This window comes from Channa argus, chromosome 6 (assembly GCF_033026475.1).
Source record: "Channa argus isolate prfri chromosome 6, Channa argus male v1.0, whole genome shotgun sequence".
Classification (NCBI taxonomy): domain Eukaryota; kingdom Metazoa; phylum Chordata; class Actinopteri; order Anabantiformes; family Channidae; genus Channa; species Channa argus.
In genome coordinates this window covers 17,750,651-17,894,829 of record NC_090202.1, presented here as the reverse complement: position 1 = coordinate 17,894,829, position 144,179 = coordinate 17,750,651, and the positions used below count along the sequence as shown (strand labels likewise).

The 144,179-nt window shown below is 38.9% G+C and overlaps 4 protein-coding genes, 1 long non-coding RNA gene and 1 pseudogene across 24 annotated transcripts in view; all 6 read right to left on the bottom strand.

The window, feature by feature from the left end:
* rap1gap2a (RAP1 GTPase activating protein 2a) overlaps window positions 1–68,623 on the bottom strand; it is a 73,347-nt gene extending 4,724 nt beyond the window's left edge. The window contains exons 1-17 of one of the 11 annotated variants that reach the window (XM_067506418.1): window positions 68,485–68,622; window positions 54,673–54,708; window positions 17,769–17,853; window positions 11,524–11,559; window positions 8,794–8,826; window positions 8,051–8,083; window positions 7,584–7,805; window positions 7,391–7,494; window positions 6,043–6,121; window positions 5,425–5,478; window positions 4,423–4,506; window positions 4,213–4,313; window positions 3,605–3,734; window positions 3,136–3,291; window positions 2,749–2,820; window positions 1,684–1,770; window positions 1,435–1,575 (exon numbers count right to left, since the gene is read on the bottom strand). In XM_067506418.1, the coding sequence (XP_067362519.1) occupies window positions 1,435–1,575; window positions 1,684–1,770; window positions 2,749–2,820; window positions 3,136–3,291; window positions 3,605–3,734; window positions 4,213–4,313; window positions 4,423–4,506; window positions 5,425–5,478; window positions 6,043–6,121; window positions 7,391–7,494; window positions 7,584–7,805; window positions 8,051–8,083; window positions 8,794–8,826; window positions 11,524–11,559; window positions 17,769–17,853; window positions 54,673–54,708; window positions 68,485–68,525 (1,494 nt within the window). In that variant the 5' untranslated portion in view covers window positions 68,526–68,622. Of the gene's footprint in view, window positions 1–1,434; window positions 1,576–1,683; window positions 1,771–2,748; window positions 2,821–3,135; window positions 3,292–3,604; window positions 3,735–4,212; window positions 4,314–4,422; window positions 4,507–5,424; window positions 5,479–6,042; window positions 6,122–7,390; window positions 7,495–7,583; window positions 7,806–8,050; window positions 8,084–8,793; window positions 8,827–11,523; window positions 11,560–11,779; window positions 14,658–14,741; window positions 16,373–17,768; window positions 17,854–31,787; window positions 32,494–54,672; window positions 54,709–57,441; window positions 57,792–68,303; window positions 68,419–68,484 lie in introns of those variants that run through there. The other 10 variants (XM_067506427.1, XM_067506424.1, XM_067506419.1 and 7 more) reach the window with 10 other exon arrangements.
* Window positions 68,624–79,954: 11,331 nt separating this feature from the next.
* Window positions 79,955–90,208, bottom strand: LOC137128422 (von Willebrand factor A domain-containing protein 5A-like). The gene is made up of 19 exons (XM_067506414.1): window positions 90,051–90,208; window positions 88,760–88,807; window positions 88,332–88,534; window positions 88,025–88,247; window positions 87,751–87,917; window positions 87,543–87,657; window positions 87,200–87,375; window positions 87,029–87,117; window positions 86,742–86,886; window positions 84,876–84,955; window positions 84,661–84,775; window positions 84,403–84,561; window positions 84,192–84,295; window positions 83,464–83,684; window positions 82,394–82,444; window positions 81,983–82,051; window positions 81,287–81,456; window positions 80,624–80,747; window positions 79,955–80,507 (listed from the first exon to the last, which is right to left on the bottom strand). Exons 1-19 carry the CDS (start codon window positions 90,145–90,147, stop codon window positions 80,428–80,430), a joined length of 2,436 nt encoding a protein of 811 aa, XP_067362515.1. The 5' UTR covers window positions 90,148–90,208; the 3' UTR covers window positions 79,955–80,427.
* Window positions 90,209–91,060: 852 nt separating this feature from the next.
* LOC137128421 (von Willebrand factor A domain-containing protein 5A-like) lies at window positions 91,061–117,604 on the bottom strand. 9 transcript variants are annotated; one of them, XM_067506413.1, is made up of 20 exons: window positions 103,708–103,818; window positions 103,332–103,379; window positions 101,906–102,108; window positions 101,599–101,821; window positions 101,326–101,492; window positions 101,138–101,252; window positions 100,795–100,970; window positions 100,624–100,712; window positions 100,275–100,419; window positions 100,029–100,108; window positions 99,817–99,931; window positions 99,525–99,683; window positions 99,332–99,435; window positions 98,941–99,152; window positions 98,621–98,635; window positions 98,265–98,339; window positions 97,326–97,463; window positions 96,844–96,992; window positions 93,343–93,466; window positions 91,061–93,263 (listed from the first exon to the last, which is right to left on the bottom strand). In XM_067506413.1, the coding sequence occupies exons 2-20, from the start codon at window positions 103,369–103,371 to the stop codon at window positions 93,184–93,186; spliced, it is 2,409 nt and encodes an 802-aa protein (XP_067362514.1). In that variant the 5' UTR covers window positions 103,372–103,379; window positions 103,708–103,818; the 3' UTR covers window positions 91,061–93,183. The 9 variants fall into 9 exon arrangements, 8 of the variants coding, with proteins under 8 accessions (XP_067362514.1, XP_067362513.1, XP_067362512.1 ...); XR_010914562.1 differs by lacking the exons at window positions 91,061–93,263; window positions 93,343–93,466; window positions 96,844–96,992; ... (15 more) ...; window positions 103,332–103,379; window positions 103,708–103,818 and adding exons at window positions 105,304–105,427; window positions 106,752–106,899; window positions 108,881–109,029; ... (15 more) ...; window positions 116,404–116,453; window positions 116,741–116,967; XM_067506412.1 differs by lacking the exons at window positions 91,061–93,263; window positions 93,343–93,466 and adding an exon at window positions 94,462–95,849 and having other exon boundaries at window positions 103,708–105,139.
* Window positions 117,605–118,226: 622 nt separating this feature from the next.
* Window positions 118,227–122,440, bottom strand: LOC137128425 (uncharacterized). Its single transcript, XR_010914563.1, has 3 exons — window positions 119,803–122,440; window positions 119,618–119,666; window positions 118,227–119,027 (listed from the first exon to the last, which is right to left on the bottom strand). It is a non-coding gene; the product is annotated as an uncharacterized lncRNA (long non-coding RNA).
* Window positions 122,441–122,832: 392 nt separating this feature from the next.
* LOC137128423 (von Willebrand factor A domain-containing protein 5A-like) lies at window positions 122,833–130,635 on the bottom strand. 2 transcript variants are annotated; one of them, XM_067506416.1, is made up of 21 exons: window positions 130,483–130,635; window positions 130,137–130,184; window positions 129,745–129,947; window positions 129,438–129,660; window positions 129,164–129,330; window positions 128,976–129,090; window positions 128,633–128,808; window positions 128,462–128,550; window positions 128,050–128,194; window positions 127,535–127,614; window positions 127,320–127,434; window positions 127,028–127,186; window positions 126,763–126,866; window positions 126,348–126,568; window positions 126,125–126,163; window positions 125,825–125,851; window positions 125,071–125,097; window positions 124,782–124,811; window positions 124,335–124,504; window positions 123,689–123,812; window positions 122,833–123,596 (listed from the first exon to the last, which is right to left on the bottom strand). In XM_067506416.1, the coding sequence occupies exons 2-21, from the start codon at window positions 130,177–130,179 to the stop codon at window positions 123,517–123,519; spliced, it is 2,337 nt and encodes a 778-aa protein (XP_067362517.1). In that variant the 5' UTR covers window positions 130,180–130,184; window positions 130,483–130,635; the 3' UTR covers window positions 122,833–123,516. The 2 variants fall into 2 exon arrangements, with proteins under 2 accessions (XP_067362517.1, XP_067362518.1); XM_067506417.1 differs by having other exon boundaries at window positions 124,335–124,483.
* Window positions 130,636–134,673: 4,038 nt separating this feature from the next.
* On the bottom strand, window positions 134,674–142,561 carry LOC137128424 (von Willebrand factor A domain-containing protein 5A-like; annotated as a pseudogene).
* Window positions 142,562–144,179: the final 1,618 nt, after the last annotated feature.

The following is a 144,179-nucleotide window of genomic DNA, read 5'->3' as shown; positions in this document are numbered from 1 at the left end:
AGGTAAAAGGAAAGTTGGTGTTTTCTGATTTTTAAATGAAGTTCTTGGATAAATTAGAAAAAGTATCACACATGCGATTGTAAAACATAACCACCAGAGGGCGCAAATTCCAAGGAAGAAGCCAGGAAAGTTTGAGTAAATGAATGCGCAGGTTTTACTAAGCTTCTTTTTATTTATAGCTTTTGGTACATTAGTTCTGTGATAAGAAGAAACGAAAAGTCTTATTTCCTTTGGCCATGATAAATTACAGATAGAACTATACAATTTAAAAAGTGTGATTAGTTTTTGATTAAACTTCGAATTTTTCACCCTTTTTGTCTGATGCTTGAATGCTGAGCATATTTTCTCTGAAATCACAAACACAAACTACATTATATATAATGTTTATTGTCAAGTGTCAATTTGTGGGATTTACAGTAATGCAGACAGATAATACACAGAGAATGCCAGGACTGCAATGAGGGCAGCGCCCCCTGGGGTTGAATGCAGAAAGTGTAAAGTAGCTGTCCATAACACCTTTAAAAGAGAAAGGGAGCCAAAATGTCACATTAGTCCAATATAATTAATGTTTTATTTGTCCTACATGTACATTAGTCTGCAAAGAAAGTAAAAGTTATTATATCAATATTGTCTTTTCAAAGAAAGAAAACAGGATAAAATAAAAAATCACTAAGACGTTTTGCCACATGTATGTACACAACAATGTTTGCATTTATGCTACTGTAAAAGTTGGGGATATTTGACTTTTAGATGAAACTTCAGAATGCACCTAAAAATGCACTATAACCTTTACGGGTGAACTTCTCTAAAGCTAAATGCACATGTCCAACATTTCAGTGTTTCAGTACCTATTGCATAACATGCCGTCCTTTAACAAGGTGATTAACCACAAAAATCACAATGTGATGCATCAAGTCTGATCCATGAATCGACCACTAAATGTTCTTGTTCAATGACAATTTGTATTTAAACAGTCCTCTCCCATCATGCTGTTCGCATTTTGGTAAGGTAACCCCTAACAATTGACAAGGTATTGAGACAATACATTTCTTTTGTGGTATACCCACCTCTTTTGTAAGCTGTTGTTTCAGTAAATTGTTTTAAATAAAGAAATGACCATTGCATGCTCTATTTAAATGCCCTACTTTCATGATATAATATAACATAAATTTCGCCTGAAAATCGAATATGTCTAACTTTTTTTGTGAGTGTATTTTCAGATTCTGGTGTGATCAAACTTTTTAAGCCCAAAGAAAAAACAGCAACTATTATACCAGTGGCTTAGCGCTTTAAATCATCTTGCAGACTTGTGACATTTAGTTGACCTACAGTGAGTAAACCTCACACTGGTGTGCTGTAACAATGGTAATTAAATAAATGTCACAGAGCTGAAAGAAGATTATACGGTGTATTTCTGTCCACTTTTGTGTTCACCTTGAAGGTTTCCAGCAGACCCCCATGTCCCCCATTCTCCAGCTTGTCTTCCTCTCCCACCTGGCCAAGACCCAGCGTGGCCTGACTCTGTCTGTGCAGTTCGTCGTGGAGGTTGTCAAGCAGAGCGGCTCTTGTTCGCCCCTTGAATAAATTTACAAATGCAATGAGCTAAGGAGATTATGGCAGAAGCTGAACTGTGATTGAAGGCATGCTGTGGTGTTTGAGTGCCTCTGTGTGAACGTGTGTCACCTCTAGCTTGGCGAATTTGTCGGATTTGTAGCAGGCATTTTCAGCATTGATCAGTTTTGTCAGCAGGAAGTCTCGAAACTCAGGACCCTGAAAGGAGAGAGAGAAGGGGCAGAGTTGGATGATTTAGCCAAAGAGGTGGGCAGCAAAAATGAGGAACGAAAAAGGTTATCAGCACCCTTCAGATTATAGTTTCAAAGCACATTGTATCTGACCACAACTATCAAACACTCTGATTTAAATTTCCATTTGTCACATATCCTCTGTCCTTGTCCTAATGGACCAATGAAATCCAGATCTAAATGAGTAACTGAATCTTCTATTGAAACTGTGTCAGATGTTATTTATTATGCAGATTCTCCTTCGCGGGAGTGATCTGAAATAACACAACCCACTCCTGCTTTGTTCAAAATAAGACATGAAGAATATGAGAATTTTATTTTTTAATAGTGCAAACCTCAAGAGTAAAAATACTATATTGCCAGATGTTGTTTTCCAAGTCACAAGTAAACCACAAGTCGAAGCAATTAAGTCATGAATCAAGTCCCAAGTCAAATTGAAATGACAATATAGTTCAATATAAAAATCCCTTACCAAATTTAAAGCTATATTAACTTTTAAATGCAGTACCAGCACTTACAGACATACTGAATAGTTCAGAAATGTGTAATATTTTCAAATTAACTTCAATAGCTTTTCCAGTTTCAAGTCCTTGAGATGCTAAACTAAGGTAGGTGCAGCATACATAATGCAAACATGAGTAAGGCATCTTTTATTACAAATCTTTTCCAAAGAAAATGTAAGGAAATGACTGGCTAACTGGCTGATTCGTATGTTAGACATAACTATTTCTATATTTTTTGTTGCAGTGTGTTTTTTCTATAGCTCAGCAGAGTTCAAATGATGATTTAATGTTTTATTTTGCCAAATACACATTTTTCCTTTTTGGTGCAATGTTACTGACTGCCACTGGACTGATTCAGTTATTTGTTTTAAGGAAAATTAATTGATCCAGTAATCACTAATTTGAGTTACTGCCACATCTTGAGATTAAAAACTGTCTCTCACCTTCTTGAAAACTGCTGGGTTTGGGAGAGGGGGTCCAAATGGAGGCACATCCTCCCTTGCTGCAACCGACACCTGTTGATACAAAACAAATAATAGACATAAAATGTTACTGTTTATTTCAGTAGAGCTCAGGCTTCAAGCTGAGAGGATGAAACAAATTCTGAGTTAAATGAGAGAGCATTTTTCTTGTAATGTGTGATTCATCACAAACACTGATGTGTCTCTTCATATGCTGTTATTTTTATGTCCAGAGTTTGTTTTCTGCCCCAGCTGAGCACATCCACTGCCATTTTCAAACATTTACTGTTTGACTTACTCATTTAAAGTTATTACAGAGCACCCTGGAGCAGAAATAGTTTCATTTCAACACATAGACCTAATTTGTACCTTGTATGTCGTGTGCTCTGTACATGGGTTCTCAGCCTGCACCAGCACGTAAGCATGCAGGAAGTTGGAGGCAATCATGTCTGGAACAAACGGTGTGGGCTCTTCTTGGAAGACTGCAGCCACAATGTCATTTCCTATGTGCCTTTTCCTCTGGAGCTGAAGGTGATAGAGGAAGAGGAGACAGATTTTATTTTGTGGTAGTGTAGCTTTGAGGATGCATTAAAATTACATATACAGAACTGAATACCTTATGGATTTACTGTATCTGTTTTACAAGCAGATTTTAGTTCAAAACATTTAACCTGCACACGCTGGATTTAAAATGCAGTCAATATTGTAATTTTAGCAGCGAGGACAGCACAACACAATAACCGTACCTGACCTATAGTGATAGTTTTACTTAACTTGGCAGCTAAATCAATTGTAATTTCAATGTGTCAATAGTGAATACAGTATTTAAGCCTGCTACCTGTTGGACGTCTCCCTCTGTGAAAGGAAGCTTGGTGGACACATGGAACATAATCTCTCTCTGTCTGAAGACTGTGTAGACAGATTCCAACCCTGTTTGTCCGTGGGACACATCCAGCCCACCTCGAAACCTGCCACATTATCAAAACACACGTCGTGTTCACAGCCTTTAACGAACACACATTTCATTTTGCAGTAATTATTCAGGTCAGTTTCATCTCATCTCCAGCTGCAGCCCGACTGTAATATGTCAGCTACCATATAAAGCCTAACATTATAAGTAACACAATAGAAAACTGCAAGGCAATAAATGGAGTATACGAACCTCTTATTACCTGTCCATGTGGTACTAGAATCTGTTTCACTAACCTGTTAATTTCGTTTGCATAGTGAGGCCAGAACAGCAGGGAAAATCGCTCTGAAGTTACAGTAATTAAACCCTGCTATTCCATTCAAATGCAATACTCTGTAATGACATCCCTTGTTTGATCCTTGTGCACTTTCTTCTCTACTTCTCTAGTGTTGCTACCTGCTTTTGAACATTTTAATTGCACTTTACTCTGCTAGTATTATTCACTTGCATCCTGCTCCATTTCCCCCATTTTTTACCCTTTAAAGTACTGAAGTTCAATGTTATCTCCCAGAATGCCGAGAAACTCCTTGAAAGCTGGTGTCTCCTCATTGTTCCCAAACAACTCTTCCTCTGATGTCTGTCAGGCAGAGACACAATAATTGTAGAAGAGATAAGACATAAAACAGTGTATCAAGCCTGATGTTGTGTGTAAGGTAAAGAGAGACAAGATCAGTAAAGTCACTAACCTGTCCAAACTTCTGGTAGATGACTCCAAATTTGAAGGTGTTGTTCACCTCGTGTTCGTCATATGCCACTACCAACTGAGATCCCTGTACAAACAACAAAACTATGATCTCTCACTTACTCCATACGCTCACTTCTATTCCAACTCGTTACAAACTTTCTGTTTGCTGAAGTTTTTCCCCCTCTCCAAAATTCCTGCAGGGCAGGATCATGGGGCCTTTGTTACATAAGGCAGAGAGGCGACAAACTGTCATGGCCCCCAGCGAGGGTAGAGATCCTGTTGCTGCCTCTTGCAGACTAACAGACAGATGGTTTTTTTTTCCTTCCCTGGAGCCGGGATGAAAGCTCACGCTACTTCACCGGTTCACAGGAGGAGAAACAAATCCATCATTTCCATATTAGAAAGCTGTTATCACCCTATATCATCAATCAGTTCTGAATAATATACTTATAATGAAGATGACAGATGTTAGAGAGGTAGGGGGCTTATGAGGGGAAAATGTGATAACTTGCATGCCATTTATTCTAGTTAAAGGGCAATATGACAGACTTTTAACTCACTCCTAGTTCAGGTTCACGGGAGTGCATGTTATGTATGAACCTCAGTGCCATCTGGAATAGTTTTTCAGCCTCATGCAGAGAAACATTTTAATATATGGAAGGCAGAGGTATATATAATACCATTCATATACAGTACATGTACTTTCGAAATAAGAACCATAAGGAGCCGGTTGAAAACTGGTGATGAGTAGGAAGGGTTGGGAAGTTTAATGAAGTGTAAAAACAACAACTTCAAGAATAGAATAATAAAAACAATGATAAAAAGACAGTGCTGCAATTTACGTTCACAAATGCCAAAGGACATAAGTGGATTGTATTAAATATGTATGTATTTTCAGCAGAATGCATGGACACCATTGTCTTTCAACAGCTTGCCTACTGCAAGAGCTGAAGTCAGGCTGGTTGCGAGGAGGTCACAATGCGAGAATTTAGCATAAACTTACCCGAGGGTAAAGGACTGGGTTAAACTTCAGGCCTGTGGCATCGTCACAAAGAAGCTGAAAGGAAAAAAAGAGAGACACTTGAAAGAACATGTAAGGAGAAATTACAAACCCTAAAAAAGAGTGGAAACAATATATTCTTGTTTATGCACAATTTATGCACAATTTGCAAAATTTAATTTTGAGAATTCACTGGAGAGTAGTTTCATTAGCTGTTGTTCCAGCTGTGTTTTTTATAACATAGACAATACTGTAGCTCTTTTCACCAAAAGGTATTTTTGGTATGTTCAAAGAATGATATAGTGGTGCCCTAAGGTCTGACCTTCAACACTGGAAAAGTCAGAAGTCTGATTTGTTGAATGGCTAAATATGAGGGGTACTTTCCTCTTATACATTTCTAACCACTTTAACAACGTCTCATCCACTTGCTTTGTTTTGTTCTATTTTACTTTATTAGCTGCATTTTTCTACATAGATTCGTTGTGTTCTGTTACTGATTCTTCATTGATTTAGCCCAATACTTTTACTCTTTTGTTGGAATTTATACATGGAGTGTCTATACATTTCTACACACTTTAACAAACTCTTTTAAAACCTGTGTTCTTGTACGCCCTAGATTACCTTGGCAATCTGAGGTACACTTGGCAGCTGGTTGATGCCTGCTAAAGAGATCCTGTCCTGGACTGTTTTGGTCCTTGACCTGCAATAACATGAAAACATTTGTTCCACCAAACAGATTTATTAACTTTTGATGTTTTCATTAACGTATGCAACCAGGTGAAAAAATTGAAGAGCTGTGATCTACTATATGAGCTATGAGTTTAGTCTTAGCAAAACTCAACAACAGCAGAAAACACATCAACTTATAATGGTCTGATTAACACCAAATCTAGTGACACTGAAGATGTTAATGGTGATGTTAAAAGGGAGATCAGGCATCATCTGACTACAGTCCCCTCACAATGGCTAAAAAGAAACATAGCATTACTTCATTGTTTTCTGCCTCCTGGTAATGAAAATGTTGTAATGACAAGAATATTGTCCACTAGAGCACTACAAATCTGTTCAGAATTAATTAAGACAAAAAAGCTTTTTAGCTGGTCCAACAGAGTGATCCACACTGATGGTAAATGGTCTGCACTTACATAGTGTTTTTCTACCTTATCGGTCTATAAAGTGCTTTACAGTGCTTCTCATTTACCCTTTCACACAATCACAATCACATACCAATGACTGTCTGACACACTAACTAACTTGGCGGTTTGTCTTGCTTAAGGACACGTTGACATATGACAGAAGGACCCAGGAGTTGAACCACTGACCCTGCAATTAATGGGCAACTAATCTACATCCCGACACACAGTCTATAGTCCCCTACTAACATTGGTGACTGTCTGACTTTCAGTCAAGAGCTGTTGTCAAGTAAAAACCTGAACCTTAATAGGTCTAGATCAGGGGTCACCAACATGGTGCCCACGGGCACTAGGTCGCCTGCAAGGACCGCATGAGTCGCCAGTGGGCCTGTTCTAATAATAGCGCCAATGAGCTGCATCTAATCTTTTTTTTGCTATTCTATTATTTCTATCACATTTAATACTTACTATGAGAAATCATTAACATGATCAGTGTCTTCACATAGATGAATGTCATTAATTTAATTAATTAATAATAATAACTTATAATTAAAGGTAAATTGAGCAAATTTGTTATTTCAAAAGTGTGTATCAAACTGGTAGCCCATCGCATTAAACGGTACCCAAGAAGTAGTTGAAAAAGTTTGGTGACCCCTGGTCTAGATTATTATAGGTACAGTACAACGTGGTGAAGTTTCACATATTAGACAATATGAACAAAAAATAAAAAATAGTGAACTTCAGTAGCACAAGTGTTGATATTTATGATGCTAAAATATATTTTGCTGTTGGGCGCATCAAATAAGGATATTAAGAGTGTATTTTACTCCTTGTACCTGAGCATGATCCGCAGAAACTCCTGTCCGTCTGCCTCCTCATGTTTCAGGGACATGATGAGGTTGCCTATGCTGCTCCCTGTGCAGTAGTAGTTCATGTGTTCCTGTAGTCGCGTGGAAAAGAGTCAAACATGAAACCAGACTTCACTTGCTAGACACCCAATGAAACAGACATTAATACACACACACTGACCTTGCCTAAGAAGTGTTTGCGGTAGGCGCGAGCTGTGCTATTACACTCCAGACGGTAACTGTGACCTCCGCCAGGGCTCATGCCCTCTCCACCATCCTCCTCCTCACAGAAACTGGACTCTGAGGAGGAAGGGGTTCCTGCTGGTGCCTCCACATCCTCAATCCAATAACCACCAAACTGTGGCAGGATTACCTGAGGGTATGGACCACCCTTCTCCAGGACCTTGAACAGGAGGGCAGAAGGGAGGACCACAAAAGCAAAAATATAATAAAAATAGCTCTGGGACATGCAAAGTCTGATTTACACCGAATAGCCAAACCAAACTATGAGCTAATTAGAGCTTGAAGGTTAATCTTTATAGAAAACAAAAGAAAGAATTTCATATTCGAATGTTTTATCTGTTATTGTTCACACATGAGTAGGTGTAAATGTGTTTCAAGCATATTGTGTGATTGAGAATGACTCACATCTTCTATCCGTGGGTATGGGATATAGTCATCCTGTCAAACAAAGGACAAGCGGGTTAATAACAAGACTAATTTTCACATCAGTGAACCTCATTGACTTTTACCACACTGATACAGTTAGGAGCACAGCCACACACAACAGAAAAACAGAAAAGTAACATGTCTTAGCATGCCAAACGGACTCTTGGGCGATGATGCAACAGCCTGAAATGCACAGTCATCAGCAAAAGTCAATGAGGGCGTGTCACCCATTGATGATGTCAGAGCTGTGCTGATTTAGTAGCCCAGGGGGTTACGAGGTCTTATGCGCATGAAGTCGTTTGGCAGTCTGCTAGAGTAGCTCCACTGTGTGACCTCTAAATGCTGCTGAGGTGCGTCTGTACTGCTGAGAGCTCAGTGCCACAGACAGCCAGTCATTTATATTCTACAGCAGCAGGAGGCAGGATACTGGCAGGCTGGATGGCAGGGAGCGGATCAATTGAGAGTTGGAGTTCATTCAGCTTATAATAAATCAAATCAGGAGGTTATTGATTTTGTACTTTAAAGCACCTGTGAAATATTTGAAAAGTACTCACTGGGGTGTTCAGGAGACCACATAAAAAGACAAATGATAGGAGAGCAACCAAGGAGCAAATCAGGAGGCCATATTAAAGGAAAACATGCAAAGGAATGGAGGACTTAATAACACAAACTGAGGAGGTAATCAGATAAGATATGCTAAGTCAGTATGTGTCCGGTCACACCTTCCATTTTTTGGTCTCTTCAGCTTTAGGGACCTTATTAGTGTCCATACGCAGCATGAGGATGGAAAAGCACAATGGGTCAAAAAGCAAGTTCTCGTTTTTATTTACATTTAAAATCCACATCTCATTGCCTCTGTTGCCTGATGACAACTAAGTGAGTCATAAATGCTAATGCACTTTCCTACACACACACACACACACACACACACACACCTACACACACACACACACACACACACACACACACACACACACACACACACACACACACACACACACACACACACACACACACACAGGTAATACAAACACTTAGTCATCCTCTGTCTCTCTCTCTCTCTAAACCCAGAGAGTAAAAATGCTTCTTTTCCTTTGCTCGTTATTAACATCTGATAGGACACAGCAACACTCAGGTGCAGGTCATGGCCCTTTTCATTCTGCAGTGTTTTGCATTTAAACTGTATGCAGAAACGAAAAGTCAATCTGGGAGACACAGATTAAATTGGTCAATTACAGCATAAACCGAGTCTCCTCTACATGACTGAACATTGGAAATAAAGGAAATAAATCTATGTGTGACAATTCTGAGGTACCAAACATACCTTTACAGCATTAGAACCTCCTATCCCTCCATTTGTACCAGCATTTAAGTAGCATTTATTTAAAGAATACAACAGACTCATGGATCACTTACACACAGTGTGTGTACATACAGTACACACATTTTTCTGTCTAGTCTGTGTGTGTTTGTATGTGAATATCAATGGAAGTACTGTTAGAGTCACATGGGAGTCCTTGTCAATAATATGAGACTGATCACAAAGACACCCCTGGGTGAATTCAATTTTCAGGCTTTGACAGAGAAACAAAGATACGAAAAGACAAAGGAGAATGAAAAGACTGAAAAGTAATGTTAGGAGATGAATGCAAAGAACAGTAAGAAAAGAAGAGATGGGGATCAAAAAGGTGACCGTCATCAGGCCACCTAGAGAACACAGTTCCAAATGTGCAGTTATAAAACAGGTGACAGAACTCAAGAGAGCAGGTCGATGCAAGCTGAGGTTCAAAAAAGATGAACGATGTGGACAATCTGAGTGTGTTTGTGTAAAACTCTTTGATCGTCAAGCTGCATTGACTGACTGTTAGGGATGAACCCGGGTGGACAAATACTCAAAGTCTGACCTAAGGAACCTGATTCAAAGGCCAATCTCACAGATTGTCGCAAAATGTGGTTATGGAATAAGGATTATTCCAGTCCAGCCATATGTGTGTGCTGAATGTCTGATTTTTACAAAGATAATTATTCGCCTATATAGCATATTTGGGTCTAAACATCAGCCTTTGAGTAATTCTATTAAAAAGATTTAAAAATATGTCATGTGCCTTTAATCAACATCTAGACAGTAGGAGACATTCCTTCTCTCCTATGCACAATCTATAAAAAAAATCCTTTTGCTCTTTCTTGCACTTGAATCCCATGAAAAGGAAACACTTCTTCTGAAAGAAGAAGTGTTTGCTTTGATGTTTTCTCCTTGACTTAGATTTTTTAGATTTTTTTTCCCTTGTACCTCACTTGGAATACCTCACTTTGGATAAACGTGTCTGCCAAATGACTAAATGTAAATGTAAATCTCTCTCCCCCTCTCTTAGGTCCAAGCTGAGTTAGTTAAATCCTGACCCTATACTGGAGCCTGAGGCTATTTACACATTTTATCACTGACGAAAGAAACATGACAACATTTAGAACTTGGTATTATGTATCTTGATTATCAATCAATGTGTAAATATAGACTCATTGTGTAGGTTTCATGTATGAAGGCAAGTCATCACTAATTCATTTCAATAAAGATACCAAAACTGTAGCACTCTGCAATATAGATTACAGATACTGTCCACACAGCTGTGACGCTAAAATGATTTGACCATCAGACAACAATAGGAAAGACTTGACAAATTAGTTTAGACTATCAAGTTTCTAAGTCAACGACTAAGTCAGGGACCTCTACTTGGCATCATCCATCCGTCACATGAATCGAAATAACTCTTCAGTCAGTGTGTCTGATTTCCTCACTATGAGTCTGTAACACCCATAGGAGGCTGAGGTGAGGTGTGGGCATGGCTTTTTTGGTTGCTGGTTAGTGTTCTCAGGAACTAGACGGCCTAATTCACACATTATGAAGGTCTCATGAACTATTCTCTCCATAATAGCACATTTCTCCCTCTTTGTGTCTTCTTTCCACTATTCTTTCCTCTTGCTGTGCCTTTGATTTCTCCACATACCTTCATTCACTCCCCCCTCTCCCTTTTTACAAACCCATCTGTCCCCAGACTTCACAAAGCCTGTGCCGTTAGTGGCCAGTAGAGGATTGGTAGTATATTCTACACTGAGGAGGGAAAAAAATTCTTGTGCTAGTTTAATCCTTGACAGAGCTTTTCTTGCCCCACAGCATCCCCATTATCCAATCTGAGCAGCAGGCTGACCTGCACTGTCGGAATCATTGCTGTCTCTCTTATCATTTGATATGTTACATCCGGTTCTGGTCAGAGAAAAAGAGAGAGGATAGGTACCATCACACAGTATGTGCATGTTCTGCTAAAAGTTTGCATGTTCCAGTGAAATAACGTCCTGTTAGCACAGACATGCCGCAATACAAGGATCAAATACAAGAATTGCATTGGAAAATACAACTTGACGAGTAGAAGAGAAAACTGTTAATGAGAATGTCATACCGGCATCTTTTCCAGCATGTCGAAGAACTCTGCAGACTGAAACAAAGACAGAAGTGTTCAAAACATGCAAAAAATGTACAACATGCTGTAGCATTGCTAACTGTAGCATCAAAATCTACTGACACCTGGCACATTTAGTTAGTATAACTGCTCAGACACCGCCCTTTAGGTAGCCTTAATTGATACCTTATAAGGTTGTTTTAATACATTAATACATTCAATACAAAACGCACATGTCTGAATTTAAAGGTCTTACACTGATAATACTGATGTTGACAGCAGCAGTTCTTGCCTCCTCTCCTCTGCAAAGCCAAATGTGGCCGTGTCAAGAAGGAAGGGCAGGGCAGGCTTTCCCAAAAGGCTCTCACGCCCACATGTATGCACACTGATAAGCAACCACTTCCTCAGAGAGTAACGCATACACAGACACACACACACACACACACACACACACACACATACACACACACACACACACACACACAGACACACACACACAGACACACACACGGTGTGTAACTGCATTCACCCATCTTCATCCCCTGGGGCTTCCACCTTGTCACATAAACAAGTTGTAAAGATGTTAATGGTCTACATGCTTTGTCTTTGTGCTCCGATTATGGCGGGTGTATAACATGACAGCGCAGTCTGTATAGGCTGTACAAACCTGTGCATGCATATATTCACTATAGATTCACAAAAGCATTCTTGTGAACAAATCATTTACAGCAGACGTGTGCTTCCTCATCAAATAATTCTATATTACTGAAATATAGATACAAAAATCTGTAAAAAAGAAAAAAGAAAAAAGAAATTCAAAGACCTATTTTAAATGACTTCAGAAGCTGATACCAGACATCAGCTATCACAAGTGCACCAGTCACAGTGCTGCACATTCTGTACAGGGTCGCTCCATAAAATACCAATCCAGGAAAAGACACCTTACCAGTGAACAATAGCTCTTCAATCAGGAGTTTGTAAAGGTGTTTACAGGGATTTTACAGTCATCTGCATGAAACTATTTTAGCAGTAAAAAACTTAAATTCTAATTACAGTACTGTAATAAAAAGGTATTTTAGTTTCCACACTGGTTATCTGCACTCTGTGAAAATATGTAAATCACCACCACCAAGAGAACTGCACACAGGCTTATCTGTGAGTTAATATTAACCAGTTTAAGTAAGCTGATACAGTGTTGGGCCTGGACCTACAGAGTCAACACCAAAAAGGCAGAAAAGCATCCGAAGCAGCTGCTTATTGTCCCTGGTGTAATGGTAACTACCATTGTATGAGCGCAACAAGCAGAAGGTAATGGATGTCATGTTCACTTTATTTTTTTTTATTTTTTAGTTTCATCTATCGACCTAACCCCTCCATTCATCAATTCTTCCATCCATCTACCTACTCACTAACCTACAAAGCTGTGAGTGGTACATCTTCACAGGCAGTTGACCATGACTCCCTGATGTATCTCGTTAGGGTTTGAGTGGGCTTGTGTAGTGCTGACAGTATGTTCAATCATCAACTATATCCCCTTCAATGACAGGAGGAGAGAGCAAGCACAAAAGACACCTAGTTGTCTTTCTGCTTTGCTGCCAATCTAAAACATGATGTCTCTTTCTGTCAATTTTTGTCCTTGTACTTGCACTGTTCTGTCTCTATTATCCCTCTATCTCAAAATGTTATTTACTATTACTATTACTTCTTGTTCTATCGCTTTCCAACTATTTTCCCTCCATTTATGTTTGTTTTCTTTACCTGTCCTGTCTTTCTTCTATCTCTCTTTATTTTCCAAGTGCCTTTTTCTTTCCCTCTCTAGCAACAACATCTGCATCTCTTATCTCCCTTAGCAACCTGCTGGGACTACCACAGACCGCAGGCAGATTAGACTGGCTGGCTGCCTGCCTGATTTGTTGGCAACTAGAATTCACACATATTCATGTAAAGTCATGAACATAGGTGGGCAAGCATTGACAGAGGGTTTAAATCACAGATAGGTGCAATGGCCTCCATGTATAACCATGTTATCTTCCCAATAAAAGCAATATATCACAAAATAAGAAAAAAAATATTCCCAGTCAAACAGTTTAGAAACAAGTAGCATAACACTTGCATTATATCCACAAGATTTTTTCGTGTCCAGTCGAGTGCAGTTCAAGTTAGCATTATCCTAAGATGACACATCTTAGGATAATGCTATCTAGATGCACAGACTCCTTGCACCTGCCCACAACAGAAGTTATTCTCTTATTCTCATGGTAAAAAAAAGATGATGGGTGGATGAATGAATGGGCCTGAGTTGACTGTCCTGACCTCTTAGCTATGAGAGTTACAGTAAGACACAAAGACAGCAAGACATCTGTCAGATACCTGGAACATTGGGTGATATTTCCACTGACACTCATCTTTATTTCATACTTTTGCCAATACTGTTCTGGCTTGGTCCCTGAGCTATGAAGAAACTCTGCATGTGGGAGTAAATCTGCAACAAATAAAGCCTAAAACTGAACATGCTTTAGTGATGCAGAGTTCATATAATACAAATTCAAACACTGACTGCAGACTAAATTACAGTAGATGTCAACTGTCTTGAAATTAATCAAAGCATCATGTGAAACAGACCCCGTAAAATGCATGTCTTATGTTTAAAACTAGGTATAGCCTATTTATCATTGAGTGATTGATAATAGTAGTTATAAAATGTGACTATCAGTGAATTTAGCAACACTGTCTGACGGGTTTGGGTACGTGTCTCCGGTTAACGTAGGTGGAGTTTGCATTTTCTCCCTGGGCTTGTGTGGGTTTTCCTCAGGGTTTCCTCCCACAGTCTAGAGACATGCATGTTAGGTTAATTGGTGAATCTAAATTGCTTGTAGGTGTGAATGGTTGTCTGTCTGTGTACGTCTCTCTCTGTTGGTCCTGAGATAAATTGGTGCAGGTGTACCCTGGTTCTTGCCCTATGACAGCTTGTATAGGCTCCAGCTCCCCTGCAAGTGTGATTGTTCCTCTGCCAATTTGTTTCAGATTAAGCACATAACTGTAACAGTGATGTTGTATTAAGCAGTAATCCTAATTCTGCTGAGCAATATGTTCACTGGACAAAAACGCGCTGCCAAGTATATTCACTGAGAATTCAGATGCAGCTAAGTTTACAGAGTAAGACATACACTTCGAACTGGAAAGAATATTAACTTCATATATCAACTGTTCAGACTTACCTCAGCCATTCTGAGCAACTGCAGCACTTCTCTTTCTTCCACATCCTTTCCTACTTTCTACATTTAGAAAATTACTTCCCTCTCACTTGCTTTTAATGTCTTTTTGCCTTTTAACAGGATCAAACAGGAAAGGCAAGTCAGATGGCAAATCGTGTCGAAACAGAACAGGTCATTCCAGTGCAATCACACACACTCACAGAACCTGACTGTCAGCCATCGGGGGGGGGAGACTATCTAACTTTCCTTTGGCTGTTAACATTATACACAGTGTGAGTCACTACAAAATGTTTAATTGTACAATGCACACAAAAACAAACATGCACACGCACACACACACACCAAGTTTTCTTACATACTATGGCCATTTCCTATGCTCTGTCTCCACCCCACTCTGTCCTTGCATCTTCCTCCGTCACACTATTCTCCCTTACAGCACCCAAGAACCTCTTCTGTGTCCTTCTTTTCCCCCTCCTGTCCAGTGACTTAATCCTTAATTATTCTCCCGATAATATTCATCCATCCTATGCACATGCTGCACATCAACTAAATCTTCCCCCTCTCACTTTGTCTCCAAACTGTCTTACCGGCACAGTCCCTCTAATATACTCATTCCTAATGCTGTCCATTTTTGTCAGTTCTAAATAAAATTTACATTTATGGCTTTTAACAGTAATTTGTCATTTTTGAATGATATGAAGGTCTTGCTCTGGCAGTATTCGATCAACGAACGCTGAAAGTGGCTCCCTCTTCCAGGAGCCATCATCTATTTCCTGTATATCATTCTGCTAATCTGCTTTCCTGGAAAATGTGTCCTTTCTTTTATCATGCTGTGGGAAAAATAAAAAATTCTTCAGCTGCAGAGCTGTGTGATGCAGTGTGAGTAATGAATGTCTAAAAACATCACATATAGGTATTAAAATACATTTTCTTTATGTGCAGCACAACTATATGTTGCTACATGAATGCAGTGTAACCACAACTGAAAGAACTTTTACAGTCTGATGGATTTCATTTGTGTCTGTATTCGGTTTTGCTCTGATATTTTTTTCAATTTGCCAAGTCACAGCTTTAGCTAAAGTTTCTTTTAAGTACACAGTTTGATTGAACTAAACAATATGTGTTCAGGGAAGCATTAACCTAAGATAAATCTTTTCCTACTGCTGGTTATAAATCTGCACCACAAGAAAATTCAACCGCAGTAATGCATCCACTCTACATCATACCGACTTGCAAATAAAATTAGTTTTAGGAGGGGAAAGAAAAATAATCAACAATAAGTTCATCCACAATCTTAACTGCTTGTTCTGTTTTTGGTCAAAGTGCTGAAGCCGATCTGGGGCGGCGGTAGCTCAGTTGGTAGGGCAGGTTTACATGGATCACAAGGCCAGCGGTTCAATCACCAGTCCCGGCTACATGTTGAAGTGTCATTGGCCAAGACACTGAACCCCAAGTTGCTCCCAGTGGGTCAGGTGAGCACTTTGCATGTCAGCCACTGCCACTGATGTGTGTGAATGAGAATCAACATTTTAAAGGACTGTGGATAAAAGCACTATATAAGTGGTTATTTACCATTTTCCAATCTGGGCGAAAAACAGGATACACCATGGACAGGTCACCCATCTATCTTAGGGCTATCTTAGACAGACAACTAATAACATCAATGAGCTGTTTAGAGTCACCATCTATCCTACAGTAAGTGTCTTTGGACTGTGGAAGGACACAACCACAGGCAGAACATGCACAGAAAGCCTCAGCAGACCTGGTCTCAAAGCTTAAAAACAGATTTAAGGTGTTGCAAACTGTACAATCTGCTGTGATAGTCAAGACAGCAATGGCCACTTAGTTTGCTCACAGCTAGAGTAGAAAACCTGTTTGTTTTGTTTTTTAAAGTAGAGATGTGCCCCATAACTTATGTGAGGTGCTGCTGATGGGAATGCCACTTCTAGAGGTTGTTGAGAGGAGCTCACCATTCTAACCAATCAGAGTTCAGACCCTGTGCATTAGATCTTGACGTGCTTTGACACAGTCAGTATTGTCAGTATTTATGACCTGGGTGGATTTACCTTGAGCCTCATGCCACAGCTAGCTTGGTTACCAATAGTTTCATATTGTAGCTTTAACCCAAGTAAAGTTTTTGAGAGAATACAAGTACGGCAACAGAATGAGTAAAGATAAAAACAAAACTATGGGTGAAATACACAATTTAACAAGAGTAACTACAGACATCACTTGTAAGTTTTGGCAATTAAATATAGTTTTCTCTCTGCCTTTAAAGGCAACTCAAAAATGTCACGATTTATCTCAAGCAGACGCCAAAAAGAGGATTATATCACTCCAATCCTGAAGGAGCAGTCACAGCAAACCTGGGAGGAGTAATATTTACATAGTGATGTCCCTAAAATTCTACCCTGAGAGCTTTCTGGAAATAAATTATACACAATGTTACTTGAAAAGAGGCTTTCCTGACATGAATTCTGAATAATCACCTTAATCAACACAAAAAAAACAACAAAAATCATTCAGGGTTTCCAAACTTCTTATTTAACTAATGTCAGGCAGTGGAACAACATACATTTGTGATTACATGGAAATAAATTCAAAATTTACATTTATTAAACCCAATCTAGTGAAGGGAGGGTCAATAATAATAATACAATAAAAAATGTTTCATACATGTACAGCAATGTCAGCACTTTTTAAAAACATTGCTTTGCTTTCAATTATTAATTGAATTACAATTTTTTAAAATTACAAACTGTATTAATTTATATGTCGTGAACTTTAAGCTGGAATGACACTGCAGTTTGGCACTGCCTCAGCTTTGCTTGCTAAGCAGATTCCTAAGGGAGAATATTCAGAATCAATAAATTCAAAAGGGAAAATATTTTAAAGAAACCATTAGTAATTAAACATTTATCTAAACATTTGTGTTTACTGACATAAATGGCCTATAACACGGGCCATTAATGTGTCTGTGTGTTTGCGTGTGTGTGTGTGTGTGTGTGTGTGTGGGTATGTGTGTCCTACCTTCATGCTGGGTGGAGCAGTGCGGGGCGGTGAGGGGGGACATTCTCCCATAGGGACATTAGATATGTTCAGCAGCTCCTGTTTCCTATAGGAAAGATGAGAAGTGAGGAATGAAATCACTTGATATACTGATATTTGTGACCAAAAAAGGTCCCACAGTTGATCAGCAGCTCATACACTTTCACAGTGATTTGATTAGACTGATAATGAATAATCCATTCTTTATATAGGTGTTTAGGTATGGGACAATGTCACAACCACTGCTTGACACTATTTTCACAAAAATATATAAATACAAAAAAGAAAAATCAACAGAAAGTTTCATTATGTATTCAAACTGTCTCACATCAGCACACTAAGCAGCAAAGCCTTTCTTTCTTCAGTGTGCTAAAGTCCTTTGATTTCTTGGCTAGTTATTTTAACGTTTCACCAACATATTACCAACAGGTGTGCCATATGCCCTGAACTGCTTCTGTCCTGATGTTCAAACATGAGGCAGCATGTGCGCTGATTTAATTATATTTATTAAGAATGAACACCTTCTGCTTCTCTACTGATTCAAACAACTCTCTGCCAAGTGGCTATGCAGCTCCAAAAGGTGTCACATGAGTGGAAAGGAATCTCATTTTAGTTCATATTTATTATTTTTCTCTTTTCTCACATCATCCTGGTGTCTCACTTTGAGGAAATAAGATGTACATAAGTAAATAATGCAAATAAGGAAACAAGGAGGAACATAAGAGATAACCATATTATTTTACTGATAATAGTTATTTTCCTTAAGAAACTGAAATGAGAATTGCTGAAATACCTTGGTCTGTCTAAAAACCAAAAGTGCACTGCATGAGGAGACATAAATAAGACTAATTTAGCCAGCAACTTGACAGCTAACTAATGACCCTATGGCACAACTAAACATACTGCTCAATAATGAGTCTTAAGGTCTATATTTAGAATCACCAGTATTATGGCAACAGGATCACATCATTTTTAGTATCATGCTGTTTTTGTAGATGATGGATAGGGAATCCAATACGCCTGCATAATCAAGACCAAGACCCATTAACTTACTCAAAGTCAACGGCTTTTTGCTTGTCGCCACAGCGGAACGTGTCCCACACTTTGATTTGGCCGGAGCTTTTACGTCGGATGCCCTCCCTGCCGCAACCCTCCCATTTTGTCTGGGCTCAGAACTGGCACCAAGGTCGTCCTTGCTGGCTGGGCAGGGCCACACATTGTGGGGTGGGTTCAATCCTTTGGCCTTCTGTATCCCAACTCAAAGCTCTACCACTGAGCCACCAGGCCCCAGAAAAAAAAGTTGTTTTGACTTTTATGCAGCTAAATCTAAAGCTTTAAAGTGAGCTGGGAAGCCTGCTGGAGTCATGTAGTAAATTATCAGATGTCTCTCTGGAGTCTCAGTGGCTGTCAAAGAGACTTCAAAAAGGCCTCTGGGACTGGCGGCCTCTTTTCCAATTTTATGTTTTATGAATCTACATGATCTCAGGTGTTAAAGGTTGACAGCTGGAGGATTTACCCCAGAAAGTTTAAGTTTATTTGGATACAATCCAACTTTTCTGTGTTTCTGCAAACAACCTGAAATGTGATGGACTCATATGCCAAATGTGAACAACATTCTTTTACTTTCAGTACATTACTTTCTACTTGCAGAGAGCACTTTAAATTAAATTTTGGATCTATCCTACCTCAACATCAACCAAACTATTCCAGTATTATTTTTTGCCATAAACAAACTGCATGGGAGGTTCTATTATGGTTCTGCATGTACTGTGCCGTATACACACTGAAGCACTTTTTATTTGTATGCAGCTAAATTCCTATCTAAATTTTAAAAACAGAACATGTATTAGGTTTAATAATGCCTGGATGTCCATCATAAAATCCTACATTCTGTTTGCTCTACAGCTAGACCAAAGGATTCATTAGTAACTTAGAGCAGAAAGCTGTAACTGATCACGTCAGATTTAGTGGATGGACAGACACAATGAGAGTTATAATTGAGTGTTTATGTGAAATGAATAGCCCCCTTCTTTCCGTTTATTAGCTGGAACTGTAATAGCTTGTTCTCACATGTACGTACCTGTGTCAAGTGGTTGTGAACTGCAGACACTCAACTGCACACAACATAAAAATATCAAATAGTTAGCTTGAAGAAGTAACAGTTTGCTGATGTAGTCAACCCAACACAAATAAGAGAAAAAAAAAGGTTTCCTCTGTGAACATTGCTCTTTGACAAAGACATAGTCTCTAAATTTCTGCTAAGGTGCACAGACACCCAAACAAAAGTGGAAAGTCACAGCTGAAACATGCCAGACTACCCTTTAGCCATTTCAGAGCCAAATCCTATTCAGCTCTGCCCAGGTTTTTTTTCCACAGGCCCAGGATTCACACAATGAACCACTGTCTCCCTGTGTATGTAATGCTGCAGTATGTTACCTCACAGTAGCTATGGGTGGACAGCATTTGAATGATCATGAGGCAGATTGGGAGAGTTTATACAACTGGACTTTGTTCATTGTTCTCTCACAAAGTGAGAGAACTTCAGCCTCCAGGTGAGACACCAGCGTGTATTTTCGACCACTGACCTGTGAAAAGTTAAAAGCTGGTTCAGACCTCTATTCCTGGGGGGGTTCCACACACTGTGTCTCTACACAGATGTACCCATTCAAAGTGTTATACTTCTTTAGTGCTGGCTTGTGTCGACACAAGGACAACCTACCTCACCAAACCTTTGCGCAGAGCTTTTGCAGAGGAAATGTGTGTATGTGTGTGTGTGTGTCTGTGTGTAAGAGAGAGAGAGAAAGAGAGGAAAAGATGGGAGGAGTTGGTGTCCTTGCTGTCTGGACCTGTATCTGTGGTGATAAAACAACAGCTAAGCCACAGCGACTGATTCCTACCCAGGAATGGATGAATGGAGAGAGAGCATATACTGGGACCACCAGAGGAAGGCAGATAAAAAAACAATTCAGGCAGAGGTCATGGAGAAAGCGAATCAGAGTTCAGAAATAGAGTTATATAAGATGTGCAGTCAAGACTCTTAAGAAGGTGTTTAATTGCATAACTGCAACATCAAACAGCCTCATACCTCCAGGAATTAAAAAAGCCACACACACCAAGGCTGTGCCCTTTATATAGTGGGGATGAATATGAAAGGGTGGAGATGATGGTAGGGTGTAGTTCATTTGTATCTCCTCATAGATTAGCCCTGGTATGTGCCACCCATGAGTCACAGATAGTTGTTTTGTTGAAAAAGAAATGGTCATTAAAAAACCTGGAACAACACTTACTTTCCATTTTTTCTGAAGGGAATTTTGATGAATCCATCCAATCAGTAGAGTTTATTTGTCATAACCACAGTTTTCAACCATATCATAGTTGACTTGCAATGGTGTTAAATGAATTCCATAATGTGTATTAACACAAAGAAGAGCAGGGTCTCTTGTTTTCAATTTCTGAAAGAAAGACTCTGTGTAATTCATTTTAGCCGTGACTTAATGTATAAAATGGTGACTTTTATTTATGGTATTGATCAAGTGGCACCTGGGCTATGAAATGAAATCACAAGGTCAAATTGCATTCGATCTTCTGGCTCTGAGCTGATACAAACAAGGGTTGGCAGAAATTCCCTAGTGATCTAAAGTGCAACACCCACCACCAAATTACATTATTTAATTGACAGCAAATACAGGCTGTGAGGACCATACAGCAGCTGTGTTTGTTAGTGTGACTCTCTCTGGCCCGGTGCCCCAGAGTTACCTCTGAAAAATTTATTTATCCATATTATACTGTAGGCTCATGCTTTAAAGGCAAAGATGTAGTTGTCTTTCGATGAATTTCCTCTAAGTGGACAAATAAAGTGTGAGTTAATTGAAGCCTTTGTGACCTGGAGCTAAGATTAAGTGGTTGTAAACCTGCTGGGCAAAAATAGGGCAGCCCATGCTCCATATCTACAGCTAAAGTAGTACAAGATGTACCTTTCTTGTACACAAGCATGTCTGTGGTGCTGCTTGCATTTGGCTGGTGCTGATTATGTTTGAGTCATCAATAATTACATCTACGGTCATCATGTTTATCTAATGATGCCAGTAATGTGTGTGTTGTGTATGTGTTTGTGTGTTTGTGAGACAGACAAAAGGAGGGAGAGACTGTAATACATCTGTTCTTTCATGTATTGATTACACCCTTGAGATAAGATTAGGCCAGTAGGACATCAGGCACAAGCATGGGCACAGAGAAGAAACAAGTATGCGAGAAAGAGAATGGAAAAAAAGAGAAAGAACACCTCTTTACACTCACATGATACACTCATCACAGGAAGAGGAAACAGAAGGGAGAAATCAGGAAATTTGGTTGGTGAAGGATGTAGATACTAATAAAGGCATGAAGGACAGAGACATCAGGGAAAGCTTGATGTGCAGGTCTTGGTTTGAAGCCTCCCCTTAAGGCGTTACTGTGCACACGTTTCCAATTGGATATGAAACTTGATAAGCCTTATCCTCATGCCGATTTGTCAATTAGACAATGGATGGTTTCTCTAATTATTTAATAAAAATGTAACTGGAAGCAAAGAAAATGAGAAAGATGAAGGCTGTAGAGACAGAGCACCGGGGTAAAGGAACGTAGGACGGTTGGCTGTATACATCAACCTTTACGTATATTAAAGAAGACTAAGAATAAAGAATCAGATCAAGCTGCAGATACCGGTGCAAAATCATATATTAAACTGGATAGTCACAGATCTGATAACAATTTAAATGGACTGATGATACAGGAGGTGTGAGGGAAATGTGATACCTGCCTATTATTAACTAAAGTTAAGTAAGCTGGGACACTATGAACACATCATACAGGTACAATAAGTAGTATTTAATGAATAGTGAAAATGATTGACTCTGCAGGTGAGTCTAGATTTGCAAACATTAACTGTTCTTAAAGCAGGAAAGAGCAGAGACATTTTGCTGCCAATGAAATAAGAAGTTACTGTAAAAACCCACAGGCAAAAATGGTAGCAGCTTTTATCTTTCTGCAAGACTGAAGCTACATAATGTCACAGTGTAAGGTACTTCACAGAGCTGGCATATCTCTTTCAGAGTTCTCAAAGCCGCAATTGAAACCACTATCACCACTACAATCACATTTTCTTTCTCTCTTTCCTCTATTTGTCCCTCAATTGTCTATAACAGCATGTCTGCTACAGAATCAGCTCCACATAGAGAAAAGAAATGGATGTAGAAGTCAGTCAGCTGTCCAGCAGAAGAGTACAGGCATCCCAGATATGTGAGAGGTCAGGGGAGTAATAATTAGGAGGCAACTGTGCTCCGAGTCACCGGCTGTTTCCTGTGGGACATCAGTCCTCACCCTCTCGCTGTCTCTCTACTTCTCTCTCTCTCTATCACTGTGATATGAATAGAAACATGGACGACAGCAGACAGGAGTTACAACTGTCCAGTCAGACAAGCTGAAACGCTGACAATAAAGGTGAATAATTAGGGGGTGATGAGGAGGAGAAGAGCAGCATGTCTCTGGTGAGAGGACACATCACTGCTTTAATAAATTAATACATTCTTTTCATTTAGTGGTTCTGCTAATAGAGTTGAAGAAAGCAGATTTGTGTGTCTGTGTGTGTCTGTGTGTATGTTCAGACACTATTTTAACACATTATACAAAGATGTATTGACCCACTGTCACACACACACTTTTTCACACACGCTTATCACTTATCACTGTCACAACATCTTTATGTGATAGACTATGTTGACAAGTATGCATCAAAAGTGGTTTTAAGGGTTTGTTTACTCCAATTCTATGAATGCTTTATTATTATATTTATACATGTTATGTTATCTTATTCTACACACACAGTCATAAAGAGTTTTGTTTTTTTAAAACCACAGCAAGAAAAATTGTATTTAATAGCATGAATCCCCCAATTTCCCAAACCACTTTATTAAACCCACTCAATCTGAACATCTATCAAGTTAAGTTCTCCGCAGTTGGGTAATAAAAGAAGGAATCAGTTCCCTCTGATCTCTCATCCTTTCAGTCTTTCATTTTGTCTTTTGGTAATGTGGCCCTCTTCTCCTCTGCTCTTTCAGTTAGTTCTGTAATTAATCCAACTCTTAGACAAAACTGACACCGCTGAAGGCCTCGCCTTCTCCACACACAGTCCCACTGTAGGAAACTATGTGTATGTGAGGGTCACTTTGCTTCTTCCCAAGAAACCAGGTTGATTATGCTGCATTACACTACAGGATATTCTAATGGGTCACTGTAATATTTTACACTTAAACAATAACTTTTAAGTTCACAAAACAGCATCTCTATTTGTTTGAGACTAGATTTATTATCAATACCAAAGAAAATAACTGTTAGCTAGTTTGTATATGCAGCTTTTGTCTTACCCTCAAAACATTAGTGTTGTTTCCTATCTTGGTGCACAAATGTTGTCAAGAGACCTTTGGAGATTTTACTTTTATTTACATCCCAACAGCAGGGAGACACTAACAAATACCATGTGCTTGTTTCTTTGTCTGCCAGGGTGCTTTAAAGAACTTTTGTGTTTAAAAGAAGAAAATGTGCCATGTTAATTGTTTTTTTAAATTGCACTCAAAGATGTTGTTCTTAGAAATGTGCCACTCTCCTTCTTACTTTCATTGCTTTTTTGCAGCCAAGCCGACTGGGGCATTTTCAAAATGCAAAAATGTGTATGTTTAACTGAATCATTATAAGCACTGGATAATTTAAATAAATTAATAAAACTAATTTAAATATATATTCAATGTTTTTTACAGGGACCTTGTTCAATATTAAACATAAATGTTTCCATCTGATGCATTGCACTATAAGAAGCTTGAAGCTAATTTTCATTTGCAGTCCCCAGTTTTTGTGAGTGAACAATTCCTTTTTGGTTGAGTAGGTCTTTGAATTCAGTGTGTGCATCAAGTGTGGATATAAAACTTGATAAGAGGAGAGGTTTTTGCCTTTTGGCACAGTACTGCATTGCAGTAAAAAAAAATAGCTTGTCTAACATCACTACTCCCTCTGTCATATCACTGGAAATACCATAAATCTTATTTAAGCCTATTCAATTTCTGGGAACCACTTCCTCTTTATCAGTGCTTGATCTCACCCAGTCTCACAGACTTGATGTGAAAGAAAACAAAATAGAGTCAGGAACCTGCCAGATGACATTGAATAACTATCTTCTCAACCAGCTCCACCACTTTAGACTGACTGACAACCACACTAGAGCAGAAAGGTTCTGAAGAAAAGGAGATAGATATGAAGACAGAGACGACAAGGAGACAGAATTAATGGACGTCAGACAGATCATTGAAAGGGAGAAGGCCACAGAGCTAGGTACGGTGCGAGACAATAAATGAATGTGCAGACTAAAAATAGCCGTCTCAATCCCCAGCGCAGAGCTGGGTAAATAGGGCTGTCCAAAGTGGGTCTCTGGACACTTGTTATAGACAATGGCATCTCACCTATTACACCCCGAGACAAGGCTGACTGTCACATGCACATGTACACAAACACAGACATATTTGTACAAACAGAGGCAAGATGCCACACAAATCACAGTCTATTAATCACAAAATGAGTGAAATGTACAATAGGAAGAAAATGGACTTTAAGGATCAGCTTAAAGACAAAACAAAATGAATGGAAATATGAGTGAGTCGTGAATGAAAAGTGTCTGTGTAAAACAGCAAGAGGAGGAAAACAACTTCAGTACAAGGCAAAAGTTGGGTGAAGTGGTCAGGGAAAAAAATGACTGTTCTTGGACACATCAGCTAGACAAAGAAACAAAACATAAGCAAACAAACTACTTTCAATCAATTTTAGTTCATCAATTTCCCAGCACAGGCGCAGCAAAAGCCACAACACAACCAAATGTTTTCCCATGAATCAATCTCTTTATTACAAGAAAACAAAGTTCCTATCATGAGATAATGAGATAATTATTCTGTTATTATGCGATAACGGCACAAAATAATATGATATCATCAATGGCTGTTCTTGGTTTCTCTATATATCTTTGTTATCACATTTCCAGAATCAGAAACACAACATCAGGAATAGACTAAACAGTGTTAAACCATTATGCTGCTGACAACTATGCTTTGTAAATTTACAGGTAATAAAACGTAATAGTTATTTTAGAAATAAACCTGTTTCAGAATTGGCTCAGTCAAAAGCTTTTTTCTACAGGACCTGAATGTTTGCTAACATTAGTGGCTTAGTCCTGCTCTTTACTAGGTTAGGGGAAAAATATTCTACGCATATAGTAATCATAAATCATAGTCACACAACAGATTGCTGAGATGGTTTGTGTTGTGATTATGGGTGTGTCTCCATGTCCTTTTACTCCTCTGGACAACGGCCTGTCGTTGGCTGACTCCATGTTCCAGACGGTTATTCCTGAATGTCTTTTAGCTGTGACCAGATGTGGTTGTATGGTCTCGTCTGAGTTATTCTGTTACAACCATTCAAAGATCATCGCTACTGAGGGAAATAGCAGAATAAGCCATATGGTATATGATCTAATCCTGAGAAGACGAGCTTCACCATTACTAATTATGTTTGTTCCACTCACCGTTTACATGTTTTACATTATGCCCTATAAGAGAGGAATTAACAAATATCACTGAGCAGATAATTATTTAATAGGCCAGTAAGTACTGTTTGATTAAATTTTTTAACAAGGGGCCTCAACTGTTGTGACACTGCCAAATCAAATCAATCTATCTTGCCCAAAGGGAAACTTAATGAGCAGACAGCTTTTAAAACATCAGAACAAAACCAATCAAACAACTGGGACAATGGCAGAAAACTAGGGGATCCTAATAAATGATTTAAGCAACTATGAGAAAATAAAAGAATCTTATCCGATTTGGGATGACAGTGCAAATTCATTCATGAAAACTGTAATACCACAGAGCAACATGAAGTCAAAAGGTCAGCAATAGAAACATACACAGGGTTTTCTATGTTCAAAATATGGATGGACAACCCTTCATCCATGTACTCTTCCTAGGAGAGACCTGAAGGGAAAAACTCATGAACTCACCTCACTCTTATCACATTAACAAGCTCATTCTTTTTGCCTGTGTAAAGATTTCCATGCCAGACATCACTGAACAAAAGATGAGATGAACAAGCTTGTATAAAATAGACATCAAAGCAGGAAAAACAATTTAATATCCACAGGATGAAAAGATGCTTTTTCACTTTCTGAAAATCTCCATTGATTTTTAGAACTGTTTCTTGTCCACAACAGCGCTCATCCAGCTTGACTTCCTCTCCCTTAATTACAGCCATTGCAGCAGCAGAAGACGACTTTTTAAAATCAATACTCATGTTCTTAGTTTTATGCTACATTTAGCAAGATGAAGAACTTGTCACACCATGACAGGGTCATCTAAGTCCTCCTCCACAGGCCAGTGATTTTTTCCCCACCCCACCCAGGTAGGCTGACTCTTAACTAAATCATCAGCACATTTTATTATGTGTCTGTTCTAATCATTACTTTGCCAGTGGTTCCTATTAAAAAATTACACATGTAAGGTGAGGAAGACCTTGTGAGAAATCTGAAGAGGAATCCAATTCAAAGGGAGACGTTTCAGTCAATGTGACCTGCTAGATTAAAGAAATAACATTTCTACATTTTGACAAGTTAGTTCAGCTTAGCACAGCATAAAGACTGGCTACCCTTGGCCTGTTGTCACTCTCAGATTACAGCTACTTAACACATTTTATGTTTTTAAATTTAAGTTAAAAAATAATAAAAATAAATAATTACAAAACAGTAATAGTTAGTGCTACTGCTTCACAGCTAGAACGTCTCAGCTCCCAGGTTGAATCCCTGGCCTTTCTCTGTGGAGTATGTTCTCCCTGTGCTTGCTAAATTACCCATATGTGTGAATGGTTGTCTGTCTGTGTATGTCTCTCTGTGTTGGTCCTGAGATAGACTGGTGACCTGTCCAGGGTGTACCCCATCTCTCGCCCAGTGACAGCTGGGATGAGTAAACTCATTGTTGGTTGTGTCTGTCTTCTCATCTAACACTTCCCTTAAAGTGCATACATGTATTTAAAACTTAATCAGCTGTAGAAGAGATTTCCACGTTCTCTAAGTCATTTAATTTTGATATGGAAGTGAAGTCTCTGTGAAGCCTGGCATCGGAAAACTTGACATTCACTGGCTTTTTCTCGAACCCCAAGTTGCTCCCGGTAGGTCAGCAAGGTGAGCACCTTGCATGTCAGGCACCATCATTGGTGAGTGTGTGTGAATGAGAAGCAACATTGGAAAGTGCTTTGGATTAAAGCTTTATACAAGTGGCCATATACCATTCACAATTTACCATCTCCAAATTAAAATACACTAAATAATTTCCACCAATCAGGGTTTTATGCAAATTACTACAAACGTCCTTGAAATATTTAAAATGTAGATGATGTTTATTTTTTGTGATTTTTACAAATTATTTTCACCTTTATAAAAGCTTTGTGGAAAACTGACTAAAAACATGTCAACATATCAACATATTAACATGTATCCCAATAAATGTATTTGTTTTATTGTAGGTTTTATGTAAAAGTGTGATACCACATTAAAACTTTACATTCATAAGCTGTTCATACACAAACATAAACCTCTCCCTATCCAATCTGTAAGCAACTAGAACTGATTTTGTCTTTTATTGTAAAGCATCTGCTTGAGACCTGCTGTTGTAGCCACTGGAACTGAACCTTAATTTACATAGCGAATGAGGTTAGCAGTTTGTTTCTACATCTGGACACAGATTTACAGTGAATCAGTTTAATACACTGAGCTACTACCTGTCATTTTATCTGAGTCTCAAACCTCCAATTTAAAATGAAGGTGCTGCTTTTTCCTGTGCCATTATTGTGTATAGCTCGTGTATCAACAGAAGCTAATGTACCACCACCAAAAATGCTTCATAAATATTGACATTTGCAAAACAAATTCATGTTTAGTTTTTATGTAACTTTGACATTGTACTGACCTTAAAGCATGTCCATAAATACATGGGACATAGCATGCCCTGCTGTTAGATGGTACTGTACATGTTTTCAACTGAGTTATTAAAAGCTTTGGATCTTTGAAGGGTACAACACAGCATGTAAACAGGGCCCCATGTTGTGATTATGGATTAGTTCTCTAAAACACTCTGGCATCATAAATTAGTTTTAGATTTATTTTTTTCTTCACACACACAAACACCCACCAACTGCCAACCACAAACCAACATGGAAATGTAACCATAACCTCACATATGCACTTGTTGGGTAAGGAATCTCAAAACCTGTACATGCTTAGCTACACACACACACACACACAGCAGCTCGAGATAAATAACCTGGGGAGAACGATAATGAATGGAGTGCCCTATAAACATTCAGTTACAAGCAGCAGATCTTGTGCTCCAACTTAATAAAGGCAAAAATACATTATGGGTCTATCAGTGTATAGATAAAGACTGAAACTAATACACAGAACATACACCAAAAAAAGGATGCCTATGTATTAGCTTGTGCTCGTGTGTCTGTTCCTGGTCTTTAAGTCATAAAACTGTGGAAAAAATGCTGCAGTGCAAAATTAAATCAAATAAACACTCAATATTGCGGCATGTTTCCCTCCTTGTTATGTAGTTATTAATGCTCAGGACTAATAGTATCAATGCGTCTGTAAATCTGTTTTCCTTGTATTCATTGTCAGGATAAACCCTTTTAATAGACCTGAGATTTACTGACACCAGTTGCAATAAATAGCAGTTATAGAAGAAAGTGCAATCCAGCGAACCACATCCACCCATTGGAAAAAGACTTGTTTAAACTGCTTGCAATTGTTGTTGAATCAACATGTACCACAGAAACGACAGTAGTAGATTTATGTTCTCCATCACTGTCATGCCATTTAATATGAGACAATAAAAAAGAAAGTTGCGATCATAAATCGCACGCAAAGCATTTTGGAAACATTAAGAACAAGTGTTCCCTAACTTCTTTGTGACAAAGTATTTTTCATTCATAAAGGATCACCGCCTCCAGGCACAGTTGGATTAATTCACCAGAGACCCCTAGGGGAAACAAATTATTTGCTGGCACCCTACTGATCTCCTCAAACTCATAGTGTGTATATACCGTGGAGCCGAGAGTGTTTCCTAAAGCTGGAAAAAAAATACTCCTGCAACCAACTCACACACAATGAACCTACAGCTTTATGGGCCCCAGGAGGTCAGGAGTGTTTCCCCGATTAGCAAAGTTGCTAATCCACCATCACCTCTGGTGGTTAATTTCACACTATCTACAAGTAAAACATATGCACAACAAACACACACAGACATATACATGCACACACACACACACACACACACACACACACACACACATACACACACAAACACAGAGGTCAGATAAACTTATCACCATTTGCAAAGTGAGTTACAGTCTATTTTGGTGCAGCCTATTTTGGTCCAGTCCATTAGAACACAGTTGCAAAGTGCATTCAGTGCTGCACATCAGATGTACAACTAAATGCTTAACCACAACTTTTACTTTTACTGACCTAAAGTTCCTTCTAATCCTAAACATAAAACCCAAGTCTTAACCTTCTTAACAGTCCTATGAAAGTGTGTGAGCAAGCAAAATTAATCTGAAACGCCCTCTCTTTTCTCAATTGTCCTCACGCCCATGATTGAAAAGTCAAACACTTCCACTTTAGCTATACTGTACATGCTGCTAAAGTCGACCAAATCCGCTCTGTCCGATGGGAGGCTTAGTGGCAGGGAACTGCCAACCTTACATTTTGTTTATTACCAGGTGGGATGTTCCCAGGAATCTTAATGACTTCCTAAATAGTCCTCAAGAGTTTAACTCATTCATTCAGCAGAACATCCAAATCACTGAAAAAAGTATATCATCTGCAAATAATATACACTTTTGATACTGTACTCAGGTCATTCATATACAAATTAAATAAGTCTTTCTAAGACTGATCCCTATCGCACTCCATAATTCACCCTTACGAATTCTGAAACTGTTTTAGTTTATGAGTTTATTGTCCTTTGCGTTGTCTTTTTTATTCGACATGAAGTTTAGAGGTTTTCTAATATTTCTCACCTCTTCTTAAAAAATTACAAGCTGTGGTTTCTTATGTGGCTAACCAAGGCTTACCTATCCAGCATTGTAATGTTTCTGACCAGAAAGTCTGAAACTGTATGCTGTTATGTTCTGGCATTTGCATCTCAACTATTGAACCGTTCACCAAGTCTACACATATGTGCTCAGACTGCATCCTCTCATATGCCAAAGGGATAAACCAGTAACCAGTTACATGCATCAACACTGATGCTTTTTTTGGCCATAGAAAGAACCAAATAATTGAGTGGACAAGGTTCAACCTTGCTCAGCAACTTTTCCTTTTTATTCTTCATATATCTCAGCTTCAGTACTTTCCCTTCTGCCTTTATTTTATCCATGTTCCTCTCTCTCTGCCTCAGCTTTGCGTCTGTCCTCCATTCAATCAGCCTCTCTTGTTTGCTCTTCAAAAGCACTAAGACCCCCCCATTTTCACCTACTGTACACTCTTCAGTACTTTTCTCGGTCTTTCTCGTCAGTCATTTCCACTGACCCAGATAGCCACACACATGTATACCTACACACACACACACACACACACACACGCACGCCCGCACACACACACACACACCACAAGTGCGGTCAACAAGACACACTCACACAGTCAAGCACACTCTAATAGGACCTATAATAAAACTGCAGAAGCAAACTCATTGAACCATACAGAGCTTAAAGTGCCCTGTGCTTCTGGAATGACAAAGACATTACAAAATATTAAAGTTTTCTTTGAAACCTCAGTTTGCAGACTTGCAGACTGTCTGCTTGTCCTTAAACCATACATCATCCACCCAGCACGCTTGTCTTCTCAGACAACATGACAGTACACACTTAACCCACCCTTCACTCTCCTCTTTCTCCCTCTCCTTCTCCTTGGCTTTGCGAGATCTGTGGAGGAGTCCAATCAGGATCACAGCAGCCCGAATGCCAGCCTTTTTGTTGTGGAAACGTCCACTGTTCTGAGACATGCTGGACCTTTCCGATGGTTCCAGGATGGGTTCCGGTGATAGCCGGTCCAAGGTCAGGCTGGCTCCAGGGTCCCTGGGCTGCGGCACCTGCTTGGCCGTGGCTTTGCGGGGTTCCAGTGTGAGCTTTGGATGCCACAGTCTTGGACCTGTGCAGGTTTGGAGACAGCTGACAAGTAAAGATCCTGTTTGATTTCTGGCCTAGAATTATTGGTCTAGTACCAGTCCAATCCAAAAGTTGGAGATTCTTGAACCACTTTTGCTTTGCCAGGTTGCAGATCTGAACAATTCTTTGTTGTTCTTGGTCGTGTTATCAGTGAGCATTTCTTGTATTCCCAAAAGGTCCAGAGTTGTACTGGTGGACTCAAGGTGAGCAGCTTTTATCTGCATTCCCTGCTCCTGCAATAAATTGGTGCATCATAGCTCCATAACACATCATGTTCCGTGTTGAGAGGATGAAGAGTTGCGCTACAGACAGCCTCGCCAACACACTCTCTATGGCACTGCATTTCTCTGTCTACCAACCTCTACCTTCCCAGCTCTCCCTCCTTCACTAGCATGCTCTGCTTTTTCTCCCTCTGTGTCAGCTGCTGCTCCGTTCCCTCCCTCTTTACGTCTGAGCCCGGCCCATGCCTGTGTGATAGGCTGGAGTTTGTGCAGGGACCTCCTCCTCCTCCTCCTCTACTGTAAGCCTCTCTGTATCGCTCTCTGCCCTTGTTTCTACCTTGTTAATAATTTTATGTTAGTCTCCCTGACCTTGTCCTATCTGTGCTAGATTTTATGATTTAATTTCTGAGCACAGGCACTCACACCAACTCACACTCTCTCTCTCACACACATATTCTGCACCCCCTTCGAGTGTAATTCAAACAGGTTTATCAGCCCATTGCCTGCTGTGCTGTTGCCAAGGACATTGGAATTGAAAAGTAACCTCACAAAATGAAAGGAATAAAAAGGAAATAAACAGAATTTTAATAAGTATTACCAGCTTTCTTCTGTGCACAGAATGTATCTTTCCTTCCTATTATCACTGTCAATAAATTCTGCAATTTAACTGTGTTGTCCATTCTTCTTCTTCTATTGTATTCGTCTAAAAAGTGTGCTAGTTCTTCTCCCCAGCTCCAGCCAGAGCCGATTTCCTCTTCAGTTGCCTCACAGTTCAGTAAACAGAGCTGAAACCCACATCTTCCCAGAATATATTGATCTAACGTGTTATGTTTCCATTTTTGGCCACCTGTTTTTCCTCTGTGTTTTGTAAGTGAGCTAATCAACTGATTAACTGATGTGTCTAAACACATGATTGAATGATTAATTGAGTGACTAGTTGAATTCATTTTAGCAGCATTTTCTATCATACATTAAGGTCATTTACCCAGCTGACTGTTTATTTCTTTTGTTCTGTGATTTGTTCATTATCTCACCTGCGTCACTGCTTTTTTCATTACAGAAATAGTCTGACATCATTACAAATACTTATTTGCATTCTTGCCGACAGACGAGACATCTGTTGTTGTCTTTAATAAAAATATTTTCTCTTACATGCAGTATGCATTGTAAATTCACTCCTTATATGATGATCAGCAACTGTAAAGCCTGTGTGCAGTATTGGATATGTTCTGATGACATATATTCCCCTGGCCACTGAAACATGCTCAAAATAAAACAAATTATCAATTCATTCATTTGAATTATGTGAACTATGAAACTTTTAGTCTGTCGGTAAAGATTAGGAAAAGGACACATCCTGAAACCTACCAAGCAACAAAAGCCTGACACAGCAGAAGAACACACAATGAGTCACGTTGCGTATCTGGTGATGCTCATCTGGGTTAAAGAGGAACCAGTAATAAAGAGGTGAATGTTGTTCAACTGCTAAAATGAAGCAACTCAGACTCCTTATCAAGAGGATAATTATGCATATGCATCATTGAGTACGAGAGACAAAGACGTTTGAGTAGTTGAGTTGCTATAATAATTGTCCAGCGGCAGCTAGAAAACCGATTAAGCTGGAGAAAGAGGAGAAACAAACAAGAGTTTAGCTTTTCTTGTGTGATCAGCACCATAGCAACCATTCAGCTGTCAGAGGATCTGCCCACAGGACCCCCAAGGTTGTATCCCCCTGACACCCACCCAAAAAAATATCCAATACATCTTTGCCTTCTGCTCTTTTTGAAATTTACTTCTAAAAACTCCAGCTTGTGATTTTTGATTGACGCAATCTGCCATCATGGCTCCTTCCTGCCAACCAACCAGTTGTGGATTTTCCCAAGGCTTGTGTGGAAGCAAACAAACAACCCGATACCTTAAGTGGACTCTTAAATGAGAAACTGTTAAGACACATTCATGTAGTACACTCACACCTGCAAAACTGTTCATTTCACTTGGGTCCTATTGTGCGTCATCAAGCGGAGAACGAGGCACCTGTATCTATCCACTTTCAGACACACAAACACCACTCAGTCTCTTTCAACTCCTCTCTCTTCTCTTTCTTTCACTCTGTCACACACATGTTCACACACCAACTCACAGGTGTGATATTGTTCGAGGTGTACCAGTACGCCCCTGTGCTTAAAAACCTATTCAAAGCAGATATAGTCTAAATAAAACTGCAGACATTTCCAGATGAAATTTGTTAATGAAATATATTGAAAAAAGTATTTTAACAATATGCTTGTCAGGGGTCATGAGTACTCTATCCATATGTACTCAATTCCTAAAACTAAAAAAGTCTCTTGATAATTAAAAAGTAATGATTCAGTCATGTCCTCTGAAACTATATATATATATCTCAGAATTACAGTATAAATACTTCCCCCACGTTACTAGGAATTCAGTTCCTGTCTGTTTATGTAGAACAATGTGTGGCTCAATCGGTAGAACCTTATACATGTGTATGGAAAGCAGAATTTATTTAGTTGTTATTTTGGTTGTATAGGAAAATCAATGATGACTGAATGTTAGTTTTTTTCACATGTACAGTAAATGCCCATGGTTTCCAAACTCTCTTTGTCTCACTTTCTTTGCACATGAACTCGTATGAACCTCGCTGGTGCCAAGCAGCCTTTCCTGTCACTTCACAGCTTCTCAAGTGTCTCCTAAACAAACAGATGCCAGTCTACCAACGTCACCTCTCTTTGCAGCTCTTTCTATTACAGGGCACACACACACGTGCGCGCACACACACACGTGCAAACAGAATGCTTGACCCGAGTGAAAGCTCGCTGGAGAAAATGACCTTCACAGCTGCTGCAGAGTAACCACTCCACCGCCCAACACACTTCACCCCCAAACACACCAGCACAAAGTTACACTCTCCCCTTCAATTTAATTCCCACCCCTCTAATCTACTGGGTCCCACAGTATACGATGCAGTGATTTAAAGTGGTCCGAGCAGAAAAGTCTACTGTTTATGAGGAAACGGCAAAGTTTAAAATGGAAAATGCAAATGTGCCACAAAAACTGATTAACTCACGTGTGGAGCTTGCATGTGTTTGATGTGGTTTCAAATGTGTTATAGACTTTGATTATGTTAAGAAAGAAAAGAACATTGGTTTTCAAGTTTTGGTATTTCAGACATAATGGGGTTTGAGCTAGTGCCATCTCTACATTCAAAGCCTGGGTGGATTGACTGCTTGCACACAGTCGACAAAGCTTATTTCACTTGCTTTTAATGTGCCTTGTGAGGCCAGGCATCAACATAAATGGCTCTGTTTTTCTTTCCCGCTGTGTTTTGGCTGTTTGATTCTGACATGCAAAAGGTTTCTTAAAAGACCTCATGAGCTGTGGCTCTGTTTGTCATGTTAATACCAGTTGATGAAAATAATCTGTTTGTGTGCTGGTGGTAGTGTCACTTTAGTGCGACTTTCATTTGTTGTTATGGCAATAAACTGGTATTTAATCACTGTAATTATAAGCAGCAAGTCAGACTCGCTCTGTACCAACCATCTTCTCTGTAACTAAAAAGATACAAACATACAGTAATGTTATTTATGTTTTTGTCTTTTGAATTCTCATTTTGTTTGGATAGACTCACCCGAAAATCTTTCATTTCTATTTATTTTGTAAAGAATATTAAAAAGTGCTCTTAAAGTTAGGGGTCATATTTTCCAGGTGTTTTAGAGGTGCCGTCCTCTTTCCTATGCAACATCCTTTCTGTTTCTTTTGCTCTTGTCTTTATATGTTACAATGCTGCTTCTCTCTCTCTCTCTCTCTCTCCAGCTCCTTCTCACTTGTAATTTTACATTAACCTTTGCTTTTTCCTCCAACTATAGCTTATCAACAGGGTTGCAAGGCAAACTACAACAGATTACACAAATGTAATTACAAAAGCCTCTGTTCTGTAGGAAAAACAGTAAAAAGATAAAGAAACCACATTTGAAAAAAGTTTTTTTAATCTTTAGAAACATGCATATGGATGAGGCAAGATTTCAGACCTCTAACCTGCTCACCTGCATACAGAACAGAATGACTTGCCCTTTAATCTGCACAGTCAGTGGTTTTTGGAAGAAAGTCATCTAAATTTTATTATACCAGCTGAACATGTTCTGTTCAGATAATCAGTTATCTGCAACTGATTAACTGCATCAATTTACTCCAGTCCATGGCTATCTACCATTTAGTCCCAGATGGTATCACACCTCCTTTTTATATCCCCTCACTGCATACACACTAATATGACCTGCAATTAATTTTTTTTGAGATGTACTGTATAACCTGAGTAATATGTGCAGGTAAAACTGTACTGTTTCACATGTTCCCATATTGAAATGATCCTGGGCATTGTAGTTAACTTTGATTCAGTTCAATATACATCCTGTTCGGTTAGTGGAAATACACCACTATAGCTAGAACTAAAGTGCATCATTTGCCTCCTGTTTGAGTAAAGCTTGCTAAAAACTAAAATAGCCAGCTTCAGTCACTAACAACAAGAAAACCAAGGACAGGGGAAGAGAATAACAGTGGTTATCTTGATACAATGACACCTGTCAAAGGGTGGGGTAAATTAAGTGGCAAGGCAACTGTCATTTTTTTAAGACGATGAGAATGTGAGAGAACTGCCAATCACCAAAACAGCATGGTATGTTAACAGTAGGCAGTGGTCATTACAGTAGCTACAATACCAAAAAGAAGGAAAAGCAATAAGGCAATGACAGGCTCAAGGGCACTTAAGGATCTTTATGTATGTGAGCACAGTAGGTAAATTAAAAAAAAATAATTAAATAAAGGCAGTCAGTGTACTCTGATCAAAAGAAAGGGACAGCACATTCTTACCTTTCTCTGTCCAATTAAGATGTTTTTTTGTCTTGGTTTACTGTTAATAAGATTTGAGTGTCTCTGGGTGGCACTCCTCTTTGTCCACCCATTTCCTCTGCAGGCAGCAATAAATTAATAAACAATGTGACTGAGGATTTTTCGAGACCGACTTGACAGCTGTTTTCAAATATAAAAGCTTTATGAATCATTGTTATACCATATCAGCAACAAAGTACAAAAACAAACCACAGAAGAGGGTGGATTATTAATTTAAGATAGGTTTACTGCAGCATGCATCATATTAAGTAACATGGGAAGCATTAAGTTCAGCTTGGTGGTGAAGACTTTACATAACCAGAATTGGCAGCAATAGGCGACAAAACCTTGTAAAAGGCAGCCTCAGCACTGGTGTTGGCAGGACTACAAGTAGTGTAGACAATCTACAGAAAGTGAATACAAGCTCTATTTTGCTGTTTCAAAGACACTTTAATGACTTGGGTCAGTCATTTTCTGCTCAAATTTCAAGGTTGTTGAAGAAAAACTACATAGTTGCTGATGATTTTGTTTAGTGGCTTTTGAAAAACTGCCTGAGTGTGTAAAAACTCTTAAATTTCACAAAGAATAATATTTCGCTTATGGCTGTTCAATTATTAGGAGGCCGGATGCCTGACTCTGCCTTTTTCCTCACCTACAGCTCGTAAACAATGTCCGGAACATGCACAGAGGGGGGAATAGGGGCTTGCCTCAAATTGTCTCTCCTGAGGTTTATATCGTTTTTCCCTTTTAGGGTTTTTTTAGGCATCGGTCCCTTGTTTTCTTAGAAAATTAGAAGCAAGTTATAACACTGGTGTGAAATTGGTGTATAAAAGACAAATAAAGCTGAGTTGCAGGTAGGTGGATGATAAAAAAGTTCATCCAGATACATGGATGCAACAATGTGAATGTGACACAAGACAAAAAAGGAAAACCTACCTACAATATAGTGAAATGAAAACAAGCAAGTCCCTTATTCACGTTGTTGCATCCACGTAGCTGGATTTCCTTGTTACAATAGGATTATACCTTTGGTAATGCAGTTACTGTATATCAGCTTACATCTCTGGTAACGCTACACCAACTTTCTCACAACCTAAGACAAGCTTCATCTCCTAGTCTCTTTTCTGGGGTCTCAGTTATGAAGTTTTAGATGAAGGTTCAAGCGTTGATTAAACATGATGCATGTATGATATAGTTTGGAGGAAAATTTGTCACTTGAACTGTATAACCAAGTAACTATAGCCAAGAACATGTGCTGTGAAATTGTTGTACAACACAGTGAACACAGGAACATCTCACCTTGATTAGTGTAATTACTGTTTCACAAACTGATTGTATTTCCTGTGTGTGTGTGTGTGTGTGCGTGTGTGTGTGTGTGTGTGTGTTCAGCAGATCATGCTAGGCCTATGTCAGCTTCCATTTTTGGTAAGATTAACAGCATGGAACAGCATGAAGTTCATAAGCAGGTCAGATGTGTGGGTAAACTGAATCTAGTCGTGAGCCAAAAGAATGCCCATTAAACAAGAGCCTGTACAATGAACATGTACTTTATGTGACATTCAAAAAGGGTCCTTCTGAGTAGCCAAAATGATATATTTGACATATATATATATATATATATATATAATATATCTTACATATTACATAAAAATTTTTTTACATTTTTTATTCTGTTTTCAGTTCGTCATTATGGGGCACTGAGTGTACATTATTGAGGGGAAAAAAAGAATTTAAACGATTGTAGTATCAGGCTGTAATATAAAATTTAAAAAGTGATAGGGGTCTGTCTATTTTTTGATATACAATAATGTCTAAAATATATTCTAATAGACATCCAGATATTTAACCCATGCTGGAGTGTTGACGCGATGGACAGATGTTTAGACTTTTATTAATGACTATTTAATGTTGAGGACAAATATCCAAATGTTGAGCTTTTATTTCACATCCAAAGATCTCAAAAGTGGTCCAGACATTTTCTTCAGGAGTTGGTAGAGACCAAAGCTAAAACTTGCTGTACAGTAACCCAGCTCATAGGTTAATCTTACTGTATGTAACTCTCCATCTGTGAGATGTGCAAACTATGGTATTTGCCAACTAACTGACCATATCAGCTTTACTACAATTGGACTACAATATGTCAATACAATATTGTGTTTGCAACCATAAGACCCCAACATAGCCTTTTATAGCTTCTCCTTCCATGTTGTGTTATCACCCTCATCAAAGCAGTCAGGTGAAAAGTGGAGAAGTGGATCATGCTGCATTATTAGAGTAAGATGTTTTGATGAGCTGTTCCAATGGTGACTTCCCATGAAGCTCAATAGTTTGGAAAAGCTACTTTTGTCATTTAATTGGTTTATTTGGCAGCACTTCTTTTGAAATCAAGTCCAGATTTTACATTCTTGGTCTGTGTTTCTAATCTAGTAGAATTACAAATGTAGCACAGATAATGTTTCAAACTGAAATAGTGTCAAACATGATACTGCGCAAATCTTTCGAATCCTGCATAAAGATGAACATCTATTATTTAAATTTGGGTGAACAAACAGTGAGCACTTTTGTGTTGCTGCATATACAAAAGCCTTTTCTGCATGTGTGTACCTTAATGAGCAATTGTATTCCTAGACTCACTTACCTCCCTGTGATAGGCAGTAGCCTGGCACTGAAATATGGGACTCATTATGAGCTAGTGCCAAGTTTCATCCTGTCTCCCTCCATGGATGTTGAACCCAAATAATTAACTGTATAAAACCACTCACTCATCTGTCTGTCGATCCAACTCTGGGCCTGTGTTTCTCAGGATCTCTCTGCCTATAATTAACATTATTTGTGCCTGTTTGCTCTTCTCATCAGCCTTCTCGTTTTCTTTCTGTGCTTCTTATATGCCTCCATTCTGCCGTGTATTCTCTCAATGTCTCTCCGGAACAGGCTAATACATTGGCACAATTTCAGGACACAGAACGAATGGCCTCAAGTGAACGGACCACAGTGCAACCGCTCATATATCATTTCTAAGGCTACAACTTCACAGTTGGTATTTCTTTGTTTCCTTTGCTTATGAATTCAATGTCCCATGAGGCATCTGCTTCATTTTCTTATCTTTTTCAAACCGCCACTGACTCCTCTTATCTCACAGACAACAATACATGAAAGATGGAGTATATGTATTGTGTGCATGTATGTGTGTGTGTGTGTGCGTGCATGCGTGCATGCATGCGTGTGTGTGTGTGTGTGTGTGTGTGTAGCCCACAGAGCTGGAGGCCTTGCTGAGTCGCCAAAACAAGACACCATGTGTTTGTCGAAAGGCAACAGATGGAGAGGGAGGAGAGGGAGAGAATGTGTGGTGTGTGTCAGTCAACATACACACAGGCCAAACATTAAAAAGTGAGATTAGATGACAGATAGAATGCAAGCCCATTAAAATCTGTTGTTTCATACTGTACGAACCTGAAGACAAATCTGTGTTTTACATGGCCTGGAACAAACTTGGTCAGTGCAGAATGAATGATCAAGTCAAACTTATAATGAGCCAAAATAAATAACAGCAGATTCGAGCTGCAGTGAAATAGCAGCCCTATACTTGTATACTGATATGCTGTAGTCATGCTCTAAAGCCCTTGGCATGCTCTAAACAAAGTGCTTGTCAAATTCTAACGGTGAAAGGACTGCGTCTCATAGTTTTTTGTAACTATCAAACAATCACGGCCTCCTCACATGGCGATTGGCCAGGTGTGTGGATGTGATAAAATAGGCAAGGTTAAGTCTTTGTGTAGAGTCTGCCTATACACTTTTACACTAAGTTAGCACCACCAGCTGCTTAAGGGAAATGTACACTAAATATTTTACTCTCCATGACTATAATCCAGCGCTGAGAGACTTTGTTTCTTTGTTTCATGTTGGTCACTATCTTTTTTGTCAGTAATACACATCATCTCTTTAAAGCAATAACTATAAAAGCTGTTCTCAACTGTAAGATTGATCACAGCTGTCCCATTTCATTGTAAAACAGATTGCAGCAAGGATAATTTACATATAATTATTGTTTTATTACTTTAATTTGAGCTTGAATGTTTGAGTGTTGTGACTTATTAACATTGGGATCTTGAATTGTTTTTTGTTACGTGGCAGCGATTTGGCAGTAATTGCATCTCCCACTAAACATTTATTTGTGAACATTAAGACTTGAGTGATTTTTGGACGGGCACAGATGAGTCAGTGTAGACATCCAGCACTGCAGTTCATGAAGAGTTGTAAAAATGTACTGTATGTGCACACGTAACACACACATGTGCACCCACAAACACCAACTCCGTTTGACCGCAGCTGTGGGAAATAAGAGCAATAAACTAAAGAGGAAATGACGATAAAGCTGTCATTGGGAGATTGTGCTCGTGTGAGTGTGTCTGTCATGTGTGATGAAGCACCATAGGACCAGTGAGTCATCCCGTGAGATTCAGAGCTGAACAAAGGGGGAAAGAAGAACAAGGTGTATTCAAGAGCTGCACGCCACACCCCCAACTCACACATGTCAAAGACAGCCTAGACAGCTATTACAAACTGCTCTCTTGCCCCCAGAGCGTCCTAAGCGGTGTCAGATGGATGATCCATCAGTAGGACAAATAGGTGTGACATGTTGTAGTGGCAAGAATTATGTGACAGCAGTATTCAGAAATAGAAGTGTATGAATGTTTAATACAATGAGTACGGTTGCCTTACATGTTAGCAAACCTTCCAACTATGGTATATTGCCCTCAAATATTACTTCTATAATGCTCTAAAAACCATTATTTTTGTCAGTCTTATGGTCACCACAGTATTGATTGGAAAGCTGGGCAGGGCTCAAATGAAGACTCCACACAAGCAGTGTTCATTTCATCATTAACAGCATCAGCTAAATTTTAAAGCAACAATTGGTTAAGAGCAATAAAAAAACATTGAAAATATGAACTGTTGATAATTGAAGAGGCTTTCCTGGGCACAGGCACCTGAGAAGTAAGATGGCCTATAGGCCAGAACCTATAAAGGTACTTTTGATATTTCTGGTTTCAAATAGCTCAGTAAAAAGACACAAAATGACCACTAAAATATGCACAGCAACTTCAAAAAGACAAATAACAATTTAAACATGATGAATAATAAACTAAAAGAGGTGCAAAATGACCAAACACACCTTAAATGTCCAAAAGAGCATTTAAACATAAAAAAAACAATACAAAAGGCTAATTTGCGGGGGGTTCTTCTCTCTGTGCCCAGGGGCCTATTTTCTCTTAATTTGGCCATGACTAGGCATTAGCCATTTTAACTATGTCTTAATTTACTGTAAAAGGTGAAGAAATGGGAGTAAAGTTTTTACTTTACTGCTAGTGAGATTGATCATGCAGCTGCACAGTTAAATATCTTACATTATGCAATGATATGTCTTTGTTATCTGACCTTATTGGTTCTTGAAAGGTACATGTTTTTGAACCAAATGAATCTCTAATCTAGTAAAAATAGACAAACAGGAGCAAAACATTAGTTTCAAAAATGCAGGCATCAAATCAAATGTGAGAAAATATATATTTAATGATTTTACTTTAATTATATTAAATATTATCATTACTGAAAAACACCTAAAAATATAAAACCAAATTTCTTTTTATTTTTTGTCTGAGGAAAAAAGAAACAATGTCATATTTACTCTTACCCCTGAAACCTCTTCAAGCAGTCACCAATTTCATCTTAGAAAATCACGGATTTGACATAACTGCATCAGTGACAGCTGTGTACCAACACACCAGCCTGCTCCTGTCCAGTCTTATAAAAATCTGAAGCTGAGGAAATGGAGGGAGGTTACGGAGGAGGGAGAGGATGTGTTTCCATCTATTAATTCACCCATCCATTTTCCAAACCACTTATCCTGGTCAGGGTCGCAGGGGTCGGAGGCTATAAAGGGGAGATGCAGAGGACACCATGCACAGCTCATATGTCTAAAACAGGGCTGAGAGTGTGTGTTTTGGGACTATCAGCACCAGGTGCAAGTTTACAACTTTGTTTGCTGGAACCAATCGCATGACTGCAGCTCCTTGCAGCTTGTCAAACCATATGGCAACAAAGAAAGCTTGGCAATTCTGAAAAGAAATTAGAAGAGAAGATGCTATAAACTGTAACAGAGCAGCGATAAAGATCTAATGACATCTACTGAAAATAATGAAAAAGTGGGAACATTTGTGAGATCTTGCACTGAAACGAGGAGAGGAGAGATACACGACAAACATGAAAAAGCAAGAGATGGAGAAAAAATGTAAGTGATAGGTCACAGGGAAGAGTTTGAGCAGAGAAATGAGATGTGAGTGATGCGGCACTATGATGAATAGGGGATATTTCCGTTCCTTTTGTGAGCGTTGATTACAGTGTCAAATCACAGACAGTCTTTTGTTAATCACCAAGCACACTGGCCTTGACTAGGCCCCTGCTTACTTTAGTCATTTCATTGCAACAGAAATGCCCTCAGACAATTATTTTTACACACTCTGTGTGCAACAAGATTGTTTGTCTCTGCTTGTGACGTGCTGGCAAATTGGCTTTGGGTGGTATTTTATCTTGTTTTCTCTCTGTGTCTCTCTCACACAAAAATAAACAGTCCTGCAAATGTGTCTGCCTAAGTTTTGACATTTTTACCACTGATTACTATAATCACTGCAAATGGATTTCTGGCAGGCCTAAGTATGAATACAAAAGCAGACAAATGAAGCTTAACTATATGCTCTTGAAGATGTTTTAAAGCTGTAGCATCACTTAGGAACCAGGGTTTTTTCCCCGCTCCTTTATGCCTTTGTTTTCTGTGTTTTGCCTCTGGGACTACTATGTCATGCGTAACATCAGAGAGGTAAATCAATTTCCTGCATTCTCAGTTTGCTTTGGTTGAGTAGGATGTCGGCTGACAGCTGGTTGACCCTCAGACATGAAATCACACAATTTAAATGCACAACCCAAGAGTAAGAAATAGAGGAAGCGCAGAGAAGAATAGAAAGAACTTCTAACATTAGACTATTGCAGCCTATTATAGACGTTAGTTGGAGAAGGTTATCACCAATGCAGGTGTATAATAAAGTTTCACATACTATGCAGTGCTGCCCATCACTATATGCATCACTGCATGTGTTCAATCCTGCATAGACAATTAAATTTCTTCCTCATCACACCTGCACCACATGTGCTTAGAAGCAAAAAATGTAAAAAAAATAAAATAAAATTAAGTCAGCTTGAGGCAACGTTCCCAACAATTATGCACCATTAGCTGAATTAGCTCTATTGCAACTGCTGATGGTCTGTCAACTACAAATGACTGTAGCTGCTTTTATCTTCAAGATCTTACTATTAAAAAAAAAAAACTTATTTGAAAATTATTCTTCTACTTTTATAAATATCAGTGTCTTCTTTCCAATCAGACTGGTTTAGCAACATTAGGCAATTGTCAGCAGTCAAAGTCACTATGACTATACAGCCACAATAATTTGAATGGCTTTGATAGCATCATTCATTCTACTTTAGTTTTTTTCCCCTTCAATTGTTTTGTACAAGTTGCTGTCAGTTTCGCAAAATTGTCCTTGTCTCACTCTGAAGATTTTAATCTTCTGTAGTATGTCGCCCAATTTGATTTTCATCAGTTGTAAATTGCCATGATCTGTCAACACAAGCCACTATCATTCTCACTGTTAGTCAAAATGTAGGGGTCAAGCAGACAAAGGCAAGCTGAGGACATTTCTGCGAGTTTCTCATATGGAGATAAATTATTCCTTTGAAAGAAAATTGGGTTTGAGCTTAGCTCTGCTGAAGCGAGACAGGGCCTTGTTCACTGTACCAAATGGATGCTCTGTGGGGGAAAGGGTGTGTGTTTATGGGTGTGTGTGCATATACTGTAAAACAAAGCTGAATGGGAGTAAAATGCACTTTTTATATAGATTTTCCCTTGGCTCCACTTTCAAGCAGTAATAGGACCAAAGGGAGCGGGTAAGAAAAGTGAATGCGCTGAGACTCGAAAAGATAAAACAAAACGCAAAGGAGGAGCAAGAAAAATCATAGTTTAATAGAAACCTTTAAAGTGCTTTTAAAATCAGAGGGGTGGACAAGATCATCGGAAACCAAATGCTCCACCATCTGTCAAGTTGTTAATATTTGTGTTGGACTTCAGAGAGTTATACAGAAGACATTCACTCCCTGCATCTCTCTGTCTCATAAACACACAGAGGTCCAAGTTTAAAACCTTTAGTCCTTCCTGTCACCCCTATTGTCTTTTCTTTCACTGCTGCTTGGGCCATTTTCCCCAGGAGCGAATACATCCCATCTTTTCTTACTCCATATTTCACACCCGCTACTTTTTCCTGCGTTGTCTTTTACAAGCACCTTTGCCAGTGCTAGGAAGAAAATATAGCGAACGTTTCCTCCTCTTTTTGGTTTGTCCCTTGCTCTATTATGGTCTCCCTGCTCTCTTGTGTCACAATTGATCATTCACACAAAGCCTCTCCACAACATTTCCATCATCATTGTCTGTTTTCTGCACTTTCTACAGCACCAATGGCCTTTTTTCAGATACTAAATAGATGGGCTGTAATTTGTCGCTAGCTTATGTCAAGTGTTTGTGTACAACACAGTAACGGCAGCAATCACAAAGACCATAACTTATAACATTTTCTTACTTGGTTTCCAACAGCAACACTGCCAGCCTTTTTGGCAAAGGCCCAGAGAAACACAACAAGAGACTGGCGTGTACATAACACACTCAAACAAGAACGGTGGTTGTTTGTCAAGTAGCAGTAAAAATAGATTCCAGACAAAGTAATAAAATGATGTTATTTGTTTTCCAGTAAGGAAAATTAATATCCTTCTATAATTAACTGTGATATCGCAGTTGCCAATAAAAATGTCTAAATGTCAAATTGCGTATTAATAATCTAAAGCAACTATGTTCCCCATTGAAATTTTTGATAATTAATCACTACTTTTCTCACTCACTTTAACTGAGAAATTAATTTTCTTGGATTTAGTTAGAATCAGAGTTTTGACTTACGTCGTAAAGCAGAAATAATACACGGTACAGTATAACAAATGAAACAAATGTGGATAATGGACTTTTTAAATAACAAAGCCTATTGTTAAAGTGTTACACAAAGTTGTCAGATGTGTATTTTGCAAAACATGTATGTGACTGTAGGATCAGTGAGCAGGTTTGCAGAATAATTTTCTTTATATTGTTACTGTATCCTCAAAGAAAGTCAGTGAGAGTGGTTGAGATGAAGAAATTGACAGAAGAAGAACAGCTACATCCCATTGTGTGGTTATGCATAAAGCAGTGTGTCTATGCTGTTTACCCATTCTCCACAACCTGTCGCTCAGGGAGCCCAGTGCCTCTAAACAGGTGAGGGTCTGTTTTATGAGCCCTTAACATCCAGCACTCTGGCCAGATGGTGTGATTGTCAGCTACTCTGTGTGTCTGAGTGTGTGAGTCCGTGTGTGTCTGTTTAGCATCTAAACGAAGGCATGAAGTAAATATTTGTCAAAAGCAAAGAAGCATCTGGTTGTCTGGGGGACTTTAGTGTAACAAGGCTGTCCCTTAATAGGCAGAGCACACACATTGGCACTAGTCGCAATACAAATTTGAGAAAAAGAAAGGAAAGCACATATAATGCTTTCTGTGGCTAAGTACTTTTTACATTTGTCATTGTCAGTGATCAAGAGACATGATTAATGGAAAGCTTTAGCCTCCATGCTAATGATAATTTGCTGTCAGAAGGCCGAAAAGGAAATTAAGATAAACTTGTATCGTTTTATGATATGAGATGACATTGACAGTACATATACAAGAATTACAAAATAATAACTTTGTCTCATCTGCCTTGTTCATATTTCTACTTAACACCAAATTGCTCTGTTATTTATATTGCTCTGTATTTTGCAGTATTTTTTTTAGCTGGGTCTTATTCTCTGTTTTGTTTTTTTATCTTTATTGTAATTTTTGCTCTGCTATTGTAACACCTCAGATTCTCCTCTGGGGGATCAATAAATTGTTACAGTATCTTTTGTCTTATGATAGAGTGGTCATTTAGGCAAATAAATTAGGTTTAAGGGAAGATGAGGGGTAATGATATAATAGGATAAAGAATGTACATCAAAATACTGTGTCTTCCAATGTAGCCATTACATCTTCCTTTACCTTTACATTGCATGTAGTACCTCAGTGTCTGAGCCTTTGCCTCTTAACATTTAAATCAGATTCAACCTTGTTCTGAGCAGAACCTCCTGCCACTGCAGGCAACAGCACCATGATCATTCTTTAATGGAACTGTCTCTTTGCACCATATCTATAAACCATCCTAAGACATCCTGGTAATTATATATTTAAGAGCAGGTGAGTTCATGAAAGAATCAAAATTTTCCTTCAGGGTGCAGAGTTTTTATTACATAGCTTGTGCTGGTGTCATGTCAACAGTCATGTTGTGCTGTTATGTCTTATTCCTTGATCCATGACAACACCATGAATATACACAATGTCTAGATCCACAATGATTAGATCCCATTGCAGTCACCATGAACAACCAATTGCATCATCAGTCAGATTATCTTATCTCTAGTCATGTTTTGATGCACTGACAGTGAAGTCTGGCAGTAGGTGAGACAAACAGGGCCTATCACCATGGTAATGAACAATACTGGACCATCCCTTAGGTGATCATCAGTTCTTGCTGCCATGGCAACAGCCTTAGCTCCCCATAAGCTTCTATATGCAGTGTGGCTGGTAAATTGGTCTTGCACCTGTAAGCCTTGTGGATTTAAGAAGCTGCCAGGTGAGATTTAGATGGAGGATACAGTCTGTGCAGAATGGTGCACAGACATATTCTTTCACCTTGCTCATTTCTGATGAGAAGCAGAACTCTAATTAAACATGGCATAAACATTTACTTTTCATAGTCACTAAACTATAATCTCCGGGGATGCAAATGTGTATCTTTTGGATAATTTTAACTAGAAGGAAGTCAGAAACTGCAGTGTAAATGGGTTTCAGCATGAATCCAGCTTCAACAGGTGGATATGTTAACTGGTGGTTCAGAGCTTGACACCAATTAAGTAAGAATGAAAACAACACAATGGTTCCCTCTAGTGAGTGTTGCTCTTCACTACTGATGGTTTCATTACAGTGCACAGATTTTTTTCTGTGTGTTGGTTTTCTGAGAATCACCTTGAGACAAACATGCTGTCAGCTCCCTCTTGTGGTCACATCAGAAAATGTTTAAAAATCTGTCAACTGTTTATTGTTGTCTGTTTACTGTTTATTTATGGAATATTTCATATTTTGTACCAGAAAAATGTAACAACAATTAAATTTAGTTTATCAGTTTACATATCAATGCAGTTATAGTTACCCTGCAGTAAGCTGCCATAACATTCATTATCATCATTTTCTACTAGAAATCCGATGGAAAAGAAATGTTAGATGTATAATAATAAATATAAATCATAAATTATATTCTATAGCTCATATTTGTTGAAATCAGGGGCGTGAGAGGAGAGGAAGCACAACATCCTCTCCTGAGCTGTTGATGATGGGTGGAGTTCTAAAACTTCCCACATCACACTTCTACGAGTATCGCTGCAACATCGTGGTTTTGGTTTCTCTACCTTTTTCTCACACATGCTAAATTTAACACCCCAGAAAGAGACAGAGAGCCAGGAACCAACACACATACGCACACCCAAACATACAAGTTCCGAAGAATTGTTTTAAAAAGAGAACTGAAACTATGCTATACGAGTTGAGTCAGTTTCACCGTGTGTGCGTGCATGCATTTGTGTGTGTATGTTTGTGCGGTCACAATAACCAGTCAACCCTGGTTCCTAAATGAACACCAACTGGGCATCACATCCACCCTGTGTAGTTGTGTATTAGATAAAACAAACTGAATTTCTGTTCTCTCTTTTTCACTCAGCTACTGTCTTCAGGCTTTTATCAGGTTAGGTAACAGACTAACTGTGTACACTACATCAACACAATAAAGCTGACAGCTCATTACAACTATCCAGCCTCCCTATGATTAATAATTGCTTCTTATGCCATGCAGCAAAGCCTTGAGTTTTGATAAGTCACCTAATGTAAATATGATGATACCAGCAAACATTTAGTGTGGGGTTTGTTTGATGGTCACAACTCATCATAGTTCCCTGCAATACAGAGGGTGCACAAGGAGATAGAGTAAATGCCAGGCTCCAGAAATAGCAGTAGCCCATTTGCTCTTTTCCATGATGCTGGAAGAAGATAACATTTACACCTGGCCCCCAAAACTAGGGTAGGCAATGATAAGGGGAGAGGAAATCAGCTCCTCTCATCATGCTCTTTTACTCTTTATAAAGAAGGCCCTCTTTCATAGTTTCTCTGTATCTATTTTCCAGGACCCGTATTTAATATCATCTTTCCTGTCATTCATGCTGCCAGTCACACCACACATAATTCAACTCAGGGGAACAATAAATGATTTTAACTTCTATTTTATATCTTCAAAGGGGAATAAGACTAATGTAACAATATGGATGTCTTAAAAATGTAATAATATTCAAAGTAAAGCAATATATGTATGACTAAAATGTTACAAGACTAAAGGTCATCACCAACTCGCAGGCTGAAGCCTTATTCTTGAAAGGCTGTGTGTAGTGAGATGCTCTGAGATGTAGGTAGCTGTGAAACTGCAAAAAACGAAGAAGACAACAGAGGAAGGGCTGAGGAGGATGGAAAAAATGTATGACAAGTATCAACATCTAATTAGCAGCAGCTGGCTGCAGACTCCCTCTTGCAAACCCACATTTGCATGTTAAGACCAGTGGGGAGGAAGGGGAGTAGACAAACAGATGGTCAGATTGAAAATCCAGCAGGTACTATAAATCAATCTGTGGGGAACCTGCAAAATAGGTAGTACAATGTACAATAGTAGTTACAATGTGGACACACAAGCAGCTTCTACAAGACAACTGTAAAGTAGAGAGTGATCCATAATCCTGATTGTTTCCTTATAGCAACAAACAGAAATTGATCAATGGTCAATATAGCCTCCCCAATGTACCCTCGTCACACAAAACAAAGAAATAGTTTGTTCTGTATCAGACACTGTGATGAACAGTGATGACTAAAAAGGTTTATGACTGGTGCCATCAAATATCCTGAAGTAACAGATGCAACACACGCTAACATTGTGTTTTATTACCCTCTGCCCCTGAAACAAAAGGAGTATGGCAGTATAAGAGACAGTGGCTCTTATACTGCCATACTTTTTTCAATTCAGTTTGGCCTTACTGTACAGTTTACTTGCAACATACATGCAACAATTTGCATGTCCAAAACAAACTGTAAAATCCGTGCTGCTTGTACAATATGCGTATATAGATCCCCACTATCTACTGATAAAACAAAGAAACTGTACTCAACTCAAATGTATTAACGGTACTTCAACAGAAAGAAAAAATACAGATACAATTTGACATAAGCCAAAAAGAACCTCAAAATCTAAATCTAACAGATTAAAAGATGCTGCAGTCTTTTTGCCAATTCACATTACTTTTTTAGACTTAACTTTAAGAACAAATTATTTTATCCATTTCCGATCAGCAAACAATATGCAGATTCTAAATTAATTTTTTTTTTTTTTTTTAAATGAGAATGTGTTCCACATTCAAATAGGAGCACAAGAAACCAGAGGTTTACATTGCACATTACCTGTCAAGGAACTACAGGTTTGGTGTAAACTAGAGAAAGAAATGATGAAGGGAAAAATAAGAAGATAAAAGACACAAAACAGGCAGCAGTTACTTACCACAGTTTTCGGGGCATCGTCACACAATATACTAGCTGATCAGGTGCAACCTCTCTTCCCCTCTCCCTGTATGTGTCGTCCTCTCTCTCCTCTATTGTCCCTGTTTGTCCACTTATAATATTCATTCACCCTCACCACCACTTCAAGACAAAACAGATGTATGTGTTTGCTCACTCACACACACATACACACACCTAGAATGCAGGCACATGCACAAGTTTGATTATGCAGATATTAATGAGCTATTGTGTGTGGGGTGAAGGGGGAGATGTCTCTTTGTAGTAATCATGGGCAAAGGGGAGGCAGAGGAGCACAAGGGATAAATAACAGAGAGGAGAGAAGGGAAGGGAAGAAAGAGGAGGACGAAGTTGGAGTGAGGGAGGAATAAAAAGCACAAAGTAAACTGAGGGGCAGACAGGACATAAAGGGAGAAGAGAAAAAAAATAAAAAGCTCACACCTGCTGCGCTGCCATGGCAAACTTTGAAGTGAGCTATCAATCAGATATTACTGCTCTCCTGGCCTTCTACTTCCCTTGTTACCTCACCTCTTCCTTGCATAATCCATGTTGTGTCTGAGTAAGCTCTATATCATATGTTCACCACAAATGTTATAAGGAGATGCATGTTTTTAGCACTGAAAACCTGCAGTTTTTATACATAATTTAATAGTTGATAGTTTAATACATAAATGCTTGAAGCAGCACTGAAAAAAATATTTCTCTTTTTGTTAACACAACCTGTCCTTCTAAAATACCTTTTTTCCTCCCCTCTTCTCATTTTTCACCGTCCAGACTTTTAAAATAATTATTGCCTTCTCTGTGACCCAAAATGATTCAACGCATAGAAAGTTTCTAAATGTATTTAGGAGTGATTAAGGTATTTGTCTGCCAAATGTCCTCATATATGATGACATCAGATGGTTGATAAACTCACTGTTTCATTTATCCTACACTATTTTACCATGCAGGTCCTGATTCTTTTTTTCTAACTCTGTGGTTCTTGTCCCTACATGGTTTTCTTCCATCGAACACCTGAATAAAACACACATACACACACATCCAAAAACACACAAGTCAGTGTCAGCCAAGTCAGCTATTCAGTGTCCCGGCAGAGCAGCAGCTCAAGCAGGAGTCACGACTCACGCATTCATATTCAGGACCACTCCAGAGCAGACGGTATAATGACACCTAGTCAGGCACCAAGGGAGGCACTCAGTGTGTGTGTGGGTGTGTGTGTGTGTGTGTGTGTGTGTGTGTGTGTGTGTGTGTGTGTGTGTGTGTGTGTGTGTGTGGGTGGGTGGGTGCATGTGTGAGAACACTTCAAATAACAGATGAGTCCTTATGTTCTTTTTCTTAAAGCTTTATATGTTTGAAACACAGCTGACTACAAATTTGGTTGTTTAGTATTTTACCACTGTTGCCTTAGGACCCCCGGTCCAGCATTTAAATCTCGTGTCTCACACATATTTTCATCTTCTAGATTATGCAAGAGTTTGACTTTGACCAAAGACTTTCACCAACAGAAACTTCAGTGACAGAGCTTGTCTTGAGAAAGTTTTTGATTATTTAGTCTGTGTTTTGAGAACCAAGTTAGAAAGTTAGTGATTTTATTCTTTCTTGTTTCAAAATATTGACACTAATATCTAGAAAAATATTCTGAAAACGAGCTAACTGGAAACACGTATACATTTTACTGCACAAAGATTGTTTTATATCTGTCAACAGATTTACATAGAAGACTTCAATGTTTCACTAGGTGGCATTGTAATGGCAAATGGCAATTTAATTAATTTAAAAATTAGAGAGGAACAAAATTAAAGGTTTGAACAAATTTAGAAAACAAATTAATATATGACTAAAGTGTTTACTGTTGCTTTGGTTATGTTCATATATGCATGGACACGCCATCTTGATAAAGATGAAGCAAATATAAATTGATACACACATGCACGGACACTCTTCACCTCTCATTACTACGGCAACCCGCATTAGCAGAGCTGATCTTTGGTCAACAAACAGAGGCTCCCCACACACATAATACCCTTAAAGAACATCACATGAAGCAAGTCCACAGCTGAGTAAATGATATGCACATTTGCTCTCCACTCCAATCCACAATTAATTTAAAAACTTTGCGGCTGAGTATAGTACAAATGATCTTTACACAACGTGAATATGGCTTCACTTAAGTTTTTCCACCTACATCTATCAGTATATCTCTCACCATGTCTCCTTTTACAACTATTAATCATAAAGGAACAGATGAATCAGTAGTAGAGGAGCCAGAAGGAAGCAGGTTCGAATCAAACCCGACCACGTTTGGCCCCGCCTGACCACCAAGGGCAACCTTGGTGCCGGTCCTGAGCCCGGATAAATTAGGAGGGTTGTGGCAGGAAGGGCATCAGCTGTAAAAACTCATGCCAAATCATTGTGCGGAACACGTTCCGCTGTGGCGACCCCTGAAGGGACAAGCTCAAAACCATTGAGCTTTGAATCATAAAGGAACAGCTACTAGTTGAACAGCCACAATTTCTCAAACACATTCCAATGATTCAAATATTTATGAAGTAAGTACTGCAGCCACCTATCACACTTTAGAGTCATCAGACAGTATAGCGGACTATAATATGTCAGGTGCTAAGACAAAGATAGCAGGCGTAGCTGACTTGTTTACCAAAGCAACATCATGTGAATCATGCTGCAACAACTTTCACAAAACACAATGTTTCATAATAGTACAAAAAAAATATGTGTTTGACAAGCGAAAAGGCAGTAACTTATCCTCTTCCTCATTAACACCAATGTGTCCTTGAGCAAGGCCCTTAACCCCAGCTCCAGTGCAGCTGCCCAGTGGTCACAGATTAGGTCCAGGTGTGAGTGTGTGTGAATGTGGGAATGCAGTCAGCCCAATCGTGAAACTTGCCCTCTCACTGAAACTTCTATGAATACGTATTCATTAAAAAACAACAATAATAACAATGCAGAGATCGCTGAGTAGTTTTTGAGACCTGACAAATGTTTTCAGTTTGCCCTCTTCAGGTTGCAAGAAGCTGACCCAGTTTAGAAGCCTGAAAGTAGCCTGAGAGGCACAACCTGGGACACAATAAAATCCATAAACCTTTTAACACTTAAACCACAAAGATGTAAGTGCACGTCAGCACATAGGTTATTGAATAATTAGGGTGTTGTGTGGAAACTATTGTCTTTAGTGCTTGGTATTCATGAAGTAAACTAAATTTACCCCTGACAGTCACAATACAGCCACAGCCAGATACAAACAAAAACGTGATGCTGATCTCACTCACATACCAGCACAGACACAGAGTCAATGAAGCAGAAGCCAAGCACTGAAAACACTGCAGAAAAAATGATTTTTACTTATTAATTTTGTATCTAATATGTTGGGGTTTCAGTCACAATCAATCAGTGGAATGTAAATTATGTGTAAATTTGCCCCAGGTTGTAAGAAGCTGTTACACATCAGTCAATCCTAAGAATTTCTCTGGGAGCACATTCACAAAGATGATGGCTTGGCCTGCCTAACTAAGATCAGAACTTTTACTTCATAATGAGACAGTTAGGAAAAATTAGAAGCAGGAAGATGTTTTAAATTAGCATTTAAAGAACATCTTACCGGGCTCTCAGTGCAGTCAAAGTAGATTTGTCAATCCTGGGGAAGAATCAGACACGAACACACATACAGAGAGAGAGATAAATATTAATGATCATGTTGCTGATACAAATTATTCAACAATGAAAGACAAATTTATTACAAATTCACCAACTTTGCTGTGGCGATATTATTTTACACAGATAATAATGGTCTATAAGTAATGGGTCTCTTAGGTGTGGTGGGATTTCCAAAAAAAAAAATAAAAAGGAAATGTGCGATTGCTTTTATGCATGAGCCACAAACCAAACTTACAAACAATATTGTCATCACTTTTGCACATAAGATATGTAACACACTACATTTCTAGTATTTTCTTCTTGGTGCTGCCGATCTAACTAGGCCATGAAGACCAAACATAAATGGGCTAATTTCCATAAAGTGTGTTTATGTATTCATACAGAGCAGGTAGAGCCTGAAGCAAAGTGTAGAGCACAGATCAGTGGCAGAAAGCAGAGCTGACTTGACTTAACAAGGTTACATCTCTACAAGCTCCTTCGACCGGTTATGAGAGGTCCCCAAGTTTATAAGGGCTCGTTTCATGCTTCACTACACACTGTTCATACTACTAACATAGAAAATCACAACATGTACTGTTCGCATCTTCTTACTTAAGTTGCTGTTTGCTGCTAATAACATCTGTGACTCATATGAGGCTTATGTTTGTAAAAATAAACTGCCCATATAAATATGTTGAGGTTTTCACTTCATTTGCAGCTGTGTATGTGTAAACAAGTGTGTGCATGTGAGTGTGTGTGTGTGTGTGTGTTGGTTTGTGTATTTGTTGTTGTAGAGCACTCTCCTATCATTAAAGAATTTTTATATTATGACATTCATTTTTTAATCCAATTTATCTAGAGTCTGAAGCATGCAGAATACCTGATCAGGTACCTCATCTATTTCATGCAAATACACAAATGTAAAATAAACACACACTCACGCAAACACAACCCGTAAACACAAAGTACACATTATTTACTGTACCAGCGCCTAACCTGAATTTGAATGTTTTTCATGGTTGGTGAATGCCAACACCAAGGCTTTATAGCTGGGGTCTTTCATTTCTTTTTTTTTAAGCAGACATTTGAATATCCAGATAATCGGTCCATAGTAAGTTCTGCAGCTAGTTTGAGGCAAAACTTTGATACATTTGATATTATGCATCTCAATTCTAAAATAACAGCCTCATTGGTATCTAGCAACATGTCACAACAATTGTTACACTCTACTATATATTTGTGCTGTCTTAGGATTTATCCCTGAACCGTTGAGAAGACAAGCCACCCACCATATGGCTGAATTATCATAAAGCTAATACTATCATTTGCAAGCTTTATACAACCACATCTTAGAGATGAAGGGAACATTCACTGTGTGTATATTATGTTGCTTCTTAGAAACCAAGATTTTTACACTTATGCATCTGCAAGTAGGTGTCAAACAGCCCGCGATCTGATGCATCTAGTGTTCATGCATCTATACGTGTCATGTGATAACCAAAAACATGAACATGTTCACATTTCCCAAAGAGACTGGAGACGTGGATGATTAAAAGTATCAGAAGAAGGGGAAATAGTACAATTTGTCATTCAAATTTATAAATTTAACACTGAGAACACATTGTCCTTCACACTGCCTCTGCTGGTCTGATCTCTCTAATCTTGGCGGCATTCAAAATGTGAACTCATTTGTGTTAATTTTCTGTCAAATTTAGATTACGTTGCTGGCACAATGCATACACATATCATATTCAGCCTACAAGAGATTTAAATAAGAAAAACTGGTGCCAATAACATAAATCCAAGTGTCGCTTAGGGGTTTTGTGACATGGCATCTTAAAATAAGCATTTGTTTTGGAAACAGCCTCACTGCACGGGCACACCACTGCTTTTCAGAAGACTGTTTTATAATATGAACATGTTTGTTGATAATTTAACATTAAAAAACTACTTGCTAGAGATTTGAAAATGTTGCTCATATGTTAGAGGGATAAGCAGTCAATTTAGCACTGTAAAGCCTTGCCCCTACATTTGCCATAATATGTTTCTTTAAAAAAATTTGATTTTGTTCACAATACATAATAGTTACTAATTGCCCACATGACATGAAATGCACTGCTCCTTAGTTCTGCCTGTTCCAGGTTATTTGAACCTGTGTGTTAGGACACAGTGCCTCAGCCCAGCCGGGAAGGTTGAGTGTTGGGAAGCAGTGCTTCAGTGTCAAAATAACTACCAGCAGGGGAACCAGCATAAAAACACTTCATATGAGTGTGTCAGCGCATTCAGTACTAAATGGGCTCCCTGGCAGCTTCTTCAGTGCTGCATCATGGGAAATCTCCTTGGCCAATAGACCAAGAATACATAGCTGGTGAGAGCCATGTAGCAGACACAAAGCAGCCTGTTGATTGCAATGAATGGCAACACCAGAGAGTGCAACTGCATCTATTCACACACACACACACAAACACATACACACACACACAGACACTGCAGAGGATAACATTTTAGAGCTGTGATATGCAGGAGCAGTCTGGCCTCCACCCATCCTTCCTTTTCAGAAAAAAAAACTGTACATTTCTGCACCTCACACACCCATGACAGCTGACTCACATTTCAGTGCAGCTTTCAAACTCACCGTACAAACCACATTGCATCATTTAACATCATGAGTATGTTAACATATAATTTCAACTGTCTAACACATCAGCATCCATGGTGCAAGAAAGCAACATACCATCCAAATCCACCAAATGACACGCTTCTTCTCCTTCTCAGCATTTTGTCAGACATAACTTCTCAGCAGTCTCTCCAGCTCTCAGGCTCTCTCCTCTGGGAAACGAATGCTCTGCTGTCAATTTCTGTTGTTCTCTTTTAGTATCTACTGTTGCACTTTGTCTCTCGCTGATCCAATCTCTCTACCTCCCTCTCACTCTCTCTCCTGGACTTGTCTCTATTTGTGCCCCCTATTTTCCCCTCCTTTGACTTCTTTTCCGCCTGTCTCTTTTGTCCACTCTTTTTGACCTGAAACACTGCTTGCTCCTTTGCTGTTCACACAGCCTGTTCACACACTCTCTGACTGACACATACAGGTATACTGAAGTATACACGTCTGCAGGGAGGAGGGGCATGGTGGGGAGGGACCACAGTCTCCCATCTGACCCAGTGCGTTTGTTTCCCATAAACTTGGGACTCTTGAATCATCTTTATCATCAAAACAAGCTTCGACATTTGTGGTCTGCCCACATGTTTAGCATCAGGAAATATGGTCACTTCCTTCACTGGGTGTCCTCCACAGTGTTTGCTGATTTCTCCTCATACTCTCACAACATGCAAAAACACCCATAAAACACAGTGTACTGCAGTTACAATACATCAACTGCACATGCAGCTTCCCTCTGAATATGTAAAATTTTAAATAACTGTTCATTGTTTAAATTGTAGGTTAAGTTTGCAAAGCCTTGACTCATGAAATCTATACAATATTATACTATCAACAAAAGGAAAAAGCTGAACAGCCATGCAGCAATACTGCAGTATATAGCTTCTGTAAAACTATCACAACTGTGACCAAAGGGAGTGTCCTTCTTCACGCCCCTTCCTTCTCACTCCAGAGTTGACTGGTGTCACTAGTCTCACTCTCAGTTAATGTTCACACAGTGTAATGTACCAAAATAACTCAAGAGGTTTAAGATACAAAAAAAAAAAAAAAAAACTAAATTACTAAGTACACAAGTACATGGCTGCTAGATAGATAGATAGATAGATAGATAGATAGATGGATTTCAAATCAATATAATCATATAACCTCTATATTTAGAAAAAAACATTAGAAGACAATATAGAAAAGAATAGAACAAAATGAGATTCTTGCAAGTAAACCTGAGCTACTTGCCTGACAACTACTACTACTGCTATAGATCGTACTCTCCCTCTAGTGGCTTAGAGATTACATGTGAAAATTAAAATTAATTTCTAACAGTCTTAACTGAAAGACTGATGAAATAAAAACGAAAATAAGAAAGAAGTAGGTTTCATAATGAAAAGTCCATGTTTAGCAGACAAGGATCGATATTAGTCAATAAATGCAGCTAAACATCAGTGATTTCTAGAAGAATGCTTCCAACGCAGCAACTAATGGGAAAAAGAGAAACTAACTGATTCTTATAACTGTTTCTTGATATGTGAAAACAACAAAAAAATAACTAAAAATATGTGTTGATGGCATCAGCAGAGTTTTAGCCCAAAATCCACTGGATTGTTTTTTACTAATAAAATGATTAGACAAATATCAAATTGTAAGGAATTTCACTATCCATGTGACGGTACAGTATTTCAGGTTTTCCCTCAAGTGTCAGTGGAGGCCAAACAGAGACCTAATTCATAAGGTGGTTCCCTGTGTGCTGCTGATGTACTGTTACAGTATTTTAAAACAGAGGTATTATGACAATTTGTTTTAAAGCCTCACTTTCTCACAGGATAAAACAGGATCAAGTGACTACCCCAGATGAAGCTTTATTACATCGTACTGGGATTACAAAGCTGTCGGTTGATTTTAAATCTCAGATTTACTTCTCAATCTGCTCATTCAGAGTTTCAGATTGAATTTAAAAGGGATTTAATTTCATAACACTGACTTTATTAAACAAAATATCTACAATGGCAGCAGTAGAGCACCTTGTATTCATATCAACTGTTTCATCATTTAGTTTGCTCATGCGAGTGTAAGACAAAGGATTTGACCAGCAGATGTCGCCATTTTAACTGTTTCAAAGGCTGAAAAAACGGAACCATTTTCAACACAATAGCTTCAGATTGATTCAATGCTTTGGAAAGCTTTGGTTTCTGCACAACCGCAGACTACTTGACACAGTGTCAACCTTCCAGGCAGATGAATCACTTCAGCACACAAAAACAACACGTCCCTACCACATATGAAGCTTATTTTGTCTCGATCTTGTCAGAGTGGTTTCTGCAAAAGGCTAAAATTGGCACGCAATTCATAGTCCTCGAATGTTCTTTTACCTGTTATTATTGTAAATGCTTGTTCATTCTAGACACCTTCTGACACCATCTGGAATGCATTCTAAAATTTGCATAAACTTTATTTTGTAAATAATACAAAGCAACGATGTTTAGGTTCCTGATCTCACATGTAGACCTCTTTAGACCAGGCCCAGATCCAAACCAGAGTCACAATACTTGACTTGTCAAATTAGCTCTGGATTATTGAGACTGCAAAGAATTATTTAAAAAATACACTTGTCTCCATTGATAACGTTACTGCGTTTCAGCTTGTAATGATGTCAGTGTTTGAGTATGCTTGTTTTGATTATAAGTAAATATCTGTATGGTCATTTGGCAATTTTCTCCTATTAAGATTAAGGATAATTCAAAATGATCCAAAGTTGCATTTGACTGTTTCATGTTCCTCTTTTGTTTTATTTGAGCTTCTGTTGCTTGACTCAGAAAAACACCAGGATTGAAAAACTATGGCCATGACTCCTGTGTTGATGTGTTGTTGTGTGAAAATATTCTTGTGAGTGGACCAAAACACTACATCAACCCAGAAAGGACATGGATGGAGATGGTGACAGTCAGTCCCACATCATTACACCTTTCTGTATTTTCTAAAGTTATTTACCACACATCACACAGTTTAAGACAGTAAATCTTTTATCCAGTTCCAACTGAATCATGGGAATATTTGGTGACATAACACAGTGTATATAGTGAATTACAGTGAATCGCTACCATGGAACTCAGCTCATGAAAGGTGAAAACTGCAACAAAAGTAATGTATACATTTACTTCATTACTAAACATTAGCTTACTGCCAATAGCTACTGTACCATTACAAAAAGTGAATGTTTTCTTTTAAAGTCACAATAATTTGTTGTGAAGAGCAATTGGACTTTATACTTTGTACAAACAAGCTGGCACAAGAAATGGATAGGATGCTCCTACTTAGCTTAATATTAGTCAAAGGCTAATGTTAGTTAATGTAACTTAATAGTTGAGAAAATAAGCTAACCTACTTCAAGCAACTATTCGGTTATTTTCTTGTAGGTTTATTTTATGGTAAATTAAATGGCTTGTCAACAGCAGCGAGTTTTTTGTAGCCTACCACAAGTGCTTATGTGAAGTTATAGTACAAGGGTGTTTTTTTTTTTTTTTTTATTAGTAGACAGAAGAGGCCAAATATTCATTACGGAAAAAAATCCACAGATATTGTTCTTTTCTATCAGTTTTGCCCATGTGAAAAGTCTGGCAACATTTTTACATAATATATAACCCCAGAATAAAGTTTTTGCAATAATTTTAAAGAAGGTTTATGTGTAGCAATTTGAATATTCATTTTCTCACTGCTACAAAGTGTATGGTCAGCACTGAGGGAAACTTGATACTTTGGAGGAGATCTTGGGCTTTCAGTTGCATGCGTTTTGAGTTTTGGTTTTTTTATTGTTTGTTTACAGTATGGAATACCAGGAACCTGCTTGTGAGACAGTGGTATTCGTAGAGTGGTCAGTATTGATATTTTTCTCCAAAATTGCTACTTTTGCCAAGTTTAACTCATATATTTAGTTATAGTTTTCATTGCATTCAGGTTACTCTTATTGAATTTGCTGAGAGCAAAACTACCATTCAGGTCAATGTTACAGTAGTTAAACGTTAAACTTACGGGGATCACTCTCACTGAATAAGCTGTCACTGATGGATAAGAGAGAAGTGAGTTGCAGGTTGAAAAGTGTTTTTGATATTTATAGATTAGTACAGTGCTTTGACTTCGGCTATATAGCTACTCTCGTACCTTTGGACGTTAAGTTGTGGACATTTCATGTTGATATATCATTCAAATATGCAGCTGCAGACAATGTGAAGTAAAATGTTTTATACAAAAAATGCAGCATTTTTGATATTGTTATTCCTATTATCATGTGATTAATTATTAATGTATTATGCACTCAATATTGATTTTTTAATTGTGGAAGGCCATGGTGAACAGTGTTTACTGTCCAGTGAATTAACTGATATGATACGTGGAAGTTCATCCATTGCTTTTTGTTATTTTAAATGTCTATTTGACCATTACATGAATAAAAAAATATTCTTTTAAATGAAATTTATTTCACATATTTCTGTCAAAATAGCAGAGCACCAAAGTAAAACTTAATTTGTGAAACTCTTGGCTCATTCCTATTAAGCAAAGGTGCAATATTTTAATAGATAATGCTACTATGTCTTCTTTCTAATTTACTTTTGACAGTGCTCAATATAAGAACTGTATACCAGTGCAGGTAAACACCTCAAACTACTTAGTCCTCTCTGTTTCCACATGTCTGAGACAGAGAGAGAAAATGATTGAGCTAATACAAAAACTGAGACTAAAAAAAAACATTAGAAAAAGAGACTGATACAATATTTTTCACAGTTGTATAAAATTGATTCAACATGTGTATAAAATAACTGTCAATAAACAAAATGATTTGCATTACTGTCATTGTATTTATAAGATCCTCTATAATATTTTTCCTTTAAGGTTACATTTAACAAGTGGGGAAAAAAATGAAGATGTTTGCTTTTACTTGCTTTTTTTAACATAAAAGCACATAAAATATTATCAATATGGCCTCTGATATAATAATGGTTATATTTGGCAACTTTAAAATCAACTGTTTTCAAAGGGACTATTTCTTTAGTAGGTCTTTAACAGGAAAATACTGTATAGTTATAAATGTTACACAGCAAATCCTAAGATGTTAGATAATTTTAAATCGCAAATGTATAACAGTTTCTTGTTTATGTGTTTACAAGTTAACCCACTTCCTCTTTTTATGAGATGTTAAGTTTATATTCTGTTGTTTCTTATAGCACATTGATCAATTTACAAGGATGTGTGAATCTCATTAAGGCATTTGTTAGCAAAACATTTAACAAAGATAAAAAATATATTTTTCGGTTAAGACAAATAATATTTGTTGACTTCGATACTGTGCTACTGTCTAGCCCCTTCTCTCCATTACAACACAGGAAATATAATAGGAAGTTCTGGTTTTGCGGTGACAACTGAAACTTTCATTTTCAGAGTTTAAGAGTGCACAGTCAGAATCTTATTAACCTTTGACCTTTTAGCCTTTACAACACATTTAATTCAAGCTGCATATGTGTTATGTGAGTCCTTTTATTGTCTAATAATCCCTCTGAATTATTTTCATCCTGTAACCATATGTTACAGTTTGAATCTCTTTGTAAGTGTACGTAAACATACGCATGACTAAAATTATCTTCGTTATGAGAAACAGGTTAGAGAGAAATGTTGTAAGAGGGTCACTGTGTTTTGGATGAACTGAGCTTTTAAAGATAAATGATGATAAATAAATGATGTATGCATACCGATGCAATGTCAATAAAAAAGGAATTCACTTTTATCATATCTAGTTATGCCCCTTGGAATATTTTTCAAACTTAATTAATTCACAGTTTCTTTTCTTATTTCTCAATATGTTCTCTCTCCCATCAAACCAGTTTGGTTTATTTAGTTTTGGTCCCTCATCTCACTCTCAATAAATTTTTCCCTGTCATTTAGTAGCAGTGAGACTCCACAGGCAACATGATGTTTCCATCTTTATTACTTTTGTTCCTTCCTTGCCGCCTGTCCCCTCTTCCATCTCTCTCTGCACCATGTAATAATGTATTTAGTCATTAGATGGATTCCCAGGGGGTGAGATACACCCAGACAGTCGTGCGAGATCTTTCTTTTTTTCTCTCTCTCTCTTTCTCTCTCTCTCTTTCCCTGTTTCTACCTCTCCCTCCTGTGTCTCTAATAGCTTACTTAGTGATATGAGGTTTTCCAGGAGGCTTGCTGATTTAGAGACAGAGCTGATGCTCTGCTTTCATGGCTTCTGTCTCAACCACATCCATCACCATGTATTAAAACACACACACTGACTCTCACACAGACTGGCACCAATCCTGCATACTGAACATCATCCACTGTGCAGGATCTTGGCACTTCTTTCAAAATGCAATACCTATCTGCAGACATAACGCTGTTTTCTGAAAATAATAACTTAATTATTGTTATTATTTGAGCTATCATCCTCATTGTCAAATGGTTCATGTGAATGCCACAAAACTGCAGCATCTTGGCTTTGAGTCTGGCTGGAGCTGGCTTTTGCAATATGTCATTCTCCATCTCTTCTTGTATGTTTTCTGTCTGCTTCTTCATACTATGAAATGAAGGCATGAAAGATCTTATAAAATACATGAAAATATAAAATATTTTTATGTCAAAGTTTTTTACTTCAAAGTAAAACTTGGAGAATGTTTGCTTAATGTTTAAGCTAACATGGATCATTTATTCCAATTAAAATAAAATTGGAATTATCTTGTTATCTTTGGTTAATTACACAATCACAAAGTCACAGTCATAGACAGATTAGTCTTTGGTCTTTGGTCACAACATACCCATCTATTATATTGGACCCCCGGTATGATCCAAACAGAATTATCCGATTTTAAAAGGCATAATCAAATAATGATTAGCCCTGTATTGGACTGGTGAGCTGTACAGGGTGTGCTCCACCTCTCTCCCAAGCACAGTGTGGGTATGCCCCCGCAACCTTGAACAGAATAATCAGTATAGTTAATACATGGTTGGATGGATATGAAGATACAACAATGAATAAATCTTAAATGTGTTTTTTTTTTCTTTTTCAGATAATCACATCATTAGCTGTGATTGTTGGAAAAATAAGAGTTATTAAACATTTGTGGACAGACTTCTGTATGCTTACCACAAGGACTGATATAATTAGTATCATCCATCTGCTGCTCTGAACATGATAAAACACAAAATGTTTCACCTGCTAAATGCCAAACGGCTGCTTATATAGCAGCCTGATACACATATTGTACCCAAGTAAAAATCCACACAAAAAATTAAAAGGTACACACACAGAAGCCCCTTTGATGCGATGACTTAATACAGTTATTACTGAAATCCATGTTTTTACAAATACAAATATGTAGTATGCAATATGGTTCCAGTAAGGGAAATCAGCAGTATTATTACAATCATTATTTTAACTGTAAGCACAATAGTGTAAGTAGGTAAGTAAGCTTTATTTATATAGCACTTTTCATGGATAAAAGACAGGTTTTGGGAACCATCAGGATGGTTTGACTTGAGGAACAGAGGGCTCGCTTTGAAGAGTATGAGCTCAAGAGGTCTGAGATGTACTGAGGAGCCTGTGCGTGTACTACTCTAGTTTTATAGTTTTCTCTTTTTATGTCTTCTTTCACTTCTCTTGTTTGCAGTGTGTTTTATTTCCCCTCTCCCCCTGTAGTTCTATTGATGGATTTTAGTAAAAGTGACAGCAACCCCTACCGATACACCCACTCTTCAAGATAATACACACACACACACACACATACATAAACACATACGCAATTATACACAGAAATGAATAAATAAATGTACACTAGACCCATAGACAAGATCATACACAACCACAAATGAAGCACACAATGTTAGATGTGCACACACAGTGATACTATATGTGTACACATTCATGCGCAGAAATTAACAAGCTGCAATGTTTGATGGGTGCGTGAGTCTGTCTCCACTGTGCTTTCAGACATCCACTCCCCTGTTGTTCAGTCTTTCAGATGACAGTGATCAGAGAAAAAAAAAAATTACTTCCATACCACTTCAACCAGCTCCGGTGGGCATAAGGAGACACATGCAGACTTAACATCTTGCCATTACAATGAAAGACAGACCCATGGGATTAAATGCAAATGATTAGCCCACACAAAAACAGTTTAACCATGTATACTCTCTAAACATGGCAATGTTCTGACACTATTTTATGGGGAAACACATAAATGCAAACACAAGCTGCAGAAGGTTTATGTAAATTCCACCTGCAGCTGGTGATTTATGAGTCACTGTATTGAAATTCTCACTGATGGCACTACAACATTAGGCAAAGGAATAAGAGGCAGATTAATGGCGTAGAAGACATTTATGTCAGTGTCAATTAGTACCAAATAAAAACCTGCAGAGGTGTAGAGCAAGAATCAACAGAGGTTTAGAAAGGTATCAACATTATTAGAAGAGAAATGTGACCCCAAATGAGACTTAATGATCAGATGAGCATGTGGTACAGGAAGGCATGGAGGTACAGGTAAGAAAACAGGAGGGAGAAAGGATGTGAAGTGGGAATTGTTGATAGATTGAGGTTGGATTATTGAAAGGTGTTTATTAATGAACAGATGAAGGAGAGAAGTAAGGGCAGAAGTTAATCAGGGTGTGTTTAGTTCTCTGAGTGGTGTTTAACTTTTATCAACTCTCAAGTGGGCTACTGTAAGTAGAAAGAACACAAGCACAATTATAAAAAATCATAGTGAAAAAATAATTTGCAGAAACAGAGGCAAAGACAAAAGACATAATGATTTAAAGAAGGTCCCTTTTTTTACTGCCATTAGCCAACAGAAACCACTATAGAAATGCGAGTCTGAATACGCTACACATCTCATCTTGACTGCTGCACTGTCCTCCCTACGCAAAATTCTCTGTTTGTATACATTTTTCCCCGGTATCGCACTCGGAGCTTTTTATTTCATGGCACTTTAAAGTTTTCTCCTTCGTTTTGCTGTTTTGCTGGCTTTCTGCCTGAATTGTAAGTCGCTATCAATAAAAGTGTCAAATGACAAGATGTAAGTTTAAATATACTGTATACAGTACATGCAGGTACACATTAAATTTCTTCTGGGCATGCTGGTACACATTTCAGTAATCGTGAATTTGCTCCACCTGACAAATACAGATTAGTCACCATCTATTTTGAGCATAAATGAGCAGCAATGAGTAGTAAACTAGCTGCTGAAAGGAGCATCCGTCCACCTGACACTGCAGAAATGCAAATTGTCATATCTCTTAGTCTGGGTTCGCTGAGAGCCTTTTTTTTTTTGGTTTTTGAGCACAATTTCAAGTTTTAAATCCTAAATAAATGCTTCAAAGTTGGCAAATTTGGACAGGATGCACATCTCCTACCAGATGATGATGGCATGATTGACAAAATTGATATAAATATACTAACAACGTTCTATTGTGGTAAAATAAAACACAGATTTGAATTTTCTCTGTGAACATTGGAAACTGGCAGTGAAATCCAAGCAAATCCATTAATGTGAACATTAATGGATTTGCTTGATCGTTCTTAAGACTAATGTTGAGAAACAAAACACAGACATTTTGTTTCTCATCATTTTGTTGTATATCATGTTTAAATCAAGGACAGAGAGAAAAAGAAAGGGAAGTATAAAATACAACAAAGTCAGTCGGCTACTAGCGCTAGACACTGCAGGGGACCCGAGAATCACAGGAGATTTCTTAACATAAGACGTTTTCTAAACTAAAGCCCCTATTAGTGTCCTAACACATATTATAACAAAACAAATTAGTAACATCCAGCTACTGTATATCTATGTAAAGGATGTCAATGCTCATACCATAGTGGCCTATGGAACAAAAATAATACCAATAACAATGAATGAGGTATTTCTTCATTAACAATATATATACACTCACTCAACCTATATACAACCTATAATAAATAATAATATTATATACATAATAAGACACGTAAACACATACACACACACACACGCACACACACACACACACATATATATATATATATATATATATATATATATAAGAACATACCGTATATATATGTTCTCAGCAAGAATTATTTACATTTCTTTGACTGATGCTAATACTATCAATCTCTGATTTGGTAAGAGTAAAAGATGAAATGAACAAGTAATCTCTAGCTAGATCTCCTGGAGGATGTTTAATGACTGCTATTAACACACACGGCACTTCCTCTAGAGAAACACGCTCATGAATCAAATAACATCTCTCTGCCTCCCACTGCTTTTGCTATATAAACTGCATAAACTGTACAGTGCGGATTACGTTTACTCAGGGGGACTTGTGCTGACATGTACTGTATGAGTCCATGAAAATTAGTAAATTCTCACTGGCACAGAGGAATACTAAAAATTATTGTATGCATGAGGAGATTTAGTCATATTTAAGAACAATAATATTTCACATACTATCCACAAGCACATTTTCTTGTTTTCCTATAACACTGCTAATAATAACAATCCAAGATCTAGCCATGATTTAATGTAGTCCACTTGCTTTAAAATCCCTCTTGTGGAATGAATGCATTGTATTAAGTTAGATTTATGAAAATAATTTTAAAAAGCTGCTCTCATCCACCCACTCACATATGCAGAACTATAACTTTATGCACCTCACACACCATCACATTGCAATAAATCACTCGCATGTATAAGGAATGTATTAGAGAAAATATCACTATAACCAGACATTGCAGCACTGTTGCAGCATGACACAAAAGAGAATTTGTGTCTTCCACTTGATCTCACACACACACACACACACACACACACACAAACATACACATTTAAAGTTTGGGAAAATAGAGTCAGAACACAAAGCCTTGGATTCATATTTCCACTTCTCAAGTGTTATGCAGATCACAAGTGTCATACCTCAGCTGCAAATCGCACGGTGTACTACTCCAGCTGAAGAGTTCTCATACAAATCAGCTCAGACACTCACACTCTTCCCATCAGTCATTTGGCTTCCAGTTTGTTGTTGTCAGCAGCAAAACAACAGCACCATGTCTCCACTGTGTTTCTGCTCCAGAAGAAACAAGCATGAAAGCCTTACCTCGGCTCCCCCGCAGATCCTTTGCAAGTCGGGGTGAACATCTCACATTCAGTGGATGGTGCAGCATTAGCAGTAGACCAGCTGCCAAAGCATGAGAGGTTGAGTGAGTGTGTGAGAAAAGGAAGGCAGTGAGAAAGAGAGAGAGTAGTGGGGGGGTGGGGGTACATATAGGGGGAGGATACAGCGATAAAGCTCAGGGAAGGGCAGAATTATGAGAGACAGCGAGAAAATGTGTGCTCGAATGGGTGATGGTGTTACCATGGAGAAGGCTACGCCTAAACTCCTTCAAAGCCTTTCAAGAATAAGGGAGCAAAAGAGAAAATCAGGCTTAAAAGGGAGAAAGGCAAAGACAGAAAATACAGACTTAAGGATCAAAAGAAGCAGTCAGTAGAAAGGGGAATTAATTAGAGGGTGAGGGCACATAAAAGTTAAAAGACCATGACCTGGAAAGACATGAGCTCTTGACTCCATATTAGCAGTGACAGCGGCAGCACATTGGCCTTGACAGAGGTCAGATACGGATACACGGTCCAAATGTATTTGCAGCAAACACATACAACAACAAAATGTGATATGAGAATAATGTGCTCCACAAAGTGAAGAGAGCAGTAATAGAAGCAATGATCATAATGTGATTGTAATTTGGTTTAAATATGTGCAATAAATAATTATCAAGATGTTACTTTATTGAATTGCTTATTTTTCTATTATAACCTTAAGGGAAGTAGGTTAAAGCTACCTACTTAAATTAGTTAATTCTATTTATGGATAATATTTAAGTGAAACCACATAAAAACTAACTAGCACACATCAAGTCAGAGATACTGTGCTTGTCAGATCATAACTATTCCTGCCTTACTCCTGTTCATTTTGCCCACTGTGTGTCTCTCATGTTTTAATGCTGTGGTCACTGCTGGTGCCAGTCTGCCAGTTAACCTGCTCACTTGTACCTACATCTTCCTGTATCTGCTGTTTGCCTGCCTGCCTTGGTCTTCATTATATCTTTTTAAACCACTAGATTGCATGCTTCGCATCTGCATGTGACACTTTCTCCTTATGTTCTATGACACAGACATTCTAAATGTTATCACATAAAACACCATATGTGTGTGATGACAGCTTGCAATCTTGGCAGGAAAGCCAGAGAGCAGTTTTGTAAGTTGTATTTATTTATTTATTTTGTTGTTATTCACCGAAACTTCTATAACATTTTTAATGAATCACAAAGTTCTGGTATTCACTGTGGTTACCTAGATTACATGTTGTTCCATAATTGTATGGCAGTCTAACTTTTGGGGTAAATAAAACCCTATTCTCATATCAGGAGACTGCTAAAAGGTTTTAAAAGTTACTGATTTTGGTATTTGACACACACTTAAACTTAGACAGAAACTGCCATTGACACACACAGACACACACATATATACATATAGGTATACATATATATATATACATATATATATATATATATGAATATATATACACATACACACACACACACACACACACACACACAATTAAATGGGATCATACTGTAGGTGTCAGGTATTGGATAAAGTGAATCCCCCTATTGAAGTACAAAGGATAGTCAGATCACACACGCATGCACACACACAATCACAGCACGTGATTTGTGATTGATGTGCAGCTCAGGGGCCACAGTGTTCCACTGATAGCCTAAGCACAAAAAAGAAACCGAGTCTCTCTAAACTATTCGTTATTGATCTGGTTTTCTGCCTGTGGCCATAACAACACACATCACCTCTAGAGAGAGACAGAAACAGAGGGAGGGAAGGAAAGATAGCAGGTTTAATTAAGTCTTTCCCCTCTAATGGATAGACCAAAGCAGACACAACTGAGCCCACAGGTGCACGCTCGTGCAAAGCCGCAGTCTCTGTGTCTTGACCCACCCACAGACCAGAGCGCCCTCCGTTCATTTGTTGTTTATTTTGAGGATGTGTCTTCTTTTCCTCTAATCTCTAGGCAGTTTAGTGCTCGGGGATCCTTTGTCAGTTCTAATTGGTCCTGCTGGTTGTGGTTGCCTTGGAAACCAGTTTAGAAAGTGATGGTTGGGGGTCTGGCAAAGGTTTGGATATCATCAGCTGTAATGTATGTAATGCAATAGAGCTCTAATGGATTGAACACAATACAAACTGGAGGATTTATAATATTTAAATAGGGCCAGGCTGGTGTTGGCTTGTGACAGCTGTTGCATACTGTCATAGTAACAAGTCCTCCACAGGCCTAAATCTGTCTCTGTGAGCTTCAGTAACAAGCATCGTGTCTGAGTTTTTGTCAGGGTGAGAGCTGATACCAAAGCCTTATGTTGGGAAGGTGGAGTTTATGGATCCTAACATATATGTAGGAACTCATTTCAATCCTCAAGCACTGGTGACACAAAAAAGTGTAAATCGTATCATCACGTTGACCATAACAGTGTGTTAACTTAACATTAGCCAGTCAGGTGACACCTACCTTTATACAGATCCAAATAATGATAACTATGAATTCTGTTGTTCATTGAAATTACTTAGGCTGTTCTGCTCCAATACCTCTGTCTATTTCTCCTTATGTGTTTCTTACATGACTTCTTTCTAATATGTCCCTTTGGTGCATTTAAACTACAAGTGATTTGAGTTAAAATGATACAGTAGATGTGTACCGTAAAGCTGAGGGCCTTCAATTCTTATAAAGAAAAATCAGAAAAAAACAGTCAGCGGCGACTTTTGAAGCTACTTGAAGTGTTGTTATTTGCGAGCCTGGATCGCACACAAGGGAAAACATTCAGTGTGATGTTAATGAGAACTTATTAATAACTAATTGAAAGGAGTGGATAGACTGCCTGTAGTGAAATCACCTTAGGATATTAGGATACTGATGGCTGCATTTTGTAACAACTATTTGAAATAATGTATTATTTTGGCCACAAGGTGGGTTGTTTCAGGAAAAAATTAACTTTTCTGTAACATGTTTTTAATACAGCCTCCTGCCACAAAAGTTAGTTGTATTAGTGTCTTTGCTGGTTGCTGTTGTTGTGTGCCTTGACCTTGTGATGTCGAGAACAGTCCAGCAGACTTGTCTCATCCAGGCTAGACAGGCTGTGACACCACAGACGCAACCCTGGCTTGTCCTCAAATGACAAACACTAACCGATTAAAAAAAAAAACACACCTACTGCATGTTACACTACAGTAAAGGCAATATTCCATCATCAAATAGATCACACTGCATTGAGTAGACTTACGTACAGTATAGGCACAAGTGGAGGATCCAACAATTCTGGGATAGGAGTTGCTATAACACAATTCACTGGCCACTGCTGAAGTGCATTTTAATCTTAGTGTGTGTGTGTATGTATGCATATTTTTAAATGTATTATGAACACTTCAGGATTCAGTCCTTATCAAAATCATTTGTTTTCTATATTGTCACGTAGAGAGCAGGAACCTGTCACAGCAGCACAGAACAAAGGTTGACTGTATGAAAAGGGCACGCTAATGTTAAACAACATGGAATCACAAAAGAGCCTGAGTACAAACAGCTATTTAGGCAAAAGAGAGGGAGAGAGGCACAGAAATAAAAGGTTAGGTGTTACAAGGAGATGTTGAGCTCCTCGTTATAAGGCACACATAGCTTTTTATTTGCCCATAAGACATATTAAGCATTTTGTTTTTATTCAAAGTTTTCTTCTATTAACTTGAAGTCATTTTTACCGTATACTTTGCACTAAGATCTTTTTCTTAATTTTAGTTATAGAGTATATTTGTGGTACATAATAGCCCAAGCGGTGTGTTACAGTCACTGTGTACCGTGCACATGCAAGAATCATACAAATACTCTTCTATATTAATCTATTAAAGAAACATTTAAGATCAAAAGATAAATATACTGCATGACTCAACACAAACACAAACTTTTAAAAAAGCAAAGGAGCAGGTGCCTCTCATGAGTTATGAAATCATCTGATGCAAGAAGGTGATGTGTGTCATTCACTGGCGTGGTACCACAATGTGTGTGACAGATGGTAAATAGATAGATAGAGCCCACCCCAAATGACACAGTTTATCTGTCATTGCACACTGAAAACAAAATAACTTAAAGCAAACTATAACCCTAATTGATTGTCCATGGAAAAATACACGCATTTCAAAATACATTTACATACATTTAAATAGTACTCAAAGGTTTTAAAAGTATGACCAAAGGTTTCCCCTAGTACCAATCAGTAACAGCTTTTAAAAACAACTATTAAAAAAACAGGTAAAAAGAGGGCTGCTGTGGCACAGTGATCATGTTGAAGCAATGTATCCAAACACATATCTAAATTATGGCTGAGTAAAGCAGTGCATCAGGATCATTTGTGAGCTCATGGAGATAATTGCCAGATGGCCTGTAGACATATTCACTTGCACTAGGTGGCAGAAAAAGACCAGGTGAAAGTGAATGCTATACTGAAAAACATACTGAATGTGAATCAGTCTCTCACTCACATGATTCATTCAATTGCTCACTTAGAATCTGGATGATGTGATAATAATGTGCTATGTTTTGCGTTGTTAAAATACAAGGAAGCTGAAATTCTGAACTTCCTTTTCATATTTATATTTTGATATGAAACCCAAAGGGCTTTATTGCAAATAAACGGTACATTTATGTCCTGTCTGACATGTTGTTACTCTCAGTTTTACTGATCTTGAGGATCCAAATCATGGAGAAGATTCCATTTCCATCATCTGTCTGTCACAGGCAGAGATGTTAAAATGTTTACATGAAATATTGATGTTTGCTCGATACTGGAATACTGAATTAATATCTGTGTTTATGTGCTCTCACACACTTTTCTTACCTTCATACAAAAATACACAGATAGCACAAACTTGACATCTTCTGTCACCTACATAGCACAGTAGCAAACACATAATCACAGATATATGTTAGATCAAGGACAGAATAAAGACAATGAACTGGTTAACACCACCATTTTAGAAATGTAATTATGACAGCCACGTGTCATGACAAATCTCCCTTTTTGTGAGTATGCTGAATCCCATAATGCTTTTAAATGTTCTCACATTGTCCACACTTTCAGAGTTTCCAAATGTGATGTGCAGGCATCTTTTTTTTGGTATCTATACACATTATGTCTTAAGTATGCTTTTTTATCCACACAGGTTTTTGATTAAAATGTATAGATGACATTTTTTTTGTGAAAAGTAAAGCTAATTTTTTATAAGTTGTACATGAGGCAAAGGTTCTCACATGACTCATCTAGGATGTTATATATGTGTATTGCAAATTAACTTCTTTTTATATAGCCTTTATGTGGGGTTGGTAGAAGGTAGACGTATTTTACAAAACACAGTGCAACATTGAAAAGCAAAGTTTGCATGATGGAGTAAATCTGCATACATACTGTTTTACACAAGGATGATTTTAACCAGGACATAATGTTAAAAATAGGCCAGTACCTTTTATAATGGTGGTTACCATTCCAGGCATGGAGCCATGACACAGCCTTCATAGCCAGAGGCTCCCACTCTTCTAAAGAAAGTCACATGGAACAAGCACAGCAGGACAAAAATTCAAAGAGAAAAAACAAGGCTAGGAGGGTACAACAGAGCAGGTGATCAGACCTACATCTTAACTATATTCTTGTCCCCTGTAGTATTACTGATCGCTGATAATGTCTTTGTCTTAACTTCAACTTATTAAGATTTTTTAAATCATTTGTTGCAGAAGTTTAATGATAGTCCAATATGTTTTACTCTTAAATAAAGTAGCAGTAAATAAATCAGTTCAGCATCTCTGGACTGAACGTGTGTCCTTCAGCCAATCTGACAGTACACAAAAATTTAATATCTTGTAAGTTGCATTTTTATTTTACTTAATCATAATTACTTCAAATGAACAGAACAGAACAGAAATTTGAATTGAATTTGTAAAATTGCTGGTTAAATGAGGGAAACTATTAGCGGTCTACCTACCATGGCCTGGGTTTTTCCTGTGTTGTGATACTGAAGAGGATTCGGAGATGAGCTGCTCTCTACTTTAGCGATTAGACAAGGAGAAGGAATTTGAGCAGAGAAATACAGACTGTAGGGCACCAGAAAGGCTGGACCAGATGTCACCTGGGCTTTGGCAGCTTCACTTCCATTTAACATATTCACAGATGAGAAATTGTATATTTAAAAATGTATTACACACTTAAATGCTTTTCTCTGTTTGCATCATACAGATTCCAGAGAATGAAAAGTGCAATTTCATTAGTTTCTCTCAATTGCTGTGTTTATTAAATTTGGAATCCTCTTATTCGTCATCATCACCTTCTTAGCACAGCATGAATCTTTTCCTGCAAATGTATTAAAATGTTTCCATTTGTTACATAATTTTACGTCATTCATTAACCCAGAACTTTATTGAATAAACTTTGTTAAACATTTTTTCCAACTGATAAAATTAGTTGCTGTATGTTTGTGGGGTATGTTGCGCTGTAAAAAAAGGACAAAGCACCAACAAAAGCATAGGGAAAGCAGAGTAGCATGAACCCAGAGACTGGCTGCTCCTCTGTTTCATATGAGGTCCACTGGACCCAGGTGTATCCCAAACTGCTGATTACCCTCACAGGTCTGCAGCTTTGAAGACAGAAAGCAGTGCATACCAAATATACTCAAAAAACTCAAACAGAGGGGCCGTCGCACAAGAATGAACCGAGAAACCTTTCTTCAGAAATCTTTTTTTTCCAGTTTTTCAACAGTGCCATCTCAAAAAATTGCAGGTGCCGAGTGCAGCAGCGTTTGTTGTCTGTAGAAAAACACTGTGGCATATTAGGATATTGAGAGCTGTAATTTGTTTTCCATTGTGTAGAGACTGAAATAATGTATTGGTTTGACCACAAGTTGTGTTGTTTGAGGGGAAGAATGAGCTTTAGTTTTGTGTTTTCAATGTTTTGTTAGAGCAAGAACATTTTGCAAAAAAAAATTGTTATTTTGGACAGAGATCTTATAGTTTGGCTTGTCTCTGAGCGTTTTTGATATGACTTCAGAGTGGATAGAGGTGCGTAAGCAAATGGGAAAAACTGTAATATTGACAGGAAAATCAGATGCAGTACAAGTGATCTTAAACAAGCTCACAACAGTTTAGAATCTCACAACATAATTCTTTGTAAGTTTGGCCTTGTTTTTCTACCTTGAGGTTGGTAGCGAGGGTTGAGCACAGCAGGCAGACAAAACCTCAGCCCGTCATCAGCCTGCACAGCCAGCTCAGTGACATACTCAAGCCTGATGGAGGCGCTCTCTCCTGGAGGAAGACTCCCCACACTCAGAGAAAATATATCTGGACTCGGGTCACTCTCCTCCAACAGGAAGGCCTGCTGACCGGAGCTCAGCGCATCATCATACTCCTCACGAGCCTGGAGTACAGATGAGTCACAGTCACTATGTTTACTGCTTTTTCAGACCCATTACAGTGAGTAAGTCTTTACTGTCCAGCTCACCTGCTGCTTCTCCTTCACCTCAGCTACAATCTCTGTCTGTCCAATCTTAGCACTGAAATGACAGACAGCAGCATCTCCAGGCAGAGGGAAGACAAAAACAGCCTCTAGTGGTTTGTCCTCCTTGTTCTCGTAGTTCAGAGTGGAGACCACTGTAGCTACATGGTCCCTCACCTCTAGCTCCACATCAATGCCTTCAGACAAAACGAAAAACAAGGTAAACATCAAAACAAATACATGTATATATATTCATAATCATTTTTTTCAAAACATCAAAACAAATACATGTATATATATTCATAATCATTTTTTTCCCTACACTTAAACATCAAACTATGATTCCATTATGATCAGAAAACCTCCTTTGCTGCCTCCATGTGGCCCAACCACAAAATAAATACATAACTGTGTTGTGTGTGATGTGTGAATGCTCCAGTATTGACAGTAGATACCCTAATCTTTATTATTATTGTTGTTGTTGTTGTTGTTATTTTTATTATTATTATTATCTCTGACTATCCAAATCTAGTCAGTGCATCCTTTAATCCTTCTGTGCCAAATTTGAAAAAATTCAAAGCAATGGGACGGGCAGAAGGAAACTAAGTGCTGTTTTTTTATTGCATTATAATACATCTTTTCGTTTGTCTCTTAATGTAATAACCTAGATGGGATGCAACGTGGGCTAGATGGGTCTTCTAGGTTAAATCTATTCATTTAGGTAATTAATGGATGTGACGTAACCCATTCGGAGAGGGTCTCTTTCATAATAAGGAAACCACACATACAATGAGATTTAACAACAAGTTTCACTTGGCATAGTGTGATGGCCACACTCTATTTGAGTTATGAATACCTTAAATATACACAATTTAGTTGATCCATCAATCGCCCACTAAATGTTCTGGATGGATTAGACATAAACCGTGAATTATGTTGTGATTTCTGCAGTTAATCACCTTGTTAGAAAACAGCATGTTATGGAATAAGTACTTAAACATTAACCAGTTTGACATGTGCATGGTTTAGAGAAGGTCAAATTAAGTTGATCTGTGAAGGTTGTAGTGCATCTTAGGTGCATTTTTAAAATTTCACTCAAAAGTTGAATGTCCATAACTTTTTGTGAATAGAGTATAATAAGGTGTTCCGAACCCAAATCTATACTGTATACTGTTTGCTCTTATTGATAGTTCCCGATAACTTAAGAAACCATATAATATTCCTTTCTGATTACATTTCCTACAAGAAATTTTGTGTCTATGTATGGCCACTTTAGTTACAACACAAGTACAGTACATATTATGTGTCCTGATGCCTGAAACCATTTCTTGAACTTTTGCCTGGAGCGTTTAAGTCACCTGGTTTAAGAGTGAAGCTGGAGTTTTTAGGATCATCAATGGTATCCCCTTCTCTCTGCCATGTCCGCTGTTGCTGCCGCTGCCACTGCTGAGCTGTAGATCACCTTGTCTTCATTGTAAAACAGTCAGTAGTGGAGAAAACTAAAAACTTTTGTTTCTTTACTTAATGCATTGCTTTGGCTTTACCATACATACATCAGAAAATGGGTGCAGAAAGGTAAAGGGCCTCCAACTCTTAGTTTTAGGTCTGCTTGTTGGAATTTTATTTATGTTTTGGGTCTATTTTATGATATTTACTGTCTGTTTTTAGTAATATCACAGCAATTTCTCGCCTTTTAACTGAGCTCTTTCAAATAAGACACATGAACACTAACTTCAGACCTCTGGCCCCAGGGACAAAGACTTTCTCTGTATTGTTTTGTCATAAATCAAACTAAAGAAATCAAAATTTAGTTATGTATATAAAATTCAAGTAACATGCCAGTCGACATTTGTTTATATTTCCTCAGATACTTTTGCCTCTCACCACATTTTATGACTAGGCTCTTTCAGACTCAAAATTAATTAAAGCCAATTAAAGTCGCCATGCAAGAAATGCAGTGAGATGGTATTAATTCACAGTATTGAGATTATGTTTCATAAGTCTGAGGAAGTGGAATAAATTAATGTGGAAGGGCTATTTTCACATTCATAAACATATAACCACACATACATTTGTTCAAAGAACAGGGGGGCATAATCATCCTCCAGTGACTGATAAACAACAGGACAGAGCAACTGGTGAAGTACGGTAAGAAAGATAAGCTAGCATGAGGATAAATAAATAGCAGCTTTTTTCTCAGAGAAACCATTTTATAGTGAATGGGGGTATGTAAAGTTAATTCAACTCTGCAGAAATTGAATTAGTGGTTGTAGAAAGATAAAACATATTCTCAGAACAACTGTGTCTGATATATAGATTCTGATCTAAGTAGTGACTATATAGTGGTAGAAGAACTAATAAAATGTAAAAATCCTTTACATTAGCTCATTTTGAATTTGATGGTAAAAGAAAAACATTTCAAAAAATGTTGGAAGAGGGGCAACAAAAGGTTGGAAAAGTAATTGACGCAGGAAATCAAAAGCAAATGGCAGAGCATTGGACAACTAATGAGACTAATTGGCAACAGGTCAGTAACATGACAGAGGAGCATTTCAAAGAATGTAAAGACAGGCAGGGGTTCACCAATCTGTGACCAAAAATTGTGGAAAAATTTCAGAAAAATGTTCTTCAACCTAAAATTGTGAAGATCCCATCATCTACAGCATATAATATGATTCCCTGCTGGACATCACTGCATGGGCTCAGAAACACTTCCAGAAATCACTGTCTGTGAAAACAGTTCACTGTGCAATCTACAAATGCTGTATCATGCAAAGAAGAAGCCACATGTGAACACGTTACTGAAATGCCACCATGTTCTCTGGGCCAAAAACTAATTTAAAATGGTCTAAGGCAAAATGGAAACATTTTCAGTGGACAGATGACTCGACGGCGTGTCCTTTGGACTAGAGAGAAGAGCGACCATTCAGCTTGTTATGAGCGGACAGTTCAAAAGGCTGGAAAGGCACCGTCAATGCTGAAAACTTCAAAGAGGTTTTAGAGCAACATATGCTCCCATCTAGACAACGTCTCTTTTCAGGGAAGGCCTTGCATATTTTAGCAAGACAATGCTAAACCACATAATACATCCATCACAACAGATTTGCTTTGCAGAACCAGAAACAAAAGCCCAGGACTATTAAGCAGCTAGAATCCTGTGTCAGAGAAGAATGGGAAAACATTCCTAACATTCCTAAAACACTAGCGACTGGTCTCCTTACTTCTTCGACATTTACAGACACTGGTAAAAAACGAAGGGATGCTACACGATGATAAACATCACCCCGTTCCAACCTTTTTTGAGATATGTTGCTGCCATCAAATTCAAAATATTTTCCATTAAAAGATACAATTTCTCAGTTTCAACATCGGATATGTTGTTTATGTTCTATTGTGAACAAAATATGGGTTGATGAGATTTGCAAATCATTGCATTCTGTTTTGAATTAGGTTTTACACATCGTCCCAACTTTCTTGATTTGGGGTTGTATAATCATTGTTCTCAGATGTGTCTAATTAGCTGCAGCAACAGGAAACATCACATCCTTAATTAGATCACATTTACACTGCAAATACACAACATACACAAAAAGATCTTAGAATTGATATGGATTGTGATACTGAGACACTTTGAGCCTTTTCTGTAAATATTTGGAAAGATGTGCAAGCTCAAGGCAGCACTTCAAGTGTTTTAGAGTAACATCTCTGGTCTTCTGGTTTCACTATTCCTGAAACTGCATCCAATTAATTTCCCACCTTACAAAAATAAGTGTTTTAATTTCTTAACTACTTTGCACTTCCACCTTTCCAGCTATTTGAAGATTACAACTGGTTTACAACCTAATTATGAGGTCACTAAATTGTGTTTAAAGACAGATGTCATGAATTTAATGTCAGTGAAACTTTGCACCTTAATTAAATAAATATTACCACACATACAGTTTTATACATACATCACTGCAAAAGAACAATTTTGAGTAGAGGTGGAATTTAATTCTTGTTTTTATTATTATTATGCACACATCACCTTCATTATACAGTACCTCAACTTTTTTCTCACAAGGGTTTTCTTAACTGGTCGGCTTTTTAATTTGCTACTTAACATTTTTTTCTGTAGTATTGTGTAAACTATAATAAAATAGCACTTTTCTACCCATTGGCACTCAAAGTGCTACACACACACACACAGCAACTAAGTTGGGGTTCAGTGTCTTGCTCAAGGACACTTTGACATGTTTGACTGAACCAACAACTGCGAGATTGGTGGACAACCGCTCTACCTTCCTGCGCCACAGTCGCCCCTACTGTTTATTAACGAAGCACAGTGCATATACATTAAGGCACACACTATAACAGAGGTAGATGAAGCAAAAAGTAACAGGCAATTTAAAGGCTGTAGGATGGAGTAAATCCGTATGTGTACCAATCTCAAAGTAAAAGTGGGTCGAGTTAAAACTTCAGAATCCCAACATGTCTTTCTGCACTGTGCAGCCCAGCAGTGCATTTCCAGCTTCCACACACTCTTTCACAGATGGTGCTGGGGGAAAAAAAATAAAACAAATCATCACCATCACACTGTGCTTGACTGAATGTAACAACTGATTTCAACCAAACACTGTTAAAAATGAAAAACACACATTCATTTGGTATTACCATTTTGAGCACGGAGCCATGACACCGCCTTCATAGCCAGAAACTCCCACTCCTCCTTAGCATCTGTGTTGAAACCATGAAGCCAGATCAGAGCCAGAACTGTTGCCCACACATCCTTGTTGACCTAATAAAAGATAAATAAATAAAATAAAAAGATGTTGAGAAGAAAAATATTTAACACAATAAATTAAAATAGAACCACATACACAAACGTTTTTACATGAGATATTCATACTCTAACATTATGGTTAACAATAATTGTAAGCAAGGAATTAAAAATATCACTGGACGCCATCATACCAAGTATCTCAGCCCTGACATTATTGTCATTCTTACTGTACATCTTAGCCTCATAAAAGGAAAAAGACTATAATTATTATTATTGTGATTTAAGGCAATTCAACTATGTTTGCCAACACTGAAGGACGAATATACAGTAAATCACAACTTCCTCAAATTCTTCTACAGACTAATTTCAGCTGATTTGTTTTTGTCTAGTCTAGGATTTCTGCAAATGCAATAAACGAAAGCATAATTTTTGTTGGTCCTTTGTTTGATGTTGTTTTCTATAGAATATTTACAATTTTCCTGTTTTTGAATTCCATTCCCACAAACTTGAGAAGTACCACTATTCATCAGTATTTTATCTTTGATGATACTCACCGATGCAGGCTTTGGCTTCTCCACCTCCTCACTGGTCTTTCCAAGGGCAGCAGCCAGAGCTGGATCTAGCAGCCAGCAGCCTGACGCCTTCTGAAGGGATACCAGCTGCAGCAAAGGGTCTCTGCGAGGCTGCTTTGGCACAACAGCTGCTTGATAGTTTTCAACAATCCCTTAGGAGAGGGGAGGAAAAAAATCTCAAGAAAATAAACAGAAAACAAAAATCATATGATTCTATTGGTTTGAGTTTTTTCTTACATCTTGCCTGTTTGCTACTAATGAGACTATTAGTGCAGCTAATTACAGCCGGTGTTATCAAAGAGTTAGCATCCATTTTAGCCACTGTACTTGTCCAAATCATTCCCAGGTATAATTAGCCTACATGTATAAAGCTTTGTTCTGTATTTTTCAAAAACATTTATCAATTAAAATAAATATAATAAATAAATAAATAAATGCTACCTGATAATATATAGAGTTTTAACTTTAAAATTAGAGTTTCAGTTTCATAAGTTTGTTCTAGACTAGAAGAATGTATGCCATACCCTTTGAATTTTAAAGAATAGAAGTACAATACGCATCTGAGAGCTTCACAAATTGTATTACAAACATTTTTCATTGTCATTCATCTGTATAAAAAGAATCAATACATATTCACAAGTATACAAAATAAATAAACTACTGAAAGAAACTAAATACCTTCATCATCAGTTTCATCGTCAAATTCATCAGACATGGCACATTGATATGAAGAGAAAGCACACTGAGCTGTTTTACAAAAGAAATATATTGTTAATATAAAGCATAGTAAAATAAAATAATTATACTGTATATTTGTGTAATCACAACTTGTGCAGTGCCCTAAATGTGTCTTGTTGCATTGAGCTGCTGTGTTTTTGACCCTGGATACAATACACAAAGCAGGAGACCAGATTTGTGCATGTTAGCATTAGATACTCTAATGTAGCATTAGTAGCATTAGTGATAATGAATAATAGACTGCAAAAATGCTTAATTATGAAGCAACAAGTGGCCATTTGTATTTCTGTGCTTGATGAATGTAGAAATGCACCAGTGTGGGTACAGGATGAAAGTGAATGTTTTACTCACCCAAATTTAACCTGGGAGCAGGCATCGCACAGCATCTCATCATCATCATCACTGAGAAAAGACAAGAGTAGGATATGAAACAAGATCATTAGCTCTGCCAAAAACTACAAATATATTAACTGCAGTGGGCACAATTTAGTCATGTAAAGCTTCAATTTATTTTTTTACAGGCTGATGTGCTGTTCTGCACTGATCTTTAAAATATCTCCAAACCTACGCAATTAATTTATTACTTTGCCATATCAACTTATTTCTATAAAAATGAAGAAATATTGTATTATCACTGATGCCCATATAAGTTTGTCTTTTTCTTTTTTTCCATTTTAACCATTTTATGGTTTTATAACACAACATCAATAGAGTTGACGGAAATTGCAGAGGCGGGATTTCAGCAGAGATCCTCATAATGGACACAAAGCACCAGTGTTTCAGCTCGTTGTTCCCACACAAAGGCATTTTTAAAATGCCTTTGTGTGATACTGCTGGATAATAATAGAAAGTATGGTTTACTGCAGCCCGTATGCATGGATACTGGTCTAGCTGGTCAAAGTTTTTTGCAGAAGTTACTATTACAATTATTTAGACTAGACATATATACTATTAACTTGGGTAGAATTGATCTAAGGATCCACCATTTCCAAAAGATACTTATGATAAATGTGTCAAGCAGAAATTATGGCTAACGATTATTGTAAGCAAGGAATTAAAAATAAGACACGCCAAGATCCTGAGCCAGATTTGAACCTGAGTTACTGTGACTATGCGGCATGTGCTCTAGCCATTCGGCTACCAAGAACATTCCCCAACTTTTTTTCTTTTGACTGTTGACAAAACATTATAAATTATTATGATGATATAATTATGGAAAAGATACAAAATTTTCTTAAAAATATCAGTGTTTCTTTTTTCTTTTATGCCAAAAACAGTAGCTTTTTTTTTTTGTACTGAGCGGGGAATTAGTCAGCTCATACACATGCAGCATGCATGACATGATTGCACTGGACAGGTTACCCGATTATTGATTTTTCCTTAAAAAAATAAAAAATAAATAAATTACAAAATATACTCACTGGGTACTGGAACATTTCTCCGCACCAGAGGTCCTTGAATTGTCTCATTGTTGCCTTTGTTGACAGCAATGAAGGCAGTGTAGGCACTACTCACTCCTGATTGGACACTGAGGTCTACCACCGTCTTTTTGACTTCGTCATCCGGCTTTCCTCCATCTTCTCCTTTCTCCATCTCCAGTGAGCGAATGAGAGTGCGAGCACCCAACCTGTGGACTGCTAATCTGCAAACGGGACAGAGGAGAAAACACTTACATTCCTTTATGTCAGTATGTTAACATGCCCACACTTTTCATCTTACCATGTTGATACTAATCAGTTATACATTTCCTGTATTTACTCTTTTCCTGTATTAACATCTGCTATTTAGCGTTACATGTAATTGGTTTTGGAGATATTTGGTAGGTATAAACAAAAGTTTTGAGGTGAAAATTTTCAGATCACTAAAGTTCTTACAAATTCTCCTCACAGAACCATACAGATCTCAACGTAATCCCATTGCAGTTCACCCAAGATTTTTTCCAGATCTGTCATTCCTAAGTTAAACTTAGGAATGTTTGACTACCTTTACAAAAACCCAAAATGTTTTCAGTGCACCTTCATGTTTTCTATAAATACTCAAGTATGCCAAGTATGTTGGCAGAGGTAACGCACACATACAGACATCCAGACGAGCTCCGTGCAGCTCTTTGATGCCTTTATCTAGGGGAAAAGTGTTTAACATGTTTTACCCAGTTTCCTCTGCTGGTTTCAGACTGAAGTGTAACTGGTTCTGAGAGAGGTGACCTGCCAGGCTGTACTTCACTGTCACAGAGCCCTCAGATGCCTCTGAACTCTGAGGAGTATTACAGTTTTTGAAATCAATAACTACATAATAATCACTGGTAATTGAAATTTTCTAACCTGAAAAATCTAACCCTTATATTTTGGTGTTGCTCCTACCTGTCCAGTCAGCTGGGCATAAACCAATGACCTCTGACCCTGGAAAATTGTTGTGATTGGTGGCGAGAGAACAGTGACAGACACTCCTTTTGGTAAATCCCATGTGACTGAGATGTTTTCCACAGCTGGTTGCAGAGCAAATCGCAGTGACTGCATCACCTGATGAGTAAAAATGTTTTGAGAAAAAAAACATTTACATATATTAGCAATCATGTCCTTGAAAAAAAGGTGTTGTTGCATTTTTTATGTTTATCTTACTTTGGTTTGCATCCTGTCATTTCCTGTGATGAACTGAGCGTGACCACCTCCTTCCTTGGCCAACCCATTGATGAGAGCAGAGCTGGCCCCTTCCCCAATCCCAAAAGAGAAACACCTGCAACACAGCAGCGTGTTTTAGCACAGACACACAGCATTAGAACGTGGGGCATGTTATGGGAAATGTGTGGGTGTTTGGCATGTTTTTGTGGCGTCACCTGTGGGAACCTGAATTCTTCTTTACCAGATCTAGAATTTCTTTGGTGTTACCCACCTCTCCATCAGTGAACACAAATATCTGGGGGGAGAATTTCCACACAATTTGCTGAGTATTGTGCGTGGGTGGTTTTAACAAAGAATTATGACTAACAACAAAGGAATGCTATGTGTGACCTTCAAACATGCCTGTTTGTTTAAGGTGAATGTTCTACTGTGAGAGAATAGTTGGGAGTTATTCAGCGAATCAGACATCTGCACCCAACTAGGCCATATTAAGCATGACATATTTCATTCTATTCTTTGTTTGACAATTGACAGTTTCAATTATCAAGGAAAAACACAATCTGAACTTAAACCTACACACAGAGCCATCTCTGGAACCAAACACCAGAACAGGGTCTTGACTGCCCCATTCTGAATTTACATAGGGTGAAGGGTGTGGGTGTAGGTGTACTGACAAACCCTACTTGAGTCCCTCTCAGTCTTTCTCTAGGAACAAGGAACTGAGTTGCTAAGATGAAGACCCCGCACGCCTTCAATAACGTAGCTTCGCCGTAGCTGTCACTTTTAAAGCCATTTCCATGTATTAATTATTATTGTTTGTGACTAATGAAATTCATGCAAATGTGTAAAATTTTGAAAAGTCAAAGTGACTTTCAGGATCAAAACAGTACCCATCAATTCCATCCATGGGACCTGTGTCATATACATAACACAAAGATTTTAGTTTATGGACCTGAAGTTAAAATTTTTTAGCCTTAGGCAGACTTTTGGTCCTTCGATCACATTCAGTCGAAAAACCCTGGCTTTAAAACACTGATATTCGGCCCCATGTCTTGTGTAAGAAGAGGAGCAGAGTCATCTGATGGTCATTTAGCTTGATGGGATCACATATCTTGGTGGCCTGCCAGACACCTATTCTGTTGATGCACAGTCAAGAAGTAAACTCACCCACCAAAAACCTTGGCCCCTCCGAGCTTGCCATTCACAGCCTTATCTGAATTAAACACACGTTTTTGCCAAACCTGATATAAACCCATGCGGCATCTTGCTACTGGACTGATGTGCTCATCATGGAATATACAAACATGAGATAAATGTACCTAAAAACACGGGTTGATCTTGAGCTACAGAGAGAAAAAGCATGGTGGTTAATATTCCCTCACCCTGTGGTCATGAGCTTTGAATATCAAGTACAAAATGAAATCAGAGATAGTAAGGGCTAAAATTGGTTTCTTACAGAGGCTGTTAGAGCTAACCTTTAAGAGATAATTTGAGTGGTTCAGACATCCAGAAAGCTTTTGAGTAGGCTGCTGCTCTTTTGCTTTATGGTTAGGGTTAGGGTTTCCCTTTTGAAGCGTTCAGGCACATGTAACTTAAAGGAGTCCTAAAACAAGTTTGAAAGTTTGCATAATCCACCTGGCATGACTACTCCTGTCAGACATGCATGGTTATGGAGAAGCCGGAGCCAACTTGCTTAGCCTGCTGCTACAGTGACCCGGATGCAAGTGTTAAATGGCTGAAATTTTGAACCAAAACAGAAAAACTAAAGTTTGTCCTTTCTTGAACCTAGAACATTTCACAGCACAATCGTGAACCCAAATGCTATCAAAATTTCAATAACTCACTTAATACTCTTGCATTTGCTCTGTGTGCTAGACACAAAAATAAAAGAACAGCACATTTTAAGGTCATGAACATATAAAACTATGAAAGCATCATTGTTCTCTCTTTAAAATAGAGTCCTTACTTTTGATTCCATTAATATTGCTGAATAAATATATACTGACACAAAAGTCTTACAGAACCAATGTAACATAACATGTTTGTGTGTATGTGAGAGAGAGAGAGTGTGACTGTGTTACTTGTCGAGGTTGATTGGGAATGCAGGACTGGCTGTAAATGTGTTTTAGGGGCTCAAGGATCTCAGTCCCTCCCAGATTAGCATCCATCTTTTCAACTTTCTTCAAGGCCTCCTCCATGGTCGTCTCACTGTACTCCACACTCTTACTGCCATCAGAAACACACAATTATTAGTGTGGATATTTAACTTGACGCCACAATTCTGCCCATCCTTTTAAAAGTACAACAACAATCTTTCCCTAAATGTAAGCATGTCAAAGTACAGTTGTTGCTAATAAGAGTCACTCACGGGAAGATGGATTCATAAGTGGATCCAAAACTGTAGATGTTGAAATAGCAGCCCATCGGTAAGCTCTTCAGCAGGAGCAGCAGAGTGTCCTTGGAAGAAAACATTAGAAATAATGAAGACTACTGTGGGAGACGGACATCCAGTATATATACAGTGAACAGTTTTTAATACCCTGGCATTCCCAATACGAGTCTCTTCCTGCTTGCTATTATTGCTAGGACAGTCCATACTCCCAGATCGATCCAGTAAGAAAACAAACTCTCCACATGAGGCGACTGTAGACATCACAGCCTTGGGGAACTCAGGGTACAGGTTCACCATCACCACTGGATCACCCATCAGAGTGCCTGAAACACACAGGACAGATCACAAATCTGCTTTATATGGCAACACATTTAACCAATCGAGTTTTCTCAAGTAAAATTACTTTTCTCTTACATGTATGTAATGACATTAGTATTAAAGTAATAAACCTCTTGATAGTAAAGTTACAGCCACAATAATTAGGACTCACCAGGCTTAGCAGAGGCCTGTCCTGCTTCCACCACAGCAGTGGGTTGGTGGGCATCTTTGTAATAAATCAGCAGCTCAACATCTCTGTCAAACTTGTGTCCTGCAGCCAACCTCACCTACAGGACACAAAACACATTCTCATGAATATTAAGTTCCACATTGTGTCCCAGTATTGAGGAACTCAGCAGACACATTAGCAGTCTACCTACCATGGCCTGGGTTTGCTCTGTGTTCAGATACTGGAGAGGATCCAGAGAACAGCTGGACTCTACTTTAGTGACTGGATGAGGAGAAGACACTCGAGCAGAGAAAGACAGACTGTAGGGCACCAGAGAGGCTGGGACAGACGTCACCTGGACACTGGCAGCTTCACTGCCTGTAAACAAGTTTAACTATAAAATGATGACTGCATGTTCCTGATATGCCCCAATTTCACCTCCCTCCCAAACATAATTCTTTGTAAGTTTGGACTTGTTTTTCTACCTTGAGGTTGGTAGCGAGGGTTGAGCACAGCAGGCAGACAAAACCTCAGCCCGTCATCAGCCTGCACAGCCAGCTCAGTGACATACTCCAGCCTGATGGAGGCGCTCTCTCCTGGAGGAAGACTCCCCACACTCAGAGAAAATATATCTGGACTCTGGTCACTCTCCTCCAACAGGAAGGCCTGCTGACCGGAGCTCAGCGCATCATCATACTCCTCACGAGCCTGGAGTACAGATGAGTCACAGTCACTATGTTTACTGCTTTTTCAGACCCATTACAGTGAGTAAGTCTTTACTGTCCAGCTCACCTGCTGCTTCTCCTTCACCTCAGCTACAATCTCTGTCTGTCCAATCTTAGCAATGAAATGACAGACAGCAGCATCTCCAGGCAGAGGGAAGACAAAAACAGCCTCTAGTGGTTTGTCCTCCTTGTTCTCGTAGTTCAGAGTGGAAACGACTGTAGCTACATGGTCCCTCACCTCCAGCTCCACATCAATGCTCTTCAAAGGAACTGATCGAGAAGCAAAAATAAAAATATGCATCATATACCCAGTATAAGAACTTCTGTCCTCTGTGGATGCAAACAATTGTCAATTATATTTACTGAGCTTTCTTTAATACACACTGTAATCATTGCATTTTAACCAAATTAGAGCATTTATCTGTTTACCAAGCTATAAACACTATGTTTACTTAAAAAAAAGTTAGTCACAAATCTGACATTTTTGTTCCATACCTGGCTCCTTGTCAGGAGTTATCAAACCACAGCAGTTCATGACTGGACCTGTAGAAAAATAATTAAAAGGGCCTTTTTGTTAATGACAGTTACTTTATACTGGTGTGGTCACAGTGGGTAACCATTCATAGTGGTCTTTGACCCTGGAGACTAAAGTTTACATTCCACACCCTGCATATATTTGGATTTAGCTGATAATCACAAGTTAGGTGAGGTTACACAAACATGATATGTGCAATTTAATTTCTCTAAATAATGCAGTGATTTATAAATGTGAATTGTGAGAGAACACCAATTCAATTCATTAATGACGTGTTTTTCTGGCTTTGTGTCACCAAATGCCCTCTCTTGTTTATAAATGACCACAAGTACCTTCTGATCCCACAGTATATGACTTTGTGCAGTTTGTTTGTATGTAATCATTTACTAGTTCACAAAGTAGTAATCAGCCATGACATTATGAAAACTGCTGTAGGAACATGCTACTTTGTTATACACAGTACTGAGATCATGTTTAATATCATGAAGCTTTTATGCGAAGTTAGCCACTTTGAACAGTCAGCTAATACCACATTAATTTTACATTCACATTAATTGTAACCAAGTCTAACCCCTAAAAAAAAAAATAAATAAATAAAAAGAAAGAAAGAAAGAAAAAGAAAAAGAAAAAAAACTTTGTCAGCAGTTGATTACTTTACTCCCCCTGGCTGAATTTAAAATGTCCCTTTAGGTGGTGGTTTAGGTGGTGGTTCCATTTCTTAGCACCGGTGAGTAACTGTCCCATTGTATTTTCAACACTATCTCAAAGAAAATAGGCCTCAGTCAATTTTCTTGTACTTTGTTTTCAAATATGTAAGTTTCAATCACTATTTTCAATGTGTCAATCAATGCTTTTAATGCTTTCAACAGGAATTCAGCCTTTCGATCTCCTTTATTTCAATCAGACTTTTATTCCTTATTTACTGAACTTAATGTTCATTTTCTTATAAACACGCTCTTAAATGGAAGCTTGTAATAACTCCGATAATAATCAAGGATCTTCGCTGCATCTCTGAGGCCTGCATTGCAGTGCTCTTACAACGCCTCACTTCCTGCTTCTCTATCAGCTCGGTTTTTTTTTTTTTTGATTTTATTGTTTTCTACAGCTATTATTTTGACAGCTGTTTACATGTTTAAATTCGCTGATCAAAATAGAAATGACCTGCGGAATGCAACTTGACCTTCCTGTTTGCCGTTATATTTACAACTTATTTAATGTTCCCTAAGACAAACAGAGACGAGACAAACTTACCTGTGTTTAGTGTCCGAGACAGTTTCACCGCAGTTCTCTCGTCGAAATACGTGGAGGCAACTGCTAAGATGGTAGAGTGTAAACGGGCAACGCACATATACTGTTTTTGTTGGCTGGTACAGGGAAGAAACACCACCAGCCCATGGACCAGACACGCCTTCAGGGTACGCTCGATTTCTTTACCAAGGACCGGGTGTTTGTGTTGCACAGTAAACACCCACTCGCCATTATTTTAGGTACACCTGTACAATCCAGCACAGCAGCTCTGTCATGAATTTTACTTTTACATGGTTATAATTTCTCGGTTTTTAAGCTGAAACTCTCTGTTTATTATTGAGGTCAGAGTGGGTATTAGAGTCATACTGGAGTGCATTGTAAAAACAGGTGGTTCTAAAGTCTTGGCCCCCTCATTCATTTTAGATAAGGTAGACCTTATTTAAGAGACAACATTCTTATTCTAAGAGACATAATTAGTTGCTGAGCTCTTTTTCCTCTGGTTTCAATACAAACAAAATAATTTCTGAATCTGAGTTAAGTGTCCTGGTATGGTTTCAACACTGCACACACAAGAAAATAGGCCTTAATCAATTTTCTTGGACTTTGTTTTCAAATATTTCAACTTCCAATCCCTTTTCAGACTTTCAGACCTTCAAATAATACTTTAAATACTTTCAATAGGAATTCAATTTCTTAGGTTAAAATCAGACTTTCAATCTTCTTCTTTTTAGTCAGACTAAGAAAACAGACCAGGAGCAAAAAGGTTTCAACAAATAATTTGTCGAGATGAACAGTATGAAACTTTTACATTTTCTTAATATCTGTGCTTCCTTGCAGTTTAGCTAATAAAAATAAAAACTTTTTCAGATTGTGAAGGAAATTGAACCCAAACAGTGCCGTGCTATTTAGGTGAGGGCCACTAGTCATTTTGGTCATTAAGTGTGTTTTACAGTGAGCAGCATAGCACAGCTTTACTGTAAGTGATTACAATGGCAAAGAAACACACTGTGCAACTGCCAATTGTTGTAATATCTTTTATTAATTTTGGTTTTCTTATCACATGCTAAGTGCTAACAATGATGACATCATCAATTACGTCACACAACTGCCTTTGAAGCTTAAGGCTTACTGGTTTGCCTAACCAGTAAATAAGGAGCCAACATTTTGTTTCAGCTATTTTGGCAGAAACAGCTTTTTTCAGCTTTGCTTGGAAAATCCTTTCAGCATTGAAGGATTCACATTACATTTTCTTTTTGCAAATGCTTAGTTAGGTTTAACTTTGACTACTTTGACTTTTACTCCAAAACATGTAGGAGAAAATATCAATATTATGTTGGCAAGTTGTGTTACTTTACATTTTTACAAAATAGCACTTTTTCTAGAATCGCATCACTAACCCAATCCACACAAGCAGGCATAGCATCAGTACCTCCTTGTATGGCCTTATTTAAAAACTCTTTTGAAATATTCTGTTTTGGCAAATACGACAGTTGTTGTCTATGGAAAAGCTATTTGTCTCCCGTAGCCGTCAAATCCAGTTCACAAGTTTCACTACAGCCACTACATGTCATATTTTCATCCATGGCATCTCTGCTCTATCATCCTCAGTTAGACACAGAGCAAGGGATGGAGAGAGAAGCTGCAAAATAAAATCCAAAACCATAATCTCACTCTCTGGTTTATTTGTAGTATGTTCCCAGTTTAGAACCTCTCTGGCACCTGTATCAGGGCTCATAAGCTTCACAGGGAAATACATCAATAAATAAATAATTGAATTAATGCATTAATGTAATTAATTAAAATAAAAAAACGAAATAATGAATAAACATATTTGATTATTTATTTCTATATTTTTCATCATATTTTTTGACCATATGTGTTTATTTTTACATTTATGGATTGGCTGATTGTTTATTGATGGACTCATTCATTCATTCATATTTAGTTCATTAACTGATTGATTTAAACATTTATTCAGTTGTGCATTTCTTCTTCAGGTCGAAAATTTGCTTCCACCTTCATAAATTAATTAAAAGTTAACTGTAATTTTGGATGGAAAAGAAAAACTTTAGTGCATTGAAAATTGTGTTAAAAGAATTCTCTTTTTGACATTTCAAAATAAGGGCATATGTTTGCACCCAGTGGAAATTTTTTTCCCTGTGTACATTTTGGGCGCCAACACACCAGTGCACAAATAGTTTTTCACATCCCCATACTCCAATTCTTACATGCAAAGGCAAGTAAAATGCTGGCACTAGTAAAGGTGTCGATCTGACAAAAACAAAACTCTAGTTTTGAAACTTTTTGTCGTGACCAATTGTTGTATTTTGTTTATGTTTTGTGTCTTGGCCTTCTCTGCTCTTGATGTACACACACACACACGCACACACACAACTTTGTCCAAACCGGCAGATTATCCATGCAAAGATTGTATATACTGTAATCTCTCCCCAACTGTTATTTGTTTATGACTATATGAAGTTAAAAACAGTATAAACAAAAGTTACATAGTTGGCATTTTTTTAGACTTAAATAAACACTCTATTTATAAACAAATAATTATCATTAACATAAAGTTAATTTTATGTGAAAAGGTTTAAAACCACTCTACTCTGAGTTAGTATTCCAGTCTGGCCACCCCAGTTATAACATTTGCTGATCCTACCTTGCTCACTCTACCTCACTACTTCTCAGGCTCCTTGTTTGCACCCGGCCTTTGCAAACATTTCATGCCTGTTCTTTATGACTTCGTTCCGGAACCCACATACATCCATGGCAATACTGTTGTACTTCAGGCCTAATATGTCTTTTACATTCTGCCTAAAACTGCCTCCTCCTGCTGCATTACTTTAGACAAATGTATTTGGAGTAAGTGGTTTCTGCTTTGTTAATACTTATCATGTTACCTCGCTCTTGTTAGTAGAACAAGTTCTACAAGTTTTAAGTTCATTGTTCATGCTGAGAGCAGTTATCTAACTTTCTTGTTCACATAAGAACAGTTAGGTTTTTGTGTATGTTGTACTAATTTTACTAGATATTTTTTTTCTTTTTGTATTTGTAGTTTTGGGATATTTCGTCCATCTCTGCCAATCTGTGCCCAAGTATCCATTCATTAAATAAAACCTTCTTCAACATTTCAGAACCCCAGGAAGTCTTTCTGCAACTTGCAGCCCAGCAGTGTATTTCCAGCTTCTAAGCACTCTGTCATATAAGGTTCTGAAAAAAAAAAAGAAGATTCATCAGAAGAGTTTAAATTTATCAACACACAGTCACTGCTTCTTATTGTGGATATTACCGTTCTGAGCATGAAGCCATGACACTGCCTTTGCAGCCAGAATCTCCCACTCCTCTTTAGCATCCATCTTAAAACCATGAAGCCAAATCAGAGCCAGGGTGGTGGCCCAGACTTCCTGGCTGACCTTGTTTAGCAGATCGCAGAACAAGGAGAAAAGAAAAATATAAAAAAGAACAATTTCACAAAATGTACAGCTTACTTTAGTGGCCCCTATTATTTTTGTTTTGGTGTAAGCGGTGTTAGTCTGATATGGACACGTCAGATTAACACCTCATTTTCTCCAAGTGAGGAGAAAGAGTTACATATTTCAATTGTAAGTTATTTAAGAGCATCCAACTCTCATTGCACAAAGTGTATATTGTGCAATAGTAGTGATAGAAGCAATGAAAACATGTGTAATAGTCAAAGTTGTTTCATTAAAAATAGGTAGGTGGAATAATTCACATGAACTCTTGCTCTGAGTAGCACATAACAAACATTCCACATTAAAAGTTGCCAGTAGCTGTAGGAAGCCTGTCAGCAGCTGTAGCTTTTGAGCAAAACCTCTGTAAGTTTTCCTAACAATGGAGGTTTCTAATACCAGTTCATTTGATTGGCAGAAGGGAGTAAATGAGATCTTTTGCTTGGCTTACAGTGGTATAGACCTCCTCCTGTTCTAAATTACTATGTTCTGTGTCGTCTTCACTCTCCTCTTCATGTGGGTTTGTGTTGCTATACGTGCATTCACACTGTATAGAAGAAAGCTGCCTCCTGCTGCCAAACAGATATGAGTTTGCCATGATCTGACCCTCATACTCACTTCCTGCCCTGGACTTTTATTTTGTACCTCCTTTTCTCCACTTCCTGTCCCCAGTTTATTTCTACACCTTCATCACTCATCAACAGTCACAATAGGTTTCACATGTTCACCTGCCTTTTAAAACCCCGTTCTTGGTTCCCTGTTGCATCATTGTTTGTGTCACCCATGCCACACACTGTTTTCGAGTTTGCCCATTTCATGTTTTTTTTTTTGAAACCCTGAATCTTGTTGCTGTGGACTAATGTTATTGAGTTCCTGGTCTGAGGTTTGGTTACTGTTTTGTCATTCTTATTTGTAGCTCTGTCACGCTTACTTCATAGTTAGTTAAATATCAGCTGGATTCTTTTGTTTTCAAGTCAAGTCAAGCTTTATTGTCAGTTCTTCCACATGTACAGTACATACATTTAGGGAACTGAAATTGCATTTCTTTCGGATCCATGGTGCTTACAGGTAGTTCTAACAGTGGAGCCTAAGATCTATATCACATAAATATAAAAATATAAAATACACTATACAATTCAACTACACAATAAGAGCATTGGAGAGTACACTAATAAAAATACAATACAAAGTACAATAAAGTAAAAGCAGCGCAAGGCACATGGCAGATGGAGTGCAAACCAGTAAAGTGTAAATCAGTGCAGGTAAGAGAATTAGTGCAAAAATGGCTTATTCAGACTGGCAAAGACTGGCAGAGTGCAGAGGGCTCAAGAGCAGTTCTTTAAATTAAGTTTACATGTGAGGTAGCAGGGGGTTATAGTTCTGTGCCTGTACAGTACAGTACTAAGGCCGAAGAGGGAAGGGGGGGCAAGTTCGGGAGCGAGTTCAGCTTCCTGACAGCCTGATGGATGAAGCTGTCCTTCAACCTGCTGGTCCTGGCCTGTAGGCTCCGCATTCTCCTCCCAGATGGCAGCAGGCTGAAGAAGCTGTGTGACGGGTGACCCGCAAAGCCCTCTGCATTGCGGGTGAGACGGGTTCCATAAATGTCCTGGAGGGAGGGGAGAGAGACACCAATCATCTTCTCAGCTGCTCTCACTATGCGTTGTAGAGTCTTCCGGCAGGAGGCGTTGCAGGCCCCATACCACACAGTGATGCAGCTCGTTAGAATGCTCTCGATGGTGCCTCTGTAGAAGGTGTACATGATGGGGGACGGGGCTCTGGCTCTTCTCAGTTTGCGGAGGAAGTAGAGACGCTGCTGTGATTTTTTGGCTAGTGCTGCAGTGTTGTCGGTCCAGGAGAGGTCCTCTGTGATGTGCACCCCCAGAAACTTGGTGCTGCTCACCCTCTCCACATTAGCACCGTTGATGGTTAGAGGTATGTGCTGGATGAGCGCTCTCCTGAAGTCAACAACCATCTCTTTCATCTTCTCCACATTCAGAGAGAGATTGTTGTCACTGCACCACCCGGCCAGGCATCTCACCTCGCTCCTGTAGTTTGTCTCATCGTTGTTGCTAATGAGACCCACCACAGACATGTCATCCGCAAACTTAATGAAGAGGTTGGAGTTGTTTGATGGTGTGCAGTCATGGGTCAGCAGGGTGAAGAGAAGGGGGCTCAGCACACATCCTTGGGGCGCCCCAGTGTTCAGTGTGATAGTGCTGGATGTGTTACTGCCGACCCGTACTGCCTGAGGTCTTCCAGTTAGAAAGTCCAACAGCCGGTTGCACAGCGAAGTGTTGAGCCCCAGCCGGACCAGTTTGTGAATGAGCTGTTGAGGGATGATAGTGTTGAATGCTGAGCTGAAGTCTATGAACAGCATTCTGACGTATGAGTTCTTTTTATCTAGATGTGTGAGTGCTTTGTAAGGGCTTTGTAAGCTCCTCTCTGTGTGCTGTAAACATGGTCTAAGATGTTATTTCCTCGAGTTGGAAAGTTAATGTGTTGGTGTATTTTTGGAAACACACTCTTTAAGTCTGCATGGTTGAAGTCCCCAGCTATGATGAGAAAAGCATCAGGGTGGGCTGTCTGCTGCTCACTGATGTACTGGTGCAGTTCATTAAGTGTGTCGTTCCTGCTGCTGATGTTGTTGTTCGGGGGAATGTAAACAGAAACGAGCAGTATAGCATGACCAGTATAGCATGTCAGCTGATCGAGCTGAATGGCGCCGTCTGGAACGCTGTTGCTAAGCCACGTTTCCGTAAACACAAAAACACAGCAGTCTCTTCCAGTCCTCTGAGTTTTGCTTCCCGACCTGCTTTGTTAGAGCAAGCTTTCTATTTCTGCTCTGTACTCTTGATGCTAATTGTCACTTTATTTCCACTTGATCAGTGCACATCTAAGTTTTGGTTTTGTTTCCTTCGTAATCACTAGATGTCTCTTAAGGTCCGCATCCACGTTAACCCTCTTTGTTGAAGTTATTTGTACTTTGATGTTCCATGTAATAAGTTAACTTAGTTTCTTGGTTCATGTAGTGAGTTGTGTTTCTGTATTGCTGTCTGTTAGTCTAGTCCCCATTGTTATTCTTCACTCTTTGTTCTGTTTGATTATTAAAGATTCCCCTACATCATACATCCCTCTCTTTGTGTTACTTTTGGGTCCACATGAATGTCATGGTACATTTATGCCAGCAGAACCAGTATATCAATAGTTTAAGATGTGTTATGTTATTTCATATTATATAGATCCTGCAAACAATCTGTTAATACATAAAGTTTATACAATTCCGCTATTATTTAGTAATATTATATTCAGTATTGACTCACTGAGGCAGGCTTTGTCTTCTCCACCTCCTCACTGGTCCTTCCTAGTGCAGCAGCCAGAGCTGGATCAAGCAACCAGCAGCCAGACGCTTTCTGGAGACCAACCAGCTTCAGTAAATTGTCTCTGGGTGGCTGCTTGTGCAATTGGGTATCTGAAGAAGTAAAAAAATAAAAAAAACTGCAAAATTAAAATGATCAATATACATCATTCCATGTTATGTTATGTTTTTTTTCTGCTTTCTACTCCACACTATATCAACACATACTGCAGATACATACTGTAATAAGTGGTTTTATAGTCACACAGTAAATGTTCTGGATGGCGTGCTTGTATAATTGTTATGCACAGTATATCTTGTACAACTGTCTGTATTTCTATTTGTCAGGCGATGGACATGTTATGATAAATTAAAAACCTATATTAATAGAATTTGCAGAAACATTGGATGTTGTTTCAGATTTCTAGAACCAGCAAAATGCAGTACCATGTAGCTTTGAAGTTTGACTGTAATCGGCACCATCCGTCTGCAGAGACCTATCACTCGGTTTCCAGAGGACGGCCCTTAGCTTCTTCTTAATACGGGAGAAGAAGCTTATGTCAGACTCTAAAATACAAAGGTGGTCTGTAGAGGGAGTAGAAAGACCACAGTCTGTTACTGCATACTGCCTTTGTGTTAACCAACAACTCTAACAAAAATACACATAAGAGCCACATTGTGTGTTTTTGTAAAATATTCCTTCAGAATAAACACCCCATAGGTATATTTCTCTCAGCTGTATAAACAGGTAAAAACACCCTTGAGAACGTGCTTACATAAAGTCCTTCCAGATTTTTTCATCACATGATTTTAAACCCAAAATATCTCCTATGTTTTAGATAGGTTCCCATTGGCCTGCAGGATAACAGACTGCCCAAAAGCCTCAGATCTGACAGTAAGGTTTCCAAACCAGTAGTAATGCCATAACACAGCATCCTTCCATCGTGAGTGAGACACCTTTACAAAGTGTGACCTGTCTGATGTCACTGACATGCATAGTAGTACAGTAGAACTAAGAACTAACAAATCCTTGGGGTAATACAGAATATTGGGGTAATACAATATTATCAGTAGTACTACAGTAGTATCAGAAAAGACTGAATTCATTTTTACCTACTGTGACTTATTTGATAAAAAAGGAACAATACTACTATATTCATCTTCTGCTAAGCAATTTTTAAAAGTAAAAAGTGGATGAATTGTGTTAAATGCAGAAACAAAACAAACTAGCACAAGCGTCATGATTTTTCTAAATACTTCAAAAAAGCCAAAATCATTAGTGTTGTGGTGTCTTAAATAATCAAACTTTCTCTGCTCCATACACAATTAGTTTGTCATGATTCTCACCAAGAATTTCATCATAATATAAGGTAAATGATACTTAACTACTTTTTTCATGAACTAAAGATCTATTAGCTTCAAGGATTGCTACGCCTTCCCTTATCGAATCAACAGTGTGCACTGGAAAGACAAGTAAAAAAATAAATCAGTATTAGTATGTGAAAGATGTACTTAAAATATTCAAAAATTCATGTTTGACAAACATGTAGGGTTTCTGGCCGGAGAAAACCATTTGCTGCTAACAGACTTAGTTTTACATTCTGTTGTGACAGCAGAGAAGACACAGATATGTTCAAGCTGCTGCTGCTCTGCCATACAACACAATGGCAGCAGTGCTCAGATCCCATTTAGATCCCATTTCTTATTTGTTCTCAGCCAAAGAAAGGAGTTGTGATACTTACTTAAAGGACTTCCAGCTGGAAAAGAGAAGTGACAAAACAAAGTAAAGACTAAAATTAACAAAAAAGTAAAGTACTGGTCTCTAAGCTTAGTACAATAACTTACAAGTAGTAAAATATATTCATGATTTTCCAATATTGAAAAGTATTTCAAATACTGTAAAAGCAACTTTTTACAAACACACACAGGCTTGTTAACAAGAGCATTTGCAAAAACGCTGTAAACACAGAATATGTAAATACTAGCTCTTGTCTATACATTAAATGCAAACAATTATTTAATTTATAAGTTGTCTAATGACTTTTTCTGATATGGCACTTACTGGCTACTGGAATTGCTCTGTGCAATAAAGGTCCCTGAATCACTTTGCCATCACTTTTCATCACAGCAATGAAGGCAGTGAAAGAACTGCTCACTCCTGATTGGACACTGAGCTCCACCACCTTCTCCTTTACTCCTCCATCTTGATGCTCTCTCTCTTCCATCTCCAGGGAGCGAATTAGGGTCTGAGCACCCAACCTGTGGATTGTTAATCTGTAATGCAGAGAGGAGTAAACTCAGATGAAGCTTCATGTGTCTGAGTAAAATATATTTATACCTAATGTTAAAAAGAAAGAATTAAAAACATACCAAAACAGTTGACCATAATGTCGAGGTTTTTAAGGTCAACATCCAGTGCTTAATTTTATTTTTTTACTAAAAACATGTGTTACCCAGTATCCTCTGCTGGTTTCAGACTGAAGCGTAGCTGGTTCTGAGTTAGATAACCTGCCAGGCTGTACTTCACCCTCACAGAGCCCTCAGCTGCCTCTGAACTCTGACAGAGCATCACAGTGGTAAATGACTGTATTTACATACCAATGAATACATAATGTATAAATGTAGATATTATACAGTTACTCCTACCTGTCCAGTCAGCTGGGCATAAACCAGTGACCTCTGACCCTGGAAAATGGTTGTGATTGGTGGAGAGAGAACAGTGACAGACACTCCTTTTGGTAAATCCCATGTGACTGAGATGTTTTCCACAGCTGGTTGAAGAGCAAATCGCATTGACTGCATCACCTGGAGTATCACAAGTTTACAAAGAATTGACAGACACTTTGAGTTTCTACCTATTTCAACTGTGATCTCTGTCTAAAAACTGTTTCATTGGGTTGTTTCACATCAAATCTTTTTGTGTTTTTGTCTTTCTTACTTTGGTTTGCATCCGGTCAGTTCCTGTGATGAACTGAGCGTGACCTCTTCCTTCCTTGGCCAACCCATTGATGAGAGCAGAGCTGGCCCCTTCCCCAATCCCAAAAGAGAAACACCTGCAACACAGTAATGTTGATTTTAACATACACAGCACTAGAACATGGGACGTATTGTAAACTGAACATTATCGTTTTGTCATGTTTGTGGTTTCACCTGTGAGAAAATGAATTTTTCTTCACCAGATCTAAGACTTCTTTGGTGTTTCCCACTTCTCCATCGGTAAAGACAAATAGCTAAGAATGAGATTTTTACACATAAGTAATGTCACACTCAGAAGTAGTTGCAGTATGTGTCTATAGGCACTGTTACAGTTTACAACAGTGGACCACAGATAAGTATTAATGTCTGTATTATTATTATTGTATTATATGTGTATTATTGTGTGTGTAAGTGTATTACTTGTCGAGGTTGATTGGGAATGCAGGACTGGCTATAAATGTGTTTGAGGGGCCTTAAGATCTCAGTCCCTCCCAGATTAGCATCCATCGTTTCAACTGTCTGCAAGGCCTCCTCCATGGTCGTCTCACTGTACTCCACACTCTTACTGCCATCAGAAACACACAAACTTTTTTAAAAAGTAAAGTATACATATACATGTAAAATACGTTTCATGACATTAATGCACTCATAAACAAAAAAGCTCATCTATCATTTAGCTATAACCATTAACCAGGGTCACAGTGATGCAGGATACAAACACAGCTCACACTGGAAAAGAGGCAGAACTGAGGTGAAGTGAGTCACTCACGGGAAGATGGATTCATAAGTGGACCCAAAACTGTAGATGTTGAAATAGCAGCCCATCGGTAAGCTCTTCAGCAGGAGCAGCAAAGTGTCCTTGGAAGAAGACATTAGAAATAATGAAGACCACGGTGTCAGAGTTACATCAAGTATATATACAGTGAACAGTTTTTAATACCCTGGCATTCCCAATACGAGTCTCTTCCTGCTTGCTATTATTGCTAGAACAGCCCATACTCCCAGATCGATCCAGTAAGAGAACAAACTCTCCACATGAGGCGACTGTAGACATCACAGCCTTGGGGAACTCAGGGTACAGGCTCACCATCACCACTGGATCACCCATCAGAGTGCCTGAAACACACAGGACAGATCACAAATCTGCTTTGTATGGCAACACATTTAACCAATCGAGTTTTCTCAAGTAAAATTACTTATCTCTTACATGTATGTAATGACATTAGTATTAAAGTAATAAACCTCTTGATAGTAAAGTTACAGCCTCAATAATTAGGACTCACCAGGCTTAACAGAGGCCTGTCCTGCCTCCACCACAGCAGTGGGTTGGTGGGCATCTTTGTAATAAATCAGCAGCTCAACATCTCTGTCAAACTTGTGTCCTGCAGCCAACCTCACCTACAGGAAACAAAACACATTCATGAATATTAAGTTTTGAGGAACTCAGCAGACACATTAGCAGTCTACCTACCATGGCCTGGGTTTGCTCTGTGTTCAGATACTGGAGAGGACCCAGAGAACAGCTGGACTCTACTTTAGTGACTGGATGAGAAGAGGACACTCGAGCAGAGAAAGAAAGACTGTAGGGCACCAGAGAGGCTGGGACAGACGTCACCTGGACACTGGCAGCTTCACTACCTGTAAACAAGTTTAATTATAAAATGAATACTGCATATTCTTGATATGCCCCAATTTCACCTCCCTCCCAAACATAGTTCTTTGTAAGTTTGGACTCGTTTTCTACCTTGAGGTTGGTAGCGAGGGTTGAGCACAGCAGGCAGACAAAACCTCAGCCCGTCATCACCCTGCACAGCCAGCTCAGTGACATACTCCAGCCTGATGGAGGAGCTCTCTCCTGGAGGAAGACTTCCCACACTCAGAGAAAATATATCTGGACTCTGGTCACTCTCCTCCAACAGGAAGGCCTGCTGACCGGAGCTCAGCGCATCATCATACTCCTCACGAGCCTGGAGTACAGATGAGTCACAGTCACTATGTTTACTGCTTTTTCAGACCCATTACAGTGAGTAAGTCTTTACTGTCCAGCTCACCTGCTGCTTCTCCTTCACCTCAGCTACAATCTCTGTCTGTCCAATCTTAGCACTGAAATGACAGACAGCAGCATCTCCAGGCAGAGGGAAGACAAAAACAGCCTCTAGTGGTTTGTCCTCCTTGTTCTCGTAGTTCAGAGTGGAGACCACTGTAGATACATGGTCCCTCACCTCTAGCTCCACATCAATGCTCTTCAGAGGAACTGAGAAACAAGGAAGACAACAAATCAAACAAATAATGTATGTTTGACAACACATTTTATGATACAATGATGGTGCTGCTTCTAAAACTGTTTTTAAGAATGTTCTGACCCTGCTGCTCTAGAAAACCGTATGTATTTATTTTGATTAGAAATGTTTACTTGCAGCCTCTCTGTGTGTCAACCATGCAGATCCATAATTGTACTGTCACGATTCCTTCCCTGGTTCAATTTATTTTGACCAGTTTTTTGCACCGTCACTGTCTGCTAATGTCTCACTCCCTGGAGCTCCTGATTTACTTTAAAATTCACCAGATGTCCCCACTCTTTCCTCTGTGTTGTAGTTATTCACAACCATTTCCATTAACAGAACTGACCTGTTTAATACACCTATACATTTGCCAGATCATAATTGCTTCTTCCTTTTTGTTCTCTCCCTTTTCTGGATTCATATTCCTGCTAAACTGCTTGTTACAAATTCCTGTATCAATTACTTTGTCTGCCTGCTGCCCTTGTTCACTTTTTAAACTTTCAAACACATATTGTGTCACTGATGTATGTCTCCACAAACCTGTTAAGTTGCAGTTTACTTTTATGTCAGTTCAGACTCAAATTCTCATGAACACAAGTTCATCCATGAGTCCAAGTAAAGGTTTGTGCCAGTCACATCTTTGACTGCAAAAGTTAATTCAAAGTGGACATTTGGGCCAAATTTTAAGAAATTCCCTCAAGGCACTGCTCCAATGTCAAGTTCACAAGAACAGAGAGAAAGAAGGGACAGATGTAAGGTCACAGTGACCCAGATATTTGATCTCCAAAATCTAATCAGTTTATCCTTGTGTAAAAATTTAAATTTGGGTTGAATTTCAATACGTTCCTCCAAGGCATTACTGAGATGCTCACAAGAACAGGTTGGACAACCTGAAAACATTATGACTCTGGCACAGTAAAATGTCATCTCAGTGAATCTATATCCCTGCCCTGTATTTTTGGTCCTTGCCCTGTTCCACTGTACTGAGACACTCACAGCTTAATTCACTACCAGTAATGATTCACATGCAGGAAGGAAATCAAAAACCTGACCCGAAACATTTATGATGAAATCTATTTATACATAATTATTTGTTTGATATTATTAATTTCACAGGGAGCTAATCACTGAAAGCAATAACGTTTTGTATTAGTTTGGAATTAAGGAAAAAAATGTCGGAAATTCTTCACAGTACCTGGTTCCTTGTGGGCAGTCACCAGACCACAGCAGTTCATCTTTGTACCTATGTGACAGACAGAAACTTAACAGGAAAATGCATCTTTAAGGCCAGTATAAATTCAGAAGGGTGAGGGTTATTTTAGCCCTGTTTCCCTATAGATCTCTGTTTTATATTTATGTTTCAGTCTAAAGTATATTGGTTCAGAAAACACATATCTTCTTATTTTCAGTAAGCACTGTCAGTTTTTGTTGCTTCATAACGCATCTGTTTGATTCAGTAAGTTCTCAACCCAGCTGTTTTTTTTCCTCTTATAACTGGAGTGAAAACAACAACCTCTATGAGCTGATGAGCTGAAATGTGCGTAGTGCGTATTTGGCTGAAAGTGCGTTACCTGCCTTGGAAAAAAGACTGATGTGTCCAGGTCCGTCTGGTGGTTTGCTCCTGCAGTAAACACAGAAGCGGTTATATACCTGTAGAGAGATGCAGTTCACAACAGCGGCAACTCAATCACGCTTTAGGAGTACGCTTGATTTATATGACTAGCAGCGCCAGGAGGGTGGAGCTATGGCAGAGTTTCAATACTGCAACTGCGTCAGTGGAAAACTACAGCACACAACAGTGACAAGTTTGATTAGAACTGCACATCATTTTCTGCTTCGTAAGATTATAATAAAGCAACACACTGAGATTTAAAGTGTTGTTTTAGATACTTTGCAGTAACTTATCCTTGTCTCTCACCACATTTCTTGACTAACTCAGACATACAATATTCAATGCATGTTGTCTAAATGTGAAATTAATTCCATTATTCAGCAGCAATGGTCTGTGGGTCCCATAAGGGTTAAAATTGGCTGAAATATGGTTTTTAGCACATTTGTCCAAGTGTTCCTTGTTGGTCCCAGGTCTTCAAATGTGAGGTTTCAGGTGAGATCCTGGAGCCCAGTGCACATATGGGCCCCTGAGTTGTAGCCTAGATGGGGGACACATGGGACACATGTATAACTCATGTGGGCCCCACATTTAAGCCTATGAAATTCTATTTGAATCCACCTGCATAGGTGGCGCCCTGACAAACATTGCATAAGCTCATCAAAAACGATGACACAGCAAATGTGAACTATATTCAAAGAGGTCCAACAAAATGTTTGTGTCCGTGACTTATTTTATTTTTTAATCCGTAATCCTGTAATCGATCCTTTGGACTGTTTAAAAATGCCATGAACATTCAATGAACCCACACTTTCTACACCTGGGTTCACTAAGCTGATTTTCTCATCCTGGCTTGATAAACATGCAACAGATGCACTGGTGCACCAGGATGCACTGGTTCCACTATGTCTAGCCTTTCCTTTTCAGTTTCCCTGGATAATCTACTTTTGAAATGCATCATTAGAAACACATAGTACATAAATTTGTCATTAACCCCTATGTTGGTAAAGAGATTCATGGCCTTGTAACAAAAATGAAGAAAGCATTGAGAAAATAAGGTTTGCAAATAAAAACCTAAATGTATAAGTTTCAAATTTTAATACACTTTTCTTTAAAGGCAAATACACTAGTCCATTCAAGACAGCCTACAAAACACAGTATTGAATGCCAGCCCAGGTGCAGGGGTCCACCATGATTGGAAGGTGAGCACCTGGCTTGAAGCCTAATTAAAAATTGATTAATTTAAATTATTATTATTATGAATAATAATACATCACAATCTGACCCTTTATCAAACTGTAGTTGTTTATTATTAGTTCAAATTCTGTCATTTTATCAAGATCCTTTCTTTGGTAGTACCAGCCGTGAAAAATCCAATTTCAGAACATTTCAGAACCCCAGGGCGTCTTTCTGCAAATTGCAGCCCAGTAGTGCATTTCCAGCTTCCACACACTCGGTTACATCTGGTGCTGAAAAAGAAGGAAAAAAAAGAAGAGTCATCAGAAGAGTCTGAGTTTATCAGCAGCCCACAATCATTGCTTGTTATTGTGGTTATTACCATTCTGAGCATGAAGCCATGACACTGCCTTTGTAGCCAGAATCTCCCACTCCTCCTTAGTGTCCATCTTAAAACCATGAAGCCAAATCAGAGCCAGGATGGTGCCCCAGACTTCCTGACTGACCTAGTTTACCAGATCACATTACAGTCACCAGAAAAAATAAAGTTCAGTATCTCACTGCATAATGCTGCACCATTATTCTGAAAAAATGTACGTTGTAACAACGTGTGAACACAAACGAAAATGGCTTAGCATTGTGGTGGGTCGTGTATAATAGAGTTGGGGTTTAAAAACCAGTACAGTACACCATATTTATCATTTATTTATCATTGCTTTGGTTTGGTTTGTTGTATTGTTTGTATTTTGTTTCATTCTTTATCATTTCTGTTGTTTTCATGCAAAACACTAAGTAATCAGAATTTTAAATGTTTAAATTTTAAATGATTTTTAAATTCTCCAATGTGCAGACCAGGAGGTTTATGTATAAAACTGTAGATAGAGTCTACACCAAAAGGTTTAGTAAATGTAAAAACTGTAAAAAATGTAAAAGAAAATGGAGTAGGAAGTATCCTGAAAGAGGAGTTCGTGAGGAACGTTCTAGAGGTAAAAACCGTATCAGACAGGTTGATGAGTCTGAAGCTGGAAATTGAAGGTAGGATGTGAAGGCTGACATCCTACCTGCCCCACAGGTAGGATGTCAGATAGAAGAGAAGGAGAAATTCTGGAGTGAGTTAGATGAAGTGATTCAGAGCATCCCCAGAGGTGAGAGAGTAGTGATTGGTGCAGATTTCAATGGACATGTAGGTGAAGTAAACAGAGGTGATGAGAATGTGAGGGACAGATTTGGTCCTCAGGACAGGAACGCAGAAGGACAGATGGTGGTAAACTTTGCAAAGAGGATGGAAATGGCTGTAGTGAACACTTTCTTCCCGAAGAGGCAGGAACATAGAGTGACATATAAGAGCGGAAGCAGAAGCACTCACGTGGACTACATCTTATGCCGACGCTGTAATCTGAAAGAGATCAGTGACTGCAAAGTCTGCAAATGTCTGACAGACAATACAGCAAGGCGCTGTGAAAATGAAAATGAGGACAAAGGCAGAGCAGAGGACAAAGTGGGGGAGTTGTGTAGTTTTCAGGAAAGAACTGAGACAGACTCTGGATGGTTTGGAGGTGTTGTGTCCGGATGTGATGTGTCCAGAAAACTACAGCTATTGTGATCAGGGAGACAGGTAGGAGGGTACCTGGTGTGGCATCGGGAAAGACGAAAATGGACAAAGAGACTTGGTGGTGGAACAAGGAAGTTCAGAAGTGTATACAGAGAAAGAGGTAAATGGCCGTTTATATAGCGCTTTTGTCCAAAGCGCTTTACAATGTTGATTCCCATTCACCCATTCACACACACACTCACACACTGATGGCGGTGACTACCGTGCCAGGTGCTCACCTGACCCATCGGGAGCGACTTGGACAGTGTCTTGCCCAAGGACAGTTCGACATGTAGCCGGGAGCAGGGATCGAACCACTGACCCTGTGGTCCATGGACGACTGAGGTGACAGAGGAGGACGACTGCCTTTACCAACTGAGCTACAGACTGAGGAGAGTAGACAGGAGTACAGGGAGATGTAGCGTAAGGTGAAGGTTGAGGTGGCAAAGGCCAAACAAAGAGCATATGAGGACTTGTATGCTAGGTTGGACACTAAAGAGGGAGAGGTGGATTTGTACAGGTTGGAGAGACAAAGAGATAGAGATGGGAAGGATGTGCAGCAGGTTAGGTTGATTAAAGATAATGGTGGAAATCTATTGACAGGTGCCAGGAATGTGATGGGAAGATGGAAGAAGGACTTTGAAGAGTTGATTAATGAGGAAAATGAAAGGGAACGAAGAGTTGAAGAGGTGACTGGTGTGGAGTAGGAAGTAGCAAAGATTAGTCAGAGTGAAGTGAGGAGGACATTAAAGAGATGAAGAGTGGAAAGGCAGTTGGTCCTGATGACATACTTGTAGAGAAATGGAAGTTTATAGGAGAGGTGGCAGTAGAGTTTCTGACTAGTTTGTTTAACAAGATCTTGGAGAGTGAGAGGATGCCAGAGGAATGTAGGAAAAGTGTACTGGTGCCCATTTTTAAGAACAAGGGAGATGTACAGAGCTGTGGCAACTACAGAGAAATAAAGCTGATGAGCCACACAATGAAGTTGTGGGAAAGAGTAGTGGAAGCTAGGCTAAGGGCAGAGGTGAGCATTTGTGAGCAGCAATTAAGTTTCAGTCCTAGAAAGAGTACAACAGATGCAGTATTTGCTTTGAGGATGCTGATCGAGAAGTACAGAGAAGGTCATAGGGAGTTGCATTTTGTCTCTGTATGACAGGGTGCCGAAAGAGGAGCTGTGGTATTGTATGTATCTGTAGTGGCAGAGAAGTATGTTAGAGTGGTGCAGGACGTGTATGAGAGCTGTAAGACCATGGTGAGGTGTCCTGTAGGTGTGACAGAGGAGTTCAAGGTGGAGGTGGGTCTGCATCAAGGATCGGCTCTGAGCCCCTTCTTGTTTTCTAAAAAGTCAGAGAGGCCAGATTAAGGTGGTTTGGACTTTACAGATGAGAGGTGAATATATCGGTAGAAGGATGCTGAGGTTGGAGCTGCCAGGCAGGAGGTCTAGAGGAAGACCAAAGAGGAGATTTATGGAGGGAGAGAGGACATGAAGTTAGTTGGTGTGAGAGAAGAAGATGCAGAGGACAGGGTCAGATGGAGACACATGATTTGCTGTTGCGACTCCTGAAAGGTAATAGCACAAAGGAAAAGAAGGATAAGAAAAAGAAGGTCACAGGAGACAGATGCAGCAGCTGTGAATGCAACAAACAGGGCAATCTCCAAATAAAATTTGTGGTCATAGACGTGTAGAATTAATGCTTTGTTGCACAGTGACAGATTATGGACTTTGCCTGCCTATGGATGAGGGGAAAGGAGCAGGCAGTCACAGTGTGTGTGTATGTGTGAGGATTTTGTCTCCAGTGTGCTCTGTGCACTTCATGCCACTGTCCATACAATCATATGCTAAAGAGGTTTCCAATAAAAACGTAATAAAAACCAAAACAAATATTATTCTCGGTAAAAAATAAATAAATAAATAAAAAATATAGCAGCGATCACAGGTCGTCTTTGCTGAGTTTACCACCTACTTTCTGGGGTCATCTGCATTTCTACTGCACTGTGACTCAATCTGACCAGTAACAAGTGCAAGCATATGGCTCGACCCTCTCCTCTGAGCTCTGAGGGTTGTGGAATGTGGTGACTAGCAAAAAATTACTGGTTGTTACCTTTTACAGTTAAAAAAGATGCTAACTGAATAAACATAGACACAACAGGCTATAACACGACAGACCTACTGTCAGGGTTTGTTTAGGGTTAGGGTTATGAAAGGACAGGAACTGGCTTGGATTTTCATGCGGCTCACTGTGTTTCACCACAACACCATTATGTTATGTTATTTCATATTATATAGATCCTGCAAACAATACTTTAATATGTAAATATTATACAGTCCCGCTATTATTTAGTAATATTATATTCAATATTGACTCACTGAGGCAGGCTTTGTCTTCTCCACCTCCTCACTGGTCTTTTCTAGTGCAGCAGCCAGAGCTGGATCAAGCAACCAGCAGCCAGACGCCTTCTGGAGACCAACCAGCTTCAGTAAAGGGTCTCTGGGTGACTGCTTGGGCAAGTGGGTATCTGAACAAGAAAAATGCAAAGTGCAAAGATAAAATGATCACTATACATCATTCCATGTTATATATCTTCCCCCTTTACACTCCACACTGTATCAACACATGATTCTGTAGATACATTCTGCAATAAGTGGTTTTATATTCACGCAGTAAATTGTCTGTACTGCTTGTTTGTATTATTGCTATGCACAGTATATGCTGTACAAATGTTTGTCAGGTGATGGATAATATATACATCACACGATGAAGTAAAAACCTATATAAATGTGATTTGCAGGCACCTTGGATGTTTAGCGACAGAGCTTATTGCAAGAGAAACTGTCAGATTTCTACAACCAGCAAAATGCAGTACCATGTAGCGTTGAAGTTTGACTGTAATCTGCACCATCCATCTATAGAGGCTTCTCACTTGGTTTCCGGAAGACAGCACTTAGCTTCTTCTTAATACGGGAGAAGAAGCTTGTGCTTGTGTCAGACTTCGATTGGATGATACAATCTGGTAAAGGATTAGAGAAACCACAGCCTGTTACTGCACCTCTGTGTCAACCAGTAACTACTGTATTACAAAAATACACAAATGAACCACATTGAGTGTTTTTCTATATTATTCATTTGAAATAATCATCACATGCTTAGTGTTATTTTTACTCAGCAGTATACACATGTAAAAACACCTATAATATGTGCTTACACAAACTCCATCCAGAATTTTTTATTCACATAGTCATAAGTTCGAAACATAGGAGTCAGATTTTCATAGACTGCTCAAAATTAACCTGAGTGGTGAGACAGCTGGGATCCACATCAGTGTGGACACCTCTACAAAGGGTGACCTGTCTAATGTCATCGACATGCATAGTAGGAGAACTATGACCTCTGACCTGGGATCTAAGACTCTTCTTTCTATATTGAAGTGAAAATTATGTTCATGGCACTGGCCCACAAGCACTTCAGCCTTAGTTGCTAATGTTGTTCACCTAAACATAAACTAACAATAACAGTGAGAAATAAAACTATAAAGAAGCACAGGCATCACAAACTTTCTAAATACTACAAAACAGTCCAAATCATCATTTGTGTTGTGGTGTCTTAAATAAGCAACCTTGTTCTGATATAGTGATGTCTCCATACACAAGATAGTTGTTACATACCATACAAGCTGCATTGTAAAAGACTGTCACGATAAAGTGCTAGTTCCATACCAGTCATCTCATGCAGGGCTTCTGGGAAAAACAACGAAAAAAAGAATATGAAATGAAGACATTACATCAGAAATAAAAAGAATCTACATGCTGAAGTTCTGGACTCACCCAGAGTCAAAGGTTTTGCTGCTAACAGACTTAGTTTTACATTCTGTTGTGACAGCAGAGGAGCCACAGATATGTTCAAGCTTCTGCTGCTCTGCCATACAACACAATGGCAGCAGTGCTCACATCCCATTTAGCATTTCACTTATTTGTTCTCGGGTTGTGATACTTACTTTGATAAGACAATGTAGAACTACAGGCTTGCATCAGCACTTAAAAAAACAGAGCGTATGAGGTAAATACATCTGAGCTTTTTACAAACAGTTAAAATACATTTTTCCAATATTGAAAAGTCTTTCAAATACTGTAAAAGCTACTTTTTACATAGTACAAACACACATACAGGCTTGTGAACAAGAGCACTTACAAACACACTGTTAACACAAAAAATTATCTATACATTAAATGCAAAAAAATGATTTTTAGATTTATAATTCTTAATGATTATTGTGATGTGGCACTCACTGGCTACTGGAATTGCTCTGTGAACTAAAGGTCCCTGAATCACTTTGCCATCACTTTTCATCACAGCAATGAAGGCAGTGAAAGAACTGCTCACTCCTGATTGGACACTGAGCTCCACCACCTTCTCCTTCACTCCTCCATCTTGATGCTCTCTCTCTTCCATCTCCAGGGAGCGAATCAGGGTCTGAGCACCCAACCTGTGGATTGTTAATCTGTAGCAGTAGAGGAGATACACACAGGTAAAGCTTCATGTGTCGGGATAAAATATAGTTATATCTAATTCCAAAACAAAACAATAAAAAACAATACTCATTTTGTATTTAATTGTATGTCATTAGGTTTTTGGAACTGGGTATTGTGAGAGTGAGAGATGTTAATGTGAAATAAATCATATGATAGACAAAAACTAAACATACAGAGTTATACAGCTAATTGTGTGGGTCTAACACTTCAGATAGCATTTTATGTATAAAGAAATTAGTTTTACCCATTGTTATTTCTACATGTTTTACCAGTAATGTGTCAAAACAAAATAAATGAATCGACCCAAAGTAAGAAACAGGGTACTCTTATCCCTGTGTTGAAAAGTTATCATAATTGTAGAAATTAGAGAAACATTTTTTATTCAATTCAATTCGATGCCATCTCATCTTAATTTTCTTAATAATTCATCTCAACATTTGTAAGGTCAACAACCAGTGTTGTTGGTTCTGTCTGACCAAAATCTGTTTTACCCAGTATCCTCTGCTGGTTTCAGACTGAATCGTAGGTGGTTCTGAGTGAAATGACCTGCCAGGCTGTACTTCACCATCACAGAGCCCTCAGCTGCCTCTGAACTCTGACAGAGCATCACAGTGGTAGGAACCATGTAAATGACTGTAATCACATACCAATGACTACATAATGTATAAATGTAGATACTATACAGTTGCTCCTACCTGTCCAGTCAGCTGGGCGTAAACAAGGGACCTCTTACCCTGGAAAATGGTTGTTATTGGTTGGGAGAGAACAGTGACAGACACTCCCTTTGGTAAATCCCATGTGACTGAGATGTTTTCCACAGCTGGTTGCAGAGCAAATTGCAGCGACTGCATCACCTGGAGTATTTAAACAGGTAAAAAAAAAAAAGCACTTTTTATTTCTTGATACCATGATCTCAGTTAAAATATAGGTTTGCTGTTGCATTGTTACTTTGGTTTGCATCCTGTCAGTTCCTGTGATTAACTGAGCATGACCTCCTCCTTCCTTGGCCAACCCATTGATGAGAGCAGAGCTGGCCCCTCCCCCAATCCCAAAAGAGAAACACCTACAACACAGTAATGTTGATTTTAACATACACAGCACTAAAACATTGTACACACTATAAGGATTGTTTGTGTGTTTGTTGCTTTAGTGATTTTACCTGTGGGAACCTGAATTCTTCGTCACTAGGTTTAAAACTTCCTTGGTGTTTCCCACTTCTCCATCGGTGAAGACAAAAAGCTAAGGAGGAGAGTTTACACAGAAGTAATATCACGCTGTTAATAGACAGATAAACAGAATATCAGTGCTTATTGTCAACATAATTTTTTGTAATTTAAGAATAAATATGTCCTTATTTCATAAATTATCAGCTTTACAACCTGCAGTCTATTGTTTTAGGTGGATTTTAATAAAATTTGTTCTAATTCCACTAAGTGCTGGACTATAATGTTAGTGTGTCCTGCACTGACATGGCTGAAACATCCATTACTGGAAAACGGAAATTGCTTGATATATTTAAAGGTTTTCAATCAGTACTGTACATAGCCATGAACAAAACTCTCATGCACTGACTAAATCCCCTCCTATGGAATTGTTGTTAACATTAAGTTGGAGGGGACATATTGGCAACAGGAATACATTTTGGGCGTGATTCAAGCTAGTGTTATTTATAATACTACCAATTTAAACCAGGAAAAACTGATTCACTCATCTCATTAATTAGTTCTAAGTAGCTATATTAACAGTCTAGTCTCTGACTTCCCTTCATGCTGAAACCATTATGGCCATTAGGAGTCACTGTGAGGTATCTGTGCTCACAGATCAGGATCGGTCCATGCAAGGGACTTTCAAACATTGTTCTAAGTAAAATTAAACATGGCTCTGACTTGGTAGGGGTATTATTGCAAGCACTGAGACCAACCCAGCGCCTCTAGTAATACCACTACCACGATCATTTAAAACACTAAAAACAAATATTCTACAGAGCAACCAGTGTTTTACTTTTGGAGGAAATATATATGTAGCACAGCTTTAATAGTTCTAGAGTTATCCTAAACATTATTTCACTGCAGAAAAACTCCTAAATCTGCTATAGATTATTAAAGATGTTAAGGATTAAGTTCCAGTGCGTAATTGCACCCTGTCTCTCTCTCACACAAATAGGACACACACATCCATACATTCTAGGAAGAGGAGCTTTATCTGAGATGTGAGAGAAAGAGGTTAAACCCGAAATCCATCCCTCTTGCTAGGCCACTGGCTAGATAGATTGTATAAAAGGAGAAGGGCTGTGTCATACAGAAACTATAGCCAACAAGGAACTACATCTTGTCACCATTATGTGTGTGAATTTACAACCTTACTTACTGTATGTTTATTTCTCTGTGCTGTCCATCTCCATGGCTGAAAATACTTAAAAGCTGTGAATGATAATGAAGCACTGGAGTGTTCAATGCCTGGTTATCCAAGTGACTATGTCAGTGTCAGCGGATGTCCTCAGTCTCTACTTTACAAGACAACTCTATTGAACACTCTAGATTATACTAATGTGCTTCTGTGAACAATCATATCCAAGAATCTCTTATGTGGCTCAGGCTCTATCCCAGACAATCCAGAATGTATCATTACATGTATGTGTAGCACAAGAAGCTTGCAAACTAGTGCAAACATAGCAGAGATCCGGTGGATCCACAACAGATTCTTTCTTGTGGAAATCTATTTCAGAGACTGTAAAAAGTAAAGGCAGTTCTCAACCTTTTTGAGCTCTTTTATTAATTTTTTTTCTGAGGTAGAAATATTTCACACAGTGCAGCAGTACCTAACTGCATGTTTAATGTTTTTTGAACAACACTGAAGCACAGAGAGATAAAAATGAATCAGGTGTAAATGTTTGTATTTGTGATGCTGTGTGTGACTGTGTTACTTGTCGAGGTTGATTTGGAATACAGGACTGGCTGTAAATGTGTTTGAGGGGCTCAAGGATCTCAGTCCCTCCCAGATCAGCATCCATCTTTTCAACTTTCTTCAAGGCCTCCTCCATGGTCGTCTCACTGTACTCCACACTCTTACTGCCATCAGAAACACACAAATGAAGGATCTCAGTTGGTGGATGATTGTGCAGTGCTGCCAAATTCTACATCGAAATTTGGTACATTCATATTTACTCACAGACCACTTTTTAAAAGTATAAAAACAATGTTTCCCTATGTTATGCACTTCATAAAAAAGATTTTCATCCATCCTTTAGCTATAAGGGTCACAGTAACTGCACTATACTGTTTACATGCTGCTTTTTGCACCTTTAGCACAGTTGACTGTACTGTACTGTAAAATCGAAGTATACAATAGGTTTACTGGTCGGCGCTGTCTTAGGTTTTGTGTCCTGTCCTGTGTTATTTTGTGTTGTCTGTCTACACTGTCTGTCTGTATTGTTTTCGTCCTCACTGTTTGCACCAGGTTGCACTCTTGTTTCCACTGTGTACTGTGTACCACTGTGTATAGTAGAAATGACAATAAAAGCCACTTGACTTGACTTCACTTGACTTGATGCTGGAGCCAACACCAGCTCACACTGGAAAAGAGGTAAAACTGAGGTGAAGTGAGTCACTCACGGGAAGATAGATTCATAAGTGGACCCAAAACTGTAGATGTTGAAATAGCAGCCCATCGGTAAGCTCTTCAGCAGGAGCAGCAGAGTGTCCTTGGAAGAAGATATTAGAAATAATGAAGACTACTGTTGGAGACGGACATCAAGTATATATACAGTGAACAGTTTTTAATACCCTGGCATTCCCAATACGAGTCTCTTGCTGCTTGCTATTATTGCTAGAACAGTCCATACTCCCAGATCGATCCAGTAAGAAAACAAACTCTCCACATGAGGCGACTGTAGACATCACAGCCTTGGGGAACTCAGGGTACAGGCTCACCATCACCACTGGATCACCCATCAGAGTGCCTGAAACACACAGGACAGATCACAAATCTGCTTTGTATGGCAACACATTTAACCAATCGAGTTTTCTCAAGTAAAATTACTTATCTCTTACATGTATGTAATGACATTAGTATTAAAGTAATAAACCTCTTGATAGTAAAGTTACAGCCTCAATAATTAGGACTCACCAGGCTTAACAGAGGCCTGTCCTGCCTCCACCACAGCAGTGGGTTGGTGGGCATCTTTGTAATAAATCAGCAGCTCAACATCTCTGTCAAACTTGTGTCCTGCAGCCAACCTCACCTACAGGAAACAAAACACATTCATGAATATTAAGTTTTGAGGAACTCAGCAGACACATTAGCAGTCTACCTACCATGGCCTGGGTTTGCTCTGTGTTCAGATACTGGAGAGGACCCAGAGAACAGCTGGACTCTACTTTAGTGACTGGATGAGAAGAGGACACTCGAGCAGAGAAAGAAAGACTGTAGGGCACCAGAGAGGCTGGGACAGACGTCACCTGGACACTGGCAGCTTCACTACCTGTAAACAAGTTTAATTATAAAATGAATACTGCATATTCTTGATATGCCCCAATTTCACCTCCCTCCCAAACATAGTTCTTTGTAAGTTTGGACTTGTTTTCTACCTTGAGGTTGGTAGCGAGGGTTGAGCACAGCAGGCAGACAAAACCTCAGCCCGTCATCACCCTGCACAGCCAGCTCAGTGACATACTCCAGCCTGATGGAGGAGCTCTCTCCTGGAGGAAGACTTCCCACACTCAGAGAAAATATATCTGGACTCTGGTCACTCTCCTCCAACAGGAAGGCCTGCTGACCGGAGCTCAGCGCATCATCATACTCCTCACGAGCCTGGAGTACAGATGAGTCACAGTCACTATGTTTACTGCTTTTTCAGACCCATTACAGTGAGTAAGTCTTTACTGTCCAGCTCACCTGCTGCTTCTCCTTCACCTCAGCTACAATCTCTGTCTGTCCAATCTTAGCACTGAAATGACAGACAGCAGCATCTCCAGGCAGAGGGAAGACAAAAACAGCCTCTAGTGGTTTGTCCTCCTTGTTCTCGTAGTTCAGATTGGAGACCACTGTAGCTACATGGTCCCTCACCTCTAGCTCCACATCAATAGTCTTCAGAGGAACTGAAGAAGAAATAAAAAGACAACACAATAAACACGAAAATGCACAATCTGAAAATGTGTGTTCTGTAAAGACAGTTTTTATTATTAGGTGCAGCGATTTAAGATTACCAACATTAAACCAGCATTTATTAACCATGGTGCATCATGTCTACTATATAACTAATGCACACAATAATATGCAAGACCATATCTGACAATAATTACTATTAATCCAAGTGTTTAAGGGGAAAGAGATTTTTTCTGTTTTGTTTTCTCTCAGCTTTGTACCTGGCTTCTTCTCAGATGTTAGCAGACCACAGCCGTCCATCATTGTACCTCTGCAAAAATTAACAATTTAAAACTTTACTGTTAAAGTGTTCAATAGGTGGTGAAGTGTGTTTAGGTGCAAAAGGTTGCATCCTCTTATTTTCAAATAGCAAAAAGGATAAAAAAAAAAAAAAACAGAAACAAATGCGCCTTCATCTGAAACTAAAGTTAAAATTTAATTATTATATCAAGGCAAAGGCAAACTGTATTGACGATTATGATCTGACAGTCAGCAAAGACGATCATTAACTACTTATAGTACTTTATAAAGATTCTAGTCTTTAAGGAGGGGACACACCTAATGACTGGCAAGGACTGAACAGTTAGTTTCCACCAACCATTAGAGATGTATAGTTTCTGACAGTCCGGAAGGAGAACAAACTTAACGACTGGTAGGGAACGACTGGACGTTCTAGCCTCCAAAGCCCGCGTCAACTGGAAGTCTCGCAGTTCTAACAATGCTACGTAACTGTATGACGCCATCGGTCGCTGATACCGGACGTAAATATTAAACAATGTTCAAACTAATCGTTGTGAGAACGACTGGCAGCGACTGGGACTTAAGACTAAAGACTAGATTCTTTAGACCGCACTCACTTAACGATCGCATCTGCCGCCTGTCAGCGCCGGCTAGGCCGGACTGGCACTGACCAGGACCAACTAGGTCGGACCAGTCGTCCTGATCGGCCGTACAATCGTTACCTCCGTGCCGGCCTCTAGTCTTCAGACGCGCAACAACACGCGAGACTAGAAATCTGCTACCAATGGTGAAAACAAAGTATTTTTTAAACCACTACCGTATATAATCAATACTAAAAACCAGCTGTTGAAGGCTAGTGGCCTTTTTTTTTTTTTTTTTTGGTCACATTTTATAGTATTACAATATATCGCTAAATCTATGTAGAACTTCAAACCAAAGCCACAGCACTATTGTGTTGTGACAAGTACGTGCTATTGGATCAAAGAAACACACAGTAATCTTACCTATAAAAACAGAGTATTCGGCGCTATGTCGGGACACTGAACTGCAGTTCCTTTTTGTAAAAATGTCAACACACTTAATAAAACAGAAAACGTTTATCCAGCCGTCAAAGAGCCAGTCCCTTCTGCAGAGAACCCCAGATTTCGACATTGTCATTTGGGTGCAGTTTCCTGTCAGATGCTGTATAATACGCAACAATTGAAATAACAAAACTAAGTTTGTGCGGTAAATTATTCTTTTTTCCATCATTTTAGTGTTTAGCACTACATTTCAATAAAGAACAATTTAGATTCACGTCAGTTTTACAGTTGTAAATATTTACCATTAATTTCATTATCGTAAACTACATAAGCGAAAGCGACCCGAACCCCTCGGGTACTAACGGTCCCGTATAGGACTCAGTTCGGGTATCCAACGTTTATGCTAAAACAGCAGACCACACAACAATTTAATGCATATATTTTATAGCCCACACATTTTTGTTACTTCCAGCTGTTCTCCACTCTCAGTCTTTGCGAATGCAAACACCTGGAATCAAATGAGAGCAAAACAATTTCTAAAAACCTTTGAGATACGTGCAGTAAGCACATGTGTTTTGTATGTTTATTCATAGTGAAATAGTTAGGATTTTAGGCCATCTGATAAAAATATTAATATCCCAGACTTTATGGATGTCATTTGTGATCTTTAGAAATCTTGGGCTTCAACTCAATCGAAAAACAAACAATATCCATGTGTAAAATTCAGGAGGCATTAAAACCTTAAGTTTTCAGAAAACGATGTATTTTTACGCAAAATGTTTTGGCATCATTTTAATATGAAAAGATAAACATACATATATGTATAAATGCCATGAACTAACCAAAATCAAAAGGAGCGAAGTGTGTGAAATCTTTTGTAAAGTAGAGATTTCAGGTTCAGAAGGTAGAGAGCTTTTTCACCAAACCTGAGGTCAGTGGTTTGACCTGTGTGTATAGTGCTTTGATATAGGATAAAGTAGAAAAGTGGAGACCACTTACAGTTTACTTAAAATTGGATTATGTATCAAAATTGGTAATGCACAAAACTCATGGAGGAAACATGATTTTGAACAAAAAGTTCAAATCATGTTTGTCTAAACATCACTGGTGTTTAGACAATTCAGGCTATCAACATGTCATAGTGCAACAAATTCTGATGTGAGCCTGATGTGAGTCTTCTTAGCTCTGCAGCCACAGTGTATTTAGTTGTATAATTTGGTCCAAACTGTTTTGTAAAACTGTTTTTGCTAAAACCTCAAGCTACGTTGTATTGTGTAATGTTGATAAAGTAAATGATGTTCGATGGAAGAAATTGTCTTCTATGTACCAGCCCTGAAGGAGAAGCTCCTTCAAAGAAAACTTCAGAGGCCCAGGGTGTCTTTCTGCACCTGGCAGCCCAACAGTGCATTTCCAGCTTCCACACACTCTGTCACACATGGTGCTGAAAAACAGTTTTAACCGTTCTGAGCATGAAACCATGAAACTGCCTTCATAGCCAGAAGCTCCCACTCATCCTTAGCATCTGTCTTAAAAATATGAAGCCAGATCAGAGCCAGAATGGTGGCCCACACCTCCTGCTGGCCCTAATTCACCAGATCAAATTGGAACAAGCACAAGGAGACAAAAAAAAAAATCATGAGAATAATAAAGTATCTCTGCAACAGTTTTATTTTCTAACATGAAAACCTTCACATAATATTTACAAAAAAAATGAATATGTTGATTGTGGATTATTGTCCCAGGCCAATGGGAAAGTCATTGCTTTGCTCCCTGATTTCCAGACTTCTTCTTGAAGTACTGTATGTTTAGTTTGTAGGATCAGATATAGCCAGCAGGCCACACAAAGGGCCAGAAGCACAACACTCTCATACTCCCAACACATTCTGTAACTAATAATTCAAATCAATCAGGTCTTTTGATCAACCGACTGCTTATGGACTTTTCATATTCCAAAATGGCCCAATCAAGACTGTCCTTTATCCTAGAAGAAGATAATTGAGGAAAATACAAACTATTGGGATAGAATTAACAATGCCAATCTTTTGGGACATTGACAGGTCCCATATTACACAGACCTGGATGGAGCACCATCCACTGCCTGAAGTCATCTTCACACCAGCTTGCAGAAATTAGAGAAAAATAGAGATTTGTCAGTTTTCTAACAGCTCTGTACCTGTTTTTTTTCTCAGGAGTTAGCAGACCACAGCGGTTAATCATTGTACCTGTGAAAATAAATCACAATTAATAATTTTTTTGCTGAACAAAAGCAACAATCTTGAGGCAGGTCAGTTGGTTCAGATAATCAGGATCATGGAACTGCGCCACTTTCCACATGTCTGTCTGTTTCTGGAAGCTTACCTCTGGAGATAGATGATTAGTGATCGGTGTTATGCCGGGACACTCTAAGTCACTTCCTTCCGGTAAATATGTAAAAGCCAACTACGGTTTTCCCCTGTGTGGTGGAGTCAAGGTGGGTGGAGCTGCCCAGCAGCAGCCTCCCACTGATCCGCTGACGAGCGTTATGAAGACGTACTGGGCGCACTTGATTTGTTTTTAGTTTGCCTGCAGCAGGAAAATGCAAAATAGCAAAATGTCTAATGTGTAAAGACAGTCAAAAATAATTAAGAGGAATATAAAATAAAAAAATAAAAAAATATATAATCTTATACAGCAGACTTAACATAATAATAATCTTTATCTATAATAATAATCTCATCAGCAACAGTCACATGGAGTCTTTGAAATACAACTCCTTGCATCTCTATTCACAGCACATAATCAGTTAAGGCAGTTACAGCAATTAACAACATTTGTTAGACAAACTACTTTATTTAATGTGTAACAAACCTCAAACAGCTGTTACATTCAACAATGCAATGAATTAAAGGGAAGTGTAAGATCCAACCATGCTTAATTTTTCTTAAATAGGTAATGAAAACCATTTTTCAAGAATATGCACTTACTTTTCTTGTCCACATACTGATCACTGGTTATGATAAAACCAGAATTGAGATGAACAGCAACAAAATATAATCTGACTTTACATCTTATATGTATAATACATTGACAAGTTATCAGTGAGATTAAGGAGTATTTGAATAATGCATAATAAGATACATACAGGCAGGAGTGTTATTCCACCTTTTTGTTACATCTAAATTACATGGAGCCTAAAGTCTGACACTGTGACTTTAAAGCAGCAGCTTTTATAGCAAAAAAAATATATTTATCTTAAAACAATTTGCTGATTTATTTGACGATTTTTTTGTTGTTACAGATAACAGTAAAGAGCAAATGGTTCCTTGCTTGACACAACAACAGGTGCAGAGATACCTGCAGTCAGCACGTGTTTTGTATGTTTACTCATAGTGAAATAGTCTACATCATAGTGAAGTTATTATAGTTGCAATATTTTAAGCCATCTGATAAAAAAATATTAATATCCCAGACTTTATGGATGTCATTGAACCTGAGGTCAGTGGTTTGATTCACAGCTCCTGCTGCCAATCTCTTCACTTCTTGAAATTCTACTTCCTGTTTCATAGCCATGCATGTCAGTCGAAGGGTTCATAATATTTTACAGTCCACGCTCCAAAAAGAAGTTATTGGCAGTTGTCCCCCCCTCAGTCCTTTGTCTTTATTCTTAAAAACAAAACCACTTGGAATCTAATCTCTATATAGGTTCTTATTTTAATATTTACATATATATATTTAATAATGTGCAGGTGAAGTCTCATGAAGCTCTCAAGGTTTCCTTCCAATTGGGGCGAGAAACATCCAAAGCTTCGAGTCTTCAGTCTAAGAACAGTAACACCCGGAGCCAGAGCAGCCTCTCAAAAGTGCAGCTGAAGCTCTGACCGGTTTTAATCCCACAAAAGCAATAAAAGTTCAGAAAAGACTGTGTGGTCATTTTAATATGCTCATGTTTCTGTTTCAAAGTCTTTACAAACAACAAGACCAGAGATCCTTCCTGCTGCAGCTTTGCAACTGGCTATGGTGTTTGGATGAACACGGAAACATCTTGCTTTTTGTTTGGTGTTTTAGTCCAGTGCTTTTAAAGAGCAACTCCACCATTTTCCAACTTGCTTTTTATGGCTGTAGTTTAGGGTTTAAATGAACATTAAACATAAAAAAAAAAAAAAAAGTTAAAAAATCCATTTCAATATGACTGAATGCGTCCTTTGAAGATGATTTATCAGTCATTTATTTGAGGACTCGTATGGTCCATCAGGAATGCTTATTCACAGAGGCATGGAGACCAAGGTTTAGTTCTTCACAGGTTTTAAATATTTTCTCTATAGTCTCCTCATCTTCCGGCTCAACAGCGCCTCAGCTCTAGAAAATATTCTTTCACATGGAACAGATGATGTTCAACTGGGTTTCCCTCCACTGACCAAAGACGTACATGTTCTGTTAATTAGTGATTTGAAATTGGCCGTAGGTGTGAATGTGAGTGTGAATAGTTGTCTGTCTGTATGTCTTTGTCTGTGTATGGCCCTGACATAGACTGGCCACCTGTCGAGGTCTTGGTGGTAAGTCAGCATTACTGGGACCAATTCAGCCACCAGAAGCTCTTTGTAGTCTGAATGCACAAAAATTAAAGTAATATCAGGAAACATGATATTCAGGAATGGCTTAGTGACCATTTGAAATCTAAATGACTAGTTGCTTTTGAACTGTTGAATCTCACGGCCACATTTCCTTTTGTTTCTAATACTCAATGTAAAAGTAAAAGCAGCTGACCTAAACACTAATGTTACTTATTATAAGCATAGCTATTAATATTAATAAAGGAATATTAAATACATATACATATATTACATATTACAACAAAAGATTGACACTTTGCTCAGATTTCATGTGGGTTTTGTTGGTTGCCACATCTGGTGAATATGTGGATAGTTATCTTCCCTGTAACTTACTTACTCATCATAATTATTGTTAGTGATGGACGATCTCTCTCTCTCTCTCTGTGTGTCTCTTTTACTCTCTCTTACTCTGTGTGTGTGTGTCTCTCTCTCTCTCTCTGTGTGTGTGTGTCTTTCTCACTCTCTCTTACTCTGTGTGTGTGTGTCTCTGTGTGTGTGTCTCTGTGTGTCTCTGTGTGTGTGTGTGTGTGTGTCTCTGTGTGTGTGTGTCTCTCTCTCTCTGTCTCTGTGTGTGTGTGTGTCTCTCTCTCTCTGTCGCTCTCTCTGTCTGTGTCTCTCTCTCTCTCTCTCTCTCTGTGTGTCTCTGTTTCTCTGTGTGTGTGTCTCTCTCTCCCTCTCTCTCTCTCCCCTTCTCTCTCTCTCCCTCTCTCTCTCTCCCCTTCTCTCTCTCCCCCTCTCTCTCTCCCCTTCTCTCTCTCTCCCTCTCTCTCCCCAAAACACAATGAGACATGACCATTCATAAATTTTTGTCCTTTTTATTACACCCTCCAAAAACTACCTGAATATACAGAGATATAGACTACAGTGTGTGTATACATTAGCAAGTGGAGTGCTTTATCTTGACTTTATTCTGTAAAGTACCCTGAGATGACTTTGTTGTGAATTGGTGCTATATAAATAAAGTTGAATTGAATTGAATTCTGAGCAGAGGTGGTTGTAATGTTCAGGCCCACTCATCATTTTAAATACAGTGGCCAAAATATTAAAACCCACCTCTTGTCAGAATTCACCAGTAAGACTCTTTTTCACCTTGTTAAAGTAGAATTCAGGGCAGAGCGACTGTATTGGATTTAATTAAATTTCACAGGGTGTTAAAATGTTATTCCTGATTGGTGAACATCCCACTTACGCTTCACTGTATGTGAAAATGAACACGGAAATGTTACACTCACAACATTGGTTTGTAAATTGAGAAAATTCAGGCTGTCAACATGTCAAAGTGCAACAAATTCTGATGTGAGTCTGATGTGAGTCTTCTTAGCTCTGCAGCCACAGTGTATTTAGTTGTATAATTTGGTGTAAACTGTTTTGTAAAATAGTTGCTAAAACCTCAAGCTATGTTGTATGGTGTAATGTTGATGTTGATGGAAGAAATATTCTTCTATATACCAGCCCTGAAGGAGAAGCTACTTCCAAGAAAACTTCAGAGGCCCAGGGTGTCTTTCTGCATCTTGCAGCCCAACAGTGCATTTCCAGCTTCCACACACTCTGTCACATATGGTGCTGAACAAAAAAATAATCAGGACAGTGAATTTGTGAAATTACCTGAGACAAACCAGCAAATACTAATAAGTGCTTATTATTACAGTTTTTACCGTTCTGAGCATGAAGCCATGAAACCGCCTTCATAGCCAGAAGCTCCCACTCATCCTTAGCATCTGTCTTAAAACCATGAAGCCAGATCAGAGCCAGAACGGTGGCCCACACCTCCTGCTGGACCTAATTTACCAGATCAAAGTGGAACAAGCACAAAAGGAGACAAAAGGAAAATCATGAGAAAAGATAAAGTATCTCTGCAACTGTTTTACTTTCTGAAGTATAAGAACTTTCACATAATATTTGGATGGAAATTAATGTGTTGATTGTTAATGTATAATATCAGATTTTGGTGCCAGGTCAATGGAAACTTCATCATTGTTTTGCTCCCTGATTTCCAGACATTTGCCTGCATTGATGTTTGTTTAGTTTTAGGCCACCAAGATGTTATAATTTAAAGGTTTTAAAATGTCTTTGACACAGAAATAACTACACATCTCTTGGTCTTGGATTAATTCATACAAACATAGAAATTAGTTTCTAGATGATAAAATAACATTCATTTTAAATTTCACACATCAAGATTCCCCTGGTGATCAATGTTTTAACATGTTTCATCATCATCACTGAATTTGTTTTCTTTATGTCATGTTTATTCAGTTGCGTTTTTTTCTTTCTTGTCTTTTATATTAGACAAAGACCCACCGATGCAGGCTTTGTGTTCTCCACCTCCTCGCTGGTCTTTCCCAGTGCAGCAGCCAGACCTGGATCTAGCAGCCAGCAGCCTGATGCCTTCTGAAGGGAGACCAGCTGCAGCAAAGGGTCTCTGGATGGCTGTTTGGCCAAGTGGGCATCTGACGAGATCAAGTGAAAACCTTTCACATACAAATGAAAGGTTTGTTTTTAAGAATGCAAAGGTGATTTCTAGAGTCTTAAAACAAATTCACTTGCGCATGGTCAAACACATGATGTGTTTTTATTTATTGAGACACATTTAAAGACTTACTTAGGTGTGAGGGATGCACAATCCTTCATAGACACACACAACTTGCATAAAGCTGTACTCATGCATACAGCAAATAATGTTGTCAGGTAGCCTACTTAGGCTGTATGTAATGAAAAACAAAAGTTCAACTCCAGTGTTTTACTTACTGGCCATGTTCACTGAAGCTCCACAGGGCACTAGAGAACATGTGATAGATTTAAACACCACTTATACATCAAGACACTTCATAATAATGAGAAAAAAAACGACAACATACAAACACCTTAAGGTTCTTCACTTGCTGTATTGAGTAATTATATAAACCCTTTTCATTACCTAACTCTCTGCTAAGATCAGGACTCCTGTAACATATAAACACTAGTTCTGATTGTTCAGTCAGAGATTTCATAGAAATGCACAAAAGTTTGTTAAAAACCAACTCAGTGTCATACTTACTAGGCATTCTGCGTGAACGACATTTCCCTGGAACACGCAGGATCATTGGAGTAGCAAGCCAAGATATTTTATCAGAATTAGGAAACACAAAGATTTAAAATTAGCATCACGTATTATAGAAAATATAAACATCATTGAAAACATTACAAAGATGCACTTTTTGTCAAACATACAAAAGTTCTGGACTCTCAGAGAACAATCTTGTTCTGCTACCAGACTTAGGTTTGCTCTCAGGTTCACTCTTTAAACCCTCCTTTGCTCTACACAGGTTTTCAGGATCCAAACTATGTATGAAAAACGTAGTTTGAACAACAAAATTGAACAGCAGTTTTGATGTTTCTGCAGGATTATAGGATTATACTGTGAAAAATATAAAACAGAAGAAAAAAGAAAATGTGAAACGAAGTGCTTTTTGCCTCTGGAAAGGTTTGTATTTGTTTGTGTGTGTGTGTGTGTGTGTGTGTGTGTGTGTGTGTGTGTGTGTGTGTGTGTGTGTGAGAGAGTGAGAGTGAGAATGAGAGAGAGAGAGAGAGAGAGAGAGTGTAACAATGCTAGGAAAACTGCACTTGAAATTACTTGTGAAAAGAGGGGGTCTGAGCAGGTTTTTAAGGCAAACACAGTTTAACAAACCAAAATAAGCCTCAAAATTGCACTGCACCACCTAATCAGCACACATACAGGTACAAAGAAGTTCGTTTGATGCTGTTGTTTTACTTATTAGTTGTCAGGTCACAACAGGTAATGGAATACTTACTTGAACTACCCAATAGAAAGGGGCCACCTGTCATCATCCCATTGAGAGAGAGAAAAAAAAAAGGAGTATGATGTAAAGACATGAAAATAAAGAGAAATGAGTCTACTGGGTGTTAAGCTCATTAAAGTATCTTACAATGTAGAAAACAATAAAAATGATCTAATATTCAAAATGTCAAATGCACCTGTAGCTTATACTTAAAAATGTTATAAACATACAAACACACATTAGCTCCTGAACGTGCATGAATGTGCTTTTTTATCCACTAGTTGTCAGGGTCACAGTTATTGAAATACTTACTTGGCCCGGCAAATGGTATATGAAGCCCCTTCATCATCACTTTGAGAGAAAAAAAAGAGTATGGCGTAAAGACATGATCATAAACAGTAAAAATATAAACATAAAAACACACATTAGCTCCTGAACGTGTGAACACACGTGCAAACACAAAGACACTGAGCACAGGAGAAGCATCTGGTCCTTATTTGCACATAATGTAAATGTAATGTAATGTAACACTCACTGGCTACTGGAACATCTCTGCGCACCAGAGGTCCCTGAATCACTTTGCCATCACTTTTATTGACAGCAATGAAGGCAGTGAAAGAACTGCTGACTCCTGATTGGACACTGAGCTCTACCACCTTCTCCTTCACTCCTCCATCTTGCTGTCCTTGATGCTCTCTCTCTTCCATCTCCATGAAACGAATCAGAGTCCGAGCACCCAACCTGTGGATTGTTAATCTGTCACAGCAGAGAGGAGTAAACACAGGTGAAGCTTCATGTGTCTGAGTAAAATATAAAGATTAAACCTAAAATTTTCCAGGTCCAGGACATCAGTGAAACATGTAATTTATTTGCTGATTAACTGAAATAAACTAATTTGGATATCATTTAGTTTGTAATCAATGTTAGCATCTGACCAAAAGCTGTTTTACCCAGTATCCTCTGCTGGTTTCAGACTGAAGCGTAGCTGGTTCTGAGAGAGATGACCTGCCAGGCTGTACTTCACTGTTACACGGCCCTCAGCTGCCTTTGAACACTGTGAGAGCATCACAGTGGTAGAAACCATGTTGTGATTTTAGGTGTATGGCACTCGAATACTTGATGTGGAAACTGCACCAGTTGTAGAACTAACAGACACCTAGAGGCAGACAGGCTGATAACCAGACAGACACATACAGGACACAGAGTTGCTCCTACCTGTCCAGTCAGCTGGGCATAAACCAGTGACCTCTGACCCTGGAAAATGGTTGTGATTGGTGGAGAGAGAAGAGTGACAGACACTCCTTTTGGTAAATCCCATGTGACTGAGATGTTTTCCACAGCTGGTTGCAGAGCAAATCGCAGTGACTGCATCACCTGGAGTATCACAAGTTTACAAAGAATTGACAGACACTTTGAGTTTCTACCTATTTCAACTGTGATCTCTGTCTAAAAACTGTTTCATTGGGTTGTTTCACATCAAATCTTTTTGTGTTTTTGTCTTTCTTACTTTGGTTTGCATCCGGTCAGTTCCTGTAATGAACTGAGCGTGACCTCCTCCTTCCTTGGCCAACCCATTGATGAGAGCAGAGCTGGCCCCTTCCCCAATCCCAAAAGAGAAACACCTGCAACACAGTAATGTTGATTTTTAACACACACACAGCACTAGAACATGGGACGTATTGTAAACTGAACATTGTCGTTTTGTCATGTTTGTGGTTTCACCTGTGGGAAAATGAATTCTTCTTCACCAGATCTAAAACTTCTTTGGTGTTTCCGACTTCTCCATCGGTGAAGACAAAAAGCTAAGGAGGAGAGTTTACACAGATGTTACACAATGTCACACTGACAAGTGTGCTGAAAGTCGTCCACTGAGTTGTGATAGTTGTGCCACAGAGTTAATACACAAGTGCTTTTAACAGTTACATGTTTAAGTAAACCAATGGTGCTGTTGACTGTATGAGTACACATTTATTATCAATATAATTACTACTATATCGAGTTAAAAAAGCGTCTTGTTTGTATAAATCCTCAGCTTTGGCTATAGCTCAGCTTCCATCCTACAGCCCATTGATTTGGGAAAAATAATAAAATTTATAGTTTATCCTGCACTCATGTGTCCAAAACCCAATAACAGAAATACACTGATCAGAACACTGAGAGTCCACACTTTAAGCAATACATGGCAAGAAAAAGAAACACTGAATCTCTGTATTTGTGACGTTGTGTGACTGTGTTACTTGTCGAGGTTGATTGGGAATGCAGGACTGGCTGTAAATGTGTTTGAGGGGCCTTAAGATCTCAGTCCCTCCCAGATTAGCATCCATCGTGTCAACTGTCTTCAAGGCCTCCTCCATGGTCGTCTCACTGTACTCCACACTCTTACTGCCATCAGAAACACACAAATGAAGGAGGTCAGGTGGTGGATGATTGTGCAATGCTGCCAAATTCTACATCGCAATTTGGTACATTCATATTTACTCACAGACCACTTTTAAAAATTATGAAAACATTACTACATTAATGACTTTTAAAATGTGCATCCAGCCTTTAGCTATACCCATTTAACCTACAGAGAGCCAGAGTGATGCTGGAGAAAACCCCAGCTCACACTGGAAAAGAGGCAAAACTGAGGTGAAGTGAGTCACTCACGGGAAGATGGATTCATAAGTGGACCCAAAACTGTAGATGTTGAAATAGCAGCCCATCGGTAAGCTCTTCAGCAGGAGCAGCAGAGTGTCCTTGGAAGAAGATATTAGAAATAATGAACACCACGGTGTCAGAGTTACATCAAGTCTATGTACAGTGAACAGTTTTTAATACCCTGGCATTCCCAATACGAGTCTCTTGCTGCTTGCTATTATTGCTAGAACAGCCCATACTCCCAGATCGATCCAGTAAGAAAACAAACTCTCCACATGAGGCGACTGTAGACATCACAGCCTGGGGGAACTCAGGGTACAGGCTCACCATCACCACTTGATCACCCATCAGAGTGCCTGAAACACACAGGACAGATCACAAATCTGCTTTGTATGGCAACACATTTAACCAATCGAGTTTTCTCAAGTAAAATTACTTATCTCTTACATGTATGTAATGACATTAGTATTAATGTAATAAACCTCTTGATAGTAAAGTTACAGCCTCAATAATTAGGACTCACCAGGCTTAGCAGAGGTCTGTCCTGCCTCCACCACAGCAGTGGGTTGGTGGGCGTCTTTGTAATAAATCAGCAGCTCAACATCTCTGTCAAACTTGTGTCCTGCAGCCAACCTCACCTACAGGACACAAAACACATTCATGAATATTAAGTTTTGAGGAACTCAGCAGACACATTAGCAGTCTACCTACCATGGCCTGGGTTTGCTCTGTGTTCAGATACTGGAGAGGATCCAGAGAACAGCTGGACTCTACTTTAGTGACTGGACGAGGAGAGGACACTCGAGCAAAGAAAGAGAGACTGTAGGGCACCAGAGAGGCTGGGACAGACGTCACCTGGACACTGGAAGCTTCACTGCCTGAAAACAAGTTTAACTATATAATGACGACTGCATGTTCCTGATATGTCCCAATTTCACCTTCTTCCCAAACATAATTCTTTGTAAGTTTGGACTTGTTTTTCTACCTTGAGGTTGGTAGCGAGGGTTGAGCACAGCAGGCAGACAAAACCTCAGCCCGTCATCAGCCTGCACAGCCAGCTCAGTGACATACTCCAGCCTGATGGAGGCGCTCTCTCCTGGAGGAAGACTCCCCACACTCAGAGAAAATATATCTGGACTCTGGTCACTCTCCTCCAACAGGAAGGCCTGCTGACCGGAGCTCAGCGCATCATCATACTCCTCACGAGCCTGGAGTACAGATGAGTCACAGTCACTATGTTTACTGCTTTTTCAGACCCATTACAGTGATTAAGTCTTTACTGTCCAGCTCACCTGCTGCTTCTCCTTCACCTCAGCTACAATCTCTGTCTGTCCAATCTTAGCACTGAAATGACAGACAGCAGCATCTCCAGGCAGAGGGAAGACAAAAACAGCCTCTAGTGGTTTGTCCTCCTTGTTCTCGTAGTTCAGAGTGGAGACCACTGTAGATACATGGTCCCTCACCTCTAGCTCCACATCAATGCTCTTCAGAGGAACTGATCGAGAAGCAAAAACAAAAATATACAACATATCAATGCAGAGTAACAACTTTTGAGTCCTATAGAGACAGATTATAATATCAGCTGATATCACTTCAGGTTTCATGTCTCTGTCTGACAGTTGACATGAACACTTACACAATTAGGCAAAAATAGAGATTTGTCAGTTTTCTAACAGCTCTGTACCTGTTTTTTTCTCAGGAGTTAGCAGACCACAGCGGTTCATCATTGTACCTGTGAAAATAAATCACAATAATAACTTTGTGTCCTCAAACTGGTAACGACTGCTCTTGTATAAGTATTATCTTATATAATTATTTTTTACATGAATGACTTCATAAAACGGGTAAGCTGCCTAATAGTAAATACGTTTTGTGAAAACAAAACTCCAACACAAATACTAAGGTCTCATCTTTCATAACTTTGCTGAACAAATCAAAGTAACAATCTTGAGGCAGGTCAGTTGGTTCAGATAATCAGGATCACGGAACTGCGCCACTTTCCACATGTCCTTCTGTTTCTGGAAACTTACCTCTGGAGATAGATGATTAGTGATCGGTGTTATGCCGGGACACTGCAAGTCACTTCTTTTTGGTAAATATATAAAACCCAAACATGGTTTTGCCCTGTGGTGGAGTCAAAGTGGGTGGAGCTGCACAACAGCAGCTGTCCCACTGATCAGCTGACAAGTGTTATGAAGACGTACTGGGCGCACTTGATTTGTTTGTGCCGATGTGCTGTTTGTTACGTAGAAACAAGGGCGGGGACAGCGCTTTACATGCAGCGTTGCAGGCTCATGAGCGGACAAACAACTTGCGAGGACTTCAGACAAAGAGTGGAAGAGATCCTTGGTAATATCTCTGCTTTTGAGATACACGAATTAAATATTCATTTAATTAAATACTCACAAGGAAAACTTGATCATTTTTTGTTTGCAAAATTGTTTGTTTAGAAAATGCAAAATAGCAAAATGTCTAATGTGTAAGGTGTAAAGTCAGTCAAAAATAATTCAGAGGAATATAAAATAAATTAATAAAAAAAATATAGAATCTTATACACCAGACTTAACATAATAATAATAATCTGTATCTATAATAATAATCTCATCAGCAACAGTCACACGGAAATACAACTCCTTGCATCTCCATTCACAGCACATGATCAGTTAAGGCAGTTACAGCGATTAACAACATTTGTTAGACAAACTACTTTATTTAATGTTTAACAAACCTCAAACAGATAATCTAGTATTTTTTTTTTTGTTTGCTCAGGTGGAACTTCACATCCACTACCACTCGCTTTATTGGCAGTAATAAGGACTGACGGTTTAAGGACGGTTCCTTGCTTGACACAACAACAGGTGCAGAGATACCTGCAGTCACCACATGTGTTTTGTATGTTTATTCATAGTGAAAGAGTCTACATCAAAGTGGAGTTATTAAAGTTGCAATATTTTAAGCCATTTGATAAAAAATAATATCCGAGACTTTATGGATGTCATTTGTGATGATTGGGGAGTCTTGGGTTTTATATCAATCGAATAACAAACAATATCCATGTGTAAAAATCAAGAAGCATTAAAACCTTATGTTTTCAGAAAACGATGTATTTTTACGCTAAATGTTTTATTGGCATTGTTTTAATGCAACCGCAAGGGGGCACAAGCCAGTGTTTTCTTGTGCCAGTCCCAAGTCTGGATAAATGCAGAGTGTTGTGGCAGGAAGGGCATCCGACGTAAAACACATGCCAAATCAAACATGCAAATCGTGACAAAGACTTCCATACCGGATCGGTCAGATGGTGGTTGACTTTGCAAAGAGGATGGAAATGGCTGTAGTAAACACTTTCTTTCAGAAGAGGCAGAACCATAGGGTGACGTACAAGAGCGGAGGTAGAAGAACTCAGGTAGACTACTTCTTGTGTAGACGCAGTAATCTGAAAGAGATCAGTGACTGTAAAGCATTGGTAGGGGAGAGTGTAGCCAGACAACACAGGATGGTGGTGTGTAAAATGATGCTGGTGGTGAGGAAGATGAAGAGGACTAAGGCAGAGCAGAGGACGAAGTGGTGGAAGTTGAAAAAGGAAGAATGTTGTCTAGTTTTCAGGGAGGAGCTGAGACAGAATCTGGGTGGTTTGGAGGTGCTTCCAGATGACTGGACTACTACAGCTAATTTGATCAGGGAGACAGGTAGGAAAGTACTCGGTGTGTCATCTGGAAAGAGGAAAGCGGACAAGGACACTTGGTGGTGGAACGAGGAAGTTCAGGAGTGTATACAGAGAAAGAGGTTAGCTAAGAAGAAGTGGGACACTGAGAGGACTGAATAGAGTAGACAGGAGTACAGGGAGATGTAGCGTAAGGTGAAGGTTGAGGTGGCAAAGGCCAAACAAAGAGCATATGTATGGACTTGTATGCTAGGTTGGATACTAAAGAGGGAGAGGTGGATTTGTACAGGTTGGCCAGACAAAGAGATAGAGATGGGAAGGATGTGCAGCAGGTTAGGGTGATTAAAGATAAGGATGGAAATGTATTGACAGGTGCCAGGAGTGTGATGGGAAGATGGAAGGAGGACTTTGAAGAGTTGATGAACGAGGAAAATGAAAGGGAACGAAGAGTAGAAGAGGTGACTGGTGTGGAGCAGGAAGTAGCAAAGATGAGTAAGAGTGAATTGAGGAGGGCGTTGAAGAGGATGAAGAGTGGAAAGGCAGTTGGTCCTGATGACATACCTGTGGAGGTATGGAAGTGTCTAGGAGAGGTGGCAGTAGAGTTTCTGACTAGTTTGTTTAACAAGATCTTGGAGAGTGAGAGGATGCCAGAGGACTGGAGGAAAAGTGTACTGGTACCAATTTTTAAGAACAAGGGAGATGTGCAGAGCTGTGGCAACTACAGAGGAATAAAGCTGATGAGTCACACAATGAAGTTGTGGGAAAGAGTAGTGGAAGCTCGGCTAAGGGCAGAGGTGAGCATTTGTGAGCAGCAATATGGTTTCATGCCTAGAAAGAGTACAACAGATGCAGTATTTGCTTTGAGGATGCTGATGGAGAAGTACAGAGAAGGTCAGAGGGAGTTGCATTGTGTCTTCGTAGATTTAGAAAAAGCGTATGACAGGGTGCCGAGAGAGGAGTTGTGGTATTGTATGAGGACGTCTGGAGTGGCAGAGAAGTATGTTAGAGTGGTGCAGGACATGTATGAGAGCTGTAAGACAGTGGTGAGGTGTGCTGTAGGTGTGACAGAGGAGTTCAAGGTGAAGGTGGGTCTGCATCAGGGATCAGCTCTGAGCCCCTTCTTGTTTGCTCTGGTGATGGACAGACTGACTGAGGTTAGACAAGAATCTCCATGGACTATGATGTTTGCAGATGACATTGTGATTTGTAGTGAGAGCAGGGAGCAGGTGGAGGAAAATCTAGAGAGGTGGAGGTTTGCTCTGGAAAACAGAGGAATGAAGCTTAGCCGCAGCAAGACAGAATACATGTGTGTCAATGAGAGGGACCCAGGTGGAATGGTGAGGTTACAGGGAGCAGAGGTGAAGAAGGTGCAGGACTTTAAGTACTTAGGGTCAACCGTTCAGAGCAACGGTGAGTGTGGAAAAGAGGTGAAGAGGCGAGTGCAGGCAGGTTGGAACAGGTGGAGAAAAGTGTCAGGTGTATTGTGTGATAAAAGTGTATCAGCGAGAATGAAAGGAAAGGTGTTCAAGACGGTGGTGAGACCAGCGATGTTGTTCGGCTTAGAGACAGTGGCACTGAAGAAAAGACAGGAGGCAGAGCTGGAGGAAGCAGAGCTTAAGATGTTGAGGTTCTCTTTGGGAGTGACGAGGATGGACAGGATCAGGAATGAGTACATCAGAGGGACAGGTCATGTTAGATGTTTTGGAGATAAAGTCAGAGAGGCCAGATTGAGGTGGTTTGGACATGTTCAGAGGAGAAACTGTGAATATATCGGTAGAAGGATGCTGAGGTTGGAGCTGCCAGGCAAGAGGTCTAGAGGAAGACCAAAGAGGAGATTTATGGATGTAGTGAGGGAGGACATGAAGTTAGTTGGTGTGAGTGAAGAGGATGCAGAGGATAGAGTTAGATGGAGGCACATGATTCGCTGTGGCGACCCCTGAAAGGGAACAGCCGAAAGGAAAAGAAAAAGTTTTCTTGGCATTGTTTTAATAGGAGAAGATAATAGACATACTTAAATGTATAAATGCTAATAACTAACCAGTCTTAACAGCAAACGGTGTGAATACTTTTGTAAAGGAGAGAATTCAGGTTTAGAAGGTAGAGAGCTTGAACCTGAGGTCAGTGGTTTGATTCACAGCTCCTGCTGCCATTCTCTTCACTTCTTGAAATTCTACTTCCTGTTCCACAGTAACGGAGGTCAATCGAAGGATTCATAATATCTTACAGCCCACGCTCCAAAAAGAAGTTATTGCCAGTTGTCCCCCCCTCAGTCCTTTGTCTTGGTTGATGGTTGATTATGGCTGTCAACATGACAGATCAGAACATGAGTGTTATTATCTACTGATCATTGGCTGCTTTCATTTGTTATGTGCAGTTATTTCACATAGATTTGGTGTTGGATCAGCTGGAGCACATCATGACAGCTCTCTCTCTCTCTCTCTATCTCTCTCTCTCTATCTCCAGTCCAGTGGTGGTTGTTACAGAGATGTGTCACCTCTAAAACAAGACGTCTGATCTGAACATGCAACAAGCTTCAATACAGTGAGTCCAGTACCTCAACCCCCCACTGCTAATGTGCTGATCCTTGTTTGTTAAATGCTTGATGTTTGGCACTGGTGACCACTGTACTGTCCCTTTCTCTCTCCCTGTCGAGGTTGAGTTGTGTGCTTTGTTATCAGGTAGCTGATGTTCTGATATGAACTAAGCAAAACGTTGTGAGACAATAACCGTTCATAAAGTTGTGTATTTTTTTCATTACATTTTTCAAAAACTACCAGAATCCACAGAGATAGAGACTCCAGTGTGTACCAGTCCTAGCAACATTCTACTTTTACATTTTTAATACATTAGCAATGGGATTGCTTTATGAGAAGAGGTGGTTCTAATGTTTAGGCCCCCTCATTAATTTTAAATAGAGTGGCCAAAATATTAAAACCACCTCTTGTTATAATTCACTCCAGTACGTCTCCACTACCCACTTTGATCTTGTAAAATTAGAATTCATGGCAGAGCCACTGTATTGGAATTTAATAAATTTCACAGGGGGTTAAAATGTTATTCCTGATTGGTGAACATCGCACTTACGCTTCACTGTATGTGAAAATGACCCTGGAAAATGACCACGGAAAAAGCACACCATGAAATCATTGCCACCTATGATATTATGCTTCAAACATTTTAATCAAATGTATAAAACTCATAGAAATAATAAAAAATAATACAAAATGCAAATCATTGGTACCTACTAGAGGTTTTCTAAACAGTGGTTCCTAAATTAAGAAAATTCAGGCTGTCAACATGTCATAGTGCATAAAATGCTGATGTGAGTCTGATGTGAGTCTGATGTGAGTCTTCTTAGCACTGCAGCCACAGTGTATGTAGTTCTATAATTTGGTCCAAATTGTTTTGTAAAACTGTTTTTGCTAAAACCTCAAGATACGTTTTATGGTGTAATGTCGATAAAGTAAATGTTCAGCCCTGAAGGAGACGCTACTTCCAAGAAAACTTCAGAGGCCCAGGGTGTCTTTCTGCATCTTGCAGCCCAACAGTGCATTTCCAGCTTCCACACACTCTGTCACACATGGTGCTGAGAAAAAAAAGTTATCAGGACAGTGAATTTGTGAAATTACCTGAGATAAACAAGCAAATACTAATGAGTGCTTATTATTACAGTTTTTACCGTTCTGAGCATGAAGCCATGAAACCGCCTTCATAGCCAGAAGCTCCCACTCATCCTTAGCATCTGTCTTAAAACCATGAAGCCAGATCAGAGCCAGAACGGTGGCCCACACCTCCTGCTAGACCTAATTCACCAGATCAAAGTGGAACAAGCACAAAAGGAGAAAAAAGGAAAATCATGAGAAAAGATAAAGTATCTCTGCAACTGTTTTACTTTGTGATATGGGAACCTTCAAATAATATTTGGATGAAAATGAACGTGTTGATGGTTAATGTATAATGTCAGATTTTGGTGCTAGGTCAATGGAAACTTCATCATTGTTTTGCTCCCTGATTTCCAGACATTTGCCTGCACTGATGTATGTTTAGTTTTGTTAGTTTTAGGCCACCAAGATGTTATAATTTAAAGGTTTTAAAATGTCTTTGACACATAAATAACTACATCAATAACATCACTGAATTTGTTTTCTTTATGTCATGTTGATTCAGTTGCGTTTTTTTCTTTCTTGTCTTTTATATTAGACAAAGACCCACCGATGCAGGCTTTGTGTTCTCCACCTCCTCGCTGGTCTTTCCCAGTGCAGCAGCCAGACCTGGACCTAGCAGCCAGCAGCCTGATGCCTTCTGGAGGGAGACCAGCTGCATCAAAGGGTCTCTGGATGGCTGTTTGGCCAAGTGGGCATCTGACAAGATCAAGTGAAAATATGATTATTGTTTACTATTACAATTGCATGTGTTTCCAGCATTAGTTTTCTCCCACTTGTGTTGTGCATATAATTGTAGATGTATAGTCGATATAATATGAGCAAATTATTACTCCAGGTTAAAATTTCACTTTATTTCTTTTAATCATATTGTTGCCTCCTGTCTGTCCCCCGTCTCTCTTTAATAGTTGTATACATGGGTGTTAACTGTATATAATAAAAGACAGTTTTACGTATGACAGTAAAAATCACAACTGATTCTTCAGGTTGTTTCTAGTACAACTCAAAATGAAGGGAATGTCAAATTTTTTGCCAATGTGTGGTCAATGATCCAAACCAAAATCCAAGCATCACCAAAGGTAAAACAATTTACATATTTCATGTTAATCCATACAAATGTTTTCATTATGTAAATATTATAATGACCACTCTAAAGTGCTACTTACCATCCAGGTCATAGTCCAAACTTCCTCTGGAAATAAATCCTTTTTCAAACCCTATTGTGTCTGAAATTAGCAGGACAAAGGCAACAACATTAAACGTATATAATACGAAACTATAATATTAACATTTTTTTAAAGCAAAGCACTGTACAAGACATGGCACAGTTGAACACAAATGATTTCTGCTGCTGGGTGATGAAATCACATGATCATGACATTGAACAGCAGTTTTGATGTTTCTGCAGGACTACAAGCTAAAAGTCGCAGGATTATACAGTGAAAAATATATAACAGAAACAAAAAAGAAAAACTCCATACAACTGAAGTGCTTTTTGCCTCTGGAAAGGTTTGTGTGTGTGTGTGTGTGTGTGTGTGTGTTTATGCTAAGAAACCTGCACTGTTAATGTTGTTAGAAATATGCCCCACTTTGAGTCAACTTACAGACTTACAAAATGTACACGTTGCACAGTTAAATTCTAACCATATCCTCACTTGCTGCACTGAATTATTGCTACTTATGTTCAGGACTGTCATAACAACTTCTACACAAACAGTTACAATAAAGTAACTTGCTTTAAGACTTTGCAGAAATTTACTGATGTGTCTCTAATTCAACTTGTTACGTACCACCACAGATTTCAGCATAAAGATCATCACATGGCAGTGCTGTGGGAGGAAGCCAACACGATGAATATGAATTAGTAAGCAAAAAAAAAAATCTGGAATCTACCATAGAATAGGCTTGTGTTGCTGCCAGACATAAACTATAAGTGAAACACACATGTCAAATTTTTTGCCAATGAGTGGTCATTGATCCAAACCAAAGGACTGGACACATAAAAACTTGATTGGATGATGGAGTGAAATAAAAAATTCGAGCATCACCAAAGGTAAAACTATTCATATATTTCATGTTATTCCATACAAATGTTTTCATTATGTAAACATTATAATAACCATTCTAAATTGCTACTTACGAGCCACGCCACAGTCCAAATTTCTTTCTGCAAACGCCACTGTGTCTATGAAATTAGATTAAAACATTTTAAAACCTATGCTTTGGCATGAGCACGATCAGCCTGCATTAGCCTGAGCTGCTCTTCTTCTCACATACAGGTACAAATAAGTTTATTTGATACTGTTGTTTTACTTATTAGTTCTCTGGTCACAACAGGTAATGAAATACTTGAACTTCGCGATTCAAAAGGACCGCCTGTCATCATCCCATTGAGAGAGAGAAAAAAAAATAGAGTACGATGTAAAGACATGATAATAAAGACAAACAAACGTTGCTACTGGTTTGTTAAGCTCATTAAAATATCTTACTTTAAAAATGAGCAAATTTAAAATGTTATGTAACTGTAGCTTATAATGACAAAATCTTATAAACATACAAACACACATTAGCTCCTGAACGTGCATGAATGTGCTTTTTTATCCACTAATTGTCAGGTTCACAGTTATTGAAATACTTACTTTGCCCGGCAAATGGTATATTGCCCCCGTTCATCATCACTTTGAGAGAAAAAAAATTACGAGGTAAAGACATGATCATAAAGAGAAAAAATATAAACATACAAACACACATTAGCTTCTGAACGTGTGAACACATGTGCAAACACAAAGACACTGAGCACAGGAGAAGCATCTGGTCCTTATCTGCACATAATGTAAATGTAAAACACTCACTGGCTACTGGAACATCTCTGCGCACCAGAGGTCCCTGAATCACTTTGCTATCAATTTTATTGACAGCAATGAAGGCAGTGAAAGAACTGCTGACTCCTGATTGGACACTGAGCTCCACCACCTTCTCCTTCACTCCTCCATCTTGCTGTCCTTAATGCTCTCTCTCCTCCTTCTCCATGGAACGAATCAGAGTCCGAGCACCTCACCTGTGGATTGTTAATCTGTCACAGCAGAGAGGAATAAACACAGGTGAAGCTTCATGTGTCTGAGTAAAATATAGAGATTAAACCTAAAATTTTCCAGGTCCAGAACATCAGTGAAACATGTAATATATTTGCTGATTAACTGAAATAAACTAATTTGGATAGAATTTATTTTGTAATGAATGTTAGACTTGTGCACACTGGTTCTGTCTGACCAAAAGCTGTTTTACCCAGTATCCTCTGCTGGTTTCAGACTGTTACACGGCCCTCAGCTGCCTTTGAACCCTATGAGAGCATCACAGTGGTAGAAACCATGTTGTGATTTTAGGTGTATGGCACTCGAATACTTGATGTGGAAACTGCACCAGTTGTAGAACTAACAGACACCTAGAGGCAGACAGGCTGATAACCAGACAGACACATACAGGACACAGAGTTGCTCCTACCTGTCCAGTCTGCTGGGCATAAACCAGTGACCTCTGACCCTGGAAAATGGTTGTGATTGGTGGAGAGAGAAGAGTGACAGACACTCCTTTTGGTAAATCTCATGTGACTGAGATGTTTTCCACAGCTGGTTGCAGAGCAAATCGCAGTGACTGCATCACCTGGAGTATCACAAGTTTACAAAGAATTGACAGACACTTTGAGTTTCTACCTATTTCAACTGTGATCTCTGTCTAAAAACTGTTTCATTGGGTTGTTTCACATCAAATCTTTTTGTGTTTTTGTCTTTCTTACTTTGGTTTGCATCCGGTCAGTTCCTGTAATGAACTGAGCGTGACCTCCTCCTTCCTTGGCCAACCCATTGATGAGAGCAGAACTGGCCCCTTCCCCAATCCCAAAAGAGAAACACCTACAACACAGTAATGTTGATTTTTAACACACACACAGCATTAGAACATGGGATGTACTGTAAACTGAACATTTTCGTTTTGTCATGTTTGTGGTTTTACCTGTGGGAAAATTCTTCTTCACCAGATCTAAAACTTCTTTGGTGTTTCCGACTTCTCCAACGGTGAAGACAAAAAGCTAAGGAGGAGAGTTTACACAGATGTTACACAATGTCTAACTCACAAGTGTGCTGAAAGTCGTCCACTGAGTTGTGATAGTTGTGCCACAGAGTTAATACACAAGTGCTTTTAACAGTTACATATTTAAGTGAACCAATGGTGCTGTTGACTGTATGAGTACACATTTATTATCAATATAATTACTACTATATCGAGTAAAAAAACTTTTTGTATAACTCCTCAGCTTTGGCTATAGCTCAGCTTCCATCCTACAGCCCATTGATTTGGGAAAAATAATAAAATTTATAGTTTATCCTGCACTCATGTGTCCAACACCCAATAACAGAAATACACTGATCAGAACACTGAGAGTCCACACTTTAAGCAATACATGGCAAGAAAAAGAAACACTCTAAAACCCTTTTAACAAGATTCTGTCAAAACTAGTAACTCATTTTCTGTGGGATTGTATTTGTGACGTTGTGTGACTGTGTTACTTGTCGAGGTTGATTGGGAATGCAGGACTGGCTGTAAATGTGTTTGAGGGGACTTAAGATCTTAGTCCCTCCCAGATTAGCATCCATCATTTCAACTGTCTTCAAGGCCTCCTCCATGGTCGTCTCACTGTACTCCACACTCTTACTGCCATCAGAAACACACAAATGAAGGAGGTCAGGTGGTGGATGATTGTGCAATGCTGCCAAATTCTACATCGCAATTTGGTACATTCATATTTACTCACAGACCACTTTTAAAAATTATGAAAACATTACTACATTAATGACTTTTAAAATGTGCATCCAGCCTTTAGCTATACCCATTTAACCTACAGAGAGCCAGAGTGATGCTGGAGAAAACCCCAGCTCACACTGGAAAAGAGGCAAAACTGAGGTGAAGTGAGTCACTCACGGGAAGATGGATTCATAAGTGGACCCAAAACTGTAAATGTTGAAATAGCAGCCCAACGGTAAGCTCTTCAGCAGGAATAGCAGAGTGTCCTGTGGAAGAAGACATTAGAAATAATGAACACCACGGTGTCAGAGTTACATCAAGTATATATACAGTGAACAGTTTCTAATACCCTGGCATTCCCAATACGAGTCTCTTGCTGCTTGCTATTATTGCTAGGACAGTCCATACTCCCAGATCAATCCAGTAAGAAAACAAACTCTCCACATGAGGCGACTGTAGACATCACAGCCTTGGGGAACTCAGGGTACAGGCTCACCATCACCACTGGATCACCCATCAGAGTGCCTGAAACACACAGGACAGATCACAAATCTGCTTTGTATGGCAACACATTTAACCAATCGAGTTTTCTCAAGTAAAATTACTTATGTCTTACATGTATGTAATGACATTAGTATTAAAGTAATAAACCTCTTGATAGTAAAGTTACAGCCTCAATAATTAGGACTCACCAGGCTTAACAGAGGTCTGTCCTGCCTCCACCACAGCAGTGGGTTGGTGGGCATCTTTGTAATAAATCAGCAGCTCAACATCTCTGTCAAACTTGTGTCCTGCAGCCAACCTCACCTACAGGAAACAAAACACATTCATGAATATTAAGTTCCACATTGTGTCCCAGTATTGAGGAACTCAGCAGACACATTAGCAGTCTACCTACCATGGCCTGGGTTTGCTCTGTTTTCAGATACTGGAGAGGACCCAGAGAACAGCTGGACTCTACTTTAGTGACTGGATGAGAAGAGGACACTCGAGCAGAGAAAGAAAGACTATAGGGCACCAGAGAGGCTGGGACAGACGTCACCTGAACACTGGCAGCTTCACTGCCTGTAAACAAGTTTAACAATTTGATGACGACTGCATGTTCCTGATATGCTCCGATTTCACCTCCCTGCTAAGAGACCACATGCTCGGCCTAACTCAGATGGCTTCTTTCATTTGAAGTATCAGGGATTTTAAACTACTTGGTTCAAGGTGTGTTACCCTCACAACATAATTCTTTGTAAGTTTGGACTTGTTTTTCTACCTTGAGGTTGGTAGCGAGGGTTGAGCACAGCAGGCAGACAAAACCTCAGCCCGTCATCAGCCTGCACAGCCAGCTCAGTGACATACTCCAGCCTGATGGAGGCGCTCTCTCCTGGAGGAAGACTCCCCACACTCAGAGAAAATATATCTGGACTCTGGTCACTCTCCTCCAACAGGAAGGCCTGCTGACCGGAGCTCAGCGCATCATCATACTCCTCACGAACCTGGAGTACAGATGAGTCACAGTCACTATGTTTACTGCTTTTTCAGACCCATTACAGTGAGTAAGTCTTTACTGTCCAGCTCACCTGCTGCTTCTCCTTCACCTCAGCTACAATCTCTGTCTGTCCAATCTGAAATGACAGACAGCAGCATCTCCAGGCAGAGGGAAGACAAAAACAGCCTCTAGTGGTTTGTCCTCCTTGTTCTCGTAGTTCAGAGTGGAGACCACTGTAGCTACATGGTCCCTCACCTCCAGCTCCACATCAATGCTCTTCAGAGGAACTGATCGAGAAGCAAAAAAAAAAAAATACACAACATATCAATGCAGAGTAAGAACTTTTAAGTCCTCTAGAGACAGATTATAATATCAGCTGGTATCACGTCAGGTTTCATGTCTCTGTCTGACAGTTTACATGAACACTTACACAATTACACAAAAATAGAGATTTGTCAGTTTTCTAACAGCTCTGTACCTGTTTTTTTCTCAGGAGTTACCAGACCACAGTGATTTTATTGAAAAACATACATTATTTTTTACATGAATGACTTCACAAAACGTGTAAGCTGCCTAATGGTAAATACGTTTTGTGTGAAAACAAAACTCCAACACAAATACTAAAGCATCTTTCATAACTTTGCTGAACAAATCAAGGTAACAATCTTGAGGCAGGTCAGTTGGTTCAGATAATCAGGATCATGGAACTTCGCCACTTTCCACATGTCTGTCTGTTTCTGGAAGCTTACCTCTGGAGATAGATGATTAGTGATCGGTGTTATGCCGGGACACTGCAAGTCACTTTCTTCTGGGAAATATACAGCAGCAGCTGTCCCACTGATCAGCTGACGAGTGTTATGAAGAGGTTCTAAGCGCACTCGATCTGTTACGTAGAAACAAGGGCGGGGACAGCATTTTACACAGAGTGCAGGAGGCTCATGAGCGGAAAAACAACTGACAAGAATGAGTTACATGTGAATATATATTCGTTTTTGTGGAATATAAGTGTCTAAAACAGCACATACTTTAAATTCTTCGAGTTCCACAATAACCATCAATAAAATCAACATTTTAGCCAACTATCCACTGCTGATACGACTCCCAAGTTTTGGAAATTAACCTCTACACCTCCAGAAGGAGTCGTGTTAAGACAAATTTGCAACTCAATAAAAAAAACCTTTCCATCTAGCAGTTAATCAGAAGAAAAGAATCCTGTTTACACCTGGGCGCTCACCAGTCCACCAAGGTGCAAAACTGGAGGAGGACAACATGTTACTAAAAGAGGAACAATTTCACTCACAGACTTGGAAGCCAAGTTCAGCTGTTTTAGAAAGAAGACAACTGCTTACTTATTGATCCTGTAAATCTGCTGCACCGGGTGTCTTTACTGTAAAGTTACATTAAACAGACTTTGCAACGCATATCGAATAATTAGGTGAAATACTACCTACACAAATTTCCATAATAACCATATTCTTGCCAACCATCAGCTTAGAAAACAACTGTAAATAAATGCACATCAATTACATGCAAACATCTCTGTTTGATGTCACAGCAGGTTTCTGCCCCAGACTTACATGATCACATTTGTTTGGCCACAGAGAATAATACAGCTGTATCTGATGTCTGATCTTAACAACACATGACCGAAAGAAAGACTCATAGGGCTCATGTGCTAGAACAACATTTAGGTGAATGATGTTTTGTTTAAGTTATGTGTTTGTCTAATCTGAATTTTGACTTTTGTTGATTCTGTTTCATTTATATTTTTCCTTTCCACACATTGTTCTACGAAAACTCCAATAATTACTTTGTGTTAATTATAATGTGTTATGATAATGACAATATACACCACATGTCCATTTGTAGGAATCACTGGATGCTTTACACATTTCTGTAACATTTTCCAGGAGCGAAATGCCACCTGGACTCAAGCAAACTGTCACAGCACCCGCTCCTCCACCTCCCTGTCTCCCTCCTTCTCCCCTGTTGTCTTTGTGTGTGTGTATAAGCACACCTGGAGCTGGAGTGGTGGTCACACCTTCACTCCCAGCTGCTCATGTAGTGTGTCTCCTGCACTCCACCAAGTCACCAGATCATCTCACCCGTCTCCTCAGCTCTCTCCCC

Bases quoted from the DNA above. Each gene is read 5' to 3' on its own strand.
- LOC137128422 (XM_067506414.1), bottom strand. From the start codon at position 90,147: ATGTGCGTTGCCCGTTTACACTCTACCATCTTAGCAGTTGCCTCCACG. The intron at 87,658-87,750 runs GTAGGTAGACTG...TGTGTCCTGTAG, and splicing joins CAGAGCAAACCCAGGCCATG to GTGAGGTTGGCTGCAGGACA. The intron at 82,052-82,393 runs GTGAGTAAAACA...TTTGTAAAACAG, and splicing joins TGCTCCCAGGTTAAATTTGG to CTCAGTGTGCTTTCTCTTCA.
- LOC137128421 (XM_067506407.1), bottom strand. From the start codon at position 116,925: ATGGCGTCATACAGTTACGTAGCATTGTTAGAACTGCGAGACTTCCAG. The intron at 115,281-115,353 runs GTAGGTAGACTG...TGTTTCCTGTAG, and splicing joins CAGAGCAAACCCAGGCCATG to GTGAGGTTGGCTGCAGGACA. The intron at 99,153-99,331 runs GTAACACATGTT...TCTGCATTACAG, and splicing joins AAACCAGCAGAGGATACTGG to ATTAACAATCCACAGGTTGG.
- LOC137128423 (XM_067506416.1), bottom strand. From the start codon at position 130,179: ATGATGAACCGCTGTGGTCTGCTAACTCCTGAGAAAAAAACAG. The intron at 126,164-126,347 runs GTGAGTGTTACA...TTTCTCTCAAAG, and splicing joins CAGAGATGTTCCAGTAGCCA to TGATGATGAAGGGGCTTCAT. The intron at 125,098-125,824 runs GTAAGTATTCCA...TGCGTGTTCCAG, and splicing joins CTTTCTATTGGGTAGTTCAA to GGAAATGTCGTTCACGCAGA.